Here is a 144,179-nt window from a genome sequence, read left to right on the forward strand (position 1 = left end):
ATTAGATAGTACATTTGAAATTTGCTCTTAGGCAGCTTAGTTCAGAACCTATATTCTTAACCATTATATATATTGAGGAAATGTCCTTCCTGAGTTAAGTATTGACATTCTGTGAAGAGCCTGACAGTAACATTCAACTAGTAGTCTCGATAAACCAGACCTCAAATTCTTCTGTTCAGAAAATCTCTGTTAATAGGTTGTGAATCATGGGATGAGTTGCCTCATCTCCACATTGATTTTTACCACCAGAAAGAAATGAGTTATTTGAGTAAATGATCATTAAATATTTGAGTGCCTAAAATTCTATGATTGTAAAAGCAATTGTCAATGTATCACTTATCCAGATTTTCTTTTGATTGCTTATTCAGTAATTCTGATTTTGTATTCATAGGCAGGAAGATGGAACCATGATAATAAGTGTAAAGAGTTTTCTTGCAATGAACTCACAAAAATGTTGCAGGAAGGGAGCTGAACATAGTAATAAAAATATGGAGGTAACATCATATTGGATGATTTATTCAATTAATTCTATAATTGCAAATAATAAAAGTTTCAATATATAAAGTAAAATGATAATAATGTAAATGGAAATATTCACAAAGATAATTCCTGACAGTGACATTAAACAATATGCATTATTTTATTTTTGGCCAGTGTGAATTTTTTAGTAATCATTTCACACTGACTCCTTATTGTGAACATAGAAAAACCTACCAGAAGCAAATGGAGACAAATTACAGAAGCACATATATTTTAATGCCAAGACTATTACCAAGCTATTTTCCCAAAGCAAAAATCTATAACATTTTCACCATGTATGCAGTCTTATATTGTCTTTGTTTTAATATAAAATAGTGGATTATTTTGACCTCTTTGTTTCATTAAATCCAATGGCCTTTGATATTTTAAGATTGCAGGATTTCACTTAGGAATATACTCTTGTATGTTCCTGAATATATCCATACGTACTGAATCGTGGTAAATCATATAATTTGACAATCTGCAAAAGAAAGAAAAATTGCAAGAAACCCCTCCAGAATGGTGCTATAACCATAGCAAACCATCTTTGTTTTTTTTTTTTTTTTTAATATATGACTGTTCATATGCTTTTGAAGAAAGTTCTCTTGGTATACAGTATTCACAAGCATACGGCAAAGGAAATGATAGGCAAATATTTGGAAACTACCTGCTAAGGCAGAAAAAAGAGTTCCCTGATGACTGAAAGAACTTTCGAAGATGTTCCAATAGCCAAGTTAAGGCAATTTCAATTCAAGTGATTGGAATGTTCTGCATACCAAGCATTTCTTTCCAGGGTTGTCCTGACACTGTCTGTTCTGTCCTAGAGTGGGATTCACCTGCTACCTTTGCTGTTGTGTTATCAGTAGCCAACCATTTCCCTCCCATTTCCTCTCTGGGCAGTCTGCTGGCCCAGCTCAATTAAAGGACAAATCCATTGCAGTCTGCAGCGCAGGAATTATAATGAAGTCAGCTGTCAAACCTCATCTCACAGCTGCCCCTCTGTGGGTAATCTGATGGCCACTCGTCAGTTGTTTCGCCCAGTCAAACACAGACAAAGGGCCTCTGACGGCTGCTTTATTCTAATCAATCTACACGGAGGCAGATGTTAAAATCCCAACAGGAAAAGGTGTAATTTGATTTAGCATTCAGAACTGCCTTCTTCTATTGATACATCAGATCTCTTTGAACTCGATATCCTTTTGCAATCAAGGGGCAAATGACTTTGTGTTTATTTATTTTCCTCATTCTGTCATTAAAAATAATGCTTTAGAATGACATGAAGGAGTATAGAACATTGCCCAATAGAACATAACAGGGCACAATAAATTAATTGGTCTCTTAAGGTGGAAGGAATCGGGTGATTTAGATTTTTAGGATTCAATAGTTTTCTAAATATTCTAAAGTGAGCCAGAAGAACCAGCGAGCTATTCATTCACTCTTCTGTCTTTATATTCTCTGCCAGGCAGAGTAGACATTAGAAGAAAAAAAAATAGATATACTTTCTAGGGTAATTAAGCAGAAGAAAAAAGCAAAATTAGACTGAAAGAAATAAAGAAATCTGATACCAATTATATTCTTAATTTTACATTCTCTAACCACAAAGACTGCAGTGAAGCTACCCATTTTCTTCATGTGTTTCTCTTTTTCAAAGCATAACTTAAATCAACACGTATACTATTAACTGTAGTCCAAACTTTAAAAATATGTGATTTTGATTATACAATTACTAACTCTGCTACTTTGATTACAGCAGCTATGTCTCCTATCTTCTTAAATAAAACACACAAATCACATATGTAGGAAAATCTAGCTTCAGTGAAATGGTTTGTCTTCTTGGTATGGAATATCTGTAGTTTCCATTTGCAATGCCTTTCTGAAGGTGGCAAATTCTTCTTGATGCTATTCAAATATTGAGTGCATGGAAGTAATTATAGCTTAAAGACATGATCATAAAATAGACCGGGGGACCCAGACCATTTATCTTAACATCTGCTTAATAAGGAGAATAGAAATATTAATGATCACATATTTGAGGTTCTTTTATATGAGAATTAGTATCTTCCCCACCCCAGGTCCTGCTATTTACTTAGGAAATCACCTTCACTTCAGGCATTTTGTTTGGATTAACTGTAACTCAGATTGTCAAAATGTGAACTTTATGTTTTATTAGGTCTTTGAAAGTCAACATAATATTGAAATTCTGATGTGTAAAAGGAGGATATATGTATATATATATATCCTTCCCACATGTCAGATTGCTGACAGACGTTTTTTACTAGCTTGGTACTAACTTTGCAGTGGTTTTTATAATTATTTAAAACATCGATGTCTGAGAAGAGAACAAGATTCTAGAATGAAGTTCTGCCCCATGCATTTCAACTGGTGATGTTGGGAAAAATACAGAGACAATATAAATTTGTAAGAGCAAAGGCCAAATCTTTGGTGGCAAAATACTCAATGACATTTAATAAGAAAAAAAATCACAGTGTGAGAAATAAAATGAGCTATTACAGAAACCAGTGTTTTTAAGAATTTGGAATTCAACGCTGCAGTGGTCTTTTCCTATTAAAATAGTTTCAGTGAATGCTTTGCTACATTTGAAGGTCAAAATCATGTGTGTGTTGTGTGTGTGTGTCTGTGCAGAGTGCTTTAAGAATGACAAGAGTTTGATATAAAATAAGAAAATGAGGACATAAACATTTTGTCATTCCTGGTAAAATCACTATCTGCCTATCTTTTTGTCTGGCCCCCGAGCACAGTCCTGAGGTCGATTTGCTCTAAAAGAAGAGTAGGCTGTCATACAGACAAGAAGGAAGGCATAAAACTTTCTTTGGGTTTGGGTATTAAAATGGTGGTGGTAGGAAGAAGGAAAGGGGTGTAAACACCCTTGTAATTTCTGTGTATTAGCCTAACTGGAAATTTCTGTGTTGTTCTAACTTTGGAACAAAAAAGGAGATCCTTAGACTCTGAGATAATTGCCAATGCATGCAATACAAATAGATAATATATGGACAGATGGAAGATAGATGATAGATAGATAGATAGATAGATGATAGAGTATGTATGTATGTATGTACTATCTATCTATCTATCACACATACTCTATCATCTATCTATCTATCTATCTATCTATCTATCTATCTATCTACAATGGCTTCTTTTTGGAAGAATTGCATATTTACAAAATAGGTAGGGAGCTCAATTTTCTTCTATGTGAGTGAATCTCAAAGTTTGTTTGGGACCCTTGTGAATCCTCAAGATCCTTTCAGAGTGTCTGTGAGGGCAAATATATTTTCACAATAATATTAAAGAGCCGTTTGCCTTTGTCACTCTATTTTCCCATAAGTATATTGTTTTTTAGATAGCTAATGTGCATTGTATATTCTGTTTTAAAAATTTCTCAGTTTAAATTTCTAACATACTAAATATCAATGAATATAACCCAATAAACAAGAGCTCTTTGGAATCCTCAATAATTGAAGAGTACCACCATATACTAAGTTGTGTTGCCCCCAAATTCATATATTAGAGTCTGAGACCCAAAGTGATTGTATTTGGTGAAAAGGTTTTTAGGAGGTAATTAAGGCCTTATAAGAAGAAGAGGTCTATTGTTTCTCTCTACACACATACACAGAGCAAGGAGAGGCTATCTAAGGATACCAGGACAAGACAACCATCTACAAACTGGAAAGAAAACCCTCACCAGCACCTGACCATGCCGGTACCCTGATCACAAACTTCCTGTCTCCAGAAGTGTGCAGGGGGGAAAAAAAAAAAAGTTGTTGTTGAAACCACTCAGTCCCAGATATTTCCCTATGAAATCCTGAGCCAACCAAGGTAAGTATTAAAAAAATCTCAAAACTGAAATTGTGACCACCATTGGTTTAGTTAATAAAACGGTGATACTGGAACCCCCTATAGGCTCAAAGAAAAAGCAAAAATCCATGATTCTCTTAGGTTGCAACTACAACTTTGAACAAAACGATTAACATATTGTGCTGACAAGTGTCTTAAAATGCTGCAATCTTTGCCATAAGAATGTATTATGAGAAAGATACTTCACAGTTCCCACTTAATGCCAAAATTCTTAGATCTCTATTCAAAGCTCTGTGCTTTGGGGCCCCAATCTATTCATCCAACAGTATGTGCCACTATTCCTGGGCATTAAGCCTCTTCCTTTGGAAGCAAATCTCAAATTCTTTTGGGCACACATTGCTCATACTGGTCTGTGTCCCTGAGCCCGTACAATATTCTCACCATCTATTTCATACTGTATCTTTCAACTTAAAGTTTTTTCACTACCATCCCATAATATGGGTTGTCACCTGCTCTCTTCAGAGAAATTCAGGAGCAGAAGCATTCTCCTTGGAAATGTGAGTGCTACAAACCATACAAGACAGCATCTTCGATTTTTTAGTAGGTACCATTTTGGGGAACAAGGAACCATTACATAAGCTAGGTACTTTCATGTTTTGGTTCCCAAAGTATCATGGGGCTTCCTCGGGGATTTGGGGAAGAAGACCTGGCATGGCTTGCCATAATGGTACATTTGTTACTGGGAAACAAATTTACTCATTTTAAAAAAATACTGAGGGCACCTGTGGTTCAGTGGTTGAGCATCTGCCTTTGGCTCAGGTTGTGATCCTGGGGTTCCGGGATCGAGTCCCACATTGGGCTCCCCACGGGCAGCCCGTTTCTCCCTCTGCCTGTATTTCTGCCTCTCTCTGTGTCTCTCATGAATAAATAAATAAAATCTTAAAAATAAATAAATATTGAGTTGAAAAATGCAAATTTTAGAATACTCACCATATTCTTCCCAGATTTTAATTCCTGGTTTATTATGTGTTGTAGACATCTCAGGGACAAAAAGCCTTAAGGTTAAAATTAGAAGGAAATTTTTACTTTGTCTTGGTTATCCAGTCTGAAGAGAGGGGCTACAAAAAAATTCAGCTTACCTGGATGTGAGGGTCTTTTACTAGAGCACATAGCATCACACACACACACAAAATTAAAAGTGAGTTTTGCTGCTATTTAGGTGATGTCATGCAAATGGATAAACTAAATTTCAATTACAACTTAATTTATACAGAAATAATCAGTATCATTTTGGAAGAATAGAGCAGGACATTTTTTACTCAGAATACGTGTCTTACAGAAGATGGGATCAAATGATAACTCCTATTTATGACATGCTTTCTAATGGAGGAACTGTCAACAAGTTTTCTTCATTTCCTTTGTTTAATCCCAGTCAGAATTTTATGATAAGATAGGAAGCTAAACCCAGGGGCACCTGGGTGGCTCAGCCGGTTTAGCATCTGTTGTAGGCTTAGGTCATAATCCCGCAGGGTCCTGGGATCAAGAGCCACTGCATGGAGCTCCCTGCTCAGTGGGGAGCCTGCTTCTCCCTCTACCTGCTTGTGCTCTCTCTGTCAAATAAATAAACAAATCTGAAAAAAAAAAAAAAAGATAAACCCAGGCACCGGGTTCAAACCTCTGCTCTTCTATTTACCAGGTCAGTAATCTTAGACAAGTTACTTAATTCCTTGGTGCCTTAATTTTATTAACTATTAAATGGGATACCGATAACAATAACTCTGATTTCACTGTGTTGCTAAGATTATTAAATTAATATACCTGAATGTCTTAAAGCACTACCTGACCCACAGTTACCTTGATATGAACTACCTCTTATTTTTTCATTTTCTTAGTGAAGATCTGAGACTTGAAAAAGTCAGTTAACTTTTTTTTTTAAGATTTTATTTATTTATTTATTTGACAGAGAGAGAGAGAGAGAGCACGATCGGGAGTGAGGGGAGGTAGAGAGCGAGGGAGAAGCAGACTCCCTGCTGAGCAGGGAGCCTGGCACAGGGCTCTATCCCAGAACCTTGAGATCATGACCTGAGCTCAAGCCAGAAGCTTAACCAACTGAGCCAACCAGGTGCTCCGAAAAGGTTAGCTAACTTACCGAAGTCTATGACTTGTAAATAAATAAGTTCAGGAGGTTTGCACATGGTACAATGATTATAGACCATAAAATTGTATTATAAATGTTAAACTTGCTAAGAGATGAGATCCTAATTATTCTTGCCAGTGAAAGAAATGATAACTATGTGATGTGAAAGAAGTACCAGCTAATGCTACAATGGCCATCATATCACAACATAAATGTATGAAATCAACACCTGAAACTTATCCAGTGTTATATGTGAATTTTATCTTAATAAAAATAATTTTTTACACTCTTAGATGTGAGAGTTGGAATTTAAATCCAGACAGCCTAATTGCACAACTCATGATCATAATCTATAATCAAAACAGCCTTTGCCAGAAGTGAAGGAGAGACCAGAGACCATGTAGGAGAGCACTATTAAGGAGTCATCAGAAAGATAAAGTCAAGACCAAAACTCAGCCACGGGGGTGTGACACTTCACCCTCTCCTTAAAAGCATTCAGGTAGTCAAAGCAAATGTCATTCTTCTCATCTCACAGTTGATGAGACAACCTGGAAAACATTCAGGGCTGGATGACTGTCAAGTATTCATGGATACGTCTCAGCTAAAGCCCAGTCTTCTGAATAAAGACTCAAGACTATAAATATGGGGAGATCAAGAAGGAGAATAAACACTGATCTTGATCTTGCACAGGATGCATTGGGCTGTCTTTAAAATTCTTTGCTTGATGGTTAGTTTTGAAAACCCAACTAAAGAAGATTTTCTGCTGCGGTAATTATCACTTTGAGATCTTCTTTGGAGCAGAGGTCAATAAACTTTTCCCATGAAGGACCAGGGGGCAAATGTTTTAGTCTCCCCAAGCCAAGAGACAGTCTCTGCTACTACTCCTCAACCCTCTAGCACAAAGTAGCCACAGACAATGAATAGGTAGCTGAATAGATATGGCTGCATTCCAAAAAAACCTTTATTTACAATGATGAACAGCAGGCACAGTTTGGCCTCCAGGCTCAAGTATGCTGACCTCTGTTCTAGAAGCTGACTACTACTAGTTTCTCACCAAACATTGCATAGATGTCTTCATTTAGTGCTCATGAATGGATAAATTTAAGGTTAAATGAAATGTGATGAGGACAGTCTTTTTTTTTTTTTAAAGATTTTATATATTTATTTGTGAGAGAGAAAGAGAGAGAGAGTGAGAGAGAGAGAGAGAGAGAGGCAGAGACATAGGCAGAGGGAGAAGCAGGCTCCATGCAGGGAGCCTGATGCGGGACTGAATCCTAGGACTCCAGGATCATGCTGGGCTGAAGGCAGGCACTAAACCACTGAGCCACCCAGGGATCCTCAAAGATTTTATTTATTTATTCATGAGAGACACACACATAGAGAGGCAGACATAGGCAGAGGCAGAAACAGGCTCCTTGTGGGGAGCCAGATGCAGGACTTGATCCCAGGACCCAGGGATCACTACCTGAGCCAAAGGCAGATGCTCAACAGCTGAGCCACCCGGGTACCCTGATGAGGACAGTCTTATTGTTTATTCAATGAATATTTGTGGATACTTACAATATGACAGATACTTTTCTAGTTGGTGAGAAAAAAGCAGTTAGAAGATGATAAAGTCCCTGGCCTGGTGAAATTCATAATATGAATGCCCCCTTCTAATAGAAGATCCTTAAGTAAATTAAACACACACCAGATAATCACGAAGCACAGTAGATGAGTGATAGCAAGAAAATAAACATGGTGATGTGATAGAGAATAATTAGGAATGGGGGAGATTTCCAGGTAGGATATTTTAAGTATTGCTGTTACTTACAAGGAAGTTTGTGTGAATAGATAGTAGGAAGAATGGTGAGTGAAGCAGTAAATGCAGGGGAAAAGGCAGATTTTGACATGCTTTTGCCAAAACTTTGTACTTTTTTCTAAAAATATAGGAAACCATCAAAGGGTTTTAAGTTAGAAAGTAGGAGGTTCTGAATTTTGTAGTTAAAAAGCTCACGTGGTTGTTGTATGAGTAATCAGCTAGGTGGAAGGTCATCACTGGATATGGATGGCCAATTGCAAGACTTGTAAAAGCTTAGGGGACGGGTGGTCTGACTTGGACCAAAGTGGTAGCAATGGAACAGAAAGAGTGGAAAAACCTGAGACTTTGGGACTTATTTTGGAAATTAATTCCACTCTTTCTAAAGAGATTCATGGGAATTATTTTGGCTTGAGAAAATCAATAAGTGGTGTTCTTTACTGAAATGAGGCAGAAAATATTTAGGGAGGTTGTAGATGCAAGAGTTCCACTTATAAACAAACAAGAAGCAGGTCTGTGATGTTTACTGGACATCTAAAGTAGAATTTTCACAAGAGCCATTGAGCAATTATGTCTTAAAGAGGTCAGAGGTGGCAACACAGATTAAGGGGTAAGAAACCTCTTTACATGGTATTTAAGGCCATGAGGTGGGAGGGAATATAGAAGACAAACAGGGGATCTATGCCAGAGCCCTGGCATAACAACTGAGGAATACGTGAGGGTGTGAGGGCTTCCAGTTCAAGATGATGCTACTGTAGGATCCCGGGCTCGCCTCTTCCCATGGACACACCAAGTCTATGCCACAAAAGGAAGAGTTTCCTCTGGAAAAAAAAAAAAAGACATAAATACTGGCCAAGCACCCACCACACACCAGGCAAACGAGGGGACAACCACAAGGAGGCAGGTAACAAAGGCTCCGTCTGACACAAGCTCGACATGAATTGGTCCCCTGCGCTGTCCACCACCCAAGTCAGGAGGGAACTCCAAACCTGAAGCTGTTCCCTGAGGAGCGAAGGGTTTGAACCCCACATGTGGCTTTTAAAACCTGCACCTGAGAGAAGAGCCCCTGAGCATCTAACTTTGAAAACCCACGGGGCATGGCCTCTACCAGACCCAAGGGGTTATAAGGAGCTGAGAGCTAAGAGGCTGGAAAAGGGCTCAGGAGGGAGTCCTGACCTGCGAAGGCTCAGCTCAGAGGCGGCCCAGACAGAGGTGCCCCACTTTTTGGGATTGAGGCTTCTTTGCTAATCTGAACACATCAGCCTGAGAGGCAGGCATCTGCATTAGCACCCACCTGTGGCCTGCTGGCTTGGGCGGGGAGCCCTCATCTCCATTTCCTTCCTTCTTGCTCTAGCCCTCACCTCCATCTCTTTGTTTCTTCCCCTCCGGAGCCATCTCTACCCTTCTGCCACCTTGTCCTGCCCCCCACCTCCCCCAGAGCCAGATCCCTCCTGAAGTGAACTTGTACCTGCATCTCCTATTTCAGTTTTGTGGCTGTCACCAGGGACATCCTGGATCACTGAGCTCTGGAGGCCAGGGCAGAGAGAGAGTTCTGGGCAGAGAGAGACAGAGAGACAGTTCTGGGCAGACTAGCATCCTGCAGTGCACACACTGCAGACGGAAACTCTACCACCCCACCCCACTCCCGCCCCCCGCTCACCCCCCACCCTAGGCTCTCTGGGAAGAAGGCCTATTGGCTTGTTCTGGAGCCTGGTGGGGGACACATAAGCTTCTAGTTTGCTGCACAGCTCTGGATCTAGGAGATGCTCTCTGGGAACATGGTGGTCCTGAACTTGACACTTTCCCTCCAGCTCAAAGCCACCTCCCAGAAAAGAGCTTGTACACCTCCCTGGAGCCTGAATGATTGAGATTGCCAACACACACACATACACACACACACACACACACACACACACACATACACACACTCCCATGTTGTCCAGCTCTGGTGGCTAATGGGCCTTACTTTTCTGGGTTCCTCAGGACCTAAACAGAGTTAAGAGCTCATAAAAGGCTACTGTAGCCAGGGCACAGGGATGCGCCAGCACCTGGCTGGGGGCTTCCAAACAGACAAGGTTCAGCCACTTCCTGCTGACAAAATCCAAAGGCAGAGAAACAGGCAGGTGGTAAAATGAGGAAGGAATTTATTTGGGAGGCCAACAAAAGAAAATGGTGGATTATGTCTAAAGACTGTCTCCAAAGTGCCAAAAATACTTCCTGATTTATATAAGGAAAATATGGGGCAAAGATCAGGGGTACATGCAGGTAGACAGTGGAGGTCAAGTTGATTGCTGTAATGGGCAGGATCTTGGGCTCAATGTGCCTCTTATTGCTTAGAGGGGTAATTTGGGTTCCCATCAGAGGGTCTTTTGCCTGAGTTGACAGATAAGCTGGAAAGAACATAATTAGGAAACTGTGTGGAGGCCCCCTGGGTGGCTCAATGGTTGAGTGTCTGCCTTTTTCTCAGGTCATGATCCCAGGGTCCTGGGATCGAGTCCCACATTGGGCTTCCTGCAGGGAGCCTACTTCTCCCCCTGCCTGTGTCTCTGCCCCCTCTCAGTGTCTCTCATGAATAAATAAATAGAATATTTTTTAAAAAAAGAAAAAAAAAGAAATATGTGTGGACAATCACAGAGGATTGAGAGACAACCAAGATCTAGGACAAGGTTGAATGATAATTTTTTTCCTCTACAGAACCACTATTTCAAGACTGGGGGCTAGGGCTGTTTTATCTAATACACAGAAACCACAGCAGTCAAAGGGAAATGAAGACACAGAGCAGTATGTTCCAAATGAAAGAATAAGATAAAACCTCAGAAAAAAAGCCTTAATGAAACAGATATAAGTATTTAATACATATTTTGACAGAAGATGTTAGCTAAGGAGATGGATAAGGGGCTGCTGGAGAGGATGGAGGGAAACTGGGAAAGAGTTCACAGAAAGCAAGGAAGAGTATATTAAGACAGGAATGAGCCCGTTGGGCAGAGGCTGTTGGGAGCCCATGTCCAACGTGGATAATGAATATATATACTTTAATTCTAACCATAGTGGTCTTTGACAGCTATGAGAAGAACATTGGCAGAGTGAGGAAGACGAGTGAGTGGTAAGAATGCAAGAGAAGGTGGAAGGTAAGGAAGTGAATTCTGAATTTCTCTGTGAATAAGGAATGGGCACTTGGGAAGGGGACTCTGGAGTCAAGGTTTGTTTTTTACAATGGGAAATGCTGGAGCATGTGGGTGTGATAGTGAATGTGATCTAACAGAAAAAGGGGAATTAGTGAGGTAGATGAGCAGATCCCATAGCAGAGACTAGATATAGAAATCGTGATATGTTACAAAATAAACTCCATTTAGAAGACAGTATACAAGTTAATACAGAATAAGCTCTTTAAAACACATAATGCAAGGTCAATAAAAACTGTTTTGAAGTTTAACTATTTTGAAATTTGGGATGAGTAAAAGGAGGAGTATAAGAAAGAAAAATTTTAATTTGTACAATATTTATAAATAAATAACACTAAGGTTTAAATCTTAGACTAATAGAGAATGTTACTCCAAAAGAATAATAACCAAGGGGACTTGAATGAAGAAACGAAAATGCTTTGTTACTAGTACAATGCATACTGCAACATTATAAACACCTACTAACTGGTTTTATAAAATCCTGTAAATCATTTTTTTCTTTTTTAAAATCAGTTTGCTTTCTAAATAAGCTAGAAATCATCTTCCTCCACAAACACAGGTCGTGATTGTAGTTTTAATTTATTTTTCCTATCATGGCAGAGATAAACACCAGTCACACATGTATTTGAATTAGGACAAATTTGAGGAAAATATTCCTAGCCATTTAAATGCTTCGTAAGGAGGACGTTATGTCAATATAAATTACAATTATGATGATGATCAATATTTATGTTGCCCCTGCCAGTCATCTACGCACATTCTGTGGCATTCTGAATGAGGGGGCTTATTTATACGAATTGCTGTCTGCAGAAGACCATTGAGTGAATCACAATTATAATATCATGACATTAATGTAGGCTGAGTGATGATTGGTTTCCACCTCAGTGATGATATAGTTGCGGATGGCCCACTTTCGACAAGCAGAGGAAGCTCATTATTTTTATTTATCAGGTACAGTATGTTATTGTTACCTTCCTACTGAAAGCTTTATTGTCCACATACAGTGAATAAGAAGACAATTGAGAAAGTGGCAGATAATGTCTGTTGTTGCTTCCTTTCTAATTAACTACACAGAATACCGTTTGAGTTTTTATTTGTTTAAAGTATATTTTGACTTTTTTGTTATCAAACCAGACTAAATATGTATTTTAAGTTGCTGACATTTGACCCAAGAATCTGGAGGCGAGGAAGATCCAGAGCCCATAATGGGACCACCTTGTAGCCTTGGAGATGACACAGAAGAAGGGTATCAAGAAGAAATCAGGCAAGGACTCCCACTAAGTCTCAATGGATGAAATAGGGCTTTTAGAGCTTCAGGCCAAACCAACCACAGGCCATGTTTATTTGTTAAAGTTATGGAGTTAGGAAAGCTGATAGGGAATTCACCACGAACACTATTACCCTCAGGCTTTCCTTTGCACTTTATTTTTGAAAATCTATTTGTTGCTGGCAACTGAAAAGACTTTGTATCTCAAGCATATAGCTGTAGCCTAGTGGGCAAAAAATGTGAGATTTACTGTCAGAACACATGAGTTTGCAAATCAGCAACAGCTTTAATAGATGTATGACATTCCATGTTGGATGCAGTAACTCTGTTTCCTCAAGATTGAGAACCTCTCTTCCTGCATTATCAAGATGAGTGTCATCATTGTGCATACTTTGTAATAGCTCAGGCTGCAGATTCGAGCATCCTGGTTTCAGAGGCCAGCCCCATCACAGACATGCTGCCTTAGGGGAGAGTCAGTCTCTGAACCTCAGCCTGTCCAATATAAAAAGAGGATAAATATCACCTTGTTCATGGCACCATTGTTGCAAGGGATTAAACAACATAATAGATGTAGATTGCTGAGCTTTGTATATTCCAGAGATTTGAGTTACTCAGTACATCTTCAACATTCCCCTTTTCCCCTATTTCTACAGTTTCTACCATTTTAAGAGCTATCAGTGTAGCAAGTTTTTCCTCAAGCTTCTGAAGTGGACTCAATGAGATGGTATATATTAAAGTATTTTGATAGATTAGGATATTAGGGAGGTGGAGGTAGCTCCCAAACATACAGAGTGATCTGTTACAAATGACGTCTAAAAAAATTAAAAATCCCAAATTATATTATTTTTCTTACTATTTAAATAATACATAATCATTGTAGAAAAGATTTGTCTTATTCCACTTTGAATTGTTTTTGAAAAACTCCCACTAATTTTCTGAGCATAGCATTTTTAATTTTGTATGCCTTGATACTTTATTTTTATTCCTCCCACTGTTGAGTTTTCTCCCAACATTTGCTGTTACCGAGCATAAATTTCTGTTTATATGTATAAGCACTTGTTGAGGATTAATTCCTAGAATGGACATACTGGATCAGATATATAAACAACTTGAATATCAACAATTTGCCTTTTAGACTGCCAATAGTTCAGATGTGAACTTCCAGAATCAAGAGTAGTCCAACATATACAGATTGAAGGGGAGAAAAGGTGGAACTGATTTATCTTAAAAATATCACCCATCCCCTATGATCTCTTCAGATGGATGTTACCCATTCTGTGCAGATGTTCCTGATGTTATCCTATGTGATCCTCTTCATTTAGATTGTGCTTGTCCATACAGGACTGATTATTTCAGAAGAGTTCATAAGAGCTACTACTCATTTTTGGCACTAGTTATAACTACTCCTTAACCCCGGGTATTTCTGGGACCCTTGGACAGTGAGCCAGTTACTCCTCCTCAGTGCTCCCGCAGCACCATATTTTACCTCTACCATTTATACCCTTTGGCAGTTGTCCTCAGGGTTGGATTTTCCTATCAGTAGGTCAGTCTTGAGGAGGAAGACACAATGCCTTTGCTGTTTATTGTTGTCTCTCCAGGGTCTGTCATGAACACACACTCTAAAATGACTGTTGAATGAGGGCAGAATAAATGAATATCTGAGGGAAAGAATATTTGAGCTTATATTTAAACCCCTTTCATGATTGGACATGAGGAATTGCATATGTTAATGATTAAAAAGTCATACAGCTATTTAAATGGTGATCATCCTATAACTAGAATGAGTATATAATTACTTTTCAATGGCAAAATAAAAAATTCAATTTATTTTAAAAAATTTTTAAAAATATTTATTTATTTATTTATTTATTTATTTATTTATTTATGAGAGACAGAGAGAGAGAGAGGAACAGAGACACAGGCAGAGGAAGAAGCAGGCTCCATGCAGGGAGCCCAATGCAGGACTCGATCCCAGGACTCCAAGATCATGCCCTGAGCCAATGGCAGGTACTAAACTGCTGAGCCACCCAGGGATCCCCAAAAATTCAATTTATAATATCAATTCAACTTTGAGAGGGGAAATAAGTCCTTTTCTGTGGAAAAATGCATTAAAGTCTAGTTAAATCTGATGCTTTCTTAAACTATCTGGTTCATATTTCCCAAGACTTTGTATACTCTTAGCTTAAAATTAGATTTCTATAAAGAAATAATGAAGTTTGAATTCCTTAGGATAAATCCTTACATCTCCATTACTAGTATTAGAGAAAAACCTGTCTGGCACCTTGAAATGGTTTTTATTCCTATGTATATTTTCCTATGTATTTATTTATTTTGATGGTTTAAAAAAGGGAAACAATATTCTTTTAAAAAAAGATTTATTTATTTATTTATTTATTTATTTATTTATTTATTTATTTGAGAGAGAGAGAGAGAGAGAGAGGTTGAGCAGAGGGGGAAAGGATCTCAAGCTGACTCTGTGCAGAGGCCAATGTAGGGCTTGATCTCAAGACTCTGAGATCATGACTTAAGCTGAAACCAGGAGTTGTAATGCTCTCAACTAACTGAGCCACTCAGGTGCCCTGGAAATAATGATATATTCTTAAAGAGACTCAGAAATCACTATGTTCTAATTTCTTTATAATTATCCTATTAAGTTAAACATTTAAAGTTTATTTTCTCCTGAGAACTACAGAAAAAATAAAACCAAACTCAAACCATCAGAAAAATGCCAGATTCAATGTGTACTTTGATTCATGAAAATAGAAACTGTTTCTGAACTCGGTGACTAAGGATTTCTGTTTAAAGAAATCCTTTTGTCAATGGGACAATGGAAGTAAGTATGAATACTTTCAAAGAAAAAAGTAAAACTGATAAAGATTATTACAAAAAAAAAAAAAAAACTCCAAGGGATCCCTGGGTGGCGCAGCGGTTTGGCGCCTGCCTTTGGCCCAGGGCGCGATCCTAGAGACCCGGGATCAAATCCCTTGTCGGGCTCCCGGTGCATGGAGCCTGCTTCTCCCTCTGCCTGTGTCTCTGCCTCTCTCTCTCTCTCTCTCTCTCTCTCTCTCTGTGACTATCATAAATAAATAAAAATTTATTAAAAAAAAACCCAAATCAAAATCCGTGAAATTCTATATTTAGTAAAGCACTAAGGAAATTGGCCTACCATTATAGTTATTACAGAAGATTAGACATTGATTACATTTCACAACAGTTGTGACTTCAGGTTAGATATGCCTGTGTCTTCTAACTTCTGATTCTTTCCAGCAGTTGGGCTAAATGATGCTAAAAACTTTGTCTCAATGCTGCTTCTTAGAAATCCAAATACAACTGTGAAATTAGTTTCCATATTTTCAAGATCATTAGCAAAGTCAGACTACATACCTTCATTTCTTAATGTTAACAAGCCATTAAGAGAATTAAATACTCATTAAATGTTCGACATTCATTTTTTCCCCTAATTTTGCAGATTTTTGCCATGTTAGGAACTACCAACATAGCCATTTTTTTGAAGTGTGAGCAGTGCTATAGTGATTAAAACTACCAAATATTTATTGCTGAATTTATGATCTTTCTAAGGCTCTCCTTTGTAGACAATGAAATTATTATAAGGGTGATGCAGATAATGTAGGAAAAGTTGGAATACGATTTTTTGGAAAGAAAGAAAATAAGAAATGAAAACTTGTAATTATAATGGTGAATTTTAAAAATCCACATTACTTTTTTCACCTTTTTGTATTTTAGGAGTGGAAGCAGGAGAGAAAACCAAAACCTAATGGCCCCTTGATCCTCCTGTCAAGGATCAGGAGTAGAAACAGCCACAAAGGAGGAGAGACTGGCCACAGGAAGGAAGGTAGAAATAAAATTCAAGATTTAGTTTATAGCCGCAGAGGTTTGTTCTGTTCTTTAGATACTCCAAAACATCGAATCAGCTGTATTAAGGGGTGCTGTGCCTTTGTTATTTAATTTTTAATTACACAATTAATACATACTTACAAAAAATACAAAGTACAGATAGACCTAAATGATAAGATTTATATTACTTGTTTCACATTTGTGGGTATATACTTTTAACTTTTATATAAAACGTATTTGAATAGTTTTGCACAAAAGAGATAATATTCTAGATATTGGTCTGCAACATTCTTTCCCTTGCAATTTAACTAATTCTTTCTCTACTTCTTCTTAAGTCAGTATATGTACTCCTATCACAATATTCCTAATGGCTTTATAGAATTCAATTATGTTTTAGGGATGCCTGGGTAGCTTAGCAGTTGAGCATCTGCCTTCTGATCAGGTCATGATCCCAGGGTCCTGGGATTGAGTCCTGTATTGGACTCCCCACAGAGAACCTACTTCTCCTTCTGCCTGTGTCTCTGCCTCTCTGTGTGTGTGTCTCTCATGAAAAATAAATAAAATATATTTTTAAATTTAAAAAACAATTATGTTTATCATTTAAATTCAATCATTGGGGCGGCCCGGGTGGCTCAGCGGTTTAGCGCTGCCTTCAGCCCAGGGTGTGATCCTGGAGACCCAGGATGGAGTCCGACGTCCGGCTCCCTGCATGGAGCCTGCTTCTCCCTCTGCCTGTGTCTCTGCCTCTCTCTCTCTCTCTCTCTCTCTCTCTCTCTGTGTCTCTCATGAATAAATAAAATCTTTTAAAAAAATAAAGTCAATCATTTACCGACATTTTAATATTTGCTATTATAAACAAAAACATGATGGAGATCTCTATACTTGGGTCTGTACAATTCCATTTTACGGAAACTGAAGAATTATAGGAATCCCTGTAGAATTATTAAGTAGAAAAATCTTATGAATATTTTTCATGCTTTTGATACTGAATTCCAAATTGTTTTCCAGACAATGGAAAGGTAACCTACAACCTTACAAAAGCATATATGATCACTGTATCTTTACAGTGCCATTCCCACAACTAAGCATACTGGACATACAGTATTCTTTAATTCCTAATTTGATATGCAACATGAGGGGATCTTTCAGGGATTTAATTTGCACTGTTTGATGATTTCTAGTGAATTTGAACATGTGAATACTTTTGATATGCACATTCATAATATATATTCACTTGGGTGCTACCTCCTGCCAAGACTAGTGATTAGCCCAGTCATATTGCTATCACTGTAATGATACAGGTACAAGAGAGTAAGCAAAAATCCACAAGGCTTCGTGAGGCTGAGGCTTAGAGTTAGCTTACCTTCATGACTGTCTCTATCTGGGAAGACCAGTCTTATGCCCACACTTAAACACAGGAGGCAGAGACATGTGTCTACTCACAGAGGATGTCACCAAGACACTTCCCGGCAGAGGGGCACAGTTACTGGGAGGGAAGGAGACCTGGAGCCAATGATTTCAGCTACCTCATTAATCATAATGGTTGTGTTTGATTCAGAGTGGATTTCTTCTGCAATTTCACAGAGCTTCAGCACCCTTATCACTATCCTTTTTGAACAGATCTCACATGAAACAGGAGGCAGAAAATCCACATCTCGTCAAGGGCTGAATGTGGCAGAAAGTAAAAACCAGTTGGGAGTGCTGGTGCCCATAGTCTACTGAAATGCCAGGTCTGCCTGAGGACAAGTCACACTTAATGTTTCAAAAGCTGTGCTGCCCCAATTAAGCACCCTTGTGGGTGGATTTGATTTGGTCCCTAGTTTGAGACCACTCCTCCAGCCTAATACCTTGAGTATTTTCCTATAATTTGCTTACCGTGGTGTTTGTAGGCAGAAATAATGGTAGAATTCACTTGTTTTTACCCCCAATTCAGTGCTTTTTCTTGAGTACTTTATTAAAATGTAGTGCATTTTACTGTATGCCTTTAGCAAATTACAGCTAAAATCGATTTAAGACTCATCACCTCTCAGAATCACCAAAATTCTTTAACACATTCTTTGATACAAATTCAGCAGTCAGTGTAACTTTTAAAAATCACTCATGCTCATTCATTAACAACCAGGAGAAGAAAAATTCAACACAAAGCAAATATTACCTGATATAAAACCAATAATTTTTCTTCAAAATTTGCTTTTCATTTGACCAAATGATATAGAAAGTAGTAGTATTGGGTGTTAGTTGAGAGCTGTTTCCTGAGTCTGACTAATGGGTTTGTAGGCTTGCCACCCACCAGATGAGTGGCCGTGGGTGAGTTACTTAAGTAACACTTCTGCGCCTCAGTGTGCTTACCTATTGAACCAAGATGGCAATAGTAAACATCTCATAGGAGTATTCTGAGAATTCAGTGACATGGTAAATATTAGTTATTTTTCATCCATTAATAAGCTAAGACTGTTGGTTGTTTTGTGGCTCCTGAAAGAAAAGAAGCAAGCCTGTGTCAAGAAAAAAAGTGGGTATTCTTCATGACCCACCCACAAGTTATGGACTTTGTTACCTCTCTCACTCATTTGCATCACTAATTCTGGGCTACTCCTTCCCAAAGAATGAAGGGCTTAGGCTGCATAATTTCTAACATTCCTTCCAGCCTTACACCTTGTACAATAAGTGGTAGGATGATGGGGCCATTATTTTTATCACAGAAAAAAACATAAAAGGCAGAGATTACTTATTTAACTCAACATTTTCCTGGTTTTGCCTGACTGGGGTTTTGAGCTTGGAAAGGAGACTTTTAAAAATTCTCTTGACTACAAAGCTATAGGGAAATTTTTAAATTTCATTTACCAATAATAATCTTGATAATAAAAAACATATTCTGTGAAGAAAAAAATTGGTTCTGAACTCTAGAAAAGAAGAATTATCACACTGATCACTTAGCAGATACCCACTTCTATCATTTGTAATTGATTATCTCTTTCAGTCTCAAAATAATCCTTATGTGCTTTATAATGAACTATAAAAGCTTTTGCGCATACTATGGAAAATGAAATAAATGAAAGTATGTGTAAGATGAGGAACCATCTCATGGTTTTATAGTTAAGACTACAATTAGTACCCATTTTTTTCATAAGAGCTACATCCCTTGTGTTATACATCATTTGGTCAGTTAATTTTCTTTTGATAAGGTGATAAAATAATAAATATTATAATATCAGAAATCCAGGATAGAAGACATTTTATCTACACATTCCTATTAGTCAAAATACTCACTGTATTTAAAAATAAGAATTTATCTCCAAAATTACCTCCTTGTGTTTGAAATTAGGTATTTTGTAGCAGGGGAATAATTTTATGAAATCACCAATATGTAAAACGGACACAAGTTTACCATACAAAGTTAGAAGCAACTAGCAGAGGAGAGAGTGAAAACAAAATCCGACAGCTATTTCATTAATGGAAAACAGACGAATAAACTCAATATTGACTTTAGGCTGACAAATAGGAATGCTTTGTGATTGTCTCACAAGCAATATAATAAGGCCATTTTAAGATGAAAAAGAAATGAACAGGTCACTACCAAGTGCCTTTATAAAACTTGATTTCAAAGGAAGCTCTTTAAGAGGAATAAAAACTACCTTAACCTCGGATAGGAAGAATAAAATACAAGGGAGGATACTTTTTCTACATAGTAGAAATGTATGTTAAATTAAACAAGAACTGCTGATATCATAATGTTCAGTAGGTTCCCTCCCACGAATGAGAGAATGAAATAGATGAAAGTGGAATTTGAATTGACAGATGATGATCTTCAGTACCAAAAATCTATTTTTTTTTTCATGGTGGGAGTGGTGGAGTGAGGTGGTTTAAGATTAGGTTAGTGATAGGCTCTGATAAGTATGTATAGCTAAAGAAGTATAGTAAATTTTCAAGATAAATAGTAAATGACTAGAAGTAGATGGTTTATCTGATATATTAGTGGGGTAGAAGGAGGAAAAGGAATCAAACTAGGTAAGAGATTAAGGGAATCTAAACAAAAAAAGAAAGAGAAAAGAAAAAAGAAAAAAACAGAATAGAAGGAAAACAAAGAAAACTGATTAATCTGATCATATTTAGTATTTACTGATTAATCTGATCATATTTAGAATTTACTGATGTATACATCTAATAATATTAATATATAATATTTTAATAGTATACAATATTATAAATATGTTATATATGAGTATGCTTATATTTAATATCTGATATATTAATAATATATATTAATTATATATTTGTATAATATACTTAAATATTCAAATATGTTAAATATATTTAAACTGATAATAAATATATATATTTCAGGACAGAGAGTAAATTAAAAAACAGCTCTGCTCTATGTTAATTATAAGGAACACATTTAAAATATAATGCCACTGTATGATTGAAAAACATGGAAAAAATATGGGTGGACAATTCCAGCCAAAAGAAAATCAGGAGAACTGTAATTGTATCAGAAAAGATAGACTTTAAAGCAAAATAGTTTTTACAGTGGAGAATGTTGTCACCATATGATAAAATATTCCACACACCAGAAAAATATATGCACCTGAAAATGTCTTTAAAATATGTAAAGCAAGAATATAGAACATAAGGATAAGTTAAACAACCAAGGATTATAGTTGAAGGCTTCAAAACTATTCTGTCAGTTATTCATAGGTCTTGCATATAAAAACTTGATGAATATATGGAAAATTCAACAAAATTATTAATAACCTTGGATTTAACTTTGTTTCTCATGCCTTTTTCTTAATAAGTTTATTAAGATACAACTTACATACCATAAAATTCAACTGTTTCATCAAAGAAGAAATAATAGGAATTTTTAAATACTTGGATGTTATATAATAAAACATTGGTTGCATGGAATATGGAATATGACATAAAATGTAATATTAGGAACAGCTTTCTATATGGTGAATATTCTAATTGAAATCCAGTGGCAATGGGGATCCCTGGGTGGCTCAGCGGTTTAGCGACTGCCTTTGGCCCAGGGCGCGATCCCGGAGTCCCGGATCGGGTCCCACATCAGGCTCCCGGCATGGAGCCTGCTTCTCCCTCCTCCTGTGTCTCTGCCTCTCTCTCTCTCTCTCTCTCTCTCTCTCTCTCTATGTCTATCATAAATAAATAAATCTTTAAAAAAAAAATAAATAAATAAATAAATCCAGTGGCAAATTTTTTGTATATTTAAAGGTATTATCGATACTATTGATATGCTTCATAGCTTATATATATTCTATACATACTTTTCTGTGTGAATTATATAACAAATAATAAAACTATTTTAAACAACACCTAAGAAAACAGTACAGGTATATACAGCCTAAGACAGCACAAAAGCCAGAGAAAATCATATGACTGACCCATTCTTTCCTTCATATGTCAGGGTGTCCAAATACTTTTAAGCATAACTCTAAAAGCTTTTCTTCCACTGATTATCAACAAACAAAAATGCTTCAATATCTTATAAGCTACTGAAGTTACTAATCTTTCAAGCACCTATTAATGTCTAAACATCTCTACAGAGTTTTATTTATTGTGGTATATTGACATGCAACATATCAGTTTCAGGTATGCAGCATCATGAGTCCATAGTTGTATATGTTGTGAAGTGATCATCACGGTAAGTCTAGTTCACATACTCACCTGTATCTCTTATGCTAACTTCAACGATTGATATGGTGAAATAATGTAGATGCTGGCTGAGTAAATACATTTTAGAAAGTTCAGGTACTGTACTAGGAGTGTGATCCTGGGAAGGGGAGAATGTAGGAGAAAATGATAACAGCACAACATACATTATTCTAAATCACAAAAATTTCACAAGTAGTTTAACTTCTTAAGGAGGTACCTACACCCCCAGTTATATGAATTTTAAGTTCAATATCCCCTTAGCCTAATGTTCCATCTTACACTGACTACATAGATGTGTGTGACCATCTCATTTCAGAGAAACCAATTGGAAGTATGAATATTTTTTATTTATTCTCATAGATACGTACAAAATGAGCTAAGAGAAAAAAAGAGCAGGTCACTTAATTGCTTTTGACAATTAAAAAAACATCAAAGTAAAGTAATATCAGAAAAAAATTAAAAGGGGTGATACTAATATTGAATGATTTAGTGTTGAATTCCCTATCTTTATCCATTTATATAATTCCCTGGACAAAATGGAACCCATAACTATTATTTCATCCCCCTGACCATCCTTTTTAATTAAAATGGCTTTTATCTACCTAAAAAGAGATTATGCATCACAGATTTTTTTTCTGGCAAATTTTAAGCAGCGACTTCCAGACTAAGAAATAAAAGTAATTTTGACAATGGTGATTTATTTCATAAGAAATTATGATTAAAATTTTCTTGATTATTCAAAGATGTGAACTAAATAATATCCCTATGTAGAATTATATAACTCACTGCGATACTTATCCTACTGTATTAGCCATCAAGGTAACAATTATATAAAAGACCTTTAGTCCTTACTGAATAAATCATAAGAACTCATTAGAATTGGGTTATTAGAACACTAAAATCCTGACAGCATGATCCACAGATAGAAATACGCTTCAAGTCAGTTGTTTTCTTAAGAGAGGATTTACATTTTATAACAGCCAAGAGCTTCTTCAGCTTACATGTGGAGATTTTATTGGCATATATAAGCAATCCCAGTACCCCAGCTTAAAATAGGATTTACATGCACGGAGACTTTGTGTCCCATTGCTCCCCGTCTTACTTTGGGATTACCATAGCACTGTATATCATTTCACAGTAATTTTCAAAAGTGAGCATAAATATTGAATGCCGCATTCTTTCCACATATTATCTCAGGGAAAGCAGAATTGCCTAAAACTCAACTTAGGTTTAACTGGTCAGCCACTGAATTTTTTCATGGTTTCTAAATTACTTTGTCTTCCAAACTCTGTTGGTTTGCAAGCCTGCCGAGCCAGAAACTATTAGGGAAAGTGTACAGTTATCATTTTAGAGGTGAACTGATATGCTCTGAGTGTGTCTAATTTGTCAGGGCAAGTTATCTTTTCTACCCATCAACATGGGCCACTCTCATGCAAACCCAACAGCTGTCTGTGAGTTACTTGGTTATTACTTTTACCCCTTTAAGAGCAGGTTGTGATATTTAGCAAAGTTTAAGGCCTCAATTCAAGTCAGTGGATCGTCGACATAACTATAGAACATCTGTATAAGTACTGGCACTTTTTAAAGGTCATTAAACAAGAATAAGCCACAGAATGGACTTCTAATGCAATAGCTGTGTAAATGTAGCAGCACCACAAAAATCCACACCAACACACAATAAAATCTTCTGTTGCAAGCATGACAGACCTCCTTAAGCACTTAGAATTTAGGGAACCGAGGAGAAAGCTGAGAAAACCAAAAGATCCAAAGATTGGATGGTGAAAAAGAGACAGTATTCAATTGGTCTGTTTTCATCCAATAGTGATGTATTGATGAAGGTTATAAAAGATAACTATGTGGCTGCAAGAAGAATGCTGTGTTTTGAAACTCCTTATTTGAAAATATTAAGATAACACAATATATATCATTAAGGGGTCTTACTTCATGGAAATAATCTATAAGTGAACAATTGTGGGGGGTTTTGTTTGTTTGTTTTACGAAATAGGTTAATGTGAAAAAGAATGATAGCAAGTAAAGCCAGAAGCAGGAGAGTCAACATTATAGCCTAGAAATAGTGGCTCAGAATTTATCCAAATTTGCTCGTGTGGCAGGTAATGGAAATCTTACATCTTGATGAGGTAATCAGATTTCTCCTATGGTGGGAAATGGTATTTCATGCATTCCAGCTGGCTAGGATATGTGTTTTCACATATTCTCAGATATGTGTTTTCTCTCTTTCCTTCCTCCTTTCTTTTCTTTTGCCATTTTTTAAAATTTTATTTTACTGCACATAAATTATTTGACTTCTTAGGCACAGCCTCTTTTTCCCAAAAGTTGCACATACAATGACAAAAAGAGAACTTGTTAGTTAAGAAGGTGACTATCTATATCTAGAGTATATGCTTATGAGTGTATGATATGCATTGTGCTAAGATTTTGTATATTTAAAAAATCTAAGAATTTTCTCCTTTACATAGATATCCCAGATCCCTACCCACCCAATGCTGCCTAACCTAAGAATCCACTCAGAATTCAAATAAGGATTTTTTTATGAAGCATAATTTATGCAATGTCTGATTATATTCTTCAGGATAGATGAATGAGAGTAACTATGATATTTTTAAGCTCTTTGAGACCAAGATCATGTCTAATATGTCTTTAAGAGCAGATTGTGATATTTAGAAAGTTTAAGGTTATTAGTTCAATTCAGTGGATCATCTATGTAACTGAGAAACATTTGTGTAAGTACTGGCACTATTTAAAGGTCACAAACAAGAGTTAAGAAACAGTCTAGTTCACTTGCATTTTACATGCTCAAGTATAGTGTCAGACTCATGATAAATATTAATTGAATTAATTAATTAATCATTTATTTGTTTCTGACAATAGAAATGAGTATGATAAAATTAATAGGGATGTTTTAAAATAATAAACACATGGGACACCTGGCTGGCTTAGTTGGTAGAGCATGTGACTCTTGATCTCAGGGCCAAATGCCACAGAAAACCAATCATACCACTCCGGGTGAGACCCAGATACAAGACACCAGAGAAAGATGTTACAAACACCTACCTGAATGCTCTCATCCAGATTTCTTGGAGAAGATCAGGCATTTGGGGGGTCTGGATGTCAGAGCACTTGTACAAGAAAGAGAAAGTCAATCAAGAGACTATTAAATCTTCTGGGCATAAGATAATATTGATAGGATATTAACAATTTTACTGCTTGTTTTTGTCTCAGCTACTCTAAGGCATGGGAGCTGGGTAAAATACCCCCCCCCCCAAAAAAAAGGTGAAAAAATTTGAAAGCTACATTTTTTTTCATACAAATCTACAAAAACATTGTGCAAATGTTTAGCCCTTTTTACATGGTTTACAAATATAAAACTTGCTCTCCTGCAGTAACATACAATGATTAAGTTATAAAGACCTATCTCACCATTTAAAAATAAGCATTCAGGCAGTATATGTAACCTTATTTATACCTTAAATTCTTTACTTAAAAATAAACATTTTTAATAACTTGGAATTTATTACTTCACAAGTAAGTCTGCTTGACTTTTAGTTAGCTGTATTTCCTAAACAGTACATTTTTATATTGACCCCAAATTTATCTTCCTATAACTTCATTCCTTGCTCCTAGTTCTGCTGCACTCTAATGCAATGTAGAATAAATTTGCTTTCTTATTCATATTTATTCAGCAAACATATATTGAGTGCCAATTTTACAACATTGCATTTAAGGAGCTAGAGGTTGCTAAAAAGACTTAAAAATCATTATAGGTGCTTCTGATTCACATGCTGATATCTCAAAAGACCATTGTTCCCGTTCTTATGATTAAAACAAGCCAAATAGGTTACATAAGCATGGCTTTAAAATCCATCAGAGAGAATAAGACCCACACAAACCTAAGGGAATTCTAGAAATGAAGTGATGACTTGTATGAGAAAGAAAAAAAATTATCAGCTGTTTTTTTAATATACATATATTTTAAAAAGATTTATTTATTTGCATGCAGGGGGGGTTGTGCAGAGGGAGAAAGAAAGGAAGAAGAGCAGACTCCCCACTGAGCATGGTGCTTAACTTGGGGCTGATCCCGCAACTCTGAGATCATGACCTGAGCTGAAATCAAGAGTGAGGCCTACTGACTGAGTCACCCAGTACTCCTAAACAATTCTTAAATTTTTTTTCAACTTTATTGAGATATAATTGACATTTAATATTGTGTGACTTTAAGGTGTACAGTGTGTTGATTCGATACATATAAGTATTGCAATGTGATTGCCGCTATTGTATAAGCTAACACCACCATCATGCCATATGGCTACTCTTTATTTTTTGTGGTGAGTATTTAAGATCTACTCTTTTAGCAACTTTCAAAGGTACAGTACAGCATTGTTATCTATCATCACAATTTTGTGCATTAGATACCTAGAACTTAGTCATTTTCTAACCAGAAATTTGTTCTATTTGACCAACATATCACCACTTCTCTCACCCTCCACACCCTGGTAAGCACTCTTCTACTATTTGCTTCTATGAGTTCGGATTTTTGCAGATTCTACATATAAGTGCTATCATATAGTATTTGTCTTTATCTGACTAATTTCACTTAGCATAATGCCCTAAACGTGCATCCATGTTGTTGCAAATGGCAGGATTTTATTCTTTCTCACAGCTGAATAATATTCTATTCCATTTTCTGTATACATACCACATCTTCTTTAACCATGTATTCATTAACATGTAGATTATTTCCATATCTTGGCTATTGTGAATAATGCTGCAAAACATAGGAATGCAGATATCTCTTTGGTATCCTTTTTATAATTTCCTTTGAATATATACCCAGTAGTGAAATTTCTGGACTATATGGTAGCTATATTTTTAGTTTTCTGACAACCTTCCATACTGTTTTTATAAAACAGAATTGCTGATCTAGTTTACATTCCCACCAACAATGAATAAGGGTTTCCTTTTCTCTACTTCCTTGCCAGAAATTGTCATCTCTTGTCTTTTAAATGATAGCCATTCTAGTGTTTGAGGTGATATTGCATTGTGGTTTTGATTTGCATTTCTGTAATGATGAGCAATGTTTTCATGTAGTTGTTGGTCATTTGCATCTTTTCTTTGGAAAAACATCTATTCAGTTCCTCAGCCCATTTTTAAATCACACCATTTTTCTAAATTATTAATATGTATGAATTCTTTTTATATTTTAGATATTAACTCTTTTTCAGATATTTTCTCCCATTCCTTAGTTTTTTTTTTTTTCTGAATGAGTTGATTGTTTCTTTTGCTGTGCATAAGTATTAGTTTAATTCAGTTCCATATATTTATGTGCACCTTTGTTGTTTTTGGTGTCATATGTTAAAAACTGTTACCAAGACCTAGACCTATTCATCTCTCATGAATATAGATGCAAAATTCCCAACAAAGTCTTAGCAAACTAAATTCAACAGCATGTTAAAGGGATGTTACACCATGCTCACATGAGATTTATCCCTGGAATGTAATTCAATACACAGATCAATAAATGTGATACATCATATTAATAGAATGAAAGATAAAAATTATATGATTATCTCAATAAAGACAGGAAAAGCTTTCAAAAAAATACAACATTCTTTCCTGATAAAAACTCTCAGTAGATTTGGTATAAAAGGAACATTGGCTCAACACAGTAAAGATCATAGATGAGAAGCCCACAGCTAACATCATACTCAGGGACAGGTAATGTGAAAGCTTTTTCTTTAAGATCAGGAACAAGAAAATGGTGCTCACTCTTACTCAATGTAGTATTGGACGTCTTAGCTGAAACAATCAGGCAAGATAAAGAAATAAAAATCATTCAAATAAAAAAAGGAAGGGGTAAAATAATCTTTACTTGCAGATGATGTGGTATTATGTAAAGAAAACCCTTAAGATTAAATCATAAAATGGTTACAACTAACCACTCAATTCAGTAGAATTGCAGAATATAAAAATCAATATCCAGAAATCGGTTGTGCTTCTACACACTAAAAATGAAACATCTATAAAGGAAATAGAGATAAAAGATCAATTCACATTAGTATCAAAAACGATAAAATAGGAATACATTTAAGCAAGCAGGTGAAAGAGTTACACACTGAAAACTGTGGGACTCTGATGAAAGAAATTGAAGGCACAAACAAATGGAAGGATGTATCATGTTTGTAGTTCAGAAGAATAAATATTGTTAAAATATCCATACTACCCAGAGATATCTATAGATCGAATGCCATTACTATCAAGACTCCAATGGCATTTTTTGCAGAAATAGAAAATGCAATCCTCAAATTTGTATGAGAGCACAAAAGATTGCAAAGAGACAAGAAATCTTGAGAAAGAACAGAGCTAAAGGCATCACACTTGCTGATTTCAAACTCTACTACAAAGCTATAGGAATCAAAACAATATGATATTGGCATAAAAATAGGCACAAAGAACAATGGAGCACAAATGGGAGCCCAGAAATAACCTCCCACATACACATTTGACAAAGGAGCCAAGAATGTGCAGTGAAAAAAGGATAATCTCTTTAAAAAATGGTGCTGGGAAAAAAAAATGGTGCTGGGAAAACTGGGTAATCACATGCAGAAAAATGAAATGAAATCGGATCTATCTTATATCATAAAAATTAACTAAAAGTGATTAACTAAAAATTAACTTAAGTGTAAGACCTGGAACCATAAAACTCCTATAAGAAAGCATAGAGAAAAAGCTCAGGTATTCCTACTAGAGAATGAAAAGTAGCAGAGATGACGAATTTGCCATAGACAGGATTAAGGAGGAGAGCATAACACTCATCAAACTATTATTGGCGGTGTGTGGTCTCACAATGATAGATTTATTGTGTGCTCCATAGATAGACCCTTTAGTTTTCACTTGGAAATCATCTCTGTGAAATTCTGGCCTGGAGCTTTGTGTCTAGAAGATAAAGTAGCCACTGAACCCCGCCTTTTCCAATTTAGTTCATTAAAAACAGTATTCCTTCTTTGACTAATGCTAGCAAGTACAAAGCACTCAAATTAAATGTAATTTCTCTATATAAGAAGAAGAATAGATACAATTACCCTAACAAAAATCAGTCCAAAAACATCATCATATAAAAATAGATTAACTATGGATGTAAATGCTATCAAGTCACAATTAGGTAATAGATGTTTTGAAAATATATTGTAGATAAGGCATGCTTCCTAAATTTTGGCAAGAGCCAAGGGTGCCTCTTTGAATGGATCATTTCAATATAAAATATAGTTTATACAAAACTACAAATAAGAAGTTGTACAAAACCAGGACATTTTTACGATTGATGATAATTACATCTGATAAGGAGGATAGAAAAAGAGGATTGTGTACATATAACTTTTCAGCATCTTTTCAAAACTGTTCAGAAATGCTATTTTAGCTCTAATGATGTGTATTCCTTATTTAGACTGAAATATAGTTGAAGACAATAATTTGTCAAATAATATTAGCTTCATCCATACAGTTTCTTAAAAGCACTCAAATTTTATGCTTACTATATAGCACATTTTGGGTTCTTCAAATAACCAGAATTGATTATTCTATCATAGTTAGCTCCCAGGATAAGATAGATTTAAAAAAAATCTGGTTTACCTGATCCAATCTAGAATTAATGTGATTAAACATGAACTTATTTCCAAAATCCTTATTTTAAATTGGGACGATAAAGTACTCAAGTTCATAAAACTGGAGACCAAGCCCTATACTTGCATTGACCCTATGTAGCCTATAAAGTTAATGTGAAACCAATTCTTTTTCTCTCTTTCTGTGTGTGTGTGTTTGTGTGTATCTGTGTGTGTCTCTGTCTTTGTATCTGTCTTTCTCTATCCCTCTCAGTCTCTTTCTCTTGCTCCCAACCCTGCCAACTATCCCACCAGTAATTATAGTAGTGATTTTAAATTATAATAAATCACAACAGAACATACACCTTGAATAGGCAGACAGTCTCCTTTTGTGTAACAACAATCTCTACTTCTAGGAGAGTACACATAAAGGGATACAGTATGCCTAATGTTTTGGATTTAATTATTTAAGTAATGAGACAACAAGTCAAATGTTGCAACCATTTTGAAAATGAATTCAAAGAACGACTCGTATATAGATCTATCGGGAATGCTGAAGTGAGTTTTACAAAGAAATGAAAAACTTTTTCCATAAGAATGGAAATCAATTATCCCTGCACTGAACAGAATTCATTTGCAAGTGAAAAATAATTATTTGTATTGCTATTGGTTATCTGTGATTTATTTAGAGATCTGGAAAATAGCTTAAGACAATGAAAGGTACAACCCCCACAACACAGAGTTTTCTATTGAAGATAACCAGAAACATTTCAGATTTTTTACAATTTTTTTCTGATGTCCTGGATGGCTACTCATCTCCTTAAGGTGTCCATATTGGTTACATAAGATCATGATGGACATCAGTGGAGACAGGAGTAAGGAAAAGGTAAAAAGTGGAAAGATGAAATTGGGAATACCATCGGTGTCAGTGGGATGGGTGAAGGAGTAAGGATAAGAAAAAGTTTTCTTTTTTAAAAGAGGTATTTATTTATTTTAAATGGGGGAGAGAGAGAGAGAGAGAATCTTAAGCAGACTCCTCATGAGTGCAGAGCCTGAGGTGGGGCTCAATCTCATAACCCTGACATCAGGATCTGAGCCGAAACCAAGAGTTAAACACTTAACCAACTACACCACCCAGATGCCCCTAGGAAAAGGGCTTTAAGTTCCATTAGATGTATCCATCTTCTCCAATCCATATATCCATCTTCCTCTCTTTTCCTATACATCAGTATACATCTCACAAAGCAAAGATGAGTATAACATGGAAAATTCTTATAGACTAAAAGGGTGATAATTCTGCTTTTTCAAAAGTGACTCCAGTTAATGAAATGGCACCCAGACAGTGGGGGGGCAGGGGGAGGTAGAGGGTGATTAATTAGGTAATTTAACAAGATGGCAAATAACTTTGAAGCATCAAAACTGTTGTGTAGCTCCCTGATCACAGACTACCAATACATACCTGCTGCAGTTTTTCTGACCTAACAAGGAAATAGAGGTTCTTTTTGGCAGCATGTTGCTTCCCATCACCACAGAACGATGGTGCTAGGGGAAAGAACTTGACATAATTCTGAGACCCTTTTTGCCTCTCACTACACTTCCCAACTAAATAATTCTTAGGTAGTTTCCTTTTTGTTTCCTTCCTTTTTCCTCCTGTAGTCTGATTAATCAGAGTGAGGGAAGAAGAAGGACTCATGTATATTTAGGGTTAATAAATATCTTCAGCACTGGGCCACTTCTATATCTGGAAGTAATGTGAAGAAATTATCTGAAATGGAACTTTTAATACCCATGGTTTTAAATTTTCTACATTCTGGCTCACAAGGCAACATCAGACTGTGAAATGAACAGTGTTCTGAAAATCAGAAGACTATTTTCTAACCTAGGCTTGGGCACTAAACCATGTGCCATGGCTGACCCTCCAGTTCTTAGTCTATAAAATGAACCAGTTAGGTTTTATTATTTATGAAGTCCCTTCCATCTTAAAAATCTAGTTATAGAAGGCCATTCTCTTAAATATAATCCTGAGAATGTCACTGAAGTTTTTAAGAGAATATGGCAAAAGTAAGTCTAAGGAAAATGAATTGTATAATATTAAGGAATAGTTTATTTGAGAATTCTAGACCTAAATAGAAATTGTTTTCCTTAATTGGATGCATCTAAGTTCGTGGAATATTGTGTTTGTGTGTATCTGTGTGTGTGTGTGTGTGTGTGTGTGTGTGTGATGGATTTTACATGGCCAATTTAGCCTTTTTGTATAATAAATATAATTTCAATGAATAGTATGGCAAACATAAAATTATAACATTAGTATTGCGATGAGAGAAATCTCTAGTGCTTAAACAGTGAGGGCATATGTAAAACAAAACAAAACAAAACAAAACAGTAAAATCGGCCATCAGCACAATAGGAGAAATACCATATGACTCAATATCAAGTGTTTGAAGGCTATAAAATTAAGGTAGTTTGCATAAAATCTGAGCATATGAGTTATTCTTGCATAGATACCATGCTCAGCAGCCGGAAACAAAAAATAGTTATTACCAAAATATATTTTCTTATAATTTCTGCCACTCTATACTTGCATTTGACAGAAGGGCTCAATTAGTCTAAATTAGCCAGAAATATATGGGGCTTTAGTATTGGTTCCCAAGGCAAAAATTTCCTAAATATCCTTGTATTAACCACAACACGAATATCACGAGTAAAAAGGGTACACACATTTTCTTTTATCTTTTCTACCACAAAATCACTAAACAGTTTTGCACTAATTTTTAAAACATTTTTTTTTTGAAATGGTTATAGACTCGCAAGAAGTTGCAAAAATTTTTCAGAAAAGTCCCTTGTGCCCATCACTCGGCACAATGGTGCCCCAATGGTGACATGCATGACTAACGTGCATTATCAACTCAGGAAATTGACTGGCACAGCACAGTTAACCAGACTCCAGCTGTTACTCAGATTCTCCCTGTTTTTGCCTGCACTCAAACTGTGGATATCTCTTTTACGTTAATTTTTACTTTCAGAGATGGTGCACCAACCTTTCCTTTTACTCTGTACTAATTTGAAATCCTAATGGCTAAAAATTATGTTTTCAGTTCCATGTCATGAATAATCAGTATGCTTTATGGATTTAAAATGAACATGTAGACATAGAATCAGCTATTTGGAAAGCAATGACTAATATTTATCTTACCAAAATAGATTCCTAAGATATTATAACTCTCTGTTCTATATATGGTGAGGGACTCAAGCATTGAATTAAATACCATTTCACATTCGATACCATTAAGGTATTCATTGATTTAAGAGATGTTTACTAAACAGCTTATTCTGAGCAAATACTACACTAGACATTATGAAGGGTAAAATATGCATAAAAGCAGTCTCCCCAGTGTTCAAGGAACTTGAAGAATATAGTAGGGAAATAAGATTGTAGGAAAAATAAAATAAACAGCAGAGATTGAGAAGTAGCCTAAATGAGGGGGAGGTATAAGGGAATGTCATTATGCTTATGGAGAGTTTGATGCAAAATAATCTGCCCCAGTCAATACCAGGAAGTTTGAAATTATGTCTAGTTTAGTATCTCAACCCAAGCACACTCTCTGGCCCTCTACTCTTGACCCACAATCCCATCTACATTAATTTTATTACAGAAATTTAGAAGCCTAATCTAACACATTTATTTTTATAGGATAGTATTCCTACCAAGAATACTAACATTGCAGCAAGGATAAGTGCTACATTGAAAATTACTTGTTGTTTCTCTTCTTTGTTGGATGGTGGGTTGTTGGTTCTTCATTGTTAACTCACAAAATGTATACAGCCTTGTCAACAGCAGATTTGATTCTCTCTGGGGAACATTATCTTTGCATTTACCTTTTCTTACCCCAAGATCCAATCTTTAGTTGGGAAGATTGAATGTTAGTAATAACTCTCAATCATCAAACAGAAAACATTTAGCACAATGCTTTCCATGGACAAAGGGAGACAGATGAAAATTAACATCCTTTTAACACTGCTTCCTACTGCTTGAAATTTTACTTGGGTCAAGGAGCTTGTTTATGCTCAAGAATATAACAATGAGGGATCCCTGGGTGGCGCAGCGGTTTGGTGCCTGCCTTTGGCCCAGGGCGCGATCCTGGAGACCCGGGATCGAATCCCACGTCAGACTCCCGGTATATGGAGCCCGCTTCTCCCTCTGCCTGTGTCTCTGCCTGTCTCTCTCTCTCTCTGTGTGTGTGTGACTATCATAAATAAATAAATAAATAAATAAATAAATATTTTAAAAAATAAAAACAAAAAGAATATAACAATGAATAATTTGCAGTGCCAATGCTAACTGAGTTGTAGCCAGAGGTATAACCAACATCACATCTAAGAGGAAAGTAATGAGTTAAGTTCCAGCTTAGCATAGGGAACACCTTTTGGGGCTCTGGAATCAGATCTCTTGGTCTATAATCTTGGTTCCCTCAGACATCCTAGGCAAGTTACTTAACCTAACTGAGCCTTGGTTTTTCATCTGTGAAATGGGAAGAATAGTAATGTATATCTTAAGGAAGGTTTGATTCCATAACAGGTAAATATCAAAATGTCAGTTGCTTAGAATCACAATCAACCAAAAGAGATAGCAGTAAACAACTGTATATGTCATCAACATGGTGCTGATAACTTCCTGGTTGGGACTCTTAGGAATGAACCAGGGACCCAAGAAGCCTACGAAGCTCCAGAACACACTCATCATGATGAGAGGCATTGTGAGGCCATCATATGCCATGATTACTGCCAGAGCTGCCAGCTCCTACCATACTGCCTCCACATTAAGAATTTTAATTAAATTATGTACATGTGGGGTTTTTCTTTTTGTTGTTGTTGTTTTAGACATAATGCTATTGCACACTTAGTAGTGTAAATATAACTTTCATATGCACTGGGATGCATTGGCTGAATTGTGTAACCACTCTGACTCTCAGCCAAAATCATATGTTGAAATCCTAACCACCACTACCTCAGAATGGAACTGTATTTAATGATAAGATCTTTAAAGATGTAATTAAATTGAAGTCATTAAGACGGACCCTAATTTAATATGACTGGTGTCTTTAAGAAGATACTTGGACACAGACTTGGACAAGGGGAAGATGATGTTAAGAGAAAGAAGATGTTAAGAGAAAGAAGATATGTGAAGGAGAAAGGCCTAGAATATGTTCTTCCTTCATGGCCTGCAGGAGTCAACCCTGCTGACATCTTGATCTTGGATTTCCAGCCTCCAGAACTCTGAAAAAAAATTTTTTTCCTGTTGTTTAAAGAGGAGAAAATGGTAATGGCTTAACCAATTAAAACTATATGTCTTGTTTGAGTATAGTATACTCTATGTCCCAGGTTGGATGGTTCTTTCACAAGTGGGTTCCTTTTATTTGGTGGCTTCATTGTCTTTAGTATGAAGATCCCAAAGACACTACCATATGTGTGTGTAGAAGGGGATGGGCGCATTTCTGTTCCAGTGAACTGGAAATAGAAAAGATCATGAAACACTGTGCATGGAGGGATATATAGTTCCAGACCGGAAAGAGAAAAGGTCTGAGCTGTCCACATTCCACTGGTCTGAAGTCAATTATAAATCCATAGGTCACTGCAACATATGAAAATAGTCAAGGAAAGAAACAAGGTTTTGGTAAATGTCTAGTAGCTCTGCCATAATTCTGTATCTCCAGAATTCTTGAGATTTTAAATAAATTTAAACATGAAACCCTTAGAATTATGCCCTGCACACAATAAATATGAACCACTTTTTACATTGTTTATGACTACTTTTTCATAATCTTAAGTGTTAGCTATCTTTCACTATCAGTTCCAAAGTTGTAGAAGTCTCAAGCTTCTACAAACAAACTGCAAACCCAGCTCTTCACTCAGTCACTACTCAAGACTACAAGATGTCTACATCATTGGAAACTCAATTAGCAAAATGTCCTTTTAGCAGCGTAGTTCCTGGTGTTTTAGGAAGATCCGTATACCCATATCAATTCAAAGAGGACATAATATATTTAAATATTTATAAGAAAAAAATAGCAAGAGTAATGTGAACCCTTTAACCCAACAAAATGGAACCCCACTGCTCCTATTACCTCTGTTCTTAGAAGCTATGTGACTTTCCTTAATTGATAACACGCATATTAGATATATTATCCATTGGCATTTCATCATATCTACCATGTATTTAGGCGGGGGGGGGGGGTATCTTTCTTCTCTCCAATTTTAAAATTAATTATTGTAGAAGTTTATTTTGTATATCACTCTATCTCGAGTCTAACATTTTCCAGGCAAGGACTACATATTTTCTTTTTATCTACAAAAAAAGAAGTGAGGTTTTGGAAAATGCCTAATGGCTCTGACAGAATTTTGAGAATAGGATATATTATAGGAATTATACATATTATATATATTATATATTATATTATAGTATAGTATAGTATAGAAAATATATATTTTTTCAATTTAACATGTTGCATTATATGTTGCAAGTATCCCCTAAGTGGTTGCTTATTTGATTCTTTGTATCCCTGCTGTTCTGTGGCCAAAGATAGACTTGGAGTCTGACAACCATATGGTAGCTTGTGGGACCTTGGGCAAGTTACAGACCCTTGGGAGTCAGTATTCAAGAAAATAGTGAACTGAGCTGATAATAATGGCTCATAATGTTACTACTACCACTTATTATTATTGTTATTAATGGTAAATATGTAAGAAAACTTGGGATAAAAGGGTGATGAATGAAGACAAATGAGAGAAAAAGAGTTGATATTGGCATTAAATAACTCAGGAATACTTGAACTTCCAGACCTGAACAAGTAATTCTAGCAACAGACTGAAGCAAACCATCCCTTTGAATGTTTCCAGAGTTCTTTCATTTCCAAGATGTCACACCACAGTGAGAGCACATTAGAGAAGTGGATAGGCAGGCCAACAACTGGAAGATTTTAAAAGAGTTAGAAATGATTCATTTTCCTTCCCCGAGAGAGGCATACGGAGCACAGATTGAAGAAGCACTTCTTTCCCTAACCTGGTTTTAGATCATGGGGGGGGGGGGGGGTGGAACTAAACTAAAAAATGAACAAACAAAAATAGGCAATGTCTCTATTTGTGCTATTATTTGATAGAGGCAAAAATTATTCATCAATATTATCTCAGGAAATGAAATCCAGTGAGATGGATCTTATATAAGTAACCTGACCGAATCACATAGTTCTCTGTCACCCTGACCTGTTCCAGCTGACAACCTGCAGCATGAGTGGCCATTAGGAGTCTGAGTATTATTGAATTGGCAAGAAGCATTAAAACCAGCATAAGAGTCTTAACCCACTGGGGAGAGCTAAACAGATGAGCAAAGTTTTCACTCTAAGCTTCAAGACTCCTTAAACTTCAACATTAAGAGACAGCCCTGAAAGAAATAATGCTTTACTCAGAGAAAGCCACTCTCTGAATAAAACATGATTTTACTCCCTCTGTTTCCCTCGAGCTGTTTTTCCCTCATCACAGGATTCTTGACCTTGTAAAATTTGGCAAAAGCATTGTGAGCAAGGCTCTGGCTTGTTGTGGAGTAGAAATAAAGTGATATGTGAAAGCTGGTTCTAAGAGATGGTCTGTTTGACAGGCATTCTTAGGATGGAAGGCTGCTGCTTTTCCCCAACTGTTTCTCAAGCATTTTGCAGGGCTGACTTGTCAAACTCACTTGAAAATCTACAAAGAAGCCTTCTGGCTCAACCTCGGTAGAGGAATTACGATGAGAATAAGTTGAATAAAAGTAAATTGTGAAGAAGTAAAATGAAGATGGTGGTGCTGCTCATGCAGTAGACCTTCCCAAAAGTCTGTGGTTAGTCTTGGTTTCCACTTCATTCTCTGGCCTGGGTCTCCCAGACACAAGACCTATAGAAGCTGACCTTAGGGATTCAGAGGTACACATTTGTGTTATAATAGCACAGAGACCATGAGAGGAAGATGGGCAGTGTTTGCCTCCATTCCAGAGGAAGGCAATTGGCTCCCGCTGAGCCTAATCATGCAAGTTCAAAAGTGTTTGGCTCAGATCATGCTAACGTGAGGGAGGGAGGTGCCAGTTAAGTGTTAGTCAATTTTCATTCTCTTCAGGGGGATCTGCCAGTGCCAAAGCTGGAAGACCCTGAGACAGATTTCTCCAGATATCCAGCCAAAAAAAAAAAAGTTAGGTATGGTATTTATCCCTCTCTGAATCTGTTTTATATCTATGCCTCAGCCGGCAAGACTCATAGAGGTGTCATAGCTCTGTTTTCATGATGTCCTCATTTGTCCATCAACCAGGTCTGCTCTTTTTCTTCAGCCTGCATCCAAGTTCCTTGGGGCATTCTGCAAGCACCATCTCATGCTAAGACAAATAATTAATATCTCCTCACAGATTTCCATTTTAATTTTTTTTTTTTTTTTTTTACTGAACAAATGACCAAGTAGTGGTATACAAAATGACAGAGGTAAAAACATGGGACATCTTGTAGGGTTGTTCTGGGAATGTTGTAGACACAGTGGCCCCTCTTAATAATACCAATACTCCTTTATCCCCTTTTCATCCTAGAAAGCAAATAATGAAACACATATAGCCATTAAAAAGAAAGAAAGAGAGAGAGAGAAAAGAATGAGAGAATGAGAAGGAGGGAAGAAAAAGAAAAAGAGAAAGAGAAAGGAAGAAAGAAAGAAAGAAAGAAAGAAAGAAAGAAAGAAAGAAAGAAAGAAAGAAAGAAAGAAGAAAGAAAAAGAAAGGCCTTAGCTCTTCCTAAAGTGACATTTGCCCTACAAGGAAAGTCTAATCTCATGGATGGCTTTTAAATAGATGAGATTTTGAGAAGCCAAGGACAGCAACTATAACCCATTTGGATCCCTACAAATTACAGAGAAGAAAACTAAGACCAAGGAGTCAAGACCCAAAGCCAAATGCAGAGGAAAACCTGTAACAAAGCCCCAGATCTCCAAATTTGTAGATGAGTGTTCTTGCCATCCCACCATGCTGCCATAAATGCTGGATTTAATTTGATAGGAGGTAGAATATGACAGGACTCAAGAACTCAGGTTCTTCAGGTGGAAAACCTGGGGTTTGAAGTACGGTGTAGCCATTATACGAACTGCTTAATCTTCAAAGACTTGCTTCCCAAAAGAAGGTCTGGAGACAAGCCTCACTGGATGGATTGTTAGAGCTGTAAGATTTCAGGCCCCACCACAAATCAACCTGGTGGGAAACCTCATTTTAGCAAGTCCCTCTGGTAGTTGCCATGCACATCAACGTTTGAAAAACAGGACTTAAAATCAATGATTCTCAATCTTGCATTTTTGTCAGAATCATCTATGAAGCATTACAAAATACTAATGCCTGTGCCTCAGCAGGAAAGATCCTTATCAATGATGTTTAGGCATCAACCACAACCCATCTTACAGGGTTACTGGGTGATTTTCATCATCTAACTAGTATGGAGGCACCCTTGTGCCCTAGGCGAGTATAAACCCTTCTATTGCATAGGTTCTGTTAGGGATTATATGAGATAATGTTTATACCAGCATAGACTATGTTTTCTTCTCCTCTTACTATTCTTTATCATTCTCTAAAAAGAATATTTTATTTATTTATTTATTTATTTATTTATTTATTTATTTATTTATTTATGAGAGAAAGAATGAGAGAATTTGAGCAGGGGGATAGGCAGAGGAAGAAGAGAGAAAATCCCAAGCAGACTCCATGCTAAGCACAGAGCCTGACACGGGGTCCAATCCCACGACCTTGAGATCATGACCTGAGCTGAAACCAAGAGTTGGATGCTTAACCAACAAAGCCACCAGATGCCCCCTCCTTCTTTATAATATAATAGATAAGTTAAAGCAAGTTTTCCCCCTTGGAAATGTCAATGTGGTGTTTGTTTTATATGTTTTGTTTGTTTTGGTTTGTTTTGTTTTGTTTTGTTTTGTTTTGGCTATGTATTCAATATTTCTTTAATTAATGAAATTCAGTGAGTTCATTGGCTGGGCCTGGCCTGGTGCTGTGCAGTGGTGAAGCACCAGTAAATCCGCTCATCCCATAAGCTCTGTGCACGCAGAAGCCTTGTTTCTGTGCCATACCTAGCCAAAGCTGAGTTCCTGAGTCCCTAACCTGCTTTATTATAAAAAGTGAAACAAATAAGTATTGAAATGTATACCCCAAACATGCTTAGAAATAAGCATCTAGCAGACAACTATCTGGGTAGGGTAGAAAACAAAACCTACACAAAACCTTTTCCTTTGAATATCTAGAATAAAAAAAAAAGCAGTTTAATGATGTCTTCTTCAGTTTCTTAAATTTTGAAAAATCTATTTTTCCCTTGAAATCAATAATGACATTGTTAATAATGTCATTGTTAATGACATTGTTATCTCGCACACAAAGGTACATACACAGTTTTCAAAGCACTAAAGTGAGAAACCACAACTGGAGGTGAAGCAGTCTGAGGCCAGCTACGCTGCTGGTTGACCAAAGCCATCTCCGCCCTGTGGATGTGAAGGGACAGAGCAGAGAGGAGACAGGAGAGGCTGCTTCAGGGTGATGGCGATCAAGGATTTGTATTTTAATATCTCTATGCTTTTGTCTGATCAGAACATTATTATTCATTGTTTCTAATTGCTCCATTTCTGGATCTGTTCATAAATACACATCATAAGAACATTTTCAAAAGATCTGTCACAGGATTGTCTCTATTTTTTTTCTGTGCTTTTAAATATAAAAGCCCCCAAAAGAATTGTCAGCAACTCAAAATAATGATTATGTAAATGAAAAAAAAAAAAAAAGTCCTGCTTTTAAACCAAAGAAAGGCAAAGCTATTTAGAGCAAGGACCCTCCTCTTCCCACCAGGCAGACACTGCTGTCTCCTCCTCCCTGAGCCCCACTCACTGCTAAATCTTAGGGGACATTCTCCCCAGCGCACACCAAGTACACCCCCAGTGCACTGAGGACCAGCTGCCAATCTTCACCTTCACCTTTTATCATAAAACTCGAACTGCTCTCGATTTTCTGGCACTTGGGTCAGGCCATTGAACATTTGTTTCTTCTTTTGTGGTTGAATATCAGTTCTGGTTGGAAGAGGGGGGGAAGCCCTCCAGATATTACAATAAACACACACACACACACACACACACACACACAGAGGCAGGAAAAAAATTGTCTATCTCCATTGAGCTTAACAATCAGCAGGGCCCAAATTACCTCTTATTAACATTTATTTTACAAAAGAGGCAGGGTATAATTTGGTGATAGATTCAGATTTGGAGAGGACCTATAATCAGCCTCCTGAAGTGCTCTGCCTGAAGTACACGGCTGCTATTTTTTGTAATTATATTTCTCTGCCCCCAACCCCCTCCCCAGTCTACAGAGTCTTTCACTGCAGTCCCTGGTGCCGAATTCCCCCTTCCCCCTCCATCCCTTCCTGGCTCTCCTCCCCATCCCCCCTTCTCTCTTCAGGCCTTCTGAATAATGCAGCTCCTTTCAGCAGCCCCAGCAGGCTTGAAGATGAGGAGGCCTGTGTGTAGAAAGAGGGTACCGCTGAATAGGAGCTGGAGGCCCTGCTCCCCTGGCAAACGTGGCCCTGGGAACCCATCCAACTGTGGAGGGCATGTGCTGGGGGGGCTGAATCGGCCAGCAGCAGGCTGGCCCATATGTCAGCCCTTGCCACAAAGGCTCCTCTGCATATCTACCATGACAAACAGGATTACCGAAGACAATTAATCTGGCACGCTTTATCAAAATCAAGCACTGACCCCCGACCTGTCCCCTCGGTGTGCGGCAGATGCCACGCTCCAATTCAATAGACCTCAAGTGTTCCCTTTTTTTCACTCCTGAAAAGAATCCAAGGCCTGAATAAGCCTGGCAGAGACTAATTGTGGCTACCGTGTGATAGGGACGGTCCTAAGCAAGTAGGATGGGTATACCTTTTCTCCAACTGTTATCAGAGAAGCTGGCAGCCTGGGGCTCCCAGTGGGAGACAGAAGGAAAAAAGAAATGCGTCCATTTCACTTTCACTCTTCTTGCCTGGGGGTCTGCAGCTCCAGAGGTAGAAGAAGGACCTAGAGAAGCAGGTTTATTGCCTGATGTGTGGGATTTTGATTCTATGGGGAGAAGGTCCACCAACGGCTAATGATCAGAATTAGTTCATCCATCTCTAGTACTTTAAGTGGTAGATAATGATGTTGTAGAAAACTTGCCAGGGGTGGGGGGAGCTCTGGAATCATGACTCCCTATAGTCCATTCCTGTAACTGAATCCAATTTATATGTTTCCACAACTGTTTTTTTTTTTTTAAGATTTGTTTATTTATTTTAGAGAGAGAGAGAGAGAGAGAGAGAAAGAACACAAGTGGGAGGGACAAAGGGAGAGGCAGAGAAGGAATCTCAAGCAGAGTCCTTGCTGAGCAAAGAGCCCCATGTGGGGTTCGATTTTATAACCTTGAGATCAAGACCTGAGCAGAAATCAAGAGTTGAACGCTCAACCAACTGCACTACCCAGGCGCTGCTCATATCAGTTCTTTTATGACTCCGATAAGAGGAACTTTGAATTTTTCTCTGCTAAAAATATTGACCAAACTGCTTGGAATAATTTAGAAATGAGAACTCCTTGTAGAAAGAGAGTACTTGTCATTGTTCTTGAAGCATTTAAGGTTTGAGAGAGACCAGTAAGAAAAGGAAGGTTTGGACCATATCTCTTCTTACTGGGAAGGGGCTGTGGGATAATATAGAGGTCAGAATTGAACAGAGTTGACATTTAGGCTTTTTTTCGGTGGTAGAGGATACTCAAAATTCTCTCTTCCCGAGAAATCAGCCTGAATACTCTAAGTGTGGAGAAACAGGAAGAGGATAACTGGTATCAGCTGGTTAACATTGGTGACTCCTTGGCTAGACACTTGAATAATCAGTTTTGATTCCAGAAGTCTTTCTCTAAAAATAAATGGCAAGCTACTCCGTGGAGGAATGAGGCTTTTCCTAAAGTAGCATGCTCAGGCCATCCATGTCCTGTGAAAATACAGATTGCTGGGTGGGAGCATTTTGTATGAGCCTGTGTCTGCCTTGTACTCATTTTCTTTCCCTTGATGATGTTTGTGCACACTCATCTCAAATAAAAATCAAAATGGAGCCTGGGGCCACCTTTTGCCTCTGAGCCAAAGAGCCCAGACCCAGCTCAGCAAAACTCACAAGCACCTATTTCCCTGAAATACCCACTTAAACTACAGAGGACATTTGAGTCTTCCTTCCTTCTTTTTTCTTTTTAAATTTTTTTTTTTAATATATTTATGATAGTCACAGAGAGAGAGAGAGGCAGAGACACAGGCGGAGGGAGAAGCAGGCTCCATGCACGGGGAGCCTGATGTGGGATTCGATCCCGGGTCTCCAGGATCGCGCCCTGGGCCAAAGGCAGGCGCCAAACCGCTGCGCCACCCAGGGATCCCTCTTCTTTCCTTCCTAATATGACTCCACACACTGTAGCCAACCAGGGGTGGTCTAGGTTGACGTACTCTCTTAGCCAATGAGAATTAAGTTTTAGAAACTTCCTCTTCTCAGCTTTATAGACCCACCTTTACCTTCCTGAGCTGGTTTTGAAGTCCTCTGTTCCCAATTTATTTCTTACTCAATAAAATACTCAAAACTCCCTGAATTTTCTCTTGTTACTCATATCTGAGAATTCATGTTGCAGGTGAAGGAGAGGAGGAGTGCCAACTAGTCGACTTGGTTCTAGTTTTATTTCTAACTAAGCTTTATCATCATGACTGAGTCTTTCTCTGCATTTTGGTGTCTTCACTGATAATGACGGCGTTGCATCAAGGTCTCTCTTGATCAATCTAACTTTGAAACACCTTGTTTTTCTGGATCTAATTTTCTGAGAGTTCCTTCCTGCCTTGGTGTCTGACACATGGCGTCTTCCCGAGCTTCCTCTCACTCCTGTAATTTAGATACTCTGCAAGATTGCTGAGAAGGTCCAAGAGTTACAGGTTGTATGATTCTGTCTCAGGGCACAGTTGCTCTGTGATTTTTCTTTCTGGCCCAGTTAGTAAGATTGAGTGGAAATGATTGACATTCAATTATCAAAAGAAGGGAGAGGTTGCTGTTAAATTGTATATGAATAAAATCAGAACACTGGGAAGTGTTTGCTCCTCTTTTCTCAACTTCAAAAAAACTGAAGATGAAAAACATTTTACTAATAGGCACAAGAGTCTGGATACTAAAGTATGTGGGGAAATCGTATTCACCTGAATTGCTGTGACCTTACATCCGTCTGAGATTGCTATGTCAGAGTGACTTTCTATGTTTGGGCCATTGTAGGTGCCTGACTCTTGGGCATTAATCCTTGAAAAGTGCAGAGACTCTACCCTTCAAGAAAACTCTCTTCTGGCATCATTTCAGCCCAGGCTGGGGACGGGGGTTACTCTCTGAATGCATGTCCAATGTAGGGCTACATAATCTCCTTACACTGAGGTGTTAATTTTTCTCAAATACAGAATTATCCCCTAAAAATATGAAAATCTTGTTTTACTGCATTTATATTAGAAATTATTTGCAATTAAGTTATTAATTAGTTTAGGGATTTGCAAGATCCAAGATCAGTAAGAATGTCTCCAATTAATGTTAAGGGTATAATATATGTAAGACTTAAAATATAGAGGAACGTTTCTAGGGAAATGGTGCATAAATGAGGTAAGTAAGAACATTAAGAATGTTATTATTTATTTTAGAAAAAGTTGGAAGATTACGTGATTTATTTTTCTATAAGGCTTCAGGAATAAGGCTTCAGGAAGAAATATGTATTTTGTCTCTTTTCTTTTCTTTCTTTCTTTTTTTTTTTTTTTTTTTTTTTTTTTTTGTAGCAAGAGACACAAAACCAGATAGAGAATTTTTGGTCCAAGAGAAGATTTGAGTATAATCATAGATCTATAAGGCATAAGGTTCTTAGTCAATAAAAATTTGGGCAGTAAGCACTTAACTACACAGTTTTGGCTTCTAGAACTATTTTCCATTCCTGACTTCCCAGATTTACTAAACAATCCTGGTATTTTAATGTATAAGGAGTCCCAACTCACGCAGACCTAAATGCACACACATGGCTGGAGGTGGTCATGTGCTAGTTATTAAAATGAGCCTGGACAAAGCTTATTTTCCAGGGCCATGAGGCTGAGGTAAAATGAAGCTGGCCTCTCAGTTTCTGGGGAGAAATAAGGGATGAGACTGCACGCCAACAGAGCTCCAGATCTATGGACTCACACTCTCTGGTGTCAGTGATTGCTATAGGGTTCTGGCCCTGGAGGGAACAACAGCTTAAGGCTGATAAGAAGAGGCAGTTGTTCCCCATAAACCAGCTTCTGGAGGCCCCAGCTTGCTGGGGTCTGGCACACACTATCTCTTGAGTACAACCCTCTCCCTTGGAGAAAAATGGAGGTGCTGGTGCATCCCCTCACTTACAATCCTGCCCAGGCCATTTCATGTCTTTTGAGTGGCTCAGCAGAACATGCACCTGAGAATAGAGCTCGGTCCCTTGGCACATGCGGAAAACCATCCATTAACAATGGGAAATTACCCCTCCCCCCACCCCTTTCATCTTCCCTCTTTTGACTCTTTAAATGGCCAAACCTGCCTCCACCCCAGGAAGACAGAGATAAACTGCGGCTCAGATAATTCACTGTCAAAAAAATTGAGCACACTTTAGAGGGATGGCAGGAGTCATGGTCTCTTCAAGTGCTGCAGCACAAAAGCTGGGCCGATCAAGATTTTTTGGCAGGCTCTGCATCCAGCTTGTCATACTATATACTGCAGAAGTGCAGTTGGGGATCAGTGTAAATCAGCTCAGAGAGCAAGGAAGCAGTAGGCACAGGCTCCGGCAGCAGTGTCGGGGCTAAACAGAAGGTGGCAGCGTTCTAACGTCATCTGCACTCAGCAGACCCAGACACCATCCCCGTGGGCCTGGGGCTCTCTTCTAAATTCCTGATAGGCGGTTTACAGCTTCAGGCTCATCGCAGCAGAATACAGTGATGAGTTTTATTTGGATTTGATAGTGGACACTTTGAGGTTCCACTGTCAAAATATCCAGCCAATAGGGAGCCAGGGCACTGGACAGACCATCTCCATCAGTGCCAGAACTTTCTGCTTCCCATTCTTAGTTAAAACTCAGTGTTAAAGGTAATGAACACCTAAAAATGAAGCCTAGAAAGGGACAAGCAGGTTCAGTTTTTCCTGCTTCCCAAAGAACCTTGTGGAACTAATTTGTAATAATGGGCATCCTCTGGATTATAAGAAAATTGTGGTCCAGTATGGATTTGCTTCTGAGAAGGGCGTGAATCCTTAGGTCATAGGTAAAATCCAAAGAGTGTATGTTTGCTGTAGTGTTGGACTCCCTAGGTTAGTTAGCTCTCAGCTCCACCACTAGCTAGCTTCTGACCTTAGGTCCAATGTCTGGACCTGTTTCTCCGTTACCAAATTGGAGAATCAAATACAGCTCTCTGGAGAGGGTTCTGATGACTTTGTGAGATCATGGGTGTAAATCAGTGTCTGTTTTATACTGGCTGTTCAATAAATGTTATCTGTGTGATTATGATTATTATTGACTGTATCGTCTTCCAAAAAAGTTGCATACAGTGTCTAATTCGACTCTTCCAAGAGATTCTGAGAAGTAGGTAGGAAGGGCATTCTTATCTTCACTTTATAGTTAGGACCAGTGAGGGTTGCTTAAGTGACACGCCATGTTACAAACCGTGTCCTCTCTCATGGACTTAGTTTTCTCATTTGGTAAATGAAGAAATTAGGCTGGAGAAGGGGCATTGAAAAGCTCGGTCCAGCTCTAACATCGACAGCTCTGTCATACAGACTAACTTACAGCACAGTGAAGAGAGATCCTGAGGGGAGATTGATTGCATTTTAATATTTCTTTATTTATCTATTTTAAAATTAAATTTTATTTTATTTTATTTTATTTTAGAGAGAGGGAAAAGCAGGGGGAGGGGCAGCAGGAAAGGGAGAGAATCTCAAGCACACTCCCTGCTGAATGCAGAGGTCTACGTGGGGCTCCATCTTACGACCCTGAGATGGTGACCTGAGCTGAAATCCTGAGTTGGACTCTTAACCGACAGAACCACCCAGACACCCCTGATTGCATTTTAGTCTTAATGGTAATTTGCTACATAATAAAAATAATGCTTGTTTGTTATGAGCACCCAAGGCTCTTCCTCCTCATGAGGAGCAAGAGAAATGTTGGAACCCAGGGGTCCCATGAAACCTAACGAATGGCAAAAATCAACTCAAAATGTCAGCACTTCACAAAAGAAGCCCTGCAGAATTTTCTACACAGCCAGGCACTTGACTGTATTTTGTAGTCCACTGGAGTCCCCAACCATTAACTCCTTATCTGTGAGAGTGCTTCTCCTGAAATTAATCTGACCTAAATTTATCATACGTGTTCTAGAATGAATGTAATTATCAATACACTACTTAAAAGAACAACCTTCCAGAGAGAACAAGCAAACATTAGCAAAAGCAATTCAACTAACACCACTTGCTAAGAAGTGGGGTGTTTTTTTTTTTTTTATGACTGCTGTTTTGGTATAATGTCTGAAATCTCCCAATTAATTCACACAACTGCCACATTTAGAATTTTACGTAAAGCTTTTTGGATGATCACAGCACATCAGAAACCACACTTCACGTGCGACCTTGGCTATCTTTAAGATCATTGTGAGTAGCTCATCCCATCACCCAGCCATGTTTTAATTGCCACATTGAAGGCAATGCTATAGCTGTATTTTACAGCTTTAAATTAAACCTTTTTGTTTTAATGGCAAGATCTGCCAGAGTTCTAATAATTTCGATGTGAAAAAATAATCCATCATTCTAAAATTGTGAAAATAGAAGAGCTTTTCTCACAAACATTCATGGCAAACATCTGAGCTGCCTGTCTTCCTCTCTTTGCAGTAGACACTTGATTTGTTATAATTATTGCTCTCTGGTACTAGGGCAGGCACGAGAGTATATTTTGTGGATCACAACTACAGTTGGGTAGACACCATCACCAGTCCTGGGCTCTGAAATCCATCATAGCATTTGCACTGAGGCTACACTTCCCATGGGTTGTTCCAAACTAAGCGCCGTACGTGACTACAACGCTAAAGCTGGCCTGTTCCTCGAAGGCAGAGAATTCCTGTGATGGCCCACTTGGTCTCAAGGACTCCTGAGCATCCTGATTGAATTTTCCTTAGACCACATGGCAGATTAAACCTCTTCCATCCAATTTTTTTTTTTCCTCCTTTGCTGCTAATAAAGTCCTTGTACATCTGATCCCATCTTGGCATGTTTGTTGTAACATAGCTGTGTTTCTTAAAAGGTGACCCATAAAGTGCCTGGGCCAGAATCATCTTGAATTACTGGTTGAAATATGGCTCTCCAGATCCTACATGAGAGCCCCTCGGTCAGAATGTTCTGAAGCCCGGGAGAGCTTTCTGCATTTCTAAGCAGTTTCTCAGGTTATCATGGCTCGTATTAAATGCTCAGTGACACTGTCACACCAACACACTTTTTAATTCTTTCATGATCTCACTTCTCTTGTTTCCTGCTTATATGGTTTCTGAAAAGAAGTCCATTGCAATTCTTATCCCTGTTCCTTTTAGGTAGGTTTTTTTTTTTTTTTTTCTCTCTTCTCTATCTTGTCCTTTCTTTGCTGCATTTTGAATATGATGTATTGATGTATTTAGGTGTATGGGATTTTATTGTTGTTGTTTGCTATTTTCCTGCTAGTTACTTCCTAAGCTTTCAGGACCTGCGGTTTCATAATAGTAATTTTTGAAAAATCCTTGATATGGTTATTCTGAACATTTCTTCTGTTCCAATCTTCTTCTTCTTCTTTTTTTTTTTAATTCTTTTGTGATTGCAGTTTTGCACTTGTTCTACTTTATGAAATTATTCCAGTTCTTAGACATTCTGGTTTTTCCTGTTTTCATTTTTTTTTTTTCTCTGAGTTTCTGATTAGGAAGGCTCTGTTGACTTGTCATCAAATTCAGGCTCTGTTGACTTGTCATCAAAGTCAGCTTTCATTATGTCAAGTCTACCCATGAGCCCACTATGGGCACTTGTTATTTCAACCACAATGTTTTCAATTTCTAGCATGTCCATTTCATTCTATTTTAGAGCTTCCATCTTCTGGCTTACCTTACCTATCTGCTCTTGCATGTTGAGGACTTTTTCCGTTCAAACTTTTAACATATTTATCATATTTATTTTAAATGTGCATCCTGCTAACTCCAGGAATCTGTGTCATATCTGAGTCTAAGTATGATGACTACTTTCTCTCTTCAGAGAAGAGAGTGCTGTGGATTTTTTGGTTGTTGGTGGTCTTTGTTTTCTTTGTGTGTTTTGCCTTTTGGTGTGTCTTATAATTTCATATCAAAAGCCTGACATGCTGTATCACGTGATAGGAACAGAGGTAAATAAGCCTTTAGTTTGAGAATTTATGTTAACCTAGCTAGGAGATGTGCTATGTTTAACATTTTCTGTAGATGCCAGGGGCTTCAAATTTCTCTCATGTCCTTGTTTTAATTTCTTCTTTTTCCTTTGGGCTTCCCTAAATGCTCCTTCTCAGAGAGAGTTTATGTCTTATAGTGCTTTCGTTTGGAATATACTGTATTGTGTGGAGACCCTTGTAGGTGCAAGGGGTGTGGAACAGTCATGCCATCAGTAATTTTATGATTGCATCTCTATGTTTTTGTGGGCCTGTGTCTTGGGGCCATAACTTTCACAAATGTTTATATTCCTCTGCCTCCTAATCCCTTGCCTGGCTGCATTTTTGATCAATTTCCTTAAAGTCCTGACCTGTTGACTCAGGGTTTTGTTTTGTTTTTCCTCTTTATCTGACGTAGGAACGCTGGAGGTGGTTGGAATAAAAGAAATTCCCCTCACCCACAAACTAGTATAAAACTCTGGCAAATCTGTTCCCATGGAGAATAGGCTTTTGTTATGAAGGCTCTGGGTGTGATTCACAATTTCCTCTTCCCCTTTCCCTGCCAGAGCCACAAGGGGATTTCCCAAGTATCTTCCTGCAGATACATCAGAGAAATGTGGACCACCCCCAAGGACTGCAGCCCCTAGGAAGTCATAATTCTAACTCAGCTCAGCAATTTATCAAAATTACATGTAAATTTCCTGTCAGTTTTTAGCTTAAGCAGCTCCTGTTCCAGGTAAGCAATTCACAGGTGGGCCTGTAGATGCTCTTTCTTTCTAGATAGCAAGTTAATGATTCCCTGATTGATCTAAGAAAACTCATTGATTTTCACTTCACTTTGGCCAGCTTTTCCATGTTGTAAAGATGGGAGTGATGACTTCCAGGATCTTTTTACGCTAGAGATAAGACTATCATAGACACAGTTTCAAAAATCAACAAATATTGATTGATTGTCTACAACATGAAAAATTACCATAAATGATAGAATGATGAGCTAAACACTCTATGTCTGTCTAGAGCTTCACTGGAAATACAAGATATCCATAACTTGCAAATAGCTACAATTACTCTATATCCTCACGTCCAAAGTTTGCTTTTCCTACCAGTTTTTTGGTCTCACGACCTTGGAGTATATAACATCGCAACTCACATTAAGACAAATATTTGAGGTCAAGAAATCTGCTTAGTTTGAAACTCTAGAAAAGTTTCACACCTGACTTACTCATCTGAAATGTAGCTTCTTCTAAAACTTTCTAGCATTCTGGGGGATCCCTGGGTGGCACAGCGGTTTGGCGCCTGCCTTTGGCCCAGGGCGCGATCCTGGAGACCCGGGATCGAATCCCATATCAGGCTCCCGGTGCATGGAGCCTGCTTCTCCCTCCGCCTGTGTCTCTGCCTCTCTCTCTCTCTCTGTGACTATCATAAATAAATAAAAATTAAAAAAAAAAGTCATTAAAACTTTCTAGCATTCTGTGTTAATCCTTAGTATAGTAATTAACATATATACATTTCTATCTTCTCACTAACCCGCAAGTGCCTTGAGGGAAGAACTTATTTTATTTATACTTGTATCTTTAGGATATGAAAAACTACCAAATAGAGCGACCCAATAAGTATTTAACAAAAAAACAAATAAAGATTGCTATTATTAGATAGTTTCTATTTACAAATTAATAAATAGTTTGATCACATTTCCTTGACTAGAAACCCTTTTTAATGAAAATACAGGAATAAGATAAGTACATGTAAAATAAATATACTAAATAAATAAATATACTAAATAATAAGATAAGTTACAGGCAAAAAGCCTCTGTAAACTTCAGCCTCTATATTAATTTAAAATTTGTGGGGTATGAAATAATGGTAGACAATATCTACATGCTAACTAGTCATTTATTTATAAGTTAAAGACTCTCCTTAATATCTTCTACAAGATTTTGATTATTACCAATTTTAAATTATCTTACTCTTCCTGGCACTCATATTTTGATCATGCATATCTTATGTTTTGTCATTCAGTTTCATCAGTAATTTATTAAGCATAGATTAATAACAGTTTTCTTGTAATTGCTGTGCTAAAATAAGAAAATATTTATGTTCTCTTGTTTTTAACTAACTTTAATATTGTAGGTACAGACAGACTAGGAAAATAAGAGTCACCTAAGATGGAAAATGTATTGCAGGAAAGGTTCATAGTAGAGATGGTGTGAGTTGACATTTTGAAAAATGAAAATGTTATTTAAATAGAACATACATACATAAAAATGCACAGATAATACTTGTACAGCTCAATGAATGTACATAGTGAAGTGAAAAACAGTAGAACAGGCATACAGAGCAAAAAGCAACATAACAACTATAACCCAAAGAACACCTGCTTGGCCTTTTAAATTATCACTCTCCCCAAATTCACCATTAACCTAATTTCTAATATCATAGATTAGGGTTTTTTTTTCTATTACCATACATTAGTTTTTCCTCTTTTGAAATTTCATTGGTATAACTGGATTTATTTAAATAGACTTATTTTAAGTTGAGTCTAGGCAGGTAGAAGATAGAGAAATGTGGGAGATTCCAAGCAAAAGGACTTGACCTGAACAGAGATGGAGGGATCAAAACCTGTTTTATTTATTGGTTGCATCCCATTTATCTTGGGTCTTTTCCTACACTCAGAAGGCTAGGTATTTATTCTTCACTAGCTCTCTGCCCACGCACTTTGGACACATTTCTCATGAAGTGAAACCGAGGCAATCACATTTTTCTCTTTTTTCCTCTGTATGCTTTCAATGTGCATTGTGTTTATTTTATAACAACATCAGTATGTCCCATCTCGGATTGTAAACTCCTACAAGGCAAGGGTTGTTTAATTAGTTATCTAAACTAAATTTTAAATAATTTAATATATTATACAGGCTCATGAGTATGCTTTAAGGTATGTAATGATATCTTTTCAATTATGATAGCTTCATATAAAAAAGTGGAAATTATAGGAAAAAATTTTAAAAAAATAAAAATAATGAAAAAGTGGAAGTGATGAACTAAGCTTTTAGCAAAAATCTCAATGTGATGTGATGTGTGTGTGTGTGTGTGTGTGTGTGTGTGTGTTTGACAAGAGTCATGGTTTTGGAACATTTAAAAGTTATTTCTTATAAATTTTTAAGAAGCCTTTATTTTTCTAAGGACATAACTTTTACCCTTTCATCATTGCTTCATTTATATTTATGGTGCTTACATTTTTACTCTGGGCTTCAGTTTTCCTTTTCTTGTGATATGCTTTCCTATAATATTTACTAGTCTTAATGAACACCAGAAGCAATAGACTATCATGTACTTCAGACTTTGCAAGGCCCTTAAATTAGCCAGAAAACCCTTTCCTCTCTCTTCCTAAAGAAATTAGGTGATGTCTATGGCTTTTTGAGCGCTGATCTTGGCTGTGCAAAAATGCCTATTAAAAAGTACATGTTATTTTATAATATGTTTAATTTAGCTAAGCAAGTGAAGATCATCTTTTTCCCATTTGGAAATGCTTGGCTCAATGAAAGGATTGAGTTCGTGTTTATTTTTTCGTCTTACCTGAGTTTCTTAAGTCTGAATCCATCACTGTGATATATTAAAGTATTGTTGCAGTATCTCCATGTTAAAGAGCTATTTAGGGTAACATTAAATGTCTTCACGAATTGTAATCATGTAACTAATTAATATTTGTTGGTTGCCTGAATAGTTCTGGCTCTGTTCTAATCACCTTATTAATTCATTTAACATTCTCAACAACACTATAAAGTGAGTATAATCTTCATCCCCATTTGGCACATGAAGAATCTGAGATAACACAAACACTGACTTGACACCTTTTAAGTGGTAGAATTGGAACTCCAACCCAGGCAGTGTGACTATGAAGCCTGTCTCTTAACAAAGCCATAATCAATGTGTAAGATTGAAGACTATCAACTAGAAGCCATATTAATTTTTTTTGAAAAATCAAACTTGTCTTAAAGCGTCTCCATAACTGAGTTCCTATCGAGTTGCTATCATGTATCCCTACTATGCCAATTGAAGACACGTTCCCTGAAATTTGGGAATAGGGCAAATGTTCCAGTGCTAAACTTTAGAATAAACAAATAAATTATTGCTGTGACCATTCAGAGAGATAGGAATGCCCAATGAACAAAAATAAAGACAGCTGAACATAAGACATGGCTGTTAAATCAGACTTTCAAGTGTTGAAAGGATTTAAGTAGTCAAGGAGAGAGAGAAAGAGCATCTCAAAAAAAGATGAAAACTGATGAACACAGTTGTGATGAGAGCTCACTTGGGTTGTCAGGATCCCTACAAGGTGACCTGAGTGGGAGATGAAGTGGGTAGGTGTGAGGAGAGAGGAAGGATAAAGAAGAAAGTGCACAACACAACCAGAAAGGTGCAAGATGAAGCATCAAACATGTTATCATGTATCCTATCTATGAAAAGGGTGATTTTTTTGTGTGTGTACAAAAGTACTTATAATGTATTTGGAGCTTATACAGAATTGTTCAGCATTGCTCATGGTCTCTCATGAGTCTAGTGGCATCACTAGGATCCTAGATGTTTTCAAGAGTGTGTCCATATCTGTTTCTAAGGTGATTTTTCCATTTCTGTTCTCAAATTTTGTGGCTTCAGACGTTTTCACATTGCCTATTAAATTTAATCAATCTATTTGTAATTCACTTATAAAGAAGGTACTACAAAGCCCTACATGATACAACCTACAGATAGTGGAATAAACAAGCATTCCATTTTTCCTTTCCTTTTGGTGTTTTCTTTTCCTTCACTGGTTGACAGGTTTTCTTCAATGTAATTTTTATTGTTGGTGGAGTTGAAGTAGAGGGGTGGGAGAACAAAGAGATGATGTAAGGAGTAAAACCTTAAAATAGACAAAGGACACTGCTGTGGATGCTCTTCAAATGTACATGTGCACACCTTCATTAGCTATTCCAACTCATCACCAGGCTGGCAGCAGGGGGCATGAGATTTCTCCTGAGCGGGGCTCATGACCTGCTTAGCACAGCAGATAGAAGGTTGGAAGCCTATGGTGTCCTCACATCTGCAGGATGGAGATAACGATAGTCTGAGGACAGGTTTCAGACAGCAACTTGATTGGAAAGAACTGGTTGTGGCTGCTTATCGGCATTTAAATCCCCCTTATGTCTAGAGGAAGAAATTCTCAGGAAAAAAAAAAAACCTGTAATATACAGTATATATTAATAGTATTAGTATATGATTATTCAACTTGCAGCTTCCTAATATAACAAAATGTGAATTTCAAACATCCCTTCTTCACTCATGCAAAAACTAGTGCACAGTGGATAGCCTTCCCACATTTTCTTCTTTTCTTCCTTTTTAAAGGTACTTTAGGTTTTGCTAAAACTAATTTAATACTGTTCCAACCCATTGCCTTAAGACCTTATGGTCAGTTTCCAAGATGGAGCAGATGCAGTTGAGAAGGTATTTTAGGCTGCTATTTATCATTCTTGGAATTAAAATTCAACAAAGGACATCTGGGGAGCCTGATCAAACACTTGTTTAGAAGTGAAGATGTCATATTTCCATCCTGTTTGTTCCTTGGGCCAATCCTTCAGGCCAGCACTTCTCACAGAATGCCCTGGAGACCCCCAGCATCAACATACTTAGGAGCTTGTTAGGAATAGATATTCTCCAATGCCATCCACACTTACTGAATCAAACACTATGTGGGTGAGGCCCAGAAATCTGTGTATTGGTGAAGCTTCTAGGTAAGGGAACATTTTCTGCAGTGTCTGCATCTAAATTTCCTTTTATGGAAAATAGAGAGAATTAAATTTGATCACTATCCAGGTTCATCTAACTATTAAGAACCTAAGATTCTAAACTTTTCTAGGGCTGTATCTACTATTGACCAAAAGAAATATGGCTAATTTAGCTTGGGAAGCAGGCATCTTGAAGTGAATTAAGAATGTCTGACTACTGAGTTGATACATGGCACCTAGTAGATCTCCCTTGAAACATTAAAACTTCTAGAATGTTGCTAACAATTTCTTTATCCATATCATAATAAACAGATCCAGTACTACAAAAAAGTTTACTCTGTCAATAACACAGGATTGTGTATGCTGTTTATAATAATTCTTTTTTCCTGTTTTTATCAAGAAAGAACATGGGGCGATTAGATGGCTAGTTTTTAGTGATCTGGGGAAGCTCAGAGTTCAGGACTGTATTTGGCAGCTACTGGATAAAAATCATTAAGTATTTAAAAGCTTCTAAGATGTTAGCTGAAGATAGAATTAAACAGTTTTGACTATAACCATTAGAATCTCTGAAAAATATGAGCAGAGAAATGCTCGAAGAGAAACACATCTTTGGTCCTAGATGGAAACTGCCACATGATTTAAAAGTGGGTATTTGAGAAATAAACACTTTTTCAGCAAAGAGCAAAAGCAGCTGCAAAAATAATCACCCTCTTTAGAAGCCAGAGCTCAGAAAAGATGTCAGTTTCTGTTATCTTTGCCAGGGGAAGAGCACACCCACCCTCCCAGCAACCCAGCCTACTGCACAGGGTGGGGCTCTCGGGTGCCAGAGAGGGAAGGAGCTCCAGGCAGCTGGAGAATAGATGGAAGAAAACAATACAGTGCATTAGACAACCTCATTCAGAAGTGTAATCTGGTTTGCACTGGAAAAGATTCCTGTAGCCATTCCTCATCTGTATCCCCACAAAATGACAAAAGTGACATTTACTCTGTTCTGTAAGCTCCTTATGGTTGTAAAAACTTATTCTGGGTGCCTCTGACCCTGTATTTTGGCAGCGGTGAAGTTTTACTTGGGTCTCTGTTTTCCACATACGATTCATATACTGAACTAGGTAAACTTGATTTCTTTATGTTGATGTTCATTGAGAAAGAAATGGAAAGTGACAGGCTTATCTTTCTTTACATTTTCTACTAGCACCACTTTGAACCTGACTTTGTGTTTCAGTCAAACTCAAATATTAACTGGAGGGTAAGTGAAGAATAATTTGCCAGGGCCTGGACCTAAACCTGTATCTCAGTAAGAAAAGTTTGATACCCTCGCATAGGTATCTGCTCAAGGACCAGTTAATTTTAAGTGAGTTGACTTTGCCTAGAAAAATTTAAAATCAGGATCTTTGCAAAGTAAGCCTGCATTTTTTTAAAGATTTTTATTTATTTATTCACAAGAGACACAGAGAGAGAGAGAGAGAGAGAGAGAGAGGCAGAGACACAAGCAGAGGGAGAAGCAGGCTCCATGCAGGGAGCCCAACGTGGGACTCGATCCCAGGTTTCCAGGATCACACCCTAGACTGAAGGCGGCTCTAAACCACTAAGCCACCCAGGCTACCCTAAGCCTGCATTTCTATGAGCATTTTTGGGTGTTCGTAGCCACAGTTCCTTAAGACCCATGTGAAAGTCAAATGTAAATCAGTGAAAGGCTAAATCCTTAGTTTACTTTTGTTAAGAAGGCTAACCAGTGTGATGGAAAGAGTGGACTCTTGATTCATACAGCTTCCCAGCACCGTTGTGGCCCAACCCTGAGATGATTTGCAAATTACTTAGCCTTCTGTGCATTATGGAATTACATTATAAGCTTTAGCAAATACAGCTGCTGTAAAAACTAAGTGAATGTATCTTATTTGATGTGATATCCACTTAAAATGTGCTCAGTGTATATTGGTTATCTTCCTTTTCATAAAAGAATGGTTTTGAGTTCTACAGAATTGTGTTATAGCTATTTCCTTCCTTCCTTCCTTCCTTCCTTCCTTCCTTCCTTCCTTCCTTCCTTCCTTCCTTCCTTCCTTCCTTCCTTCCTTCCTTCTTCTTCCTTCCTTCCTTCCTTCCTTCCTTCCTTCCTTCTTCCTTCCTTCCTTCCTTCCTTCCTTCCTTCCTTCCTTCCTTCCTTCTTCCTTCCTTCCTTCCTTCCTTCCTTCCTTCCTTCCTTCCTTCCTTCCTTCTTCCTTCCTTCCTTCCTTCCTTCCTTCCTTCCTTCTTCCTTCCTTCCTTCCTTCTTCCTTCCTTCCTTCCTTCCTTCCTTCTTCCTTCCTTCCTTCCTTCCTTCCTTCCTTCCTTCCTTCCTTCCTTCTTCTTCCTTCCTTCCTTCTTCTTCCTTCCTTCCTTCTTCTTCCTTCCTTCCTTCCTTCCTTCCTTCCTTCCTTCCTTCCTTCCTTCCTTCCTTCCTTCCTTCCTTCCTTCCTTCCTTCCTTCCTTCCTTCCTTCCTTCTTTCCTTCTTCCTTTTCACACCCCCCTTCTTCTCCCTCTTTCTCTCCCCTCTCTTCCTCCCCTATCACCTTTATAGAAACTTGCTTTAAGAACTTATAAACAGCTGGACACGGAGCTGGATAATGAACATCACTGATGTGAGTGACATGATTCTAGTTGTCAAAGAGTTCATGGATTCTCTGACTCTGACATATGATCAATCTGTGGGTGAGAGCTCTGATTGGAGAAGGTGGCAGGAGAACTGGGTAGGGAGTTCACCTGGAAGACAGTGCGGAACAGTGTACTGGAATCAGGGAAGGATTGATGAAAGGGATGAAAGAAGCCATGTGGGATTTTTAGAGACATTTACATATGATTGAAGACCATAGTGCAGGTGGGGAATTTAAAAGAAAAAAAAAAAAGCCAAAATGAAGAACTTAAGTGGAATCAAAGATAATGAGCCTTATAATTCTAAACTCACGTGTTTTGGGTTTTATCTTGCAGGAGATCAGGTATCATTGAAGGGTTTCATTGGAGAAATGACATAATTCGATCTCCATTTTTGAAAAATATCTGGTCTTCTTGGATAGGAGGGGTTAGAGCCAAGGTTTTTAACAGGATCCACAGCCCATAGAGATCATTTCACAATCTTCAGAGGTCCAAACATGCATGATTTTCTATGTACATGTATTTACATCTTGTTTTTCCCCACGCCCCCTTGGAGGATCAGATTTACTGGAAAAGTCCAGCAGTTAAAAAGTAATATTTGTGAAGCCCATTCATTAAAAAAAAAAAAAAAAACAGAAACCAGTAGCAGGAAGATCATTTAAGAAGCCATCTCTTTCTGGGTGAGAGATAATAAAACAAATTGAGGTAAATGAAAGGTCAAGAGGAGCGTCTGAATTTGAGACTCTTTCGTAGGAGCCATATAGAGGACTGAGTGTCCATTTGGGCGTGGGGGATAAGTGGGGGATAAAAGAATAGGAGGGTTTTGAAAAGACTCCCAAATCCCTACGTGAGTGTCTCTGGTGAAAGTAATGATGAGAGAGGAGCAGGTCTTCAGAACATATGGTGAGATCAGTCCTGGGAAGTTTGATCTGAAAAGTTAGTGCTGTATCCAGTAGATATACACAAGGAAGATGCACATCAAGATCTGGAATGGCAGGAAATCTTAACTGAGGAACACTCAAAAGCTTTAAGAGTTTAAGGAAAGGAGATGATAAATGAAACAAAGGGGTCATCACACAAATAGAAAATAAGGTAGAGAAAAAATGCCCAAAATGTTCTGGAGCCCACTTCTCCCTTACTTGTATGGAGCAGAAGGAAGAAGGAGGAAAGTAGGGAAATGGGTCTCAGAAAATGGATTTTAGAAAAGGTAATCCAGCTTATGAATCACAGGGGCCCATCAGTTGCCCTGTATTCTGACAAATCAGTTTGGTAACTTCTCTCTTGAGGATGACTCAGTAAGTGGTTGAGTAAAGAAGCTGGAATTGTTTTCTTTTTATATTCCTTTCCCTTTGGTTCCCTCCTTTCTGAACACTTTTAATCAGTAAGCTTATAAGATTATGATTCCTCAGGGATGCAGTTGTCTTCCTTAGAGCTACTTGCCAAAGAAGCATCTTTATTCAATTCTCACCCACTGTGGGTCCTCAAGCAGTCTAGGTAAAAATGATTTCTCTATTTTCTTAATGACCATGTTGTTAATGCCTACCTATGTTGCATACCGTCTTAAGTCACATATGGATGATATTTATTGAAAGTCAGTAATTTGAGTGGCTTCAGAACCATACAGCAAGAACACAAATCCCAACCCTTCCACTTACTAGCTACACCACATCACACAAATTCTTAACCTCCCCGTGTCTCATCTCCTTTGCCATTAAATGGGGATGCTGATTACAACAGAACTGTAGTGAAGATTAAATAAATTGATGTAAAATTGTAAAATGGAAAATGCTTGGATAGTATCTGGTGCACAGTAAGAGATCAATAAATGTTAGCTTTCATCTCGGTATTTCTGTGCAGCAATAAAATGTGGCATGTGGTAAGAAGGTCTTATCTCTCACACATCTGTGGATAATCTAAAGGAGCTCTGTTAATCTCAGTTGGGTTCACTAACTTGTCTGTGCAGTGGCCAATAGCTGGCTGGTCTAGGTTAGCAGCTCCCAGCAAGCCTGCCTCAACCTGCAGTTCTAGGAGTTGGCAAGGTCATTCTGCATCTTTGTTATTTATCTTCCTTGAGCAAATGGGCTACCAGAGTATGTTCTTCAAACAGTGATTGGAGGAGGTAAGAGTGCATGCACTACGTAACAGGGAGAACTTCAGGTCCCTGCTTTCATCTTGACTGGTAATGTGCCATTAGACAAAGCGATTTTTTAAGGCTGAGCCCTAGGGCAAGGAGCAGGGAAATATATTCCTCCATGAAAGCAAAGAGAATGATGAAACTGAATAATTTTGAACAACAATTTAAACTATTCTAGCTATAATTACCTTATGTATCTGTAAGATGAGTTCTTGGTTTTTTGTTTTGTTTTGTTTTGTTTTTCTCAGTGTGCCTTATAAAAAGAATTTTTGGGACCGTCTGTATACCTAGCATTGATTCTTGCCCTTAATAAGATCTGGAATTTTAAAGCTGGAAGAGATAAATACAGTTTTATTAATTACATATATTTGTTGATAGTTTGATTGATTGAGCTATTCATCATGGATTCAAAGAATATGCTTCAACATTATCACTAGACCAGCAGTCATGGGTCATTTATTATCATTGTTAGTTGCTACCATATATTAAACTAATTTGCATTCAGGGGATAGAAGAAGAGATTTATATGAAGTACTAATAATATCTTTCCCCTTAGATAAATCTGACATTCATTCCAGTTTCTTTTGGAATAAAAACCACTTCTCATATATAGTTACGTGTTACTTTCCATGTGGTAAAAGAAGTATGTTGTAGTTTGAAAGTTGCAAGAATCAAGCAATCCCTTAATTTTAATCTCCATTTTAAATACTTTAAAAATAGAGTATAAGAAGGGAATTCAGCAACTCTTAAAAATAGAATAGGATAAAACAAATGACCACAAGTCCCAAGAAGGAAAGAGAAGTATTTTCTTTAATTCAAATTCTGGCTTTCAGAGCGTTGTCTATCTGTACTCAAAATAACTGCTACTATTATAATTTTTATGCCAAAAGAGTCAGTTCATCTCCTTTTGATTTTAGACAAAAATTTCACAGTAGAAGTCATTACACTGAGTTAAGTAATGTGTCATGATATACTGTTTTAGACATTCTACTAATAAAGAAACATTTGGCCAATTTCAGTCAATATATAACTAAAACTCATTCAGCAATCCACCAGACAGGATTTTCTGGAAATAATCTTATGTGAACCTCTATCAATACATATTCATACGATGCATGTGAAATGTCAAAGTATAATGCCAGGTAAGAATCCTTAAATAAAGATGATAATATTCCTAAAGCAATTCTCTGATCTGTCACTCATTCTTTTTTTTATGCAGTGATCCAAAATATAGTTTCTAAGAGCTGTGATAATATAATTCAGTTACAAATAAGACATGATTTAGCATTGCATAGAATTAACCCTATGTCCTTTTATTATATAAACATTTACCAATAATTTAACTTCAAAAATTAATGTTTAAATATATAATAGGTTTGCATTTTGCTTTATGCCTTCTGTTTTAGAAATTTGGGGTGGAGAGTAAACACATTTTTGACAATGAAATATCAAACCATATAGTGGGCCATCACCCTGCAATAAATGGCAGTCTTATAAATGTTAGAGATGTGCATATTTTTAAAGACTTATTGGATTTTAATGACATCTCTGTGGATTCAAGTTATGTAGACAGCTACCATACAGAGAAGAGAGGTTACAATTTATAAAATGAGAGTAATTCCCTAGTAGAATTTTTCTCCTGTCTTTTCCTTTTCATTTTGTGAAACAGTTTTTGCATATCACCTCTGACTTTCTTTTGTTTTCCTCACCTGAATGATGATCATTATTGATGCCAGTAGGATTACAAGGATATTGACATGCACACATAGTGAAACTCACTTCTGGCATTCAACTTACATACATTTTTCTGCCTCCTTTTTAATTAAAAGTATTCTGTGATTTCTCTTTTTTTTCTTTTTTTTTTTTTTATGAATCCTTCTGGATTGTACCACATGAATAGTTTTTGTGTTGGAAACTGGTAATTACAGGGCAGTTCTTTTGTAGATAAATTTAGGGGCGATTACTCTTGCTGTGGGCCAAATCCCCTGGCTTCTGAAGATTTCAGCTCCTGAGTTCCTGCAGCTTAAGTCTGCATGCTTCACCTGAAGAAAAAAAAACTCCAGTAGATGCCTGTTCAGTCTGCTTTGTACATGTGATAAAAGAGGACCGAATGCAATAACTTTTGGGGGGTATGTTGGTTAGTCAAGAGAGAAGGCAGCTGACAAAGGAAAAGAAAGAAACTAAGTGCAGACACTAAAATAATTATATATCTGTCAATTCCCTTTTTTCCCTGTTAAACACTCACCTATTTTTTTCCCTGTGAAAAGTTCATTTAAAGCTGTCTCCCTCCAGCTATATGAAAAAGCCCACAATGCATTCAATAGTATAATACAAATCCAGAATGTTTTCAAATTTCCCTCTTTTGTGGGTTTTGAGATTGACAGCTCTATAATTAGAGATAACAAAGAAGAAGAGAATTAATCAGATTCAAATACAGGGCCCAGTCAGAAATCTGGAATGGGGAATAGGGAGAGAAAGGAAACCAAGGGGTATAAATCATATAATCTTATTGTAGACTGGAAAGTTAGATGTTCAGATTTTATGCAGCTAGCTATTTGTTTAGAATTATAGAGCTCGTTAGATGTTCAGATTTTATACAACTAGCTATTTGTTTAGATTTTATAGAACTAGTTAGATGTTCAGATTTTATACAAAAACTAGTAGGTCACAGAACCTAAAAATTGATTCTCAGTCTCCAATGTATATTTTTTGACCTGAAATAAAAATTTGGTCCAATGTTCCATCAAATACTTGGTACATTAAAATGTCCCCATTGCTAAATAGTCTACTGGCTGCAGGTTAATTCAATATAGCTCTTTTCATCTGAACAAAAGACTTGGAGACTGTGACCCAAGCATCCTGCTGTATATGGGAGGGAGGGATATACAATTTTTTTTAAAGCAAAAAATCACTGGCTTTCATCCCTGGGAACTCTTTTTTTTTTCAGGATGTGTTCTTTCTTTCTTGTTCAATTAAATTAACGTATGTGGTGTTCTACAAGATAAAAAAAATTCATGTAGAATATATTTCTGTTTTTTAATTTTTTACAGTATCTGCCATATTTGTATTGTATTGTGTTTGCTTCTACTTGTTTTATTTACTTATTTGCATCTTAGATACTTCCGATTTAGAATAATAGATTTTGATGTCTGATCTTCCATCCATCAAGGAAACCAATGGTGGTAATAGTGTTACAAGTTACATAGGTGTTTCTTTTGTCTTTATTACCCATCAATGCAAATCACTTGTCAAAACGCTAATTGTGTGGGGTACATCTCTGGCAAATTACTCTAAGGAATCATGCACAAAATTTAAGTAAATAATTATCAGGAAACTTGAATTTTAGTTATTGACTCTGACATTGTTTACACATGCTTACTAATTAATTTCAAATATTTGTTAACAATTCAGATCTTTATAATGCACATATTAAAATTTATTGAGGATGATTAGCAACCAAAGCATAGTAATATGATATAAGCTCCAAGAACTCTTAAGAGATAAATAGTGGGCCCTGGAGGTATGGATAGAAGCCATTAATTTTATCTAGAATGAGTTGGAAACGCATCAGAGATGGAAAACCTGTAGCTCAGAATTTTTGAAAGACAGAAATTCCTCAGCCATTCAAAAGACAAAAGGGAATTCCCTTCACCAGGAGGAATCAGCTTGGTCAAAACCAGAGTGGATGTGAGAAAGACAAGCAGTCAGAGAGGCTTCTACCTACAGATGCAGTTACAGACGTAGATATTCCAAAAGATATGGAGCTGCCAGTGACAATGACACTGGAAAGCCTTGATGAGTTGGAAGGTCTTTAGTTGGGGCCAGGAGTTTCCAAAGTTTAGCTTCACAAATTCACAAAGATAAGTTTTGTGCTTAATGCTAGATATAGCGTCAGGTGTGAGAAAAAAATATTTCTCTCCGCTGGATTTTGTGTTGCTGTCATTAGTACTCTTTCAGTTCTTGTTTGTTTGTTGTGTATTTGTAGCTTTCATGGTAAGCTACCCTCTTCCCATTTTTAAGAAAATAATGAACACTAAAAAATAAATAAAAAATAATAGTAATTAATGAATTGTCAGTGCATGGTTCACATCGAAGAAGATTCAGTAGCACCTTTGCTATTTTCTCTGGCCTCGAAATCTTATGAGAAAAATGATTTATATGCTTTCTTTCCAGTAGCTATACAGGAGCTAGGGCCAACTAGTAAATCAATTACACTGCATTGGCAATAGATAATTTAAGACGAGACTTAGGGTAAGGTTATTGACTTGGTATAGATCTGTGATCCAGTCTTCATTAAAAAATAATAAATTAAGCATCAAAGTGTTCACTTCGCTCGTATCATTCAAATGACCCAAGTTTCCCGGACGACTAGGTACACATAACCACGAGAGGTCAAAATACTCCCCTCTCACCTTTCAGATCCTGTAAGTAAAGCTAAACGTCTTTATTGCTAAGAGTATGTGTGGTTTTAAAATGGGATTCTCTAGTACCTCCATTACTTTTGCCATTCTTTATCAGATTCCTTCCTCTTTATCAAACTCATTTGCAACCCTTATCTATTTTAATTTACTTTTCAAGCTACCTCTTGTTTTGTGCTTCTGTTGATTTGTTCATTTTCTCCTTTTACCTTTGGATCATTCTTTCTGCCCCTTTATCTTCTGTTCTTTTCGATGTCTGATCTTCTAATAATATTTTTACTGTTTGTTTGGTTTTTTTATGTTTATGCCTGGATAAATTATAATCTCCTAAAGCGTTATGTCATCTTCAATATTTAGCCTGGACCTTGTTTTCATTTGAGGGTTTGAAAATATTTTTATACTTATTGCTTTTCATTCTTTAATCCCTCATTTTCTCTGTGACTTAGTAATACATTGGCTTAGATGATTTATTTCACAAACTTGACTCTAAATATGAGTATGTAGACATTTTATAAGCTGAGTTTTATAGGTAGCTTTATTACTACACCTTCAAATCCAAGACCTTTCAGAATTAGCCATGTGGTCACTGCTTCCTCTCCCTCAACAACAGGCGGTGAGTTTATATAAAAGCTACTTTGAGGAGACATAATCAATATTAATCCCAATAAATAAAATGTGAATTACCAGAATTTAATAGAAACCAATTGTGACTTTGAATGGCTTGGGAATATTTGCTTGCTACTTGACAAGGTTACATAATAGAAAATAATGTACCTAAGGCATTTTATCAATTCCCTTAGCTGAGCATGTGAAGTTACTTTGAGTCAGCCCAGCTTAGAAATTAATTTTCCGTGCATACAGATGGAAGACCAATACTGTATTCAAACCATAAATTTGGAGACAGAAAGAAAGATCTTTGAAGGTTCTATTAATCAGCCAATTAAATTGAAATTGAATGTTCCAGAATGTTTTTGGCACTAAAGAGAATTGGTTGAAGGAGAGGGAATTTGACACATGGTGAGAATTTTTCAAAAGGGATGCAAGCTCAAATTTATAGGCAGATTGTTGCTACCTACATCACTGAAGTAATTTATGGAAAATACAATGCCACATCTGAAAAAGTGAGTATAGAGAGTATGTCATCATTCCCATTTTAAAGTCTAAAAAAAGTACTATTGGTCATTTAAATTATTTTGAACTTATATAGATTTTCCTTACATTAATTCAAGAGTGTCAGCAAGCCTATTTTCATCACTGGATTTCACTGTAAGAAATTTCACGTACAGACATAAAGCTGCTTGAGCAAAATAATTTTCAAATCATAAAACTATGTTTGACTTCTCTCTTTGCAGAGTTGTTAAAAATAATAATCTATACCAATAAATTCTAAAGATAAGGGCAGGAAATACAACTAAATAAAAATATACTTGTAAAAGTGATATACCTGGTAATCACAAGAGTAATTCCTCTGTTGCTGAAATATCATTCTTAGGCCTTAATTTAGTTATATTTATTACCATGGGATTCATAAAACTCCTCCAAGTTTTAGGGATCTTTTAACAAAAAAATTATTTGAGAAGAAATAGAAATGGTTAAACTTTTTTATGGATTACCTGTTTTTATTTTATTTTTTTTTTTGAGATCAGATTTTATAATGTGTGATAATGTACCCACATTTAGAGTCTAACATCAAACATGTAACACTTGACATTGTCTTTCATTTGCTTTACGATTTTCTCCCTTGGGATTTGGCTTACCAGTACAGAAGCAAAGATTTCAGATAGATCATAAAAGCTTATTGAGTTCTTTTTATTACTTTTCCCTTGTTTCCTAGTTGTTCCTGTTGCATAGTCAGCAGGTGGTGAGTTTTTTGTATGATATTATATCAAATATGTTAGGTGTTCCTAAGAGTTGGGAAATTTTGGAATTAGGACAATACCCCAACCCCAAAATGGGCTATGCATTTGCTGTTTCATCAAAGGTTGTACGTGTTTCAGTCAAACACAAAAAAGAAAATCAGTACCTTTCTAGTAAATATATAGAAACCCAGCACCAAAATTAGTTAAGAAGTGGAGCAAAGGAAAAAAAAATAATAAAAAGAAGTGGAGCAAAGAAACAAAAAATACAAAGAAACAATAAAAATGTCATTCTCCAGGAATGCATTTGGTCATTTTCAGACAAAGCTAATGGTTCAAACTCACTATAAATTCTCAACACCTTCTATTTTACCCACTGCTCATTCCTGTGACTGATTCTGAAATTCTAAGTTCAAGTGATCATATATGACCACAAAACAGCTTCCAAGGGGCAGAGACTCAAAGTAGTCTCTGTTTAGAAACTAGCTAGACATATCGCTAGTTTCAGGTTTGCTTGTTTGTTTTTTCTCTTGGAATAATTGCACTCTCTTGATTTTGTAGTACCCTCTTACCTGTGATAAAAATGTCTATATCAGGTTTTCTTTGATTATTTTCTCCCCTTATCTTCTGAGTAACTGATCCCCTGTAACAGAAAAATCAGACTATTAACACATAGGTTATTTACAGTTAAATAATTTAATCTATCTTTTTAGAAGTTGACTATAAATACATCCTTTATATCTTCTACTGATATTCAAGTTTATCTACTAATTGAAAACCTAAAAACTCTTCATTGTATGTGCATGAAAGGTGGCAGCATATGCCAGTCCTATATATGCCTCTTTGGCGTCAGGTATATTTTGAGGTAAAGGCACTTGAAAAAGAGCAAATGAGAGAAGAATGTTCTGAATTTCCCTTTTATTCCTGAAAGCAGCAGATAAAAGTCCTATGTGAAAGGAGCCCTCCCTAAACCGAGAGGAAAGAATCATTCTTATCACAAGAAATGGGGTGTCAGGGCCAAGAGGAATCTGTACAGACTTTTTAAAAAGATTTTTTTAAAAAGATTTTTTACTTATTTATGAGCCACACACACACACACACACAGAGAGAGAGAGAGAGAGAGAGAGAGAGAGGCAGAGACACGGCAGAGGGAGAAGCAGGCTCCCTGCGGGGAACCTGATGGGGTACTCAATCCCAGGACCTCAGGATCACGCCCTGAAGGGAAAGGCAGATGCTCAACCACTGAGTCACTCAGGTGCCCCCAAACAGACTTTGTTTAAAAAAAAATCAGAAAACAAAAACTGTACCTCTATTAGTTTCCTATTTATATTTCACTTACTTCTTAATGGTATCTTCTTTTTGTTCAATCTGGTAGAAAAGCATTTAGATTTGGCACTTGCTTCAGTCTGCATTTCCTTAAAGTGCTTCCAGGTCAACTTAAAACATAAAATAAATCTGGATTAATCTGGTTCATGTTCATGTAACTCTCAGGTCTAGCTGAAAATCTTAAGAGGGTAGGGGTAAAGTTTTACCTCCCCTGCATGTGTATGGTGGAAAAACTTAGAAAAGTGAGTAAAACGAGCTCTGAATCCACATTTACTGTCTTTCTTTTAATTATCAAAAGGCAGGAGGTAACAAGTGTTGGTAAGGATATGGAGAAAAGGAAAATCTTGCTCATTGGTGGGAATGTATCTTGGTGGACTACTATGGAAAACAGTATGGAGGTTTCTCAAAGTATTAAAAATAGAACTGCCATATGATCCAGCAATCCCACTTGTGGGTATATATCCAAAGGAAATGAAAACAGGATCTTGAAGAGAGAGTCACAGTCCATGTTCATTGTAGCATTATTCGTAATAGCCAAGATATGGACACAACCTAGGAATCTATTGATGGATAAATATATATATTATGTATATATGTATGTATATATACAGACATTCACTCACATACAATGGAATATTATTTAGCCTTAATAAAGAAGGAAATCTTACCATTTGTGACAGTGGGGATGACACAGGGGAATGTTATGCTAAATGAAATAAGGCAGAGAAAAAGACAAGTAATACACAGTCTCACTTATGTGAACCCTTAAAAAGAGGGCAAACTCACAGAAATGGGGAATAGAAGGCTGGTTGCTAGGGGACCAGGGCAGGGGAAGAAGTGTGGATGTTGGCCAGAGAATATAAACTTTCATTGTGAAGATGAATACGTTCTGAAAATATATAGGGTTGTGACTAAATGTTTTTTTTTTTTTTTATTTCAGCCTTACTGAAGTTTAAATGACATATAAAACTGTAAGATATTTAAAGTGGAGATCGTGGTGATTTGATATATGTATGGACTGTGAGAGAATCCTCCCCGATCTAGTTAATTAATATATTCAACACTTCACTTTCCTCCTCCTCCTCCTCCCCCTCCTTCTCCTCCTCCCCCTCCTCCCCTCATCCTCCTCCCCCTCCTCTCCCTCCTCCTCCTCCTCTCCTCCTCCTCCTCCTCCTTCTTCTTTCTTCTTCCTCCTCTTCTTTCCTTCTTCTTTGGTGAGAATACCTAAGATCTACTTTCTTTGCAAATTTCAATTATACAATACAGTGTTATCTATAGTTAACATTATTACATTAGATCCCAGACCTTATTCATCTTGTAGCTGAAAGCTTGTACCTTTTACTAACCTTTCCAGATACCTACTCCCCTTTGCCCCCCCAAGTTAATGGCAAGCCCTTTTCTACTCTGTTTCAATGAGAATGAGTTTGACTTTTCTTTGCTTTAAAAAATATTTCATATACCATGCAATATTTGTCTATGTCTATGTGGCTTATTTCGTTGAACATAGTTGATCTTAAGTTCCATCCATATTGCTACAAACAGGAGGATCGCCTTCTTTCTCATGACTGAATAACATGCCATTGTGTATGTATGTATGTATGCATCTTCTTTATCCATTCCTCCATTGAAGGACGCTTAGATTGCTTCTGTATCTTGGCTAATGTGAATACTATAGCAATAAACATGGGAGATATCTCTTCAATACCCTGTTTTCATTTCTGTTGAATATAAACCCAGAAATGGGATTGCTGAATCATATGGTCATTCTTTTTTAATTTTTGAAGAAAGTCCACACTGTTTTCATACTGGTTGTGCCAGTTTCCATTCCCCCAACAGTGGACAAAGGTTACCTTCTCTCCACATCGTTGTCACCACTTGCTATCTCTTGTCTTTTTTATGATAGTCATTTTAACAGGTGTGAGGTGATACCTCATTGTGGTTTTGATTTGCACTTCCCTAATAATGAATATTATGGAACAACTGTTCATGAACTTGCTGGCCATTTGTGTGTCTTCTTTGGAAAAATACCTATTCAGTTCAACTGCTCAATTTTTTTCAGATTGTTTTCTTGCTATTGAGTAGTATGAATTCATCACATATTTTAGATGTTAACCCCTTACCAAGTATATTTGCAAACATTTTATACCATCCATTAGGTCACCTTTTCATTCTGTTCATGATTTCCTTTGTTAATTTTTCATTTTTGTTGCCTCTGCTTTTGGTTTCAAATCCAAAAAATCATCACCAAGGCCTTTGTCGAAGAGCTTATCCCTACTATAGTTTCTTCTAGGAGTTTTATGGTTTCAGGTCTTGCATTCAAGTCCTTAATCCATTTTGAGTGGATTTTTGTGTATGGTGTAAGATACAGGTCCAGTTTCATACTTTTTCAGTGATTGTCCACTTTCTCTGATACCATTTTTTGAAGACTTTTCTTTCTTCATTGTATATTCTTGTTTCTTTTGTGTTAGTTAATTGCTCATATTTGCATGGGTTTAAATCTGGGCTTTTTATTCAGTTCCTTTAATCTATATGTCTGTTTTTATGCAGGTACTATACCTGTTTTGATTTCGGTAGCTTTCTAATGTAGTTTGAAATCAGGAAATGTGATACTGCAGCTTTCTTGTTCTTTCTCAGGATTGCTTTGCTTATTTGAGGTCTTGTGTGGCTCCATTCATATTTTAGGATTTTTTTTTTCTATTTCTGTGACAAATAGCATTGGAATTTTGATCTACATTGAATCTGTAGATTGCTTTGGGTAGTATGGACATTTTAACAATATTCATCCTTCTAGTTTATGAGCATGAAATTGTATCTTCTTCAATTTCTTTCATAAGTTCTTACAGTTTTCAGAGCACAGATTTTTTTAATTCCTTCATTAAATTTATTTCTAGATATTTTGTTCTTTCTGGTATAACTGTAAATGGGATTGTTTTTCTTAATTTTTCTTTCTGATTGTTTATTATTAGTGTATAGAAGTGCAATTGATTTTTTAAATTGATTTTGTTTCCTGAAACTTTACTGAATTTATTAATTGTATTTTGGTGAAGTACTTTGGTGAAGTCTTTTGGGTTTTCTACACATAATATCATGCCATCTGCTAATATTGACAGTTTATCTCTTTCTTTTTAATTCAGATGCCTTTTATTTCTTTTTCTTGCCTAATTACTCTGGCTAGACTGCCAACAGTATGCTGAATTAAAGTAGCAAGAGTGGACATCCATGTCTTATTCTTGATCTTAGAGGATAAGCTTTCATATAAAATTCTGGTTTTGATGCTAGGATAGTGGTGACTCTTGAAGTGAATTTGGAAGTTGTTCCTTGCTTCTATTTTTTGGAAATTTTTAAGAAGTAATCCTTCCTTAAATGTTTGGTACAATTTACTGGAGAAGCTGTCAGGTGCTGGGCTTTTCTTTGTTAGGAGGTTTTGTTTATTGGTTGGTTTGGTTTTTTTTTTTTTTTTTTTTTTGATTATGGACTCAGTCTTCCTACTCATTATTGCTGTATTTAGATTTTCTGTATCCTCATGATTCAGTCTTAGTAGGTTGTATTTTTCTAGGAATTTATCCATTTCTTCTAGGTCATCCATTTTATTGGCATATTATTATTCATAGTCGTCTTTTGATCCTTTATATATATTTTTTTGGTATCAATTGTAATGTCTTTCATTTCTAATTTTATTTGAATCACCTTTCTTTTCTTTGTATGCCTAGCTGATGGTTTGTTTATTTACATTTTTGGGTTCTTTTGTTTCTTTGTTTTTTTTTTTTTTTATTTATCTTTAAAGAAAATAGCCCTTGGTTTAATAGTGTTTTCCATTGTCATTTTAGTCTCTATTTCTGCTCTGAACTGTTTAATAGCTTTGTTATTTTTTTCATTCTACTAAGTTTATATAAATTTATTTGTTTTTTTTTTTTGCTATTTCCTTGAAGTTTACAGTTTGTTGTTTATTTTCAATCTTTTCCTTTGCTTTATGTAGGTAGGTCTTTATTGCTAGGATAGTCCCTCTTAAAGCTGCTTTTACTGCATCCCATTAGAATGGTATGGTGTATTTCCATTTTCATTTATATTTTATTTTTATTTCTTCACTGACCTATTGATTTTTCAGGAGTACGTTGTCTCATCTTCACATATCTGTTAAGTTCCATTTTTGTTCTTATAATTGGTTTCTAGTTTCATACCATTATGTTTAGAAAAGATGCTTGATATTATTTCAATCTGCTTAGATTTATTAACTAGTTTTGTGACTTATAATATATTCTGTAGGATGTCCCATGTGTACCTTGAATGGAATGTTCTGTAGATGTCTGTTAAGTCCATCTGGTCTAAGTATGTTTTAAATCCAATATTTCCTCATTGATTTTCTGTCTGGATAATCTATTTATTGTTGAAAGTAGGGTATTAAAGTCCCTGCTATCATTGTATTGCTCTATATTTCTCCCTTCAAGTATGCCTCTATTTGCTTCATATATTTAGGTGCATCTATGTTGAGTTCATAAATATTTATAAATATTATAGCCTTTTATGAATTGACACTTTTATCACTATGTAATGACTGTCTTTGTCTCTTATTACAGTCATTGTCTTAAAGTCTATTTTGTCTGTTATAAATGTAAATATCTACCCCTGTTTTCTTTTCATTTCCATTTATTTGGAATACCTTTTTCTGTTGATTCATTTACAGTGTATGTAAGCTGAATGAGTCTCTTGTAGGCAACATATAGTTGGGTCTTTCTTTTTTCTTTTATTATTTTTTTTAATCTATTCAACTTTTTTGTGTCTTGATTGGAGAATTTAGTCTATTTGCATTTAAAGTAATTATTGACATGTATGGGCATACTATTGTCATTTTGTTGATCATTTTCTAGTTGTTCTGTGATTCTTTTTTTTTTTTTTTCTTTCTTGCTCTCTTCCTCTTTAATTTGATGTTTTCTTCTGTAGTGGTATGCTTTGATTTTCTTTATTTATCTTTTGGTATTTAACATAGGTTTTTGAATTGTGGTTACCATGAGGCTTATCTAGATCATCTTTTATTTGTAACAGTCTATTTTAAGCTGACAACAATTTTGAAAGCATACTAAAACTCTACACCTTTACTCTTTTTCCCACATTTTACATCATGGATGTCACCATTTACATCTTTTAATATCTTGTTTCTATTGAGAAATTATTGTAGTTTAGTTATTTTTAATATTTTTCATTTTAAACTCCATAGTACTTTTATAAGTAGTTTAGCTACCCCTTTACATTAGAGGATTCTGAATTAAAATATATATGTTTACCTTTATACTTTTGTTTCAGCTTGAAAAAGTCCCTTTGAAGTCCCACTGAAGTTCCTTGAAGAAATCTCATTTTTATAAGGCTGGTCTGGTGATGATGAACTCCTTTAACCTCTTTATTTTTTCTTCAGTTTTGATGGATAACTTAGCTGGAGAGAATATTCTTGATTGTTATTTGTTTGTTTTGTTTTCCTCTTAGCCCTTTCAATATATTGCATCACACCCATTAAACCTACAAAGTTTCTGTGGAAAAATCTGATTGTTCCCTTGTAGATAACAAGTTGTCTTTCTCTTGCTGTTCTAAAAGCTCTCTCCTTGTCTTTAAATTTTGACAGTTTAATTATAATGTATCTCAGTCTGGGTCTCTTTAGATTCATCTTATTTTGAACTTTCTGTGCTTCCTGCATTTGGATGTCTATTTCTTTTCCCAGGGTAGAGAAGTTTTCAGCCAAAATTTCTTCAAATTAGATTTCTGCCCCTTTCTCTCTTCTCTTCTGTGATACATATAATGTGAATAATTGTCCATTCAATGGTGTCCCAGAAGTCCCTTAATTTATGTTCATTCTTTTTCATTATTTTTTGCTTTCAGCTCCTCTGGATGAATGCCATTGCCCTGTTTTTGCATTTGCTGATCCTTTCTTCTTCTTGATCTAGTGTATTGTTGAATATCTTTATTGGATTTTTTTCAGTAAAGTTATTGTATTCTTCAGATATGTGATTTCTCTTTAGTATTTTTTAATATTTTCTATCTCTGTTGAAATTGATCACTGCACTCATCTCAATCTCTTGGTTTTCTCTCAAACCTTTGTGATTGTCCAAACACTTGTGATTGTGTTTCCTTTGTTTTTAGTGACTTCCAGCAGATGAGGGTATCCAGTGAAGTTTTGGTGTCCTGAAAGGAAGGATCACAATTTGCATCTAGAAACAGGCTGATTGGAAGTCAGACACTTAGAAAGCATTTTTAAAGCCTGCAAGTAGACATCTTTCAGAAAAAGACCAGAAGGTAGGTGTTTCTCTCTTCTCTCTCTGCACTGAGCACCATTTTTATGACATGTATATTTTCTCATTTATCCAATCTATAGGAATAAATCAGTAGTTTTTTGGATTTGTATCAGAGGGAATTACTCCATGGGTAGCTATATATCCAGTATATTTTTATATGTATATATAAAATTTGTCCATGGGAGAATGTGAATTCAGGAGACTTTTAGGTCACCATCTTGGACTAGAACTCATACAAAGAAATTTAGATAATTCAACTTAAAATGGAGAGATTATTCTGGATTATTTGTATTGCCCAAGCTCACTCCTGATGAGCTACAGTATGCTTATTAGGTAGCTCTTATCTGAGGAGGGTGATTCTCAGAAGGTGCAACTGTGAGTGTTAGTAGTCAACACTCAAAGTAACTGAAGAAAGGTGTATACCCACAGAGTGAGGCTGTTTAAGCAAGACCAGAATCCTTAGGGTAGTTTATCAGGAAGAGCACGCTGGAGCTCTTGGACTGAGGATCAACCTCTAACCACTGATGAAATATGATCTGGTAATCTAATGTAAAGGATTGTGGTATAATTAATAATACTGTATTATATACTTAAAATTTGCCAAAAGAGCAAATATTTAATATTTTTGTCACAAAAATATAAATATTTTTAATTTTTTAAATTTATTTTAACTAATTTGGTTGTGGGAATCATTTCATAATGTAGACATATATCAAATCATCACAGGGCACCTGGGTAGCACAGTAGTTGAAAATAAAATATTCTTAAAAATCATCACACTGTATACTTTAAATATATACAATTGCATTTGTTAATTATATCTTAATAATGCTGGAAAAAATAAGGTTAAAATAAATTAAATTAACCAAAATTAAATTAACTGAGTATGAAGGCCATTGTTGACAAGAGAAAAAGACAATACAGCTTATGTTTTAATAAAGATTTATAACTTAATTTCAGATTTCACACTGAGTAGGTGACTGGTATTTTTTTGCTTTTAGCATGAAATGTGAACAGCATTATTATGGTAAATAAAACAGTGATTTATTAATGGTCCTCATAAAAATAGAATCTTGCCTTTTAAGTGCAAACAGACTCCAGTGTTGATAATTACAAACTGAAACATAATATAAGAAATACTAGCAGGTTTCATTGTTTAAACATCACTTTCTGTATTTTTACACAAAGTTTAAGACTGAGGCGTATCTATTTAATCATGAGGCAGTAAGAGAGTGGCTCTATGGTATCCACCATAGATTATTGGGTATGGAGCTTTCGTACTCAGGTTCCAGTCGCTTACCGCAGCTATGTGGCCTTCACATGTAGCCTTAGTGAGTAATTTATCTCAACTTTCTCCCTAGGTAGGTTAATGGTTAAGTCTGTGCTGGTCCCTTTTGGTCTTGTTGTGAAGACCAAAAAGAGAATTTGTGAAGATTATTTAGCTTTATACAACCATGTTATTGGTGGTGATACTACCATCATCCTCACCACCATCATTATACAAGTAAGGAAGTTAAGTACTAATCACTTCTTGGATTTGGAAAGTAAATATTTTGACTTTTTTGACTGAATATAAAAATGGCAATAATCAATCCTGTTGACCAGATTGGGCAGTTCCCCATATGAAATTGTTCTGGTGACAGTGCAGAATTTAAAAACCTCGGTGCTCAGCAATGTATTTTTTATTTAGGATATTTATTTGACTCATTAAACCCCTATAGTCTCCCTTATTTCTGTCTTTATTATTCCAAACTGAATATCCAATTTGGATTTTGTAGAATTTTTCCCCCTTAAAATACTAGACAGAATCAGTTACAACTGTCTCCTACAATGAAGAGTTTTATGGAAAGTTTAGCATCGATCTTCAGGAGCTAAGCTCTAAAGAGATCAGCCTTGCCCAAGGTTTGCAAATGTATGCAAAACTGACTTTGTTTCATAAATAATTATATAATGTAATTATAAATAATTATAATTTCCACTGTTTTTTATTTTGTTTGTTGCCTATAGATTTTTAAACCATAAGGGTATAAAATCATCTTGCTATAAGAGAAATTGTCCTATTGCTTGCTAATGCCTTACCACATTTCCACATTGCCCTGAATTCTATATTGCCTAGTTGGTACTTTGGTGTGGATTTTGAGTGATATGATAATAATAGAGTGTTATTCCTGATTGTAATTCATTTTGCTTGCATATCAATCTTGCTGTATTTGAATGTATACAAAGAATACTAATCACTGTACTGTATGTCTTTAATCTCTGTCATAAAGAAGTATCTTTATTTGCATATGCATGAATTTCAATAATATTTGCATAAAGAGAAAGTCAGACACTTTGATTACCAGTAATCTTTTTACAATGTATAAGGTTTTACATTGATTCCCCCCTTATTTTTTTCTTGTCAGGTTGAGTTTACTTTCATTTTAATGCCCATCTCAGAGGATGTATCAATAATAGCTAATAAGGAAGAGGCAAAATAGTGAAAGAACCTCCATAAAAAATTGCCAATGTTGGTTAATAAACTGTCAATTTAGGTATACACTCAGAACAATTCTCAACCCAAAGAGGTGAAAAATGAATTATTTATCCCCTTAACAATAATATCTATCCCGTTTCCATTCTCAGATCTTAAAAAATTATCAGAGATCCAATATTTAACATCTTTAACACATGAAATGTTTCAAATCTTATTTAGCTAACAGCTGAAGCAATTTTTTTTTTAAGCTACAAAACAAGTTACATTTCATAAAAATTTCCATGGAGCAACAAATCTGTATTTTGTTTCTCCTCTCTTTAATTCTACAATTAACCTTACTCTGAAATGTGTGAAAATCTGCAATCACTTCTTGCCCAGGAAAAATGCTGAGGCTTCTGTGATTTAAGAAACAGGCTAAACCAGATAACTGTGGTTGAATTATACTAGGATTTTCAACCACTATCCTCCTCTACCACAGTGACAACTTTCAAATATCATGTTGCTGGAAATCTACCTGCTACTTTGTTTTTCTCCTAATCCCACTAAATCTCTGAAGATCAGATCCCAGGTGTCCTTCCATATGCTTCAATCTAGTCAGTGAAGTTCTATAATCACTAACATGCTCCTGTTTCCATTTTTGTGGCTACTTTTACATAAAATTTTCTTCAAAGTTAACAACTGTTTATATATATTACAAATTAAAATTTTGGTAACATTGGATATAGGCTATTATTGTGGAGGCCAAGAAAATTAAAGCCATTCCACTTTAAGTTCAGCGTTAGCACAAGCACAGCCATCCCAGGCCCCTGTGAATAAGAGCTGAAATTTACCTTACTTCAGTTACAGGAAAAAAAACAGTTTACAGCTTAACGACCTAGAAAGCCCCATATTAGAATGAGAACAGAGTTCAATGCCCTTGAAAGCCCCATATCAGAATGTAAACAGAACTTGGGAAATTCCTCCCCCCCTTCTGGAGGTCCCCTAGACCAGCCCATAAAACTAAGCTGGAACCCACCTCGGGGTCCAAGTCCCTGCTCCGCTGTGTCCGGTATACTTGGATGCAAGCTCCAGCTTGTTAATAAACCCTCGTGTGTTTGCATGGGTGTCGGCTCCTTGATGGTTTCTCGGATTCTCAATCTTGGGCACAATTATAAAATATAGAAGAATTGAAGGAACGCATTAGTAACCCAACCTACAACACATAGAGTCTATGGGGTTTGCTACTCTTGTTTCCAAAGCAAATTGTATTCACCTCCCCCACACCCACCCCACCCTTAGTGCTCTGTTGTGTAGATATATTTCAGACTTCTGGAAGTGCTCCTGTCTGCGCTGCTTTATATTGCAGGAAACCATCTTCACCATCATGAGAGTCCTTCTCTGAAGTACCAAAGCTAGCATTTATTTGTGAGATGTTTTGAATTATCTCACAGGCGAAGCAAGGCTTAGTACAATTATACCCATTTTGCACACAGAGTTAATCAGATGGAGTGAGTTCTCCAAGGTAAACTGGGACAAGCTGGTAAGCTGGGACATCCAGCAGCCCAATCACATTCAGAACCTCATGGACGTCATACCTGTCTATTTTCATAGGTAAGATGCCATTCATGTAATAGAATGATGATAATGACATAATGCATTTTCTTAGTTGATGCTATTAATTTTGCGAAATGGACTGGAGAATTTTCTAGTCTCTTTTTACATATCAGAAAATTTTTGTTTAGAAAGGCTAAATGAATGGTCCAAGGCAACAAAGTTAGTTTACAGTAGTAGTAGTTTAGGTTAGAATGCAGGTCCCTTGAACAGAAATTCCAAGTGTCCAAGGTTTTTTCCATAGTTATCCTGTCGCCTACTACTGTTTTAATGCCCTGCGTTTGATTTGACACACATTTTCAAAGCATGATTACTATAGGATGCATTGTTATCACAAAGGATATGCTATATCCAGTCATATATGGGGAATAAGAATTGGAGTTGTTATTCTGACAATTTTTCTCTAGGATATACTTTAAAATGATGAGACCAATACTTAGGGATATGTTTTGCTGCTTACTTAGATATATCTTGAATTTCCTAGATTTCTAAGCTATAGATGTTCATATATCACAAATAAGGTGGTCATATAATTTACTGTACAGACTAGAATATATTTTTGAAAGATTGTATTTATTTATTCATGAGAGACACACAGAGAGAGAGAGAGGCAGAGACACTGGCAGAGGGAGAAGCAGGCTCCATGCAGGGAGCCCAAGGTGGGACTCGTTTCCGGGTCTCCAGGATCAGGCCCTGGACTGAAGGCGGCACTAAAACGCTGAGCCACCCGGACTACCCATAGACTAGAATATTTTTGAAGGTGAAAGATGCTCTATTAAAAATTTCACCGGGTAAGGCAAACTGAGATAGTTTTACACTAATTGTAAAGGGCATTGACATTTCTCCTTTGTTTCTAGAAATAATTGCTTGCCTTTAAGTGCTTATATGTTTATCTGTAAAACCCCATGATATTATTTGAAATCAGTTTTATTATACTTCATCAGTTTCATTTTTTTTCCTTTGCAGTGAAATTGTATGGTTTCTATATGCCTGAATAAAATGGTGGCTAATTTGGTAAGGATGAGAACTTTGAACCAGTATGTTTTAAAATAGTTTCTGTTTGTATCAAAGAGTTTAGCTCACAATGAAATTAACTGCTATCTTTTGGAATTGGAAGGAATAAAACATGTCCTTGACTCTCTTATATGGTGGCTACTTGAAAAATCATACTGTAAGAGCCTGTAATCACCCACATCTCTTCCTTTTATTTAGCATAGACACACACAGAGGAATTAAAAACACTCCCAGGAAGATCAAGTCCATTGGTTTCTCTCTCCCGTCTCTTTCTCTCTCCCTCTCTCTCTCTTTCATAAACACTGGCACGTGTGCAAGAATCAAAATCTTATTAAAAAACAAATTAATTTTCCTAAACATGACATATCAACTATGCTGAAGTGTGACATGCTGTCAGGTGTTCTTTTTGAGAAGGATTAACATATTTTCATGCATTCCATTTCTGAGGAGAAAAATATACACAACTAAGCAAAAATGCATACAACTCTTTTAACCCATGCCCTATGCATCTGTCCTGATCGCCTATCAATGCGGTGAATTTATGCATTCAACAAATTTATTTTTGAGCACCTGCTGTGTCCCAAAAGTAATGCTTTCAGTGGAAAGGGAATAAAGACTTTATATTTGTAATCAGCCAAGAAAGAAACAAGAAATTGTGAAAACTGCTATCTGAGTCACATAGTAGAGAATAAAGAGGTGGCACCAACCTGAAACATATGATTATGATTAGGGGACAGGGTAAAAAGTCATAGTGAAGGGTCAAGTGTCATCATGAATAGAGGTCTTGAGCCAGAAAGAGCTTGGAAACCAATAATATAGTACCTTTTTGCATCATGATATGTCTCAATATAAAGAAGCCAAGGTTTTTGGATTTTTTTTTTATCTGTAAGCAAGAATTTGTTTTACAATATTCTAGGCAAGTTTCTGTTATGCAAGATGAACAAGTTCTAGAGATCTTCTGTGCAGTGCCTATAGCTAATAATCCAGTATTGAACACTTAAAAATTTGTAAAGGGGGTAGATCTCATGTTAAATATTGTTACATACATGTGATGAAGGTGCAGAGCAAAAGTTTTGGGGGGATGATGAACGTTTATTGCCTTGGTCATTGTGATGGCTCCACGGGTACATGTGTATCTCTACACTCATCAGATTATGTATATTTCATGTGTCCAGTTCTCTTTTGTATATATCAATTATACATCAGTAAAACTGTTAAAAAAAAATCCAAGGTGAAGGAAAAGAAAAATCTGAAATGTGTAATGTTCAAAAATGCTTATAACACTTTGCCAACATTTGCTCCTAAACACCTGTAATATCTTTATTCTTGTGCAGTGTGTTTGTGTATCTGTGTGAGACATTGTGCTAAACTTTGAAAGATACAATGCTGAGAAGATTTTAATTGCTTTTCTCAGAACAGGGAAAGGCCTGGGTGACAACTATAAAGCAGCAAAGTATCATTCCCTTTGATTTTGGTTGTATTTACTCTGGACTGATTCAGGATCTACAAATTTGGAGAAGACATTTGCAGAGATTTTAGATGTTTCTGTGGGATGCAAAATGCTGTTTGAATTCACAGTTGTCTCCACCTGTTCCCTTTGAAAGTTCACTGTTTAGAGTTCTCAAATGAAGATATCACATCAGTGGTGAGCGACCATTAGTGTTATCTAATAGTTACTTTTACTCAAGCTAAATAATTTGATACTATTTTTAAAAGATTTTATTTATTAATTTGGGAGATATAGTGTATGCATGAGCAAGGGTGGGACAGAGGGAGAGGGAGAGGCAGACTGCCCACTAAGCAGGCAGCCCACCACAGGTCCCAGGACCCTGGGGTCATGACCTGAGCTAAAGGCAGATGCTTAACCAACTGAACCACCCAGGTGCCTGGGGACTATTTTTTTTAAGGCAGTCATTATTTCTTTAAAAAATGCATCTGTCCTCTTAGAGAGCAAATTCAAGTTGTCCAAGATTCTAATTCTGTCAGAACATTGAAGCACCATCAGGGAGGGTTCCCCAAGTTCTAAGATAATGAGGGACAGTGGGATGGGACAATGAGTAGATATACTGAAAATGCTCCAATGGACTGAATTATGTTCTCTCCTCCCAATCATATGTTGAATTTCTAACCCTTAATGTGATAGTACTTAGAGATGGGGGCTTTGGGAGGTAATAGGGTTAGAAGAGGTTCTGAGGGTAGAGCCCTGGACCAGTTGGGACTATTATTTTTATAAGAGTAGACAGTAGAGAGCTTGCTCACTTTTTCTGTGTACATGTGCACAGGAAAGGCCATTTGGGTGCATAGCAAGAAGGTAGCTGTCTGCAAGTCAGGAAGAGAGCCCTCACCAGAAATTGACCATGCTGGCACCTCGGTCTCAGACTTCTAGCCTCCAGAATTGTGAGAATTACATTTCTGTGTTAAAACCAGATAATCAATGGTATTTTGTTAGGCAACTCTTGCTAGACTAATACAGATGTCATGGCTCTCAAGATTTATATCCCTGAGCTGTCTGAGCAGATGGGCTTCTTCTTGAAGCAACACCTTTGGAAAGCTTGCTTGAAAGTCACCTGGGCACCTGTTAAAACACAGATTCTTAGGCCTCCTTCGACTTACTCAATCAGGAGCACTAGAGATGGAGCCCTAGAACTTATACTGCTCTGTTCATTGGTGTTCCTTGTAAAGTTTGATTGTAAGCTACAAAAGGACAGAGACAAATTCTGGTTTGTTCAGTGCTGTGCAGCCAGCACCTGGCAAGAGGCAGATTATGTGCTATGTGTGTCATAAGCATTTGTTGAATCTGGAACAAATATCCCATTTTAATTCTATAGGTTATGACAAGGTAAAATAAGACTGTGAAGGTTTGACAAAGTAAAATAAGACTGTGAAGATGAAAAGCCACTTGGAGTGGTATGGAAGTCCAGTGAATTATCAGAGGCAAATCACGTTGTGATTTATTCTGACCTGGACTACTGTCTTACCAATGTGGGGTGCATATAGATGAGGCATCTATGTTTGGGTTTATTTTCAATGCCCATGTTGGAAACAGGTTGCGTTTCATAAAGCTCTCTGACTAGCTATAGTAGGTAGCTCTTTTTCATCTACTAAATATATATATGACCCATTTATTTTTATTATTTATATATATGTATCATGTATCTATCAATATATGCAGCCAGTGTATTTATTTATGGCCCTATTTCCTGCCATTAGTGCAGTGGGGCAGCCATCATACTGAGAATAAAAGTTCTAGAATTTTATCCCAGCTCTGACAAAAAACTACATGTTCAAGGGCAAATCCATTAGAATTCTCTAATATCAGTGTCATGGAGTTAGACTTGTGCTTGATGGTCCCTAAATACAGTAAAATTCAATGATCCTATGATTTCATCATCAGGTAATTTTTTTCTCTTCTCCCAAAGACTGATAGTTTAGCCTGGAAACTTTTAGGAGATTTCAAATGACATTCTGAGTTTGAATAGAACAAGAACCTGGCACCTGACATAGAAGGCCTGCTAGGTTTTTAAAGAGAAATTGATAGTCACAGTAATCACATTTATGATTAAAATTTCACCAGAAATTTTTTGTTTTTATTATTATCTTGCATGCACATCAATGGAGACACACAAGAGGCAGAAGAAAAATAATTACCTGAAGGTAATTAAGTGCATTCAAATAAATGCTCTTTCATCCCAGTATAAATCCCAACAAGTCCCATTCAAATCCTCTCTGACACAGTCAACTAGATTCAACTCCATGTGAAATATATTGGTTCACAAATTGAAAAATAAATTTGAACTTGGTTTAGTATAAAAGAATATTTTTATTTTAATTGTTCATTTGCTTACTTTTTTGGTGGGAGAGGATAGATGTTGGTGGAGGACATGACTTCATCTGTACAAATCAGGAAGTATTTGCAGGAAACAGTAATAATATGACATGCAAATATGTACAAATCCTAGGTCGCCACACAAAGCCAGATCTGCATCCTGTTTTTCCCTGTGGAATGGAAAAGAATCCGACTAATAGACTTTCAGTCGTTTTCCATCAACTGCTTTCAACAGTTGCCTCCCACCACTTGCTTCTGTGATGGATCTGCTGAATGACTGCAACTGAGCAGGTAACAGTTCACTGGGAAAATCAGCAAACACTCCCCAAACTATCTCTCCTATTTCATTACCATGCCTTTCCCACCTCTGTTTACCTCTAGATCAGGCTCTTCAAGTAAAATAATGACCACCCACTGTTCTCAGAAGGGATGGACTGTGTCATGGAGCAAGCATGACTGCTGTAAGGTAAAGCATGGAGACAAAGTCTTTTCTGTGTCCTTGTCCCTCCCATGATAAGTTTCTGCCTGCCAAGAGGGAACACAAGAGCAGTGGGGTTTTCTCAGAAAGCCTCCAAGCAGTATGTGAGAAAATAACTTGAACCAAGAAACAGTGGTAAGATTAATTTTGTTTGGAGAAAACTGAAGGGAATAAAAGCCTCTTTGTTTACTTTAGAGGTATGCTGCCATTTGATTGTATTTAGTGCAAACAGCAACTGTTAGGAAACAACATATAGATCCAATCCATGCAATAGCAGTAAGAGAGCTTTAAATGAGCCTACTGAAAGCCTTTCCTAAATGAAATGCTTTGCATATTAGCAGCAAATCTGCACCTCCTTTATTCCTGAGGAAGGGTGCTTACACATGGGATATGTTACCTGGGGAGATGGAATACTGTTTGCAAACAAGGTGCACCTTTAAGCAGAGCTTTCAAAGCAATGCTGCAATTGTGACCAGCCTTCCCAAGAGCCTACCTAGACTTGGCCAGCTTGTTGGCATTGTTCCTTCTAGGACAGGGGTCCAGTTCATCCTCTCTCCGGTGGCCCCCTTGACACCTCAGTCTTTCCATCACATACACACATGCACACACACACACACAAACACACACATCTTATGTGAATTTCAAATAGAGCTCTCCTATCAATATTCACCTACCTTTAAATTAGGTAGTCCTGAGGCCATTCTAAGTCATTAGTCTGTAGAGAGACGATTCCGGTTTTGGTTCTACCCTCCAGAAATTCTCTTTTCTTTTTCCTTTCTATTGCTATTTTGCCAACAAATACCTTAGGCTATTTCTTCTACAGTTTTGGAACGGTGTTATTTTTAAACAGCATTACTGATGATTTATATATAATATTTACCAAACTTAAGAGTGCAAGGGAATATGTTTGGGCAAAAGCATAATCAAGTAACCAACACCAGAGTAATTATATCAAAGATTTCCATCACCCTAAAAGGTACCCTGTGCCCCCTTGGAATCCCTCTGCTACCCCCACCCTAAGCCACTTGCAAACATATCTACTTTCTGTCACTATAGTTTTACATTTTCTAGAATTTCATTCAATAGCGTCATTGACCATATAATCTCTTGTGTCTGGCTTCTTTCTCTTAGCATAATGCTTTCAAGATGTATCCACTTGGTTGCATAGCATCAATAGCTAGTGTCTTTTTATTGCTGAATAGTGTTTTATTATATGTGCATACCACGGTTTGGTTATCCATTCACCAGATGATGGCCATTTGGGTTGTTCCACTTTTTGGCTATTGTGAGTAAAACTCCTATGAAAAATAGACTGCAAATCTTTATGTAAACATATGTTTCATTCCTCTGGGGTAAATAACTAAGAATGGAATGGTAGAGTCCTAGAGCAGTATATGTACAACTTTAAAAGAAACTATCAAAGTGTTTTCCAAAGTGATTTCTATATTTTGCATTCCTACCAGTGATATACAATGGTTCTTATTGCTCTATATTTCTTGATGTAATCAGGCGTTTTTATTTTAGTTATTCTAATATGTATGTAATGGTATGTCATTGTGGGTTTTTTATGGTATAGTTTTATTTTATTTTATTATTATTTGTGGATTTTCTTTATTGAAGTTCGATTTGACAACATATAGTATAACACGCAGTGCTCATCTCAAGTGCCCTCCTCAGTGCCTGTCACCCAGTTAAATTATCCCCCCTGTCATTGTGGTTTTAATATCTAATATCTATTTTCCTAAAGGTTCTATGCACCTTTTCATGTGCTCATTGATTTCTTTATTTCTTTTCTTTTCTTTTCTTTTTTTTAGAAATGTCTGTTCAAATCTTTGTTTTTTTAAAAAATAATTATTCCCCCTAATAATTTATTGATTTGTAAGTGTTCTTTATATATTCTGGAGAGGAGTACATTATCAGGTGTTGTGTCTTACCAGTATTTTCCTCCTAGTCTGTGGCTTGTCTCTTTATATTGTTAATAGTTTTAAGTTCAGCAAATTTCAATTTATCAGTTTTTTCTTTTATGGTTAGTGTTCTTTCTGCTTTAGTTAATATTACTCTATATAAGTTTGTGAAGACTTTTTTCCTAAGTTGATGCTAATAGGTTTTAAAGTCTCAGTTCTTACATGTAAGTCTATGATCCAATTAGAAATAATGTGTGTCCTTTCTTTCAGAAATGCATTTTTCAGATGTAAATTGTTTAATTTCCAAATATTTGGAGGTTATCCAGATATTTTTCTGTTATTGATTTCTGTTTTAATTTTGTCTTGCTCAAAAATATATGATTTATGTTTTCAAATATTTAAAAGTTGTCAATTTATTTTTTTAAATATTTTAAAGTTGTTGAGATTTACCATCCAAAATATAATTTATAATCGCGAATATTTTGTGTCCATTTAATAAGTTATCTTTAGCTATTAATAGATGGAGTATTTCATAAACATCAATTATATCAATTTCATCAATAGTATTGCTTGAGTCTTTTATATTTTTACAGATTTTCTGCCAAAATTTTGTATTAATTACTGTGAGCTGAACAGTGATAACTAGCAATAAAGGTAGATTTCGTCTTTCCATTATATTAGTTTTGGCTTTATGTATTTTGAAGCTCTGTTATTAGATTTATATTCATTTTGAATTGTTAAGTCCTTTTGAGTATTAGCTTCCTTGTGATTATAAATATCCCATTTTATCCCTGATAATATTTATGTGCTTTTTACACATAAGGTACATCAGGGCTTTGCTCTTTTTTGATATATATACAATCTGATTTCTATTTGCATTGTTTATATAATTTACCCTTAAAGTAATTATCATTGTTTGCTTTACATATTCTTTCTTGTTGTATGATTCCTATGTACCTGTCTGCATATTACTGCTTTTCTGTTTTTCTTTTCTTTCCTTTTTTGGCCTATTTTTGCCTTGACATATTGTATGATTGCATTTTTTTTCCTTGGTCATTGTCTTCAGTTATACTCCTGTGGTTTTATGTTTCTGGTTGTTCTAGAATTTACAATATAAATATTTAATTTTTCATGGTTGATATTCAAATAGAGTATGATTGTCTTAGATTGGAATATTTCCATTTACCTACCAGTTATTGTGTGATTGTTTTCACATGTAGTTATTTTTTGTTTTAAACTACTTATGGTCTTTTAAAGATATGCAAAAATAAGGAAAATTTCTTTTTCTATTTATCATTCCATTCATTATTTTTATGACTTTTAATTTTTTATGTAGATTCATATTTCCATTTTATACGATTTTTGTTCTGTTCTACTTGAAGAACATTTTTCATTTCTTGTGGTGGTGGTCTGAAAAGTAATAATAAATCATGGAATTGATAGTACATGAAGGAGTAGAATGTATGACAACAAAACACAGGTTCTAGGAGGGGAGAATTTGAAATATACTGCTGTTCCTCCTGTTGTGCCCAAGATTGCGAATCCGAGAAACCACCAAGGAGCACACACCGATGCAAGCACACAAGGGTTTATTAACAAACTCGAGCTTGGGTCCAAGTATACCCGACACAGTGGAGCAGGGACTTGAACCCCGAGGTGGGTTCCAGCTGGGTTTTTATGGGCTGGTCTAGGGGACCTCCAGAAGGGGTGGAGGGATTTCTCAAGTTCTGTTCACATTCTGATATGGGGTTTTCAAGGGCATTAAGTTCTGTTGTCGTTCTGATATGGGACTTTCTGCCACGGCATCGAGCTCTGTTCTCATTCTAATATGGAGCTTAACTGAAGTAAGGTAAACTTCAGCTCTTATTCACAGGGGCCTGGGATGGCTGTACTTGTGCTAACGCTGCACTTAAGGTGGAATGGCCTTAATTTTCTTGGCCTCCACACCTCCTACTGTATAAAGTGGCAAAAGATCATTTAAGGTAAACTGTGGTAAATTAAAGTTGTTTACTATAAACTTAAGAGCAAACACTAAAATAAAACAAACAATAGTTATAGCTTATAAGCCAGCAAGGGAGAAAAATAGTCATAATTAATACTCAGTCCAAAAAAACAGAAAAATTGTTTTAAAGTTTTAAAATATGAAAAGGACAATAGAGCAAATAAAAAGCAAATAGCATGATGCAAGATTTAAACTCAACTATATCGGGCAGCCCTGGTGGCTCAGAGGTTTAGAGCCACCTTCAGCCTGGGGTGTGATCTTGGAGACCCGGGATTGAGTCCCATGTCAGGCTCCCTGCATGGGGCCTGCTTCTCCCTCTGCCTGTGTCTCTGCCTCTATCTCTCTCTCTGTGTCTCTCGTGAATAAATAAATAAAATCTTAAAAAAAAAAAAAAAACTCAACTATATCAATTATCATGTTAAGTTATTTGATCTACGCATCATAATTAATGGCAGAACTTGTCAAACTAGACACTGACAAAAAGACCTATGAGGTGTCTCTGTTAAAACTATTTTAAATATAAAGATACCAGTGGTTAAGATAAAGCCAAAATAAGATAACACTGGCCCAATTTTGTTCCAAATAAAACTGGAAGGGCTCAATAGTTATAGAAACCAATATTTGACTTTATTCAACATCCGTTAATGAGAAAACCTCTCAACAACTAAGTATAGAAGGGAACTTCAATATGATTAAAGAGCATTTACATACATCTAGAGCTAAAATTAAAATTAATGATAAAATACTGGCATTTTCCCCTAATACCAACAATGCTGGGATGTATTCACTCACCCATTTTATCCAACACTGTCCCAGATGTCATAGCCGGTGTAATGCAAAGGAAAAGGGAGGATAAACAGCATAATGATTGGGAAGGAAAACATAAAATTGTGTTTATCCACAGACAACATAGTTGTTTACAAAGAATCATATGGAATCTTCAAAATAATTACTAAACTTAGTTTATTTAGCAAGTTCTCAGGACATAAGTTCAACATACTAAAATCAATTGTACTTTTTGAGATCAGCAGCCAATATTGGGAAATAAAATCTTAATATTCCATTTCTGATAACATCAGAAACAAAGAACTAAAGAATAAACTGAAAAGAAATGCAAGACCTCTAAATGAAAACCACAAGTCTCTGTAGTGAATAAGTAAATAATACCTAACAAATGGAGAAATGTACTATGTCCATAGATTTAGGAGACTCAATTTTTTTATAAATTTATTTTTTATTGATGTTCAATTTGCCAACATATAGAACAACACCCAGTGCTCATCCGAGACTCAATTTTTTAATGCAAGGCAAACCACAGCCCACAGACCCCCCCAACCCATCGCCTGTTTTGGTAAAATTGTGTTTGAACGCAAACATACCATTTATTTGTAAATTTTCTTTGACTTCAGCCCACAATGGCAGAGTTGATTTGTTACAGCAGATGTTGCAACAGTATGCCTTACCTACAAAGCCTAAAATATTTACTCTTTAGTTCTTTACAAAAAGCACTTGCTGACATATTTTTGATGTGTGAATTGCCCCCAACCTGACCTATAACTTTAATGTAATCCAACTCAAATCCCAACTCCCATTTGCATAAAAATCGTCAGGTTAATTACACACATTTATTTGGATAAGCAAAAGATTTGGAATAGCAAAAGGGATCTTCAAGAAGAACGTTATTGAAGAGCTTATACTATCTGATTTCAAGACTTGTTATAAAATTATTTATTGAAAAACTATAGTATTGGCATAGAAATTAACAAAACCACATTGAAATAGAATAGAGCATTTAATATTAAGCCCTGGCATATATGTCGAATGACTTTTTTCACAAAGGCACTAAGTCAATACAATGAGAAAAATACAGGTTTTTAATTGATTGGAAAAGCTTGATTAAATGATTCACTAAAAAATGAATATAGTATTTTTTTAAGATTTTATTTATTTAGTCATGAGAGACACAAAGAGAGAAAGAGGCAGAGACACAGGCAGAGGGATAAGCAGGCTCCATGCAGGGAGCCTGATGTGGGACTCAATCCCAGGACTCCAGGATCACGCCCTGGGCTGAAGGCAGGTGCTAAACTGCTGAGCCACCCAGGAATCCCTGAATCTAGTATTTTTATCATATGATACATAAAAATTAATTTGGAGTATATAATAGAAATGTAAAAGCTGAAACTATAAAATATCTAGAAAAAACATCAAAGAATATCTTAATGACTGTGGTAGGCAAAGTTTTCTTAAAGAGGACACAAAAATCACTGAGCATAAAATAAAACACTGGGAAGTTGGACTTAATGCAAAATAAAAATTTCTATTCATCAAAAGACAATTAAAAAGTTAAAAAAGGCTGGCCAAAAAAAATGAAACAATATATTTGAAATACACATATTTAATAAAGAACTTACTGAGAATATACCAGAATATATCAATAGAAGAGGCAAAGAATACCTCTTACCCAACAAATATGGGGAAAAGGCAGTAATAAAAAAGTAGTAATAAATAAAGTAATAAAGGCATATGATGGGCAATTAGCACGAGAAAAGATTCTCAATATCCTTAATTATCAGGTGAATTAAAGCCAGACTATGATACCATCTCACATTACCTAGAACAGCTAAATTAAAACAAAACAAAACAAAACAAAACAAAAAAAACAAATATTGGTCAGAGTCTAGAACAATTGGAAATCTCACAGATCATTGCACAAAATGGTACAACCAGTTTGGAAAACTATTTGGCAGTTTCTTATAAAATTAAACATATCCATCTAATTTCACTCCTAAGTATTTTCCCAAGAGAAATGAAAACATGTCCACAGAAGACGTGTATGGACCTTTTTCAGCAGCTTTATTCTTAGTATCAAAAACCAGAAACAAAACCAAACATTTATCAATAGGAGAATAATAAAACATGGGCTATTCATACCATGGTGGAATAAACAGCAGTAATAAAGAATCCACTCATGGTGTGCATGTAACAACATGGATGAATCTCAAAATCACTATGTTAATTGGGAAAAGCCAGAAGAAATGAGCATATACTCTAGGATTCCATTTGCTACAAGTTCAAAAATAAGCAAGATTAATCTGACACTAGAAATCAAAGTGATGATTGCCTATAGGGGCAGAATTGATGATGGGAAGATAGAAATTTTCTTGTGTATTAGTAATGTTTTATGCCTTGCTGAAGATGGGACAAAAGTGTGTTGATTTATTAATGCTTATTAAATTACACATTTCATTTCACTGTACACATTTCATTTTATGTAAAGTTTATCCCAATACAAAAGAAGGATAGATGATGAGCATTGGGTTGATGAATGGAATTGTTGAATCCCTATGTTGTACACCTGAAACTAATATAACACTGTGTGTTAACTATACTGGAACTTAGAAAAAATGATAATGCCCAAGAAGGTATCAGAAATAAACATGGGGAGATGAGGTCTGTTTCTCAGATGCAGGCTTTAGCCTGGGAGGTATGTTGAGCACTCTGAATGATGCATAACCAAGGCTTGCATACAACATTGTCAAATTAAACATTCAAGGAATATCTGTTAACGACAAAAAAAGATTCATAGTGCAGTGTTTTCTAGATTAATCCTGCCGGTAAGCCAGTTATTGCTTTATTTTATCTCATATTTTCATGACAATTTTTGAACTACTTAGATACTAAGACATGTGCCATGACTACTGCCTCTAGTTGTAAGTGGGTAGTAATTGGAAAATTGAAACATATATGTATTAGAGGAATAGCAATTCAAAAGCTCTGAAGCCAAGTGACACTTGGAGGTGGTCTCAGTGTCTCCAGATGCCCCATGGTCTGTTTGTGGGCTCAGGGCTACATTCAGAGGCCAGCATCTTGGGCCTCTCACTGTGCAGAAAGTGAGGATTACATAAGTATTCAGGTGTTTCGTGCACCGTGGGCTTTACAACAGAGGAAGATTATTTGTACAAGATAGCAGCCTATATTAAGGCACACATGCATTTATATTGTTTTTGGCATCCAGGGGCCCTTTTTACTAGATTTTGTCAACCATGTTTCCTTTTTGAACAGAGGCTGCATACAACAATTGGATGAAGAACTTTGCAAAATCTCTCAAGAGGCCTCTCTTGAGGTTGAGCCTGTATGAGATCACGATATGAGAATATGGCTTGGCTGGACTTTTATTTCAGTAAGTGATCTCATTCACTTAAAGCACTAATCATTTTAACAGGAGAAAAGTATAGCCTTCCAAAATCACAGCAGGAAAAAATAAGAGAAAAAGCATGTCAGAATGATCTTGTAGAGGTTCCCATGTGATCTTACATTGAAAATTTTCCATTTATACATCATCAGAATGGATGTATAGTCTAATATTACTGGTGAAAGATAGATGAGAAAAGCCAACCTAATGCAAACAAATAGGATTCCAGGCTGCAAAGCTGACTTACCTGGTTTGGGTTTATTACATTTGACATGAAAAAAAAAAAAAACATTTTCCCCCTTTGGAAGTCTTTCCATCCTAAGGCACATAACATCTGCATGACAATAATTTGCAGATGACAACAATTGGAATACGCTTTAGAGCAGGTTTGATGTTAGTAACCAGGTCTACCTGATGTACAATACCTAACTGAAAACTGGAAATTTTAACGTGGCTACCCCTACCATGCATCTTGGTTTAATTTTATGTTTATATTCAGGGTAGCTAAGCAGAACTCTTTCATTTATATTCCCTATATTTTCCCCTGTAAATCTGTCTCTTTGCTTATTTCTGATTAGCCACAGTAAAAAGCTGCTCTGTATGTGCAGCAAAGCACTTTTAAACATCTAAACACTATAGGGAGTAAGATTACTTCCAGCTAACCCTAACAAGTCTGGAAGGCACATCAAACCCAGAAATAAAGTTGGCCTAATTCTGTTTTCTATCAGTGAATGCATCAGAAACAAAGTCAAGTTAAGTTCATGAAATGGCTGTATTTTAAACAAAAATACATCTCTATTGGGGAAAAAAAGAGGGTGAAGGGGTGATGAGCATTTCTATAATTGCATGTGCAGCAATCATAATTCCTAGATTTCTAAATAGAGTCCTAGGTATTGCAGCCCGCTGTGCAACACGTCAATTAGAGCAAGACTGAGTACTATTAGTGGAGATGCTTGTAGCTGGTGGCTCCTGTGGATTTGTGAAGCATGGATTAATGATGAGCTTCTCTCAGTTTCTATGACCCAGCCTCTGAGCATTAGATCTCCACTTTAACCCTTCAACATACACATCAAAATAGAAGGGACCTCAGTATATTCCTCATGCCCAGAGCTTGTCATCAGAGCCAGTACGGTCAATTCAAATCAGAAGTTCCTCACTGAGCACCCTTTCTTTAAGAATTATAGTAACTCAAGCCATAGTTAGTCTTTCCCAGATGAATAGAAAACTTTTATAGCAAATCTTGGAAGTTCATGGACAGTTTAGTCCACCATTACTCAAGCCTGTTATCCTTGCTCATTGTCTAGGATATGAGCTTTTCTACTCATAGACAGTGTACATTTTCAGTTAATATACTCTGCTCTGTACTCATCCTCTACGTGCCTCTGGAAGACCTTGATCTGGTTACCAATTTCTCCCTCATTTGTGAGTTGTTCACTGAACATCCCAACATTTCCTGATCTTAATTGGAAGTAGACTTTGCCATGCAAAGGTATTTTCCCTGCAACCCTTTCATTTGGATTCAGTTTTTTCCCTGACATCTCATAGGCCTCACATCTGAAAAGTAGATTGGCATCTCCCTGACTTCTGTTCTGGAATCTATACTATTTTTCCTTCTTCATGGAGGAAAAATCCTTCTCCTTGAGGCTTATACCAACCACTCTTCACCCACCTCATAAATCATCCATGGACTTTCTGATCATTCTTGCTCATTTATACTATTTAACTAATATTTTAGTACCTGGTCATAGTGTTTTCTCCTGGTTAAGTTGGGCCTTTATTTTAGGTGACTTCAAACCTAACTTTGGTAACCATCTAACATAAGAACCTCTCAATTTCTTTATTTTTTTCTCATCTTCTTCCATTTGCCTCTAGTCTATTTTAAACCTATCACCACAGGCTCATGCCAGAACCTGGCTTCTTGTGAAACTCCTCTACCTCTGGACTAATCTTTCAGAAGCTTAGTTAAGATGGATGGCAAAGGAGAAAATAAGAGGAAACATTTATAGATTTATTTTTCTTTCTTTTTTATGGATAGAATACTTTCAAATGCATATTCAAAAAAGATCCAATGGAGAATAAGTGGTTGAAAACTATGAGTTTCATTCATTAGTGATAGAGAAAAATATCTAAGACGGGTGAAGAAAAATGCAAATGTGCCGGTGGAAGGATTGAACTTGCTTAGAGGAAGAAAAACATGCCCTTTAAAAGAGATAGAAATAAGATAAGAACAAATGTTTACATTAGTCGCAAGTTTAAGGAATGTATGTCCAGTGGTTTCTAATTTCTTTCTAAAGAACATGTACACATTTCCCACAGAGCATGAAAGAATGAAGGTGGAAATTAGGCAAAAGAACTAAAAAATATTGTGAAAATCTGGAAGAGAATGGTCAAGCATTGTTGCATATCCAGGTGAAAATAAATGAGGGATGAGATGACAAAGGAGTCATGCCTTGATAGACATTTGTAGGAGAAGGCCAAGAAGCTGACATCGCTAGTGAGTGTGTAGTTATGGATGAGTGGGTTGATATTTGGTAGGATGGGAGTGGAGGCCATGCAAAGAAGGCAAAGAGATTGAGAGTTAACAGGAGAGATGGAAGGACAAAATTCCTCAGAAAGATCAGAAAGAAAACCTGATGAAAACAAAAGAGAAATTGAAAGGACAAGAGATACAAAAGTGCAAAAGACCTGAACTGGCCACCGCCATTCCTGTCTCATATAAGAAATGTCATGATAAGAAGCTCACAGTAACTAGTATGGAAATGTCATTCTGTATAAAAAGTTATTAGGGATTCACAAGACCAAAAGCAGATTGCAAATACATTTTAGTGACACAATCCATTTGTAGTTTGGAGACTGATTGCTTGTTTGGACTTATCACAGCCTAAGTGAAGTGGGATCTCTAATCCAATAGTTTATTTAAAGAGGAAAAATGAGAGCTAGAAAAGGCTCCTTAAAGGAAAACAATGGAGAACATAATTCCATACCTAATATCCTTAATCACAAGTTACTTTAATTCCCAATCTCCACATCAGACAAGCAGATGGCAATCATTTCTTTCAAACATTGTTGCCCATGAAATACAGAATGTAGATTGAATCATTATTATTTTTTAAATATTTTATTTATTTATTTAAGAGAGATTGAAAAAGGGACAAGGAGAGAGAGAAAACACAAGCAGGGGGAGCATCAGAGGGAGGAGAAGCAGACTCTCTGCTTTGCAGGGAGCCTGATGCTGTGTTGATCCCAGGACTCTGAGATTGTTTGTCACCTGAGCCAAAAGCAGATACTTAACCAACTGAGACACCCAAGTGACCCTCATCATTCTTTTTTAAAAAATAATGTATTAATATCATAAAAAATAATCAAGTGTCTACTTCACACAATATTTTACTTAAAAATCAAAAGATGATTTGACATAAAACAAAAGAATCCAAGCCCAGATAAGATTAAGAATCAAAGGAAGAATTAAAGACAGCTCCAAGAGTTCACTGAATAAAACTATGGTGAGTTTGTGTGTGTGTGTGTCAAGAACTGCTATTGTCCATCGAAAAGAGAAGAAGAAAGCAGGCCACAAAATAGCATTTTCTTTTTTTTTTTAATTTTTATTTATTTATGATAGTCACAGAGAGAGAGAGAGAGAGAGAGAGAGAGAGGCACAGGCACAGGCAGAGGGAGAAGCAGGCTCCATGCACCGGGAGCCCGATGTGGGATTCGATCCCGGGTCTCCAGGATCGTGCCCTGGGTCAAAGGCAGGCGCCAAACCGCTGCGCCACCCAGGGATCCCCAGCATTTTCAAACATTAGGAAAAGATGTATTTGTTCTGTGGGACTTAAGTCCTCAGGGTAAATGCAATGAATCTTCTAAGAACAGCTTCTTTGATAAAGCCTGGAAATTCAGCATTTGGAAATATTCTTTATCTGATAAAGTATTTCTTGCAATCATATTTTATTACAAGAATATTTTTTCTAGCAGGTGTTTGTTTTGCATTGTGTTTTCCAATAGGTTGTGGGTTCCATGCAAACAGTTTTTAGCAAAAGGGGATATCGATTATATTACTGTTCTACTGTTGATGATTCCTGTTCACTGGAGACTATGACTCAAGTTCAACTTGTGCTCAAAGAGAAATATACTTGCTGGTGTTAACGAAGTCCCTAGTAGATGATCATCTGGACAGAATTCGGTTGCAGTGACAAAAAAACCTTGGCCAAAGCTATCGAAGAAAACAAAATACAGCAGAATTCAGCCCCTTTGGGTCAGCCTGGAGCCCAGTTGTTTGGGGAGTGTATTTAATGACAAAGATGGAGTAGAGCAGAGGTATGTGTTCTGTCCAGATTTACTGAGAGATAATCCGAGGTGAGGGGTCAGCAAATGCATTCCCTGCCCTTGAATTATTTAGGTAGAAGGAGTCACAAGGAGAGCTTTCTCATTCTGGGTATCAAGTATACAACCTTAACATCATAATTCCGATGTGAAGAAGTAAATTCTGTCATCTTCCTGATCTCTGCTAGAGTAGCAGTATCATAATCAATCGTATCTAAACACGTTTTAAGTAACCTCTTTCTTTGGAAGGACAAGGGAGAAAGCAAGCAACCAAAATGCTTGTGCATATTTGTTTATTCACTCAGCAAATATTTATCAGCACCTACAATGAGCCAGGTACTATTTTAGATGCTTAGAATTCACTGGTGTTCAAAATAGATGAAGCTCCTAGTGGAGATTACATTGTACTGAGGGAGATATATGCAATCATAATAAACATTGTAAATAAATTAGACAGTATATGAGAAAGTGATTGCTTTAAGGACAACCAGGAGGACCAAATGAATGGAGGAAAGAGATGCTTTTACTTAAGTAAGGTACTTGGAAATTGGAAAAAATCAAACAAACAATAAAAAACCCAACCCAAAACAGCATGCAAGCCAAAGTGTTTGAAAGAGTCCAAGGAGTGAGTCCTGTAGATACTGGGGAGAACTGACACGGGTTCTTGGAGGAGAAGGAGTTTTACAAAGGAAGGGCATCAGTCTTCCACCTTCTCTGAAAAGTAGGAAACAAGATCAGATAGTAAGAAAAACACAGGCTTGGAATAAAGAAGTAGTGAGAATAAAGTTTGGAAGAGCCGCCATGGGACAAGCAAGATGAAGTAACCAGGGAGAATAGAAAACACATTTTCAGCAGTGCTGGAGGCTCCGGTAGTCTGGTGGACACTAACCACATGTAACAGATACACACAGTCTGAATAGTGGCATGCTTTCCTGTACACTGTGCTTCCCAGAGCAGGAACTGATTAAATCGATTCTAAGTTGGGAATTGAGTTGGTGAGATAGAGGGGCAGGGGAATGGGGAGCCAAGTTTGCTGATGAAGGAGCACATGGGGAGATGGGCCAGTGGATTCATGTTCAGTAGAAAAGAAAGTGAAGACACACAGGGAGTCCATTGATGGAAAGAAAGCAAGAGGTTTCAAGGGCCCAGAGGTCAGGAATGTGAGTAGGAAGATGGAAAAAAAACATGATAAGTAAACAAAATTTTGTGGTTCAAGTGGGGCTGTAGATTCAAACTTTGAGGATTATAACTATTTTGAGCAATGAAAATGTGAAACCTTGGGAGTGAGTTACTACTTAGATGCTGTTGAAGAAGACAGTTGGATTGTAGGAAGTCATCAGAACTCTTGTCCCATCCAGCGCCCCTTGAGGCTAGGAGGCAGGGTGTTTCATCTACCATGCCTACTATTCAGAAGAGAACACATGAGCTTGGCAGTTGAATTTAAAGAACATAGGCCTTTCTTTCACTTACTAGCTCAGTGACCTCAAACTAGTTCATTAGGTATAAAGAGATTCAGTTTCCTCATTTGCAAAATGGCTAAAATTGAATGCAAGGCAGGACTATGGAGAAAAACAAGTGAGTTAATGCATGTAGTATGTGCCTAGCACAGTGCCTGACCCAGTGAAAGATAAACTACAGATATTACATTTTTTCTACCCTAAGATACTTTGCACATTTCAAACATCTGTGATATGTTTTATAAGATTCCTCCTCCCAAGCTAATACTAAATCAATGATGTTTTCACTTTCTAACAGTTGACCATGTTTTAGAATTGAAGCATTATGACTGTTCCCTTCCCTCTCTTCCATTATTTCTTCCCCAGTGAATGTAGAGGACTAATTATAAAGTAGGAAAATTATAGCTGTAAGTACAAGTAGAGGCAGAAAGAACTGGCTAACTGAAACCTGGAAGGAAACAGTAGCTTTACTGGAAGATTTAAAATCAAATAATTCAGGAATGTCATGATGATGACATTGACATTACCACCTGCTCTGAAATATAATTTGATTTCCCCATGCTTAATTTTGGCCTCTCACCCAAATCATTAGGAAAAAACTCTAGGAAGCTTCAAGGATATGAAGTCAAGAGATCCAAAACTGACAGAGAACAATACCAAGGAAAGACTAAGAAGTAATAAAAGAGAACCCTTTTCTGTGGTCCAGAAAGAGACAAGCAACTGGAAACATTCTTATTTATTCACTAAACATATTTTCTGTCCAAACATGACAGGGAAGGAAATGTTAGGCAATAGCCTGAATAAGAGGAGTAACATAATTATGGATTGTGCATTAATTTGAAGAGTAAAACAGGCTTTGGACCTTCTTGTAAGAGCAGAAAGAAGTGTGGGGCTTTTAACTAACTAATGAAGAGTATTAAAAAGGAATCTCTACACTGTCTTCATCACCATATTAAATGTGGGGCTCAAGTTTGAAGTTAGAAGTTCTATCCAGAAATTGCCTCCAATGTGAAGGCTCCCCAAAATCTGGTTCCTCTGTAAATGTCATGCACATCTACCTTCCAGGGTGGGCGGACTATTTGGACTATTTATAAAGAGTAATTCATAGAAGTGGAGACTAAGAACTAACCCAGCTTTTGGTAAATGACATTATAGGGTATCATTGGCAATAATGCTGAGATTAAATCTGGGAACGAATAAAACTATTTTTAAAGGAAGTCAGAAGTTCAGAACCCAGAATCATCAAGAATAGATCAGAACTGGAAGGGGAGTTAGGGATCCCTGGATGGCACAGCGGTTTGGCGCCTGCCTTTGGCCCAGGGCGCGATCCTGGAGACCCGGGATCAAATCCCATGTCGGGCTCCCAGTGCATGGAGCCTGCTTCTCCCTCTGCCTGTGTCTCTGCCTCTCTCTCTCTCTCTCTCTCTCTGTGACTATCATAAATAAATAAAAATTAAAAAAAAAAAAAGAACTTGAAGGGGAGTTAGATCAGTCTAAGGACTCAAGGCAGAACTGAGAACCATAGTGAGAATCAGTAACCACTTTTTGTTTGGTGTTGGCATGAATGTTAATCTACTGATTGAGGAAAAACTAATTGAGACACATTTTTAGGACTTAGACATGGGCTTGGAGAATCTCAATATTATTTAAACCTGATTAAAGTTGCCCCATTCATATTTTTGTAAGTAAAGATTAATTGTAAAAAACATTTCCTAGCAACAAAAAATACCAGGTTGCCTGGAAATTAGGTAATATTTATCCCTGAAACAACCATAGGTCTAATCGAATGGATTATAACTGATATGTGGCTAACAGATAAAGTTATCCTGCAGTTATACAACTACAGGAGTTTAGATATTTTAATGCCAAAGCATATGGGATTAGGATTTTGTCTATTCCACTTCATTTTTTTTAACTGTCCTACATAACTTGGATTCATGATTTATGGAGTACAATTTAACTCACATTGAGGTCACAGGGCCACAGGTCATATTTCAATTGGTGATCTACAGAACCCAGCTTTTTCATTACAACCTGATAGATTTTTACAGTGGACCCAGGATTTTATGCCATTTTAAAATTCTCAGTCTTCTACTTGGCTTCTGTGTCAATTTCATACAGAATCTTACTGTGTAGTTTTCTTAGTCACAGAAAAAACAAAATCATTTTCTTCTATTTTTTTTTCACATATGTCAAACTGGTGTCCAAGTAGCTCCCTGATTAAAGATTGCATGATAACAATAAGAGTAATGTAGGTGTGCTTCTATGTTATTTATTGAACTTTTATATGTACCAGGCACTGTGCTAAGTGTTTTATATATATTATCTCATTTAATCTCCATATCAATAACTGTAACTATTATTACATATATATAATTTTCTCCATTGCACAGATGAAGAAATCAAGCTATAATTAACTTCCTTAGAATTCTAAATCTTGTCATTGAAATAGCAGAAATTTAAGGCCTGACTGCTGAGTTTCAATTCTTATAATTAGCCACCATTTTGTACTATTTTCAGCTGTCTTTCATCGAAATCCCTTTAAACCCTTTGTGGATGGTTGTTGATCAGCAATTCTGATGTTCTCATGTCTTAGGGTTTTCCTAGCTTATTCACCCCTGGTCATCTAGTATTCGTCATTTTGATGTCCTGTGTAACTAACTATTCTATTCCAGGCCTAATGAAATCATCCTGCTCAGATCTCCAATTTACTTGTTATCCCGGTCATTCTTCTAGCGCACATTTCTGGGCCTTCACTTAAAAAACACAGACTAGTCTATCCTGATTAGGTCACCTGGCAGTCCATCCTTGTTTGTTATAAGTATTAGTAAGAATAAACCTGGCACAGGTTGGTGATGGCATCTCCCTTTAGCAGAAAGGACTTATATTTAAATCTACACCCGTTTGGGCAATGGCTTTTCTTTGTGGAGATTATTTTCCCTCAATTGTGTCCTATGAAGTTTATGAACAGTGACTTTTTTTTTTTTGCTTTAAATAGAAACATCTATCTAGGCATTATTTTATTTTTAACCTTCCCTCTGGGTCCCTCCTAAATGAAAATATTTTAGGTCAAAGCAAATGGATACCAATAGCATTACTGAGACAATAACTTGTGCTCTTCTCCCTGTATTTATTCAGTCGGGTTTAAGTGACTCATCTTATAGTATGCTCTTAGTAAATATAAGGTGGAATTTGCAAAGCCTCATAAATGGATGTTGCTTAAAAGCCTCATTGAAATTGTGAATATCTTGTTGAGTGTCACTAGTAATATGTAAATCTTGGAGAGTTAGTGGAAAGTAGAAAGGAATATTGGGGGTTTCATTTCAAAACGTTTAATATCAAACAGTGTGGAAGCAATCAAGATATTTGGAAATAAAGTTGGTAAGGTCATTCAATCAGTCTTTTTTTCCCCCTAAAACTTACAAAATTTTTATCCAACACCTGCTTTGTTGTAAACTTTAAGACCTAATGCTAGCTACTGGGCATTTACTGCATGGATACAAAAATACTAATTTGAAGGATACATGCGCCCAGGTGTTTATAGCAGCATTATCAACAATAACCAAATTATGGAAACAGCTCAAGTGTCCATTGATAGATGAATGGATAAAGAAGAAATGGTTTATATACAATAGAATATTAGTCACAAAAAAAGAATGACAGTTTCTTCATTTGCAATGATGTGGATGGAACTAGAGAGTATTATGCTAAGTGAATAAGTCAGAAAACAACAAATAACATACAATTTCAACTCATGTGGAATTCAAGAAACAAAACAATCAGCAGAGGGAAAAAGAGAGACAAACCAAGAACTAGACTCTTAACTACAGAGAACACACTGATGGTTACCAGAGGGGAGGTGGGTAGGGGGATGAGTTAAATGGGAGATGGGGTTAAGGAGTGCACTTGTTGTGATGAGCACCAGGTGATGTATGGAAGTGTTGAGTCACTATATTGCACACCTGAATCTAATGTTACATTATATGTTAACTTACTGGAATTTAAATAAAAACTAAAAAAAAAAAAGACATAATACTAAATTATAAAGACAAAGTACGATTCCTTCTTTCTCTTAAAAGAGGTAATCAGATGAATAAATGTTGATAATACAGTGTAGGAGTGCTATAGTAGAGGGAGAATCATTCCCGGTGAATTATTTTATTACTAAAGAACCTCTTATTCACAATTGCAAATCAACATTTGATGTGAATAATATAATGTACTCATGTATGAACATACTAGGCATGTAATAGCATCACATATTTATATTTACAAATTATGTATGTATGTATTTATTTATTTAGAGAAGGAGAGAGGTGGAGGGGAGGGCAGAGGAAAACTGAGAGAGAATCTCAAACCCTGACTGTGGGCTCCATCCCATGACCCTGAGATCATGACCTGAGCTGAAACCAAGGGTCAGACACTTAACCAACTGAGCCACCGAGGTGTCCTACAAATTTTTTATATAAATAAAATATATTTATTTACATGCACCTTTGTATTTTCAAGTAGGATGATAGCATCAATGTATAGTTTATATATTTACATATATCTTTATATTTTCCAGTATCATGATATGATCTGTATATAGATTAATCATCCTTTTTAAGATAGTCTTTTTAACTTCTTTTTAGTTACTTTAACTTCTGAAATCAGTCACCTCCCCATTCAATAAAAATAGAGCACAAGAGAGAAAAACATAAGAGCAAAAAACGTAACAGCAAAGTAGGGAATTTACCATGTCAGTTTACGGTGCAAACAGCACGTGGTTTATCACCTATTGGTAGTTCCTTTGTACTGTTTTCACCATTCTCCCTGAGGCAGGAGGCAGAATGGAATCACTTCTGCTGGTAGAACTGAGAACCAAAGAACATTTGTTACACCTTCTCTCTATCTCTTTCTTCCTTTCTTTCCTATTTTCCCTCACAAATTTACCAACACTGGAAGGGCACATGCTGTAGTCCCAGTGGCTATAAGGAGAGAACAGAAACACAAATTGTGATGAGAGAGTAGTTAAAGTATAGGCTTTCTTTTACACAATACTTCTAGTTTGTTTCTAAAAAGCATTTTATTTGAGTATAGTTGGCAAACATGTTACATTAGTTTCAGGTGGAGGACAGTGATTTGACAATTCTCTACATTATGCTCTACTCACCACAAAGGTGGCTCCCATCCATCTGTCACCCTACAACACTACTTGATACCATGGACTATATTACCTCACAACTTGTTCATTTCAAAACTGGAAACCTGCTCCTCCCTTTGACCCCTTCACTCTTTTTGCTCATCCTCTTCCCCATCTCCCCTCTGGCAACCATTAGTTTGTTCTGTTTATGGATCTGTTTCTGCTTTTGGTTTATTATTTTTGCTATGTTGTCTTTTTTTTTAGACTCCACATATTAGTGAAGTCATATGGTATTCATCTTTCTCTGACTGACTTATTTCACTTAACATAGTTACCCTCTAGGCCCATCCATATTTTCTGTTCAGTTTTATTGGAAAATATATCCATTTAGTTATGAAAATAGTTTATGTTGGAATCCTTGTTATTCTCATTAAATGTTTTCATATATTAACTGCTAATTTTTAATTATATTTTTGGAAATTAATTATTGAACCTCTAGTAAATCAAACTAAACTAATTAGGGTGAATACTAATGAAGTCTTGCAAGGGTGGGATATTACAGAACTTATTGAAAATTGTACTGAATAGAGTTGTGCATGTCCATGGAAAAGTGAAGAGGGGGAGAATGTTCTAGGAAAGGAGAAAGCAATAAAAGTGCTCCAATACAAGAAAAAAAAACAATAAAATATATTCTTAAAACTAGAACAGATTTAATGTTTTTAATGTATATAGAAGGCAGGTAAATTCAGGATTTTAAGCCACAGAGATGGTCTGGGGCAAGTTATAAACACGGGACAGTTTGTTAAGGCTCAAATAATTACTTCAGTTTATAAGGAAAACAAAAGAAAAGAACACTGTCTCCATCCCAAGAGTGAGTAGGGAGCCTCCTCCCGGGGGTTGGGCTTAAGGAGAAAGTCATTAGGAAGTTTGCCAGAGTGTCAAGGATAAATAAGATAATTTTTTTGTCCTTGAAAACCCTATGAGTTTGAAGACAAAAACTTTAGAAGATCCAAATCAATGGGGTTATTATAGACTGAATTGTGTTCCCCTAAAATTTACCTGGTGAAGTCTTAGCACCCAATGTAGCTGCATTTTTTTTTTAATTTGTATTCATTTATTCATAAGAGACACACACGGAGAGAGAGAGGCAGAGAGAGAAGAGAGAAGCAGGCTCCATGCAGGGAGCCTGACGTGGGACTCAATCCCGGGTCGCCAGGATCACGCCCTGGGCCGAAGGTAGGCACCAAACTGCTGAGCCACCCAGGGATCCCCTGTAACTGCATTTTGAGACAGTGCTTTTAAGAGGGCAGCTAAGTTCAATGTAGTCATAAGGGTGATATCCTGATCCAAGAGGACTGGTATTAGAAGAGGAAGAGACAGGAGAGATCTCTCTCTGTGTGCACAGAGAAGAGGCCATATGAGGACACAGGGAAAGCGTGGCCATCTACCAGCCAGGGAGTGATGCCAAAACCAACCTTGAGGACACCTTGATCCTGGTCTTCCAGCCTCCAGAGCTGTGAGAAAATAAATGTTTGCTGTTTAAGCCTCCCAGTTTGTGGCAGCTTGTCATGTCCTCCCAATCTGACTAAAATAGGGACCATCTAATTTAATTAATTTAGAAGAAAAAAAGACGTTATCGCATGTGTCAAGGTTGGGAGTTTTGCTATATATAGTGATGTATTGGGATTTTAGGTGGGCAATAAACAATATGGTAAACATATACTGTGTGTAATACAATGTGTAATGAATGTATGTTTTTTGTTATGTACTTAATTGCTTTCTGAGTTGAGTCAACCGAGAAAAATGTGGATCATACAGATGATCAGATTATTATCTTTATCCTGTTAAGATAATTGCAGGTTATATTTTTGATTTCCAATTTAAAGGGCTCATTAACATTATACTTCTGCATCAGACAGATCCAACCCTCATCACCAAAGTGGCTAGATGACCACATGTCAGCGGACCAAAATGCATGCCGCTTGCAGACAGACCATGATGCAAAACAGAAAGATGGAGCTCTTCCCTAGGGTTGCTGTAATAAATTATCACATCCTTAGGGGCTTAACACAAGAAATCCTTATTTCCTCATAGCCCTGAAAACTCCAAAACCCCAAGTGTGAAATCAACGTGTTGGAAGAGCTACGCTCCCTCTGAAGATTTTAGTGAAGAATATTTTCTTATCTCCTGTTCACCTCCAGAAATCTTTGATGTTCCTTTGTTAGTAGATGCATCACTCCAAGCTGTGCCTCCCTCTTTCTATGGCCTTCCCCCTTATTGTCTCTGTGTGTTCTCTCTTCACTTACAAGGACACTCGTCACTGGAGTGTCCCTAATGCCATACGACCTCATCTTAACTCGATTATATTTGCAACAATTCTATTTCCAAAAAAAGGTCACATTCTTAGATTCTGGGGAGACAAGAATTTGGGAGGAGGGGTTACTATTCAATACACTACAAGTTGGACTAGTCATGCCCACATATTTCTTTCAAATCCCCTGCTCCAATACACAATCTCTTCCTCCATTAAAGGAGGAGAATGAATAAGAGGTAGGCAGTGAGACCGAGTATGCTACTCTAGTGGAAAGAGAAAAATGAAAATAGGAAAATGAGATAGGAAAATAAAAATTCTCCCAATTACATTTCAGCTTATTTTTTTTAAATGACTGCATTTAACTCTTGGGTCTGTATTACTCTAGCTGTGTGGATACTCTTCTCAGAAGAGTCAAGCCCCATTCTTTGAAGACTGTTCTACTCATCTCTCCTGAGTCCATTCCCCAAATAACCTACTGCTACTGTTTGGGCTTCCTTCTGCTTCTGAGAGTTTAGATTTTGCTCCACCACATGTCTGAAATGGGGCAGTTCCATGTATTTAAGTGAAGACCCTGCTGTTCCCTAGGATAGAAAAGTATTTATTATTCTCATTTTTCTAATTCTCAAAGTATGTTCAGCCACATCGCATAAGATAACCATATGTTATGCTTCTAAATCAAATGACAGCATAAAAACATTCTAATAATTTGTCAGCATTATAGAGATATCCCAATTTTAAGTACGAACACCCCTCATTACCATATGAGGATAAAGCAAAATGTCAAGAATAAGATCTTACAAATCTACGTCCACAGAAATCAAAGATCAAAATTCTCAGGTTAATGTCAAAATAAAATAAATTTCAAAACACAATTATCTTGCCTTTAAATATTAAGTTCAAAGAATACCCCAGATCTTCAAGGTGAAGTCTAGCAAGCATCATTGCCCATGCTTTTGTTTGAATGCTGCTAATACCCAGCAAGAAAGCAGAACTCTAAATCAGATGTTTGAGTAGATGCCTGTCTGTCTCTCACTGGAAGGGATGTCGCTTTGCAGGGCCTTTGAGTTTGGATTACTCCTGCCAAGTTTCTCATGTGCTCCTATTTATAAAAAGTCTAAAGTATACATCAGGAACAAAGGAATACTTTAGCATTAAGCCACATACTCACAAAATGAAGACAATAAACCAATCCTCAGCCTTGATAGCAGTTACCCCAAACAAAAGGAAGGTTCTAAAAACACAATTAAACTAGACCCACATTACTCTTGCCTAAGACTTAATGATATCTGAGCAACAGAGGAGAGATAAAATCAAGGAAAGTCTTTGTTTCAGGCTCACCAAGTTGCCATTCATTCTATCCCGGGGGTCTAGGCTTCAAGACTTGAATTAAAATTTAGTAGGGAGAAGCATCTCACTATGGAATTAATTATGGCACTATTTAAATTCTCCCTATCTTGGAGAGAAAGCCTTCCCTCTCAGTGCGTAGCATTAGAATAATCCTGCTATCTCAGGGAGTTCAAAATTTGCAGCAGCAGTAAGCCTGTTCTTCAGAACTTATTCTCATCTAGCACATTCAAAAATCTTAATTTCTAGTTTCTCTCCGAACTTCCAGGAGCCAGTGTCCCTGGTGCCACACAGAGTGTGGAAAATTTGTGGTAACAAGCCTCACAACCTCCTGCATGTACTTTCTTGCTTCAAAGGCATATTTACTCCAGGTCATGACAGCTTGCAGCCACAGACTCTTGCAAGTATGACTGCTTTATGCCTCAAAGGCAGGGTTCCCCCAGTCCCATCATTGGAGAATCCCCCTCAGCACTCAGAGGACTACTGTTGATGGATCTGGAACTCCTGCCTCTCGGGCCTGAGAACTACCAGTAACTCAGCTATCCACTCTATAAGACACAATATTTACTTACTTTTCCTTAATGTTTGGGTTTTGACAAGTGTTGTTGGACATACTTTTATGCAACAGTGAGATATGCCGCCTATGTCTCCAATGGTCTCTTTCCCCTGTAGAGTCCTTACTCTTTTGGGGAAAGCTCAGCAGGATTTTAGACATCTAACCCTACTTTTCGACCACATGTAGGACTAGCATTTTGTGCTAGATCTAGGTGTCTACTTATCTTTTTCTTTCTCTTGGCATAGGTCTCCAGTCTTCAAGGGGTGATTTCCTGATGGCTCTTATATTGAGTTGCCTTAAGGGAATGGCTCTCAATTGCTGCCTATATTTGGGCTATCTCTGGGGAGTAATTCCAGGTTATTAACGAGATCTTTGACTTCTCCATCTTGATAAATTTCTTTGGGGGCCCAGTTACAATTTCTGATGTAAACATCTACTAAATCAATTCATCCCTTCTTAAGGCTCTCTTGAAGAGTAACTAGACCTGCATGCACCTTTGTTCTGCTTTTATTTCTGCTCAGCTTTGCATTCAAGGCCTCCTCTCTCTCACTCCATACCCGTCTTGTGAATCTGCCAAAGTAACAAGGATTTTTTCCACAGGCAGCTCTTTCTCTATCTTAATCAATCTCTCTAGCATCATTTTTCCTTTGTCATCCCACATCTCTGGTGCTGACAGTAAGACCAAAGGATCATTTTCAAACCTCACCACTTTGTCTTTTGGTTTCCTTATTCTTAAAGGCAGCAATTTCTAAGGAGAGGGCATTTTAAATTGCCTATTTCGCCCTTGGGTTCCCAATAATTTCTCTGAGTTATTCAAATTATCCAGAGAGGGAATTTGGGTAGCGTCTCTCATTGTTTTTGCTCTAATCCAATCTTCCATTGTTGGTCGACTCACACAGACTACTTTTGGAGCTGATGGCCTTCCACTAATCATGTCACATCTGAAAAGGGAGCACAAGGGTTCCAAGTAAAGTTGCCCCTTCTTTGCAAAAATGTGGGAACTATTTTTCTGAAGCAGAGTTTTGGGGCTGGCAGATGCTGATTGGTGTTCTTGTTAAAAGAAGTGAAGATTTGAATGAGGTCCCAGGGTTCAGGTGGACACTGAACCAACCTCTGCAACCAGGTGTCTATGGATACAAAGGAAGCTCCTACCTCTAAAGGGTGAAATTGCTTTTCATAGTCATATGTCAGTTAAAGGTAGAAGATAGGAATACACCTTTGGAATAGATTAATAATGCAGCAGTACTTATTTATGAGGAAATAGGAGTCCCAGAGGCAAAGCATTAGGAAAGAAAGATGCAATGAAACATAAGGCCTAGGAAGGCCTGGGTTAGCTCACTACATTAAAAGAAAAGGAGAACTCTGGTGACTTGATACTGAGCTCATCTTTCAGATGGCAACCAACAGTGTCAGGGACATGAGGCTGACCATGCACATCATGGGTCTAGATCACAGATAACTTTGTATGCAATCATTTATATGTACAATTGCTATTCTAGAGATTATGACGTTCTTTGAGAGAAGTCAATACAGAGACACAAGTGCTTTTTAAAAATACAATATCTTGCCAGAAATGGCACCAGAGTTACGATATGGATATTGGTCACAACATACATCCAAGTAAATCTGTATAACCTGATTTTAGATAAAAGGAGAATATGGCTCAGTTTTGAAGTTTTGTAGGTACTTTATAATAATAGAAACTTGTTGATAAACACTAGGAGTAAATAACCCAAAGCAATATAATATTTATAATGTACATGTGAGATTATGTTGGTGAATTTCCAGAATTTAAAATCAAGCTATGTACAAGTGACACTTTGCATCAACAGTGGAGAGTCTGCCTTGTTTTGCACAAAAGATATTAAGTATATTTTAAGTGTTACTAATGTGAAAGCATGAAAGACAACATAATAGCTCCATTTTTAAACAGCTCAAGAAGGCTGCCTGCCTTGATATATCTTTTACTAGATAAAATATTAATATCAAGATGGAAGACCAATGAATTTATAAAGCAAATACTACTGAGAAGCCATTTCCTGTGTTCTAAACATTTCTTCATTTAAACCATTCTGCTTAATAATCAAGCTTACTGGGAGCAAAATGAGGCAAAAAGCTATCAAAGGGATTGTTGCTATGAATGCTGAGATTGAATAATTGTTCACTTTTTAGCAAGGTCTTGCTATAACCATAGGCAAAGACGGAGTCAAGACAAACATTTACATTTGAAACAGCCTGCTGGGACATAACAGCCAGGCCTGCCTACAATTAACTCTGCCCAGAATGGAGATTTTTAGTTAACATGTGCAATGAAATGTCAGGAAGCAATGCACATTTGTTTGTTTTTTATAGTCTTACAAAAATCCTGATATATGATAGAAATCAAAGGAAATTGGTCCTGGCTGGTATCAGGTGGGGGTGGGGGAGAGCCCCACTCAGTTCTTCTCCCCTTGCTAGTTTGAGATGATATCTCAGGAAGTTTTGCAAGACTCTAAGCTCTGGAGAAAGAGGCTTGATAAGCATTACTCTAAACTGACAATTGGAATGACTACAGATAATTAAAACCACTGCCACGATAGAAAACCCTTCTTTGATAGGTCATGTTAAAGGAAGCATAGGTTATGAATCCTAAGCATTAAAGAGAACACAGAATGCCTATCCAACTGACCACATATCCTAGGAATTCCTTTAAACTATTTCTAGTAGACAAGTCATCCAGTGTTCTGGGCCCCCAGCAATCCATTCATGTATTGTCTAGTTCAATTTCTCATTTTCATTCATCTGGTAGAAGAAGATCCAGTTCTGGTTTCTCCCCTGCAACCAATTTTATGTATATCTTCTAAAGCATACATCCTTGTCCTTACTCTTGATAAGGAAGAAGCAGCCCCAGACGTCTGGGAGCTGACCTGGTATACATGTCAGGTCTTGGTGTGGTGGAAGCCTATATGGCATTCCCAGCTAGATCTTGGTGTTCTCCTGTTGAACATACACATCTTCATAGAACATAGATATCAGACAAGGTGGCTCTGGACCCTCAGAGATCAACACAATATCAAGATGACTTTGCAATCTTATCTGACCACACGGAAAAACAATAATGTTGTCCAAACCACAAAAATGACCAAAAAGCCCAAATGCTGGATAATGTGTGACTGCTTCTTTACCTACTCCATCTCTATCCTTAAATCTTCTCTCCTTTTGGATTATATTCATTACAAAACCCAGTTTTACTCCTATTTCTTGACAATATCCAATACAGAGAAAAGCCCAATGTCCTCCCCCAAATCACCTAACTGAAACCTAGATCCTATAAATCCTAACATTTTCTTGCTAAAACACCTGAGTCCCTTGCTGCAAAGAGCCATCAGCCAAAGCTATCTTCCTGGTTGTCTTCGGCTGAGATCGGTGGTAACATATCTAGCTCATAACCTTTCTCCATGCCACCATCATTCATGGCATAACATCCTCTCTGGATATTTATCATGACTTTGAAATTCTGCCCTGGTTTCATCCCAAACCTCATTTTCATCATATTTTTCACAAAGCATTTAGGAAGTCATGCTAGGTGCGAGATAATATATCTGAATTGCCTCATTTACTCTTCACAACAATCTTTGAAAGACAATATAAAATTATTTCCATTTTTCACCAAGGAAATTGGTGAAAAGAAGCTAACTAGCTCTTTCAAATCTGCGTGGAGAATAAAGGAAAGAAGCAGAATTTTCCAAAGTATGTGTACAAGTCCTGCGGTCTTTCCATTGCATCATGCAAATGGCAGCCTAATTGATATCCTTCAAATATTCCTTATACTTTCTACTTTCTGTGATATTTGTGACCTAGCTTCAGGTAGAAGTGGGACAGCTTGGGGGATAATTGCTATCGAGTTCTAGAAGGGGAATGAGGAGAAAGAGCATCCTTCACGCCCCAGGATGACACCCAATTCCATGGCAGGTAGGTTAAGTGTAGACTGCTCTTCCATGGTCATGCCTGCCTACAAATGCATTCAGAGCATGTGGCCACCCAAGACAGCACAGGAAGAGAAGACAACACAAGTGTAGAGCACACGTTTTTTTCTACTGTCCTTAGATAAAATAAACCACACCCCATGTACCAGGCCACAGGAGGAAGAGATGCAAGAAGTACCATCTGAGAGGTACATTATCCCATATGGACTTCACCATTGGCAGGGATTGCTAAATATTTGGAAGGCACAGAACAATTTAAACTGAAGATAAATAAACGTGCCTCCCCTTCCTTGCTTTAATGAATGAGTATGGCCCCTGGCCAAAGACCACGTTAAATATTAGAAAAATCAGGACTACAATACTCTGTGACTTTTGTTCATTCTGTGTCTGGACTTGGCCTGAGACAGACAAACCTCGCTGGCAGGTTGCATTTTTAATTCGTGGCCAGGGGTCCCCGGCAGGCGGGACCCCTCCTGGTGACCATTCGATACTTTGCAAGCCTGTTTACTCTTGGACTCTCCTAAGTGACAATTTGATGTTTTCTCCTTTTTCCTGAAACCTCCTCCCTCTTCCTCATTCTCAGCTGCTGAGCTTGCTTCCTTCTTCACTGTTAAATGAAAGTAGTCAGAAGAGAATTTCCGCAGACTCTCAACACCCACGCGCCAGCATCTTCAAGGCTGCAGGTGTGCTCATTTAAGGCAGCCCAGGTGAGCACTGTGTCCCTGGGCTTGTGTACAACGCCCCCTCCTGCTCACCCATCTCCTGGATCCAAGACATCACTCCAGCCGTTCTTCCTCTTGGCCCTCGAACAACCCATCATTTGTTTCTGCTGTATTGGATTATTCTCATGGACATATCAAGTATGATCATGTCTCCAATGTTAAAAAAAATTAAAGCTTCTTTTGGCCCATTTCTGACACTTTTGTAAAAATTATCTTTGAAGCTGTTGTCATTATTTGCTATCCCCAGTTCTCTCCTCTCATCCTTTCTTAAACCTACCCCAAAGATTTCCCCTCCTCTCTGCTAATTCTTATATATATATATATAAAGGTCACTGGTGATCTCTACTTCACTTGATCCAACGTTCAAATTTCAATTCTAATCTCATTAAACTATCAGTGACATTTTACATAGTTCATCATGTTATTCTTCTTGAAATACTTTCCTTGCTGTTTTGGGTGGTGTGCTCTATTGCATTTCCTCTTATGTTGGGGATTCATTCTCAGCCTCTGACTTCTCCACCCATCCTCCACTCTTCAGAGTGACTCAGAGCTTCATCCACCGTGTCCCCTCCTTCATAGGTATCCTCGCTCCTTGGCTTCCTCAATCAGGTCCATGGTACCATTTTATTTTATTTATCATTATTACTGTTATTTTTATATATAGTATTTATATCTTTAGCTCAGACCTCACTCTCACCTTCCAGGCTTATGTGTCCAACAACTTGCCTGACAGAGTGCTGGCTAAGAATCTCAAATATAACACACTCAAGAAATAAACCCCCAGTGTTTGTCAAACTTGTTTCCATATGTCAGTAAATAGCAAAAATAATTCATGTCTCCAATTGCTTGGGACAAAACTTCAGAGTCATTCTTGATTTCTCCTGTTATCTCCCACCCCACATGTTTTCAGTCAGGAAAGCTTCCTGTCTCTAAGTTCAAAAGAGGACCAGAATTCACCCGCCTCATACTGTCTCTACCATGAAGATCCTGGTTGAAGTCACTATAAACTCTCACCTAAATGTTTTCAAAAGCCTCTGAGTGATGTTGCTCTTTCCATCCTTACAACCCTTTGCAGTCTATTACTCGCAGAATAGCCTTTTAAACATGTTCATCATGATTCCTCAACTGAAACCTCTAAGTGAAACCTCTAAGAGTTCCCAATTCTTTTCAGAATAACCCCCAGCATTCTTACAATGGTCTACAGTCTCCAGGGACCCACTGCTGTTCCCCTCTGACCTCATCTTCTGCATCCCCTGCCCTTCCACCCTACTGTCCCTGCACCACTGTCTCAATATCCTGGACACAGTCTCTCCTGAGAATCTGAGCTCTCTGTTCCTTCTGGAATAGTCTTCCCTTCTACATCCCTGTGATTCATCTTTCATTCCCTTCACACCTTTGCTCAAATGCTGCTTTCTCAATGCCAGCTACCCCAACACTCTGATTCACATGGTACTTTCTCTGTCTCGAATCTCATTAGGCTATTCTAGTTCTTACTTCTTTTCCTATAGCACAATTTGTCTTCTAATATTGTATTAAAATCAGTTATTATATTTATTATGTTGTTTATTTTCTTTGTAAAATATAAACACCATCAGGGTCAGAATTTTTTTTTTTTAACTGTTTATCACACTACTGTAGCTCTGTAGCTCAAGTGTTCAGAACAAGATCTGAGATAAGAAGGAATGCATTAAATGAAAATCTGAGGTAGGAATTTCACATAGAAAATATGTCTTGCATGCTCTAAGTGCTTAATAAATATTCCTTTCCTTTCCTACTCTATCTGCCCATTTACTTCCAGCAAGCATTCTATATTGTCTATGGTACCGATGGATTACCTTCTACATATATAGTATCATTTGTCTACAAAATCCACAATTTTGCCCTTACTGAGTGTAGACCATATTTAGGACAAACAGAACCATCCGTGTATATAATCCTGGCTTGCCGAATTAGGAGGAATTATCCCAGATTTGAAAGATCAGCATTCTGTTTCTTAAAGTGGGATTGATTATACAGAACACAGTGTCTGTGCAGGGAGTCAGTCTTTTGATTAATTCAAAATTGTTTATCAAACTCTGCCATGGAAACATTGTAATGGTTAACTGCCTTTCACACATTTTCAGCTAAAGATAGTGTCTTGGGAATATCTGATAGTTTCATCTTAATTTAAGCTTCTCCCCACCACCATTTTTCCATCTCTACCTTAAAAGGTAGCTTTCCAATAAAATGTCTTAGATCAATGAATGACTAAAATAGCAGAAAAATAGTTCTATACACCCTGGTGCTGGTTCTGAGGTCCAGGCATGAATCTGCTCCGGGATGTCAAATTGGATTTGTGGCATTAGCATATTTGAATTTCTTTGTACGTGCTTTAGACACAATTTGTTAACACCAGCAAGAATGTTTCTACCAGTCACAGTGATTTGCAGGCTGCCAGTCCCCTGATAAATTTTCTTTGGTTCTTGGCACCGATGTTCTTTTATACAGTAGTATGGGCAATGTAACATAAATGACTTGTCCAAGAAATTTATAGAAAATTTGGAAAGATAATAGGGTAAAGAGAAAAAAAAACACAGATGAGTTAAATAGACAGCATCAACTGAAGTATAGGTTATAGAACATGTTTCATCACCTCCACTATAATTATAACCTTGATTATCTGAGGGATCTTTCTCAGAGACAGCATGATATTTCAAGCTGAAGTTTCTGTAGTTTCGAAATTTGCAGTTCAAAGAGAATGTTTGACAAATTGGCCCCCAAATTAACTTGGCATCTGTTTTAGGTCATTGGCAACTATCTGCCTGGCATGCCTTTCTTTTTGCCTTGCATTTTACCCTAATTCCTCACACAACCCCTCCTTATGTGTTTTTAAGCAAATAAACCATGTGATATTTTTGTGGCAGAAAGAGGGGTTTTATTCACGGCTTTCTGTGATCTGTGCCTTATTCTGATAAGAATATAATTTTCAGACTGCTCGGATTTTAGATATGTTCTTAAATTTACAGAGACAAGGGAAAGGATTTTTTCAGGGAGGTCCTAGATATGATGTGTTTAATAAAAGACTGGCCTACTGCCCCACTTCTCTTCCAAAGATGCTCTGAGTAATCTTCTTTGTTGGAAACTATAATTCATTAGCTCTTCTTGCCTCCTATAGAGAACAGGTTGAACTTAAATCCGCAGTTTGCACAGATTTATATGGAGGGGAAAGAACCACATATACATACACAAACATGCACAGAAGATCTATATTCAGTCATGCTGTATAGACATAATTAATGTGAGACAATATTAGGAATGCAAGGAAGATAACAGAATTGTTTTTCTGTTCAAGTTGAAAAGATAGCAATTTGAGTGTTCCAGAAATTTCCATCCTTCCCCAAATAACTCAAAACATTCTTATTTCATCAACTGATAGTTGATTCCATGACTAATAGGTATTTATTTCAGTTAAATATTAAGGTTAAAATGAAAAAAAAATAGCTCTTGAACTTGCAACCATTGATTTACATTGATTTGCTTTATTTGTTCAGTTTAATCCTTTCTGGATTAAGGCACAGAATAAATACATAGATGAAAGATAAATAGATATGAGTTTTAATGACATTTGATCTTTTCAGGATTCAGTGTTAGGATGGGAAGAACGTGGAGATGATAATAAGTCACAATTGCCTAAAAGGGAAGTAAAGGTTTTTCCTACACAAAAGAAACCACTGAGATGGGAGTTTGGGCAGCAAAAATAAATTTTGGTTCATCACACTATTTTTTTGCAGGTCAAGCCTTAATTACATCAATGGACTCCAGAGCTATTTTTACATTGCTATACCTGAATTGAGTTCAAATTTGGAAATCAGAAACTTTTGCCATATCAGTGGCAGAGGTAGCTAAAAGGAAAGGAGACTGGCTGGAAAAATGACAGAAGTTTAGAGATAAAAGTAACTTTAGAAACAACTCCTTATAAAAAAGGAAACAGAATCCAGAGTAGTTAAGCTGGATGGTTCTCAGGTTATTAATTAAAAGGAGGAACATTTTTGAAAAAGACTCAAGTTTTCTAAACTCCAAACTTCACAGTTTACTTAGAATAAAAACATGGTAATAAGTTAATTTATCACATTAGTTTAAAATTTGGTGTTAAATTCCAATTTAATTGATGACTTTAAGATGACTGCACCATCTGATTACAAGAGAAACCCTAAGTGAAGGCTCCCTGACTAAGTGCAGTCAAGCCCCCAAACAATGAGACATAATGATAAAATGATTGTTTTATCCATTAAGTTTTAAACCAGTTTATTACATAATATCAACAGATAAATAGGTAAATAGAACTTCCATGACTTCTCCAACTTCACTGGAAAGTTATGATCATTCTCTCTAGCTTGCTCCTCCATTTCTGCCTGAGCTCTTCATTCTGGAATGCTCTCGTGCTGAGTTGTGTGTTCTATGTTCTTCTAGCCACATGCTCTACCCTGCAAATCTATGGCTTTACATATCTATACAGTGATGACTCCCCAAAAGGTATATCTCGCCCTAACTTTGCCAATGAATTCTAGTTGATAGAGTCAGCTGTCATTTTGAAATTACTATTTGAATGTCTGAAATTTATCTTCAATCAAATATTCTTTTCCAGTCTTTCCTATCTTAGTAAATGGTACTTCATCCACCTAGTTGCAAATGATTGCTAAATCTAGAAATAATTTTTAACCTTATACTTTCCCTCCATACCCATATTATCCAATGCATCAATAAATCCACTTGATTCTACCTTCAAAATACATCCCAAGTCCTGCCACTTATCTTTATCTCTACCGCTACCAGTCTTGGTCTGCTGCCTTAAGATTGACACATTTGCCCTGCCCTGAACCTATAATCCATTCTCCTCAGAGCAGTCAACGTACAGTTTAGGGAAAAAAAAAAAAAAAGGAACTGATACTCTGTGTTCCTGCTTAAAATCTTCCCTTGGTTTGTGATTAGAAATAACATATAATCAAAGTTCAGAGGGCCTTCCCTGACTACTCAATTGAAAGTGACAATTTTCCAATCACTCCCTTGTAAAATTCCCTTTTTAATTTTCTTCATAGCAGTTATTATAGATATTATCCGTTATTTTTGTTATTTATTACTTTTTTTTTTGCTATCTTCCCTCATATATTCCTTAAGATCAGGGACCTTGTTGGTCATATCTGCGCCTGTACTCTCTTCTGCCACATACAAGAACAAAGGGCATGGAGTATAAACGATAAATTTTACTGAATCAAAGAATGAATACATTTGTGTTTTTCAAGATACATATATTTTCCCTGATATGTCAGAAAACTATTTTGGATTTTAGATCTTCAAAAGAGTTGTCATGAGGGCTTGGGTGCCTCAGTCCATTAAGCATCTGCCTTTGGCTCAGGTCATGATCCCGGGGTCCTGGGATTAAGTCAGGAATCTGCTCCTCCCTCTCCGTGTGCCTCTCCCACTGGTCGTGCTCTCTGTCTCTCTCAAATAAATAACTAAAATCTTAAAAAAAAAGTTGTCATATACCCATGTCAATTTCTTACTCATAAATGAGCATTATATGAACCAGAAATTCCAGATCTATTGATAGTGGCAATTGTTGATTTTTAAATGACTTCAGGTAGTACCCTGAACATAAGCAATAATATTTTGATTCTTTTCACATTTCTAATGTGAGACCTTGCATTTGTGTATAGCTATGTGTAAACGAGTATATTCATTCAAACTCAGTTTGACTTTGCAGTTGGACTCTTGGTGTTAGGACTGACATAACCAGAAATGTCTCTTGTTATGAGCTTGGTTAAGTGATAGTATCTTCTCTGTGGAGCAGCTATGCAGGTTCATGCTATAATGGTCATATATTGCATGGTGATCATCCTGACCTTCCTTCCTAAACATTGAATGGTTCTGTATGTAGTTTCTGGCCTTTGGGAGCTGACAGTCCCAAAGTTGAAGGTCTGGAGTATCAGTCTCCATTGAAAGTATAATTGTTCCAAAAAATCCCACTTGTACATAGAGAACACAAAACCCTAAAATATACAGCAGAGTTTCTGGTTTAAATTTCATTGTTTAATAAAGATGAAGTCATTATTGGCACAGTTAAGTGGTTTAAGAAGGATAGTCTATTCTGATTCTGAGAGAACCAGTTATTCAGAGATTCAAGAAATATCACAAGTTTTGGAAATTTAAAAGAAGGATTTGGAAACTACTTCAGCTTATGTTTTTTTTAGCATGAATGATTGATCCTTTAGATTGGAAATCCTGGGAAAAGCAAATAAGAAGCAAAAGTATTTTCATAGAAAGCAGATTAGCACTTGAATGAAAACAAAAAAAAAATAAAAAATAAAAACTATTTTCAGAGAACACAATTATATATATATGATTACAGTAATATATGATTATGCTGGAGCAATGCTATAGAACTTTTAAATGACCAACTGTATATTTCAATTCAGATAATTATACATCATGTTACATATTATTTAAAACAGGTTTAGTCATTTCTACTGTTATAATAACCCAATGAAATGCATTACTCTCTTTTCCTCCCACTGACTAGAAGAAAATTCAGAGCAGGAGCTGCCTTGCTCATGGGGTTAAATCAAACGAGAGAGTCCAAAGAAGTAATTGACATTGTCCAGAGCAGAGAGCTAACAAGACTTTCTTAACAATAAGGCTAAAACAATCACAACTAAAATATATGTGAACGTCAATGAGATTAAATTTGCCAGGATTTTTCTTTTTTCTTCTCTGTTTGAGTAGCCAATGAGAATTTTTCTACATGAGGTAATGCTCTTCACTCATACTTTATTGGATGAATGAGTACGGTCTGATTGGAAGAGCTTCCTCTAGGAGACTCTACAGTTGCTGCTAGACCTTTCTCCCTGTAGCCAGTGTGGTCAATTGAATTACATTGTTTTTATAGAGTCAATTATTTTTTCTACCTTTGCTCTTGCCTCTTAAATAATTTGATGCCAAAAGACAAATGCCTTTTCTTGTTTAGCAGGAGTATAGCAGAATGGAATTTTTACTGACATTTCAATATCTCCTTGTCTTTTGCACTGCAGGTTAGAGCAGTAAGGGATCACTGAGGCTGTCAGCTCAAATCTTTTAATGTTTTTAAATTTAATTTACAGTTTAATAAATGAGACAGTTTTGTTTATGGCTTAGATTTATTTTTCTAAGTTTTTTTTTTGGGGGGGGTTTTGAAGGTTTAGTGTTTCTTCTTCTTCTTTTTTTTTGAAGGTGTTATTTTTTTGCAGATTTGCCCATAACTTTGCTTTTAAATGTGAGGTTTTAATTCAAAGAGATCAACCTCTCACACTTGTTAACAAAAGACACAGAAAATGTTTAAGTCCCACTCCCTAAGCATTATATTTTTCATAAAAATGGATAACACATGTCTATAGCTTGTCACAATTATGTGCTATACTCGATTTATGAACCGGAAGAGAAAAATTGGCTTTGGATTCATGAATACTAAATGAGATCTTGGATTCATTACAGTTCCCCAAAAAAGCATTGATCTGGTTATCAATAGTACATGGGAATAAAAACAAAGTAGTACATTTTATATCCAGTTACAGGCCCTTTTTCTAACCTGAGGCTCCTATGGAGATAATTTTTAATACACTGTCTGGGGGAAGAGATTTTAATACTCTTCTTAAATGGAAAAAAAATGAACTGAATAAATAAGAAATGACACAATGAATAACTAGACTTTCTTACAAACCATGGAAACACAGGGTGGACAATGAGAACCAGAACTTAAGAATTAAAAACATTGGAAATTAAAGGAATTATTTATCTTTCTCATGTATTATATCACAAAAGAAGAAAAATATCATTTATCTTTATATCTACTTTTCCTATATTCCAATAGTTCAGAGTCTATCAGATCAGAAAGTTACTCTTTAGTTAAGGAAATATGCATTTTGAGTGAAACATGAAAGAATGTCAGTGCATAGAATATTATTTATGACATCTCAAAGCTTGAAAACATCATGTCTTCCAGTTTGCATTGTATGAACTCTGGCAATATTTTTTTAATGTTCTGTTTTGGCACAAACAGACCTTAGTTTAATCTTGAAGGCATTACAAAGGATTCTTATAAAGTGAACTATATAATAGAACACATTATCACACAGTAAGGTAATATTGCTGAATATATTATCACTGGAATTAGGGATTAGAAATTCTAAAATTTTACTAATGCAAATGAAACATGCTGTGTGTCTTCTGATTCTTATTCTGAAGATTTATGTGTTTTTTGTTTTCTAGTGTTTTCTGAATATAAATTATTTGTTACATCAATAGTGTTTTCATAACATTTGTTCTTTCATATTCTTGGAAACATAATTATTAATATGTAAGGTGACAATTTGGGATATCTGATCATCCAGAAAGGAAAAGACAGGCTAACCTTTGTGAATTGAAAATTTGACTAGAAAAAGATTCCATTTGAGTTAGTTTTACCTAGGCAGAATGCTAAGAGAGGGGTACATTTTACATATGCTTTTTAAAATGTATAAATTCTAGATGAAAGAGCAAAGATTCATTGCATTTTCAACACGTCTTAGAAGCTAGAATTTTCTGTATGTGCTGAGGTTAAAGCTAGTTAACTTGAGACATTCAAAGGAAGAAGGAGCTTAGCAGTGCTATTGGGCAAAACTATTGAACATTGGTATATCTCCATCCATTGAACACCATTGCACGCAATAAATCTAAAATAAGAATCATGCTATGTAGTTTAGATTGGTTGGGTACAACCATTAATGCTCTGCATAGGGACCACTGCCCTGTATAAAACCAATTTTATCTAATTTTCGGGCCACTATTAACATTTTTGCATGTGTGAAAATCTTTATTTGCTATTTTCATGCTTAGAATTTATTTTCCTGGGGCTAAATGTAAGATGGAGGCACAACCCAATGTGATCAAAGATTCTCACTGATTTGGTTAACAGTCGCAAATTTTTAGGTTTTTAGACAGAGTGAATAAATATTTCTTCTGTGGAAGCTATTCTATGGAACTCAGGTTCTCTTCAGTTTCCACACTATATGAAGGTTATCATATAAAGTAGTAGAGCTGATTGATTTCTTAAAATAAACTTTAACTTTTAGAGTAGTTTTAGATTACAAAAATAATGAAGATAGTACAGGGAACTCCTATACACCCAACAGTCAATTTCCTTACATTTGGGCTGTCCCAAAGAGGACAGTATGAAAAGGAAGGAGTGGTAAGAATAATGTTTCAGGGGAGAAACCTGACAAATACTGCCTAAGTTGACTGATCAAGGCCAACACCAACAGTGATAAGTCCTGTTGAAAATATGTACCCTTGGTAAAATGTGATGAAAATGGCACTTAACATCTATAGTCTTCCTTGCAAAAACCCACACCGGTCTAATCATGAGAAAAATAATAGACTCCAATAGAGCTGTGTTCTAAAAATACCTAACAATCTTCAAACCAGTCAAGGTCACCAGAAAAGAAATAGAAAAACTCTGAGAAATTGTCACAGGCAAGAAAAAGAAGCCTAAGGAGACAAGACGAATAAATGTAATCTGGTATTCTGGATGGGATCCTGTTACAGAAATAGGGCATTATAATAAAACAATGGAAATCTGAATAATAATAATACTGTTTTTTAAGTTCCTACACTGTAATCACTTGTTTTTTCCTTCTATCCATACAGTACCCTCTAGAAAGCAGTCAACACCTGCAGCTGACAAGTAAGGGGTAAGGAGCTATGGTCTACCTTCCTGAAGACGGAGGGTTTACCTAAATTATTTGGTAATTGAATAGAATTTCTGTAGTAGAAATGTGTTTATTCCTTCCCCACTTTTAATCTATTCAATCACTTATTTGTATCAGATATTGTATCAAATCAATATTCTGGTTTGAATCAGTATTTATTTAATCATTTATTTTTATCATTATTAACTTGGCCACCAGCTCTTTCAGTTGGCCTCTATATTCCTTTAACATACTCTCATCAATGGGAGATGTTTTTTGCTTTGTCTTCTTTGTCTTTGAGCATATTCTCATTTTCTGACATTTACAGGATGCTCCAAGTTCACCTTGTATTTTTTTATGCTACATTCTCAAGAATCAGCCCATTTCTCCAAGGAGCTCTGGTTACTTTTTAATGAAAGTATGGTTTAGAGACCAAGACCTAGGAACTAGGTATGTTCATTGCTACTATAGAATACAGTTTCCCAAGATAGGGCTGTTTTCTAAAACACAACAGAGTATGTCCCCAAAAATTGTTTTCTTTACTAAATTACTTACTCTGAATTTTTAAAATAATTATTTGAACAATCTTATATTTTTCCAACCCAATTCAGAAGTTCTAATTTAGAATGATTTTGCAAATAATATCAAAACATCATTATAAAGTAACACAAAGAAATGTTGCCATTCTTTTGTAATGACTTCCCTTCTTCCTAAAACATAATAATCTTATGAAGCTTGATGATTGGAAAATCAAATAAACTCAGGAGCAAAGACTTTTCACTCTCATTGCTGCTCAAAGTAACATACGTAACTCTGAAAATCCATTTTTAAAAATGACTTAGAAAAAAAGACAAAATATATTCTTATTAGATTAGATTTATGTCTTTCTTAGTTGATGATTTTGATAGGGGTCACAAGGCACATATTTTAAAAATTGTCTAGAGTCAGCTAACAACGAGGTTGAAGTTAGGTCATTCTTCCTAGGTAGTGATCAGAAATTTCCGTTCCCTCGCTGGATCGACTCTGCCATCATGGCCTAGAGGATGCTATGCAATTATAAGATATTCAAAGTGAGGTGGCTGGGAGCAATCAAGTTGGAAATTATTGAGATTTGGAAATCAGAGCCAGGGAATGGTTGTCATCTGGTGAAGAGGTGGGTAGGGTATTGAAACTGTGGATATTCAAGAGATGTTGGATAAGTTCAGTATTTGAGAGTCAGGAAGTAGATGTTAGAGATGGTAATCTATGATCAAGTGGACCAAATAGGAAGGCCTTACAATTCAACAGTAGAGAGACTTCATACAGTATAGAAGCCAGGACAGGAAAAATATTGAGCCAAATGGAATAGCTGGGGCTCAAATAACATATTTATTTTTAAAATCTATTACTTTATGTATTTTTTCTCACTGAACAATTCTGTGTCATTTTGCAGAAGAGACACATAGCACAGAATCACCTAGAAAGATTACCTTCTGGGGACTATATGGTCTAGGTGGATGAAATGTTCCAACTATGATTTTATGAAAACAAACAGACACACAAACAGACAAAAACTACATATAAAGTAAAATTTCCCCTGAATGATTCTGCTTGACTGTTGAATGATTGAATTTGTTAGGTGATTGCCAGGAGCACCCCCTACCCTATGTTTGCTTTAGCAGAAAGCCTAGGCTTTTGAACAGATATAGGGTAGGGTTATTATTCTGAGGTAAACCAAAGGCTGCATTCTGGATCCCATTTCAATTTGCCCTTGTTATTCTAACTTTGTCCCTAGATTCTGCAAACAGGAGCCTGAGTGTGATGAAAGATAATTATTCCAATAAGAGCAATTTATTCAATAGCCTATTTATAAAGATCCTTGAGAAAATAAATGACTGGACTGGACTCAGCATGGGAATAGGTTCAGGTCTGTCTAGTTAGAATTCACAGTAAAGTGCAATCTTAATTTTTTTTAAAACCCTGATGGGACCAGTTTTGCTGAGTGAAAATTCAATCAGAAGCAAGAAAAAAGAAAGGAAGAAAAGAAGAAGACAGGATCATCTTGATGTCCCATTGCGTTTGAAATTCTTTGCACAGCTTCAGCTTCCCTTTCAGTGGTTTGCTTATGAGTAACTGTGTCTATGAGGGAAAAATGAGGGGACAAGTAGTGAGACCCAAATGAAGCTTTACAAGCATCATTACGCTCCCCTGCCCTGAGACTTTAATTAAGCTTTTGCAGACACTTGAGATGTCAAGCTCAGGAAAAATTCCTTTTTGTTTGCTCACCTAAAAGCTTTATCCTAATTTTTGTAATAACATCTATCACATGGGCTAATTGGTTGTGGTACTTTGTCATTTACGCTATCTGGGCTGAAAATCTGTAAGTTAAAAAGTAACACAGATTTATCATTGTGAAGCTTTTGGCATATTAAGTTTTTCAAACTAAAAAATAAAACTTTTTTTCAATAACTACACTGAAAAAGGTTATCTTTGAATGACAGCAAACCAGACTATTTTCTAAAGTCAGTGAATATGTCATGAGTTAATGAAGAAGAAAACCAAAATACATCAGTATCAGAAAGCGTTTCAGGATCACAAAATCCAATTATTCCGATCTATTGGGGAGGGAAATCTGACTTAAATTGGAAACATTAAAAAGTGGTTAATAATCAACTAGAAAATATAATGGAGAAACAACTCCATGTGTGTTATCAACCAAAAATACAAAAAAACACTGGGAAACTAATTTAGCCAACCCTTGGTAAGACAAATATGAAGAAACTATAGAATTTTTTTATAAATTTATTTTTTATTGGTGTTCAATTTGCCAATATATAGAATAACATCCAGTGCTCATCCCATCAAGTCCCCCCCTCAGTGCCTGTCACCCAGTCACCCCCACCGCCCGCCGATCTCCCTCTCTACCACCCCTAGTTTGAAACTATAGAATTTATTGACAAATTGAAAGTCTTAAGGAAAAAGACAACTATGTCATGTTCTTAAATGGAAATACTAAATACTTTAATAATGGTAATTCATTCTCATTTTAAAAATAGCTTCAAAATAATTTCAAATAAAATCCTAACAATTTCTCTTAGAAAACTGCAGTGTTTTTAAATTTATTTTAAGGATTTTATTTATTTATTCACGAGAGACAGAGAGACAGGCAGAGACATAGGCAGAGAGAAGCAGGGTCCTCACAGGAAGCCCAATGTGGGACTCAACCCTGGAATCCCAGGATCATGGCCTGAGCCAAAGACAGACGCTCAACCACTGAGCCACCCAGGCATCCTGCAAAGTGTTGTAAGAGTTTACTGGGAAAAAAAAAAACAGTTTATTAGAAATTATGAATGGAAGATAAAAACCATGATTGCTGTTGTTTTTTTTTTTTTTTTTAAAGAAAAGTAAGGAGTTGTGACTAAATATTGAAATATGTGGGATCCCTGGGTGGCGCAGCGGTTTGGCGCCTGCCTTTGGCCCAGGGCGCGATCCTGGAGACCCGGGATCGAATCCCACGTCAGGCTCCCGGTGCATGGAGCCTGCTTCTCCCTCTGCCTGTATCTCTGCCTCTCTCTCTCTCTCTCTGTGTGACTATCATAAATAAATAAAAATTAAAAAAAAAAAAGAAATATGTAATAGTTTGACAATTAAATAAGTAGGGAATAAGTTGATACAAAGTAAAATAAGTGAGAAAGTATCCTAAATATACACATATACACTTATATTTAAAATAAAGCAATATTTAATATTATAGTCATTTAAGTCAATAGGGAAGGGGAGAAATATTCAACAAAAAGATTTGGACAATTAATCCAATGTTAGAGATTAGAAATTAGTATCGTAACATACATTCATATATTTAGTCAATGGCAACATTGACTAAAACGTCTACTAAAAATAAATTATAAGATAAATATAAGAGAGAAGTATCTTGGGCAGCTCTGGTGACTCAGCAGTTTAGCGCCGCCTTCGGTCCAGGGCCTGATCCTGGAGACCCAGGATCGAGTCCCACGTCAGGCTCCCTGCATGAAGCCTGCTTCTCCCTCTGCCTGTGTCTCTGCCTCTCTCTCTCTCTGTTTCTCATGAATTTATTATATTTATAATAAATCCTTAAAAAATACACTAACTCAAATGATATCCTTTAAATATTAATATATTAATATATTAATTATAAACATATTAGTAGAACATCATCAAAGAATTTAATTCAGCATTTATTGGAATGCAAGCCTCATGAAGACAGAAATGTTTATGCTTCATTCATTGCAGTAGGTGTTTATTTTTTTATTTTTTTAAAGATTTTATTTAGTCATGAGAGACACAGAGAGAGAGAGAGAGAGAGGCAGAGACACAGGCAGAGGGAGAAGCAGGCTCCATGCAGGGAGCCTGACGTGGGACTCAATCCCTGGACTCCAGGATCACGCCCTGGGCCAAAGGCAGGCGATAAACCGCTGTGCCACCCAGGGATCCCCACAGTAGGTGTTTAATAAATGCTCTTTGCATTCACTGATGAAGAAATCCAATATCCAGCAAACATATGAAAAAATTTTTCAGCCTCTCTAATAATCAGACAAATGAAAATTAAGTGACATGCCATGTATAAATCATTCAAGCAGCAAATATGCAAAAGTATAATCATGGTTATTTAATACTTAGGAGACTGTAGTGACCATAGCTGTCACAATCTGGAACAAACACAGCCCTAAAGATGTACATGTAGATTGATAATTCTCCAACTAGAAATTTATACAGGTAAAAATTTTTCCAGAAATGTGTGCTTAGCCTACATGATTGGCTTTCCTAATTGTCCTTTGATAGACGTTTCTTGCCCAACAATCATCTTGTATCAGAAATTGTGTTCATTTAAATTATTTTATGAACCTATATTTTTTTGCATATTGATGAGAGCTTTAGTTTTCTAAATTACTCTATTTTATTTTCCTAAAGTATTTTAAAAATTGAGATTTTCATGTTTCTATGTGGAAATTCTTTTTTTTTTTTTAAATTTTTTTATTTATTTATGATAGTCACAGAGAGAGAGAGAGAGAGGCAGAGACACAGGTGGAGGAAGAAGCAGGCTCCATGCACCGGGAGCCCGATGTGGGATTCGATCCCGGTCTCCAGGATCGCGCCCTGGGCCAAAGGCAGGCGCCAAACCGCTGCGCCACCCAGGGATCCCGGAAATTCTTTAATGTAATAAGGAAAGGTACCAAACGATGTAATCTAATGACATGAAGAACTTTGGTGATGTAAAATGTTAATGATGCCAAGTGATCCAGTGTCCCATACAAATGATGATTTGTAGTAGTTCTGAAAAAAAATAGTGGATGAAAATTAAGTCATCAAAAGACAATGTAAGAAAAAACAAAAACCATCTTTTACTAGCAGGTGGCAATATATTCATAATATAAATAGACTCATTGACTTCTTTCTAGATGTATGTAATGTAAATAGAACTATAAACTGTTGACATAAATAGAACTCTTGTTCTGAAGTTGAATATGTAGATTGTTTTCCAATAATAATTCTAGAATCTGAAATATGGGGAAAAAAAGTCTAAGCACTAAGTTAAAGAGTTTAATCTGGGAAAAAAAAAACCACAGTGATTCGTGTATTCAATTAGATTAGAAAGTTGAACACAAGTCACTTATTTTAGCTGTCTTAATAAAAATTACTAATATGTTGTGCAACAGGGGATTGTATATTTGATGTTGCTCAAAGCTAAAAATAGCTTTATGTATATTGCATAAAAATATTATTTTTCCTTTTTATGACAGAAACATGTTAATGATAATTACTTTGTAGCTTTGTAGGCTTGAATATGTAGGAAAGAAAAATCATATCTTTAATGTATTTTATTTAGATATGATATATATACAAATAAATTCACCTATTTTAAATGTTCAGTGAATTTGAAGATGTATGCACCCATGCATCCACCTCTATACCTCTATTTTAAATAGATAATATGTAGCATTTTCTTTTATATAGATGGTTCTGTGATTATAAAGGCCCACATGGACTGTGAAATCATCCTCACAATCATGTAGTGAATTGTCCCATAATCCAAGAAAGTTCCTTCATGTTGTCCCTTTGCAGTCAACCATTCCTTTTTAACCAAATGCCACTGTTAACCCAATCTATCAATCTGCAGTTCATCTTATGTCATATTTTTACCAGTGAACATGGATCCTTATTCTACAGGGTAAAATTTACAAATTCTCCTTCTCCATTTATGAAAGTATTCTTTCAAAAGGAGAGAAATGTCAGTTCTCAAAATTTATTATCCTTGCATAGCAGAATTACAGAGTATCTAGCAGACAAGTAATTCTGTTATTGAATATAAGAAGCAAATACTTCTGGAAAATAGCCCTAAACTTGAAAACATATGGTGCACAATCTGTAGAGCTACATTTTGGAAACCATGATGCCAGATGAAAAGATAAATAATCAGACATGGAACTTTAGTCAGCATTTAAACCAAGAGCTTCAAAAAACTTTACCAATAGAAACTCTAAATCTTTTCGAAAGACAAGATTAAGGTATCAATGTATTCTAAAATTCACTGGACCCATTAGGACTACATTACATGGATCCTTTTGAAACAATCCTTTCAAATTTATCTCTTGGCATAATCAGAATTCTCTGACATAAAAGAAACCTTTTAGTATCTGTTTTTATTTGTTTGTTTGTTTTCTGTGCAGAATGGAAATATATCAAATGAATTTCACAGCAAAAAGTCTCTTGTAAACTTGAAAAAATATATGCCATAATGCTGGTTCCTCTTTGCCAGGATGTGTCTCTGGCTCAGTGATTTGAAGCAGACTAGGGGCTTCTGTAGGGGCTTGCATTTCAGTTTATTATAGTCACTGGAAGACATTAGTCTAACAGCTCTTTTGAATTGATTGCTTCCTCCATTTGCATGAACTATCCTATGAGTTCTTGCATTAAACAATTTCCGTTTGGGTTCATTAAATGATAAAATGAAATCTTACTGCAGATATATATGCTCTGAACTCAAGTTTAGCTCTTATATTAAAAATGACAGAATGAAGGGAATTTTTTCCTTTTGTAATAGTTCACTTATTTTTCTTCTGTTGTCATACCCTTGGGCTCTTCAACAATTAGATTGTCATATAAAGATAGATCTCTAAATATACAACCTGATGGACCCTACTTTCATCTGACTCTGCCACAGTTCCTTCTATATTCACAGAGACTTTCTAGCAAGTGGTGGGAAGTGGCCAGCAAAGCCACATCTTTCTCAGAGTGTGCTCTTAACATGCCATCTTTCCTCCATTGCCAAATCTTCCTTATAGTCATCATTTGAACATTCATTAATGTGTGGTAGAGAAATCCAGCAAGCAGATAAAATTCTGGGTTTGTTTTTACACTAGTCACATAGATGGATATAAGTATATGGTAGAGACATTAAATACGTTTTTTCTAACCTCAGATTGGGATTCTGCATCCAACTAATACTCTTTTCATTATTCTGTGACTATGTCCCCATTTGTCCACTACCATGCGAGGTATTTCAGGGAGGGTACACCTGGAAGGTGAATAGCAAACAAACACAACCCCAATTTCCCTTTCAAACTACCTAAATATTCAGTAGTTCTTATTAGAAATGTGCTTTAAAATTATTATTGCTATTTTCATAATTCATAATATTTTCTTAGTGTTTACTGTGATTTTTGTAAACAGTTGTCTCTGGAAGTTAATTTTATTTTTCATCTCAGCTTGGCCCACTGGAAATGATGAACTTGCCAGTGATGGGAAGAGGAAAAATATCTAGGAAACACCTGCACATTGAGAAGCTGAATATTTTCTTCCCCGTAGAATTCACTTTTATTACTTTACATTTCTTTTCCACAAATTCATCATCAGAAAATACATATAATGTGCCCTAGTTTATTTGGAACACATAAATTGGGGTGTACGTTTCTATTAGCTCCTGTTTTTGTAATCTTCATTTTGCAGAATGTAGATTCTGTTGGTTTTGTAGGCTGGTATATATACCTCCAGAGTCGGTAGTATGATAAGGGAGCAATTGTATCCCACTGTTTTGGCTCATCCTTGAACATAATATTCTACATTGTCTAATCTAGTTCATTTTTTTCTGATTATATAATTAGTGATATTATCTCATACAACATATATTTTTAGAGATTCCCTTGCAATTTTCCTGCATGAGTGATCTAGGGGGAGCTCCCCATGACGACCTTATCCAATTATACTAACAAAAATCTCCTGCAAGTTTATTTACAATATGTTTTGTTGAGAGACTGAAGGAAGAAGACATGAGGATGGGATGTGCCAAGCTGTTTTCTCAGGTGACTTTTTCAGCATCTTCTTTACCAGATACTTAAATGTTCATAATGCTTTGTCTGTATGCTTTGGCTGTCTTCTTTACCCTAACACATCTCAGCCAGTCTCGACTGTCTCAATAACTGTCTCCATGTCAATGTTCCTCAGATCTGTTCCCTTGGATGGTGCCTGACTCCTGAGCTCAGTATGTACAGAGTGAAAAGTATGTATATATATAATATATAGTAAATACATATATGAATATATATGTATATATAATATATAGTATTATGTATATATTATATTATATATTATAATATATAGTATATATTATAATATATAGTATTATAGTATACATAATATATAGTATTATATAAGTATATATAATATATAGTAAATACATATATGAATAGTATATGTATACACACATAACACACGTTTGAAGATGTATGTATCTTTGCCTACACTCAGAGTGTGAAGATCATTTCTTTTATGTTCTTCTAAAAGTTGATAGTTTTGCACATTTAGGACTGTGATCTATCTGAAGTTAATTTTTATATATGACTTGAGGTAAAGATTGAGATTCATTTTTTTAATTGATGCATCCAATTTTTTTTCACGTATTTATCCAGACGTTATAGCATCATTTGTTAAAGAAATTTCCCTTTCCCCATTAAACCGCTTGGCACCTTTGTCAAAATCAATTTGCGTTATTCGTGTCTGCCTACTTCTAGACTTTATTCTGTTCCATTCCTCCCTCTGTATATTTTTATGCCAATACCGCTGTGTCTTGATTACGGTGGCTTTGCAGTAAGACGAAGTCAGTCGTTCAAGTTTTCAATTTTATTTTCCATTTCCAAGATTGCTTTAGGTTCTCTTCAGCTTTTGAATTTCCATACAAATTTTAGAAACTCAAAACTGTCAGTTTCTACAGAAATGTTTTCTGAGATTATGACTCAATCACATTGAATCTATAAATCAGTTTGTGGATAACTTATTTTTTAACATGAGTATACATTCATTTAGTTCTCCTTTAACTTAGAATGTTTTACATTTTTTAGAGAAGTAACATACCTGATTTGTGATTTATTCCTAAGTAATTTTTTGATGCTATGTGTAAAGAGAAGTTTTAAAATTTCATTTCCCATTTGTTTACAACTACTCTATAAAAAATACAATTGAGGGATCCCTGGGTGGCGCGGCGGTTTGGCGCCTGCCTTTGGCCCGGGGCGCGATCCTGGAGACCCGGGATCGAATCCCACATCGGGCTCCCGGTGCATGGAGCCTGCTTCTCCCTCTGCCTGTGTCTCTGCCTCTCTCTCTCTCTCTCTGTGTGTGTGACTGTCGTAAATAAAAAAAAAAAAAAAATTAAAAAAAAAATACAATTGAATATGGATATTGTGAAATCTGTACCACACATTTTAATATTTTTAGGTATTGTTTTTATTTCAATTCCCAATTGTTCCTTGACATTATTTTAAAAAATACAATTGCTTTTATGTTTCATCTTGTATTCCTCGATGTTGTTAATTTACTTATTATTTCTAGTGATTTCTTGTAGATGCCTTATGACTTTTATGTAGATAATCAGATCATTTTCAAAAACAGGCCCCATTTTTAAAATATATATATATATTTCTTGCCTTCTAGGTTTATCTCGTACCTTCTCTCTCTTAGAACTGGAACCACCCATCTCCCCCAAAAAAAGCCCAGTTTTACAGGTGGGAAATGGTACAATAAAACACACTGGTCTCTATGGACCCTCAACTATACTGGGACAATGTTACTTCTAGGCTCTTTTTCTGAGGAAAGGATATGTATTTTCAAAATCTATTAGTTATGTTGGTATTTTCAATTCAATTTTAGTATTTTAGTATTTCTCTTAATTTGTCTATAATTCTATATTTTTCTCACCCTGAAAATCTTGACTCCTAACATTGTTAACATGATTTGTTAATTATATGCTCCTTTAATGAAAAAGGACTAGTTTCAAAATAGCAACAAATAAAATTGGCAAGACTACTTTTTAATAAAAACTACTTTCAACAAAAACTACTTATTTAATTTTTTAATCTAGTTTTTTTAAAACTACTATTTAATTTTTAATCTAGTGTTATTTAAAGATTTTATTTATTTATTTGAGAGAGAAAGTGAGAGAGCAGAGGGTTCAAGAAACTTTCCCACATTGCACATATCTGTCCAAGAATAACTATTTGTGGGAGTGAGAAACCACACCTTACAGCCCTCTCCCAGCACACAAATTCCCTATAATTATTCTTTTTTAAAAACATTTTATTTATTTATTTATTTATTTATTTATTTATTTATTTATTTGAGAGAGCGTGTGAGTAAGGGGGAGGGGCAGAGGAAGAGGGAGAGGGAGGAGCAGACTTCCCGCTGAGCAGGGAGCCTCCCACAGGGCTGGATCCTAGGACCCCGGGGATCATGACCTGAGTTGGAGGCAGATGCTTCACCAACTGATCCACCAGGTGCTCCTCTCTCATCCATTTTATTTTGTTTTATTTTATTTTTTAAAGATTATATTTATTTATTTATTCATGAGAGACACAGAGAGAGAGGCAGAGACAGAGGTAGAGGGAGAAGCAGGCTGTCTTCCGGGAGCCTGAAGCAGGACTGGATCCTGGGACTCTGGAATCACGCCCTGAGCCATAGGCAGACACTCAAATGCTGAGCTACCCAGGCGTCCCTCTATCCATTTTAAATCCATTTTCCCTCCTTAACTGTCTGCCCTATAGTACTCAGGCTCCTGCGTCAGCCTTAAGAGAGACTCCCTCACAATTAGGTAAATTCGTGTCTCTATAAGAGATCAAATCTATCTATCTATCTATCTATCTATCTATCTATCTATCTATCCTCTATCTAAAGGTTTGGCTCCCTCACTAAAATCTGTAATTACTCATTTAAAGTTCATGTTCTCACCCATTCTGTAAGCCTCAAGATATCAGGAATCATTCTCCATTTCTTCCTCCAAAACTGGCCCCAATAAGTGGCAGGGAATGCCATTGTACCCATTCCTGAGAGAAAAATGATGCCTTCTGTCGCCGGCCAACATTACATACTCTTGCTTTGAACTCTGGTCATACTGGTATTCTGTGTTAGGTATCCATTCCTTTCCTTCTTTCTCTGTCTCTTCTTCCCTGTTTCTGTCTCTGTCTCTCTCTCAGACACACACACTCCAGGATAGGGAATGAACAATTTCTTTTGCAATAGGACTCTCACTAGAAATGAGCATTGACCAGGAATTTTCTCTGTGAAAAATAGAATTCTCTTTGGAGATTTTTCAGTTATAGAACCTTTAACCCTTATAAGAAAATAGTGTGGAAGATGAGATCACACTTTTTAAAACACTCAACCATATCCTCATAATATACTCTGCTTGGATCAACACTACAAAAATAAAAGCATTGTTTTATCTGCCCATGAATCTCTCTAGCAGTCCTCTGCCAACCCAACTTCTGACTGCTGTGATTAATTCAAAGTTATCTTGTATTTATCAGTTCAAACATTACCTACTCCTTCAAAAATCTTTTTGACTTCTTTCTTTAAAATTCCATAAGGGGTAATTAGACTAAATTACCTTACAGCCAGGGCACCCCATCGCATTTCTCAACACACCACATATCATTATAGCTATTGCTATTTAGAAGTCTGATTCCCCACTTGCGCTTAAGGACAGGACAACTGGGTTATTCTTTTTAGAATTCTCAGTGCACAGCACACTTTTTGTTTCCTTTGTTTTGTAAAGAACAAAAAAAATAAATAAATAAATTCTAGTCCAGATAACTATTCTTAGACTCAAGTGAAATTTCAAGTAGTCCCTATCACCTTGGAAGAATACTCAGGACTGAAATAAAGCCAACTCCTATGTCCTGGAAGTTATCCATACAACAGTGATGATGTCATCTGCCAGTGCAGAAAATGTCATTCTTTACCAGTGACATGATTTTTCCTTGATTTGAGGGCTTTCTGCAGTCAAGCCCTTGTGATTTCTGGGGTGTGCAGATTCTTAATAGCCTCAGGGATTGAGTTTGTATGGGCATTCTCAGAGCCTGCCCCTAGTGATTTTCCAAACCATTGTCCTTCCTCATCCTAGTAGTGGAGACACTTTTAGGGATTACAGTTGTTCATGGTGAGGCTCCAGCATTGCTAACCCCCTGCCTCATGAGTCAAAAGTGTCTCAGGGCTCCTAATGGATTTGTCACATTGCAGATATCCCACCAGTCTCCTTCCCCTAAATCCAACTTGTAAAGCCTTGTGTTTTCCTTCATGTAATGATGATGATTTTTGTTGGAATTCTGGCAAAGTTGGAGGTAGGCGTAGTGTAGAGATTTGTTGTTAGATGCAGGCTGAGGAACAGTGTAACCATGGTGAAATATTAGGCTAATACTTGCAGAGAGGGAGAAAGAGTACCTAAGTATGCTGCTCTATCACAGAAGACCTCGGAAAAAGATCAGTTGAGAACATATCTACTCGAATTAGAGAAAAGGAATAAATAGAACCTCACTACTTAGGCATTAGAACTTACTTATGTATTAGTGTCAGGACTTTTAATTATAATTACATGATAATTAATTCGATAGTCTGGGTCGGGGTGAGCACCCCTTATGTCCAGAACTGAGGATCATTTGTGCTTTCTGTACCTTGTTTATCTTATCCTTCTAATGCACAAATTTATATTTTAGAAAAACTTTTGTTGAGGAGCTGAACTCTGGTTTTTAGCGGGGAAGCAGGCAAATTAAAGAATTGAAGGCCATCACTGTAAAATCTCCCAACACCCAGGAGGAAACATGCGACCAGCTCAGGTTTTAAGCAAAACTGAGGCTGTAAGAGGATGATTAGACATCTAGGGCCTAATGTTTTGTATCTCACTTTCAAAGGAACTGTGCATTTCATGTGCATTTCTCGCTAAACTAACAAAGATCACTTTGCAAGTAAAATTTTAAAAACAATAAAATGTTTTCCAATAGAAACATTTACTCAAATATACTATATTTTTGTTATTTTGTTTTTGTAGTTAAATACATAGATAACATAAAATGTGCCATTATAACCATTTTTAGGCATACAATTCAATGGTATGAATTACATCCACAGTGTTGTACATCATCATCATAACCTAGTCCCCAATCACCCCAATAGAAATTCTTTACCCATGAAGCAATAATTCTCCACTCATTCCCCTATTCCTGCTCCTGGTAGCCTCTACTTTCCCTCTTTATCAATTTGCCTTGTTCTATATATACTTTGTGTATAAGTGGAACCATACAATATTTGTCCTTTTTGTGTCAAGCTTATTTTACTAGCATGTTTTCAAGGTTCATCCTGTTACAGCAGGTATCAGAACTTAATTCCTTTGCATGGCTGAATAGTATTCCATTGTAGCCATGTACCACATTTTGTTTATCCATTCATCCGTTGATGGACATTTAAGTTATTTCCACCTTTTGCTTATTGTGAATAATACCACTATAAACATTGGCATGCAAGTACCTGACTCTCCTTTCTCATTTCTGTTGGATAACAAAGAGTGGATTGAATATACTATTTTATGTTGCATGATGTTAAAAGCAACTTAAAATGTTTAACCTTCTGCCAGATATATTTTTAAAATCTAAGAAATTAAAAAAAAGATATTTCCCTATGTATAATATTTTTATTGAACATTTGAAGACTATACGGTTTATAAAATAAAATAAGGCATTCAAAAACTTGCCTTTTCCCCCCATCCAAGTACTAACCAAGCCCGACCCTGCTTAGCTTCCAAGATCAGACGAGATTGGGCACATTCAGGGTGGTATGGCCATAGATAAAGCTTGCCCTTTTCTATTAAAATTTGAAGCCATTAGATAGGGATATTTTTTTAAGGATTTATCAATAGTTGAATTTATTTATCGATCATTAAAATTAGTAGCTGAGGGGCACCTAGGTGACTCAGTCAGTGAAGAATCTGCCTTAGGCTCAGGTTGTGATTTCAAGGTCCTGGGATCAAGCCCTGCACTGGGCTTTCTGCTCAGTGGGGAGCCTGCTTCTCCTTCTCCCTCTGCTGCTCCCTCTGCTTGCGCTCTCTCTTTGTCAAATAAATAAATAAAATATTTTTTTAAATAAAATAAAAGTAGTAGCTGAATAATAATGGACAGGAGGCAAAACACCCATACAGGTGCCTCTCCTTTAAATCTTGTGATAAACTAGTAGATTTGTTAAAATTTTTAGGATGATCAACCCCATTATTAGACTGCTACTGCACAAGAAGGGAGGGTAGATTTTAAAGATATATAGTAGAAATATTTATATTAGTAAAGGTGAATATATGCAAATCAGTCATTGAGACAAAGAGTAAGTGCTGTGAGAGATAAAGACACAAACTTGAGAGAGAGGAAAAAAAATAAAATTGGAATTTTTTGCATTCTTTTAGCCATGGTAGAAGGACAAAAACAGAAGGAATTTGTGCAAGCTAACTGCATATCTTCCACTCCTGGTTGTCTTGGTAATCCCCATTTTTTTTTATTAATGACCATATAATAATAGCAAATGAAAGAAATGCTCTGGATTCCATAAAGTCTAGCTCTCTCCAACTTATCAGACAATCTGAAAAGTATTTAAGGGGATGTTTGCTGCAGATAACTGATGATGTTATTGAATGTAGTATGACACACTGGCTTGCCTGGGAAAAAAAATGAAAAGAAAGGAAAAAGTCCTGTTTGATGTATAGTTTTCTCTCTCATCTCTATGAATGGCTCCAGCACACAACCTGGGAAAAAAATCCTTACATACAAAAAGATTAACCTGATCCTGTATGCTTGAAAGTTATTCTGGACATTTTTGGGTTTTACTTCTCCCACTGAATGCAAAAAGACACTCTTGAAAAATGGAACAGTTAGCCATAGAGCCACATAGTATCACCTGCCCAACATCACTATTTGGGAGGGAACCAGAAGTCTGGAATCTTAGACAAGAAAATGAACTAACATTCTCTCTGTCTCTTCTCTCTCGCTAACTCTATTGGAGGTCAGAGAAATCTAAGCTAGCTGTTTCTTGTATGGCTCTCATGCCATCCCTCATCTTTAAAAACCGTGGAAGTGAGCCTAAATAAACTTCTGCATCCTAATTTAGTGACTAAGTGACTGGTTGCATCACATCTATGGGGACTGGCATTCTTTCCCCCTTCCTGCTCAGCTGGCTTTGACTTGTCCTTATGGACACAACTCAGCTCTAGCAGTTCCAGCCACAACTCAATCACAAAGACCTAGAAAAAGGGAGGAGAATTTGTCCTTGACTTGTGTTTCTTTTCAAGAGCAAGAATAGATTTCCCAGAATCCCCCAGGAAGGGGATTCAGGTTGTTGGCCAGAATTGCATCACGTCCCTCTTCTTAAATAAATTAGTAACAATCGGGAAAACAAATTATTGAGACTCAGAGACTAATCAAGATTTAGCACTGGGGTGAGGAATATCAGGAACTCTGGAAAACATACCTCTGGATACCTGAAAAATCAAGCAATCTCTAGTGGTGGTTGCATCCACTTTCCAACTTTTGCACTCTACCTGAGTGGGTGAGAAGTGGACAGCAGAACAATTTTGAATTGTTTTGCCTTTTTTTCTTCATAACTCGCTACTAGGAGAGTAAAAGAAGATGAAGTCAAGAAGCTGGACAACTCACTTGCTTGGCTGACTGCACGAGGTTATTTGAGCTCAACCTATAATATTTGCTTTATTAGTTTATGGTAACACTCCACATAAAGACATCACATTTTTCCCTCTTGAAGTGCAATTATAAAATTACTTTGAGAAGACAAAAAGTTGCCATTCTGTTTTGATTTAGCTGAGGATATTTAACATGCAGAAAAGAAGAATATACAAGCAACTGAAAAATAGCGGGTGGTCTGGCAATGCAGCTATATAATATTGTAATTAAAACAGCACTAAAATATCCTATCACTGATTCAGAAATACATTTCTCCTTCTCATTTGTGACCCTTTCAATTCTCAACGTGTAGGCAACATTTTCTTCCAATGTTTTTCCCATCTCAAATGGCTCTGTAATTTAGACAACAGGGAGTAGAGCACGTGATTAACAGGAGCTGTGAATTGAGGATGGGCAGCTGCTGTATCACAAAGAGATGCTTTGTGGCCATGTTACTACATGTACGAGAAACTCAACAAATTGATAATTTGTTAAGCTAATTGAATCTCTCTGTGAGAGTTATTGTAGCTTTTGGTTAGGCTATAGGACATCACCAAGTGTTTATACAATTTTAGGGCAGCTAAAGGCAAAGCCATCCTGGGCTACTGATAGGACCAGCATTCAGGGCATTCAACAAAAGTGAGCCTTACTTAGCACAAGAGTCAGAGTCTTTACCACCCTCTGTACCCTGCTGGCCTCCTTCCATCCCGTCCACGGAAGATCCATGCTCTTCCAAGAAGGTTCAGTTGTTCACACTGACCCTATTATGCATTTCCACTCCACCCTGCCTGATAGCAGGGATGCATGTTTGTTTTTTTGTTTCCAAACTCCTTCTAGCCCATATCAGGAGGGTTGATGGAAGCCAATAGACCCTTTCCTATGTTGTCATTGTTAATTTTACTGTTGTTATTATTTTAATTATTGTAATAGTATTTTTTATTATATTCTGTAATGTTTCACTACAAGTTCATTGGAAATCTATTGATTTTTGCAAATAATGACTTTTGGATTTTTCAATAATAGATGTTGATGCCTTCTCTTTTTCTTTTTCATCCTATTGACCAGGACAACGGGTATAATATTGAGTGTTGATAGAAGCACTAAGCATCCTCATTTTGTTTAGACTTGTATGGGAATGTGTCTAATATGTCAGTATCAAATTTAATATTTTTGTAGGATTTGGAAGTTTCCTTTTATCAGGTTTTCAACAGTCTATTTTTTTATTTCCTAAGGATTTTTTTTGTAATTAGCTATTGACTATTATCTATGATTATTGAGGGGATCTGATATTTTTTCTTTTTTTAAATCTGTTAACTTAGGGTAATAGTATTGATCATTATTTTCTTGTTCAACTATTTTTGCATTCTTGAAGAAAACACCATAGTCCTAATAAGCTAAGAGACTCAGTTTGTCAAAATTTTTATTGATTATTCTTGCATCTATATTTTTAATTATTTAAATTTTCCCATTTTGGCGATTTGCTTAAAATAGGAATTATTTAATCTTTGATAATTTTGTAAAATTGTTTCTTTTGAAGGAATAGAAGATTTTTGACTTCAAATCCTTTCCCTTTTAATATTTTTCACTGATATTTATTCTTGATTAAATTCTGGTGACTACTTTTTAAATTGTCAAGCCTGTGAAGTTTAAAGTTAATTGAATAATATCTTTAAATGTACATTTACATTTTGGTTTAGTTTTTACTATATAATATATCCTAAAGTGATATATTTATACCTTCTCTCATTTTCCCAATCAATGTGTAGGAATTGGGTCTATTATATTCGTATTTCAAAACCCAACTTTGAATTTATTGATCATCTATATATTTTTGGTTGTTGTATTTTGTTTTTAAGTTTGTTATTTTCTTCCTTTTATTCCCCTTAATTTTTTAGTATATGGGTTTGTCAGTTGAGAAACTAGAAAACATATTTTAGCCACTTTTGCTATGTAATGAATACATTTATAGTTATAAATTTATCCTAAGTACCTCCTTAATGTCAATCCACAAATTGTTAAATGTGTAATATATTCATTGTGGTAAAGGACTAAGTACTTTAAAGCATCCATAATGTTAATTGCTTTAGCTCAGTTTATTATATACTACATGAAATAAATCACTATATAATTATTAAATTAATAATAGAAAATAATAATAAATAATTACTCTATTACTATATAATTATTAAATTAATAATAGAAAATAAATAGATACCTTTTTTTCTGAATGTCACTGGATTTATATAATTGTCTTTTTGGTATTTATTTCAGTATTGATAGCATTAGTTCAGAGACATAAGTATTACTGATTCTTTGGAATTCTTCGTTTCCTGATACATAGTAAATAAATTGAGTTCATTTTTCCCCCCATCTTTAAGTCAGCTTTACTGGAGCTTAATTTACAAACAATGAAACTAACCCATATAATTCAACAAGTTATGACAAATATATACACCTTTGTAATTGTCACTACAATCAAGATACAGAATATTTTCTTTACCCCTAAAATTTACCCACCCCTCCAGTCCTAAACATGGACCCTGCTTCTCTGCTTATATTCACATTAGAATACTTTTGGGCTTTTTGGAACATTGTGTGCACATCCAGCATGTACATTTTATGTATGGTTTTTTTGGCTCAATAAAATGCTTTTAAGATTCATCCAGGCTATTGTGTTTGTTATTCTTTCTTTTTTATTATTATTATTTCATTTATTTATTCATGAGACACACAGAAAGAGAGAGAGAGAGGTAGAGACACAGGCAGAGGGAGAAGCAGCCTCCATGCAGGGTGCCTGACGTGGGACTCGATCCAGGGTCTCCAGGACCACGATCTGGACTGAAGGCGGTGCTAAACAGCTGAGCCACCCGGGCTGCCCTTTTTATTTATTTTTTTATTTGACAGAGATCAAGCAAGCACAAGAAAGAGAGCCCACACAGGGGGAGGGAAGAGGGAGGAGCTGACTCCCTGTTGAGTAGGGAGCCCGACCTAGGGCTCAAGCCCAGGACCTTGAGAACGTGACCTGAGCCGAAGGCAGATGCTTAACCAACCGAGCCACTCAGGTGCCCCTGTTAGTTCATTTTTTTATAATGCTGGATCAACCAATGCTTTTGGTTCTTATGAATAAACTATCAACACATCTGTTTTTGTAGATGTACTTTCATTTATTTTTATTTTGTATGTATTTTGAGAGACAACATTTACTCTCTCAATGTTTTACATTACTGTTGACTAAAGGTACAATGTTGTACTACTGATCTCTAGAGTTTATTCATCTGTCTTCACTAAAAATATTTGCCCATTGTTTAGTTATTCCCCACTTCACCTTCCTCTCAGTCTCTGGCAACTACTATTCCACTTTTTGATTCTATGAATTTAGCCATTTTGGTACCTCATGCAAATAGAATCATGTAGTATTTGTCTTTCTGGGACTGGCTTACTTCACTAGAATAAACTATAGGTGAGTACAGAGTGGAGCAGGGAGGTTATGAAGCAACCTATGTGAGAAAAAATGGCTGCTGGGACAAAGATGGAATTGGTGGGGGAAATGGTAGGATTTTGAGTATATCTGAAGGAACAGCCAGTATAAACCCTAGTGGAGCTGGATGCCGCTGGGAGAAAGAGGAGATTCAGAACTGACTCAGGAGGGCACCTGGGTGACTCAGTGGTTGAACATCTGCCTTTGGCTCAGGGTATGACCCCGGGGTCCTGGGATGGAGACCTGCATTGGGCTTACTGCAGGGAGTCTGCTTCTCCCTCTACCTGTGTCTCTGCCTCTCTCTCTCTCTTTAGTCTCTCGTGAATGAGTAAATAAAATCTTAAAAAAAAAAAAAGAAAAGAAAAGAAAAAAACTGACTCAGGGTTTTCCCCTGAATAATTGATTCACATCAATGGAAACTGGTAAGAGTACCGTGAGAGCAAATTTTGCAACAATATCAGATCCGTTTTAGACATGAGATGTGTTTTAGCAAGAAATCCATGTGGGTATGCTGAGTAGGCACTGCATTTATGACTCTGAAGTTCATAGAAGTTACAGCCAGTGGGATCATTAGTGAATAGACAGTATTTAAAACTATAAAACTAAAAAAAGAAATAAATAAAAAATATAAAAGTGTTTTACTGCTTTATTCTGCACTCAAGCTAAATACGTGTTTTTTAAAATTATATTTTGAAACCCCTCCAGTTTTCCTACCACTTCATAGAAATATCTACACTGTTTAGTAATTTATCAGCAATAACATCGGTTGACATTCCAGCTGTTACTTATGGTATCTTCCTCTCTCTCAAAATCAGAAAACTGAGAACAAAATGACACCTGACAACCTTGTCAACTCAACACATCTGGAGACACTACATATCTGACTAAGGGAACGTGCATCCAACTTATGGGGTGAGAAAGCACTTGAGACATCAAATCATCATAATTTTCCATTTTTAAAGGCTTTAAAAATAATTAAAAAATGAATTAAAAACAATTATATTTTAGATGATTAAAACATCCCCTCTGACCATAGACTCTTTGAGGCAACTTAAGAAACCATGTGTGAACTGAAGAACATTTTAGCTCTTCAGAAACATCACAGAGTCTAAAATGTGTATAAGGTGTGTGCATAGAACAGCATTTTTAGTAGTTCAAATCTGGAGCAATAATTATAATGAAAGCTAAATTTGGCTAAATAAAGAAAATCTTATCTGTCATCCTCTTGAAGATCCAAATTTTAAAATGTTCTTATATAAGTGTCTCATTAGGGGCATTATTCTCGGCTTATCTGCATACAGTTGCTGATGCAAAGGTGAAGTCTTGGCAACATTGCTTTCTTCATTTTCATTTGTTCAGAGTTGGAGGGACCTCACTGTAGCAAGATGGTTTGAGATTTCTTTGTTGTTTAGTTATATCTTCCTGGGCTTTTCTTATGCTCAAAACACAAATTGTAGTTACTAATCGATAGTTGTTCTTGGTATTCAGACAACAACTGATATGTTCTTATGCACCCTGTGTACTTGAAAGAACATTCTCAACTGCTTCCTAATCAATTAAAGGTGGCTGCAGGCCCTTCTTTCATGATTTGTGATGAATAAAGTAAACTCCTCTTAAGAAAAGTGGGGCAATGTGCTTTTCCTCTGGAACAGCTATATACGGATATCTACAAGAAGCCTGGGGCCATATTTCTAACATGTACTTTGAGTTCTTATTTTCAATATCAGTGCAGTATTTGTTTTTACAATGGCTAATGGAAAGCTTGGAAATTGATGCTAAATTTAGTTTTACCTTGTGGCTCATGCCCACTTTGCAGAATACACCAAAAAGTATGTTCAGCTCTACAAGGAGGAGTATGCTTTTATTTTGTTTTGTTCTGTTTCCTTTTTATTTTGGAATAATCATAGATTCACAAGAAGTTGCAAAGGTAGTATTTGTAACCTCTACCCAATTCTACCCAGTGGTTACATCCTACGGGATTATAGTCCAATATGGAAACCAGGAATTTGATGTTGGTACAATGTATGTGATAGCCCTACTGTTCTATGTAATTTTACTACATATGTAATTTCATATAACAATCAGATTGTGCATTTATATGAATGTAAGAACATGTTTTTTTTTATTATTAAAAGTGTCAATGCTCAAATATATAAATAAGGACTGCCCCTCAAGACAACTAATCACCTTTAAAGACTACAAATTTTTTAAAGATGGACATTTTGCTCAAAAGATCTCTGAAGCTGTCTTCTCTGGCAATTGTGCTTCTAAGTCACTGCAAACACAAAGGAACTCGCCCAGAGCACGTGTTCTGTCTTGCAATTTTATTGTGTTCCCTCTTAAAGTAACTGTTTCCTTCTCTGCTTTGGCAGACCTAAAGACTCAACTCTTTTCTTAAACCAATGACTTTCCCATTGCCTGCTTCATTGTCAGAAAACTGCTCTGCCTCCCAATTCTATGAGAAAATAAGACCCTTAGACATGAACTTCTTTGATATCCTATCAAAGCCCTCTACAATGGAGGACATAGCTTCTTCTTAACCAACATCACTTCATCTTTCTCCTATCACCTTTGTAAGTGACAGAGCGATAATAAGGGTTCTCCTGCTGGAGAAAGGTCCTGGATGATGCTCTCTCCTCCTTCTGCAGAATTCATCTCTGTGGAGGATGCCATGCCTCTCATGCCCTATTCAAACCCAAAGTATCCTGCCCTTGCTTGGCCAAAGAGTGCTTTATCTGCTTGAAGTGAAAAGTTATAACTCTTTTTTTTTTTTAAATTTTTTTTTTTTTTATTTATGATAGTCACAGAGAGAGAGAGAGAGGCAGAGACACAGGCAGAGGGAGAAGCAGGCTCCATGCATCGGGAGCCTGACGTGGGATTCGATCCCGGGTCTCCAGGATCGCGCCCTGGGCCAAAGGCAGGCGCCAAACCGCTGCGCCACCCAGGGATCCCCAGTTATAACTCTTTTAATTGTAAAATTATATATATATATATATATATAATCTCAAAGGAAGTTGTACGAAATTTTGATGTAACTCTTTTATTATATAATGGGCTTTATATATATATATATATACACATATATGTATACATATATATATATATACGTAGCAGGCTCACGCAAATCAAATATTCTATTATAGAATATATATAACTCATATATATTTTAATAGTTTATATTTTTATATTTTAATTGTAAAATATATCATTTATATATAATATATAAATATATTATGTATTATATATTATACAATTATATATAACATATATATAAAAGAGGGAAGTCGTATGAAATTTTGTACTGGGGATTATTTTTTACTAGCTCCATGGCTTTTAGCTCTAGTTTGTAGCTCTGGCACATTATGTCCTGGCTTCAGAGTGGGAGACACAGCCATGTTCTTCAGTCAGGGTCACAAGCTTAATTAAGACAAAAACGTACTGGAATCTCGCCTGATCAAATCACTTGGGTAGAATATTTGCCTGTGATATAATATTATAGCAAAATGTTCAATGAATACATTATGGCTGGTAATATACCTTAAAACAGCCTCTGAGACATAATGTAGAAAATCCAGTTAATTTTAATATTTGAACACATATATTTCTTTTTTTTAAGATTTTATTTATTTATTCATGAAAGACACAGAAAGAGAGGCAGAGACACAGGCAGAGGGAGAAGCAGGCTCCATGCAGGGAGCCTGATGTGGGACTCAATCTTGTGACTCCAGGATCATGCCCTGGGCCAAAAGCAGGCACTAACCCACTCAGGGATTCCCTGAACATATATATTTCTGTGTGAAATATATACCTTCAGTGTGCAAAGACATTTTAAACTACATTTGAATATGCTTTCCCTTGCAGTTTGAATATTTTCATTGTGTCATGACTATGGCATATTTCAATATCTTTAATAACAGAAGACAGAAAATAGAACATTTGATT

Source organism: Vulpes lagopus, chromosome 10 (genome assembly GCF_018345385.1).
Source record: "Vulpes lagopus strain Blue_001 chromosome 10, ASM1834538v1, whole genome shotgun sequence".
Classification (NCBI taxonomy): domain Eukaryota; kingdom Metazoa; phylum Chordata; class Mammalia; order Carnivora; family Canidae; genus Vulpes; species Vulpes lagopus.